This window comes from Plectropomus leopardus, chromosome 21 (genome assembly GCF_026936395.1).
Source record: "Plectropomus leopardus strain MGB_pleo_1.0 chromosome 21, ASM2693639v1, whole genome shotgun sequence".
Lineage (NCBI taxonomy): Eukaryota > Metazoa > Chordata > Actinopteri > Perciformes > Serranidae > Plectropomus > Plectropomus leopardus.
The window spans coordinates 21705442-21847054 of NC_142196.1; the positions used below are offsets into that span (position 1 = coordinate 21705442).

General features: G+C 38.8%; 10 protein-coding genes and 1 long non-coding RNA gene across 14 annotated transcripts; 6 read left to right on the forward strand and 5 right to left on the reverse strand.

Moving 5' to 3' along the window:
- Nucleotides 1-278: 278 nt before the first annotated feature.
- Nucleotides 279-5612, reverse strand: LOC121960834 (inositol monophosphatase 1-like). The gene is made up of 9 exons (XM_042510707.2): nt 5465-5612; nt 4106-4198; nt 3813-3949; nt 3607-3711; nt 2419-2464; nt 2205-2313; nt 1734-1842; nt 665-816; nt 279-494 (listed from the first exon to the last, which is right to left on the reverse strand). Exons 2-9 carry the CDS (start codon nt 4166-4168, stop codon nt 370-372), a joined length of 846 nt encoding a protein of 281 aa, XP_042366641.2. The 5' UTR covers nt 4169-4198; nt 5465-5612; the 3' UTR covers nt 279-369.
- Nucleotides 5613-12027: 6415 nt separating this feature from the next.
- On the reverse strand, nt 12028-20154 carry LOC121960612 (inositol monophosphatase 1-like). The gene is made up of 9 exons (XM_042510398.2): nt 20053-20154; nt 19620-19738; nt 18350-18483; nt 17116-17220; nt 16820-16865; nt 16496-16604; nt 16177-16285; nt 14480-14631; nt 12028-12648 (listed from the first exon to the last, which is right to left on the reverse strand). The coding sequence occupies exons 2-9, from the start codon at nt 19680-19682 to the stop codon at nt 12530-12532; spliced, it is 837 nt and encodes a 278-aa protein (XP_042366332.2). The 5' UTR covers nt 19683-19738; nt 20053-20154; the 3' UTR covers nt 12028-12529.
- A 4447-nt stretch (nt 20155-24601) lies between these two features.
- LOC121961001 (ADP-ribosyl cyclase/cyclic ADP-ribose hydrolase 1-like) lies at nt 24602-29457 on the forward strand. Its single transcript, XM_042510907.2, has 10 exons — nt 24602-24870; nt 25233-25304; nt 25394-25517; nt 26397-26523; nt 26620-26755; nt 27974-28056; nt 28175-28248; nt 28331-28423; nt 28973-29059; nt 29274-29457. The coding sequence occupies exons 2-10, from the start codon at nt 25253-25255 to the stop codon at nt 29368-29370; spliced, it is 873 nt and encodes a 290-aa protein (XP_042366841.2). The 5' UTR covers nt 24602-24870; nt 25233-25252; the 3' UTR covers nt 29371-29457.
- Nucleotides 29458-32188: 2731 nt separating this feature from the next.
- On the forward strand, nt 32189-38448 carry LOC121960727 (ADP-ribosyl cyclase/cyclic ADP-ribose hydrolase 1-like). The gene is made up of 8 exons (XM_042510569.2): nt 32189-32481; nt 33988-34114; nt 34208-34343; nt 35371-35453; nt 36598-36671; nt 37611-37697; nt 37815-37898; nt 37981-38448. Exons 1-8 carry the CDS (start codon nt 32303-32305, stop codon nt 38036-38038), a joined length of 828 nt encoding a protein of 275 aa, XP_042366503.2. The 5' UTR covers nt 32189-32302; the 3' UTR covers nt 38039-38448.
- Nucleotides 38449-40344: 1896 nt separating this feature from the next.
- Nucleotides 40345-43010, forward strand: LOC121940397 (ADP-ribosyl cyclase/cyclic ADP-ribose hydrolase 1-like). The gene is made up of 8 exons (XM_042483177.2): nt 40345-40513; nt 40605-40725; nt 40840-40975; nt 41246-41322; nt 42126-42202; nt 42286-42372; nt 42476-42565; nt 42705-43010. Exons 1-8 carry the CDS (start codon nt 40377-40379, stop codon nt 42757-42759), a joined length of 780 nt encoding a protein of 259 aa, XP_042339111.2. The 5' UTR covers nt 40345-40376; the 3' UTR covers nt 42760-43010.
- A 3339-nt stretch (nt 43011-46349) lies between these two features.
- LOC121960807 (uncharacterized) lies at nt 46350-51042 on the forward strand. Its single transcript, XM_042510668.2, has 10 exons — nt 46350-46445; nt 47610-47713; nt 48142-48241; nt 48464-48535; nt 48621-48686; nt 48780-48893; nt 48987-49115; nt 49216-49293; nt 49622-49747; nt 50014-51042. The coding sequence occupies exons 1-10, from the start codon at nt 46419-46421 to the stop codon at nt 50146-50148; spliced, it is 951 nt and encodes a 316-aa protein (XP_042366602.2). The 5' UTR covers nt 46350-46418; the 3' UTR covers nt 50149-51042.
- A 2457-nt stretch (nt 51043-53499) lies between these two features.
- LOC121960744 (F-box/LRR-repeat protein 7) lies at nt 53500-82421 on the reverse strand. Its single transcript, XM_042510595.2, has 4 exons — nt 81632-82421; nt 75130-75219; nt 57742-58359; nt 53500-55816 (listed from the first exon to the last, which is right to left on the reverse strand). The coding sequence occupies exons 1-4, from the start codon at nt 81666-81668 to the stop codon at nt 55080-55082; spliced, it is 1482 nt and encodes a 493-aa protein (XP_042366529.1). The 5' UTR covers nt 81669-82421; the 3' UTR covers nt 53500-55079.
- Nucleotides 82422-83377: 956 nt separating this feature from the next.
- Nucleotides 83378-93809, reverse strand: med1l (mediator complex subunit 1-like). Of its 3 annotated transcripts, XM_042510206.2 has the most exons (19): nt 93669-93809; nt 93186-93237; nt 92189-92274; nt 91146-91221; nt 91004-91058; nt 90274-90400; nt 90173-90201; nt 89964-90035; nt 89391-89465; nt 88685-88761; nt 88553-88615; nt 88337-88457; nt 88100-88224; nt 87912-88030; nt 87618-87816; nt 87408-87503; nt 86798-86900; nt 85522-85883; nt 83378-85387 (listed from the first exon to the last, which is right to left on the reverse strand). In XM_042510206.2, the coding sequence occupies exons 1-18, from the start codon at nt 93720-93722 to the stop codon at nt 85526-85528; spliced, it is 1887 nt and encodes a 628-aa protein (XP_042366140.2). In that variant the 5' UTR covers nt 93723-93809; the 3' UTR covers nt 83378-85387; nt 85522-85525. The 3 variants fall into 3 exon arrangements, with proteins under 3 accessions (XP_042366140.2, XP_087927763.1, XP_087927762.1); XM_088071637.1 differs by lacking the exons at nt 93186-93237; nt 93669-93809 and adding an exon at nt 92909-93011 and having other exon boundaries at nt 87912-88015; XM_088071636.1 differs by lacking the exons at nt 93186-93237; nt 93669-93809 and adding an exon at nt 92909-93008.
- ralaa (RAS like proto-oncogene Aa) lies at nt 93284-102854 on the forward strand. 2 transcript variants are annotated; one of them, XM_042510210.2, is made up of 5 exons: nt 93284-93640; nt 97090-97330; nt 97436-97644; nt 97884-98058; nt 99041-102854. In XM_042510210.2, the coding sequence occupies exons 2-5, from the start codon at nt 97217-97219 to the stop codon at nt 99161-99163; spliced, it is 621 nt and encodes a 206-aa protein (XP_042366144.1). In that variant the 5' UTR covers nt 93284-93640; nt 97090-97216; the 3' UTR covers nt 99164-102854. The 2 variants fall into 2 exon arrangements, with proteins under 2 accessions (XP_042366144.1, XP_042366145.1); XM_042510211.2 differs by having other exon boundaries at nt 97119-97330.
- A 2109-nt stretch (nt 102855-104963) lies between these two features.
- cdk13 (cyclin dependent kinase 13) lies at nt 104964-117437 on the forward strand. Its single transcript, XM_042510205.2, has 14 exons — nt 104964-107009; nt 108154-108726; nt 108818-108976; nt 109069-109208; nt 109527-109697; nt 109793-109982; nt 110090-110146; nt 110258-110359; nt 110466-110543; nt 112554-112670; nt 112749-112880; nt 112966-113162; nt 114616-115116; nt 115927-117437. Exons 1-14 carry the CDS (start codon nt 105868-105870, stop codon nt 116625-116627), a joined length of 4260 nt encoding a protein of 1419 aa, XP_042366139.1. The 5' UTR covers nt 104964-105867; the 3' UTR covers nt 116628-117437.
- Nucleotides 117438-119299: 1862 nt separating this feature from the next.
- Nucleotides 119300-122851, reverse strand: LOC148186066 (uncharacterized). The gene is made up of 3 exons (XR_015775279.1): nt 122787-122851; nt 120907-121083; nt 119300-119468 (listed from the first exon to the last, which is right to left on the reverse strand). It is a non-coding gene; the product is annotated as an uncharacterized LOC148186066 (long non-coding RNA).
- Nucleotides 122852-141613: the final 18762 nt, after the last annotated feature.

Sequence of the window (141613 nt, forward strand, 5' to 3'; positions counted from 1 at the left end):
CCTCAGAATTTGATCAAATATATATGTATATATATATGTATATATATATATATATATATATATATATATATATCTTATCGTCACTTTTCACTTTTTTTTGCAATTTGTGGGACATTTCTTGCCAAGTCCCTCATAATGTTTTTTTTCTGTGTTTTTGAAAGAAATCAACCTAAATTTCTTGGGTTTCAGGGGTTTAAATGCTTGTGAAAGGTGTCTGAATGCAGCACAAGAAAACTGATGTCGATCCAGGTATTAATAAAGGGTTAAAAGACAATCAGTGGTGACCACAATAGCTTTATTGACGGCATACATCAAAAGATGTGAATTTTTCCTCTTTTCCTTGTTCTGAAACACATTTGGATCTTCTCATTACTTCGACACCGGATCGTCGTCCCTCGACACTTGGAATATTTCAATTTCCTTGATGATCCGCTCAGCAATAACCCTGTTGTTTGCTGAAACCATCCTCCGAGACATCAAATCGAACTCTCCCCCTAAATTGACAAACAAAGCCTTTATTAAGAGGGTTTTAAACAGATTACAGATCCTGCTTTCCGTACTTATAACCTTCTCATTCATTTATTTTAATTTGTGAGACTCTGCATTCAGTTCAATGCTGCATAAACACTTGATGCTCTGTGAATAGATTTGAAAGCATACACACCGTCGACATCCAGTAGCACTCCTCCGGCTTCTTTGACAATAACTGCACCAGCAGCAATGTCCCAGCAGTGGATCCCAATCTCAAAGAAGGCCTCCACGGCCCCTGTCGCCACCAGACACATGTTGGTGGCAGCTGTCCCTGACCCGCGGAGCCTGGCAGGACACACCAGTTGGAGATGGATAAATACAAGTATACAAGAAGGCTACACTGTTCTACAAAGGCAGCAAACATTAGAGATGCTGGGAGGTGGAGAAAAAAGGGTTTAATGTTTTTAGACTGTCCGTCAAACTATGTAACACATAAAAATGTTGTAGTTTATGGGCGATACAGAAACAAAAATGCTTATACTTAGAGCTTATTTATCAAAGAAAGTGTCCGGGAGGATCCCCCACATCGCTTGACAGAGTTCTTAGTTCAGCCTCTATTGTCCTAAAATCCTAGCAATGACCTGAAGTCCTAGAAACATCATAAGATCCTAGAAATGTCCTAAAATCTGAGAAATGTCCTGAAATTCTTAAAACGTCCTGAAATCCTCCAAATTTCCTAAGATCCTAAATCCTAAAATCCTTGAACTATCCTAAAATCCTAGAAAAACCCTAAAATCCTAGAAACATACTAAGGCCCAAGGAATGTCCTACAATCTTAGATGCCTCCTAAAATTCTAGGAATGTCTTAAAATCTGAGAAATTTTTCCTAAATCCTAAACAACCGAGGAGCTGTGGCAGCTGGCCCCTGGCCTCCTTTGATTTTGCAAAAGTGGCCCCCAAACATAACCAGATGAATATCCCTGTTGTAGAGGCAACAGATTATTAATCCAAAGTACGATTACTTTGGTGTGGCTTGGTTTTTATCTCCCTTTTGTAGTCACTTCAAATTTTACACGCTGTATTCCTGAAATTTCAGATTTGCAAGACATTTTCAAAATAGTAAAACAAATGCCAAAAAAATCAGACTCCAGTCCATTCTTCATTTTAACAACAACAACATCAACAAAGGTCACTCCGTTTGGCTTCGTAAGGTAGCACACAACATAATAATGAGTCGGTGTATGCATGTCAAAACCACTCACCCATGCACTGGGATGCACAGAATCTTCTGCATGGTGTTGAAGATCTTGGTCACCTTGTCTTTGCTTCTGTCAGTTCCGTGCTCAGAGATGATAATGGACTTGGTGATATCTGCAATGACAGCATGACAAAAGGGTTATTGCAATGTTTGATTACATGTTTGACAGTGACTTTAAAGGTGCACACACACATGCTCAGATATACAGTATCAGTCAAGCGTCCTTCAGATTAAATGTATGTAACATTTTAAACTTAGAGGATTCTGCTTGAACGTTTTTTAAATTTTTCATAAGAAAAACGGGGTCCGTGATGTGAAAGTGATGACTGTATGGATACATTTCCAGATATTCAATTTCAGTTTCAAAATGCAGTCAATGCTGAGCTCAGTGTTGACTGTTATGTCCTACTTTCTTTCATTTCAAATGTGCAAAACACTGTGTCCAAACGTTTTCAAAGAAATATGACCACATTACCTTTTACATCCGACACCTCAATTGCCACATCATCACAGAAAGCTCCCATCCCCTTCCTTGCTCTATACATCTTGTCTTCCAAGCAGCTGTAGATCACGCCAAACTCCAGCTAAACACAGACATCATTATTTCAGCTTTCACCTACTGTGCAAAGGGTGGATAAATTAATTAATAATAGTATATATAAAATCCTCTCTTGTTTAATTAGACATACCTTCTTATCGACAGCAAAGGCAATAGAGACTGCCACAAAAGGGAATCTGTAAATACAGTCATTGTACATGAGATCAGTATTATTACATAGCCAGGAAAAAGCACTATTTTCTTTTGTAACTTTTAATATATATTTAATAAGAAGTACTTTATAAATGATGGTTCTGAAGTTCGGAAACTAATCTGCTCATTCTCATGTCTGTGCCTTAAAAATGAATGAATATGTTAGCTGAGCAAGCTAGCCTTCAAATTCAGATTCTATGATTATAGAGAGCCCAAGAATGAGTCGTAAAACCCACAAATAAGTTAGCACTGCAGCACTCCTGGTTCCCTTGTCTCTAAATCAAAGGGTTTTTGAATGGGTTATTGGTTCGATTTGGTTAGACTTTCATGTTTTGTCCTATGACATAAAATATGTCAGTATATGCCCCACTCATGAACTTTGAAGCTTTCATCTATCTTTAAAAAGGCAGTTGCTAACAAGTGTGTTAATAACACTGCAGAGTGTCAACACGCCGAAAACAGGTTTACAGCCTCGTAATGGTGGCAATGTTAAATCATGAAACCCTAGTGTAGTTTGTAGCCTTAAATTTGCTTTTTAAAAAATTTTTTGGGGGCATTTTTGCTTTTAATTGATAGGGCAGCACAAGTGTGAAAGGGGAAGAGAGAGAGAGGGTGAATTGCAGCAGAAGGTCAAGGCCAGAACCAAACCCACGACTGCTGCGGCGAGGACACAGCCTCCATACATGGGGTGCCTGCTCTATCCACTACTAGTTGCCATGCAAAAAAAACTCACACTATGTAAAGGTCTAGTGTGTAGGATTTAGTGGCATCTAGTGTTGAGGTTGCAGATTGCAACCAACTGAAACTTTTGCCATATGCCAAGCCTGCAGAGGAGAAAATTACAGTGGCACGAAAAAATGCAAAACCACTAAAGGCCTTGTCTAGAGCAAGTGTTTGATTTGTCCAGTTTGGACTACTGTAAAACAACATGGCAGACTTCATAGAAGAGGACTCACTTGCAAACTGGCGTTTCCTAGGATGGCGAAGACTGCCTTGTTCTGCCTTACGCTGCCTCTGATTGGCTAACCCTGACATTATTATCCTAACCCTAATCAGTCTCACTCGTCTTGTTGTTAAAGAATCCATTAACACTACTAAATGTCCTTTAGCAGCACTGACATCTTACCCATGCACAAAGTTTGTGGTGCCGTCCACAGGGTCTATAATCCATGTAGGTTTATCAGTTAAAACACATGGTTTCCCCTCTGCTACTGACTCCTCTCCAATGTAACTGCAGCACAGAAGAATGAAACAATGACAAATATCAAGTTATAATACAAACAGTACGAAGATTCGTGAACAGCTCTGTGTGTGCGTGGAGATATGTCTCACCAGTGTTTTTCTCCAAATTCTGCTTTGAGAGACCCGATGATGATCTTCTCCACCCTCTCATCAGTCTTAGTGACAAGGTCTACGGTGGTGCTCTTTGTCGATACCTTTATTTCATCTTCTGTGGCTTTCCTAATTACCTAAACAAATGGAATACCATTGGCACATGCAGAGATCACACGGATAAAACAGGGCATAATGCATATTTTCATCATCAAAATATCTTCCACATTATTCAAGGGAATGTTGCAAACATTAAAAAAAGAAATATATTCAGAGATGGCTCTTGTACATACCGCTCCAGCCGCTCTTGCTACTTGAACAGCAAATTCGTATGCAACCTGCCATGGGTCTGCCATTTTGTTTGTACTGAGGGTTTATTGAAGAGACTGTAGAATAAAGCAAGCTTGAAAAAGTGCAGCAATGACTCATACATACATAAAAGTGTCACTCATAAGAGATGCAGTAAATAAATACAGAGCAATCAGAGGCTTTTTGGAAAAGTTATGTCTGGCGTAAAGGGAGTGAACAGTGACGCCCCGTCTTGGAGAAACCATGAAACAATACTTCTTTAATCCTGCATGCTTAGCACACTCCTCCTCCGACAACAGAGTGAGTTACGCAACACTTCCTCAGCTGGCATCTGCCTGTCTTGAATTTTATTTAATCACCACCAGATGCTACAGGTTTTAAACTGAGATACAACTGCAGTTAAGAAACACAAGGGGAAGAAGTACTCACATGTTTCACTTAAGTAAAAGTGGCAATACTAACTATCACAAGTACTACATATAACAATACTATGTAATACTATAATAAGTACTGCACACAAAATCTCACTGAATTAAAGGTATAACAATCAAATACTTAAAGTAAAAAAAGCAAAAGTACTCAGTATGTGGAATAGCCCATCTGAGTGTATTACATTCCTGGATTGTGAGTGATGCATTATATTCATCACTTTAATGTTGCAGCTGGATTACGTGGAGCTAATTTTGAGTACTTTTTATACCCGTAGGTAGTTTATACTATAGTAACATATCAATTTATTTGCTGACTCTATATTTGTATTAATAGATCTGCAAAGTATTTAATGTAATCAAATAAATGTAGTGGAGTAAAACAATATTTGCATCTGAAATGTAGTGAAGGTAAAAAGTTGCATAAAATGGAAATACATAAAATGGAAGTACTCAAGTACAAGTACCTAAAAAATGTATTTAACACAATATTTAATATAGTAAATATACTCAGTAACTTTCCGCCACTGAGAAACAGTGGTGCTGAGAAGGGTGTGGTTGCAGTTTCAGAAAGGGCATAGAGAACAAAAAAGTCAGAGATTTTCTAATAAAAAAGTAGACTTTGTTAAAATCACATTTAGTGTTTGATGTGTATCATTTTGTTGTTTTAGAACATACTGTGCATACTACACATGTTGCATTAATGTATGCATTATCTCTGCTACTGCGAATTATGTGTTTGAGCAGTGGCTGCTTTATGACAAATTAACCCTCATAAGGAATTTTTGGTGATGAATTACAAAAGCAAAGTTAGTTATTTCAAAATGATCTACCAACAGTGATGATGATCACTAATACACCTTTTATGCACATGTGTATCACCTGTACACAGCCATAAAATTAAAGAAAACTTACCTTGTGAAGTCAGGCAGGCAGACTGTGAAAGGTGGGTCCTAAGTACCAGTGTACGTTCTGTTACAAAACTTTAAGCTTTAAGTTCCCTCATTGGAGAGATGAAGCAACTACTGAAGCTGGCATGACAGAGAGGGAAAAGTACTAGCACCGCCCTCATGTGTTTCCTCATAGCAACCAGATGAAAAAACACTTGATGGACATGCAAGGACATGATATAGTATATACTGTACAGTGAGTACATCGAGGGCATCAGGGAAAGAGCATTTGTCTTTGTAACGCAGGAGCACATGCCCTGCTGTGTACAATTATGTGTCACATATGTGAAACAGTTGACATGACTAATAATTAAATGCTCAACAGTGCAGCAGGAACTCCCATAAATGAGATCTGCAGAGCATTTTTCTTTCTTTTTTTAAAGAAATAAGTGTACATACAGCTCTTGACTTAGTTTTAACATGGGATTTGGCATGACAAACAAAAACTCCTGTCAGTGTTATATTTCCTGACAGTTTCACAGCTATTCAGCTCTCTCTTTATGTCCTTTTATTGTACTCCACTAGTGGAAAATACTTTGAACGGTCCCCTGGTGAGACAGTCTAGATAATGTGTTCATGCAAGCCTGTTCCTCACTATGCAAGTCTTGACAATATCCCGATGAACTAAATTGAAGTATATACTGCAGATAACAAGATCTTTGTTTTTATGTCAAAATGTTGATCATACCTGTTCACACATAAAAGCATGCTGTTATCACATCTCACTGTAAGGTGAGGTAACTTAAATTCTAATTAATTCTCCTCTGTAAGATAACTAGGAGCTACTACAGGGTGTAAATATCAGATGACAATGTTATGATAACGATAAAAGGTAGACATTTTCACAGCACAAAAAAGTTTAATTACGTCTAGGATCCCAGTATCAGAGATGCAATATATATGCAGTGTTATTGCCCAAAAGTGACACACTTTTAGCTCTTTCTTTCATTCAAATGCAAGCTGCAGTTAAGTCCTGAGGGACACCATTCTCTAAAATCTTAAAACTACTTCTCTTAAAACCCCAAAAGTTGCAGAAAGTCATACCGTGCTGCAAGACTGATTGTTCAATTAGCGGTGAACACTCTGTCTCAAGAAAATTACATGATGCCTATTTACTTGCTTACAACATGAAATGTTACGATAATGGTGATATGTGACTCATTTCAGTGTTTGAACTATGAGTGACTCTGATGCTACAGATAAGATTTTAAAATACTGAATTACAGACACAGCAAAATATGCATTTGGCTTCAACATTGTCTGATACTTGTCTGCGTTGGTTAAAAAGCAGAAAAAGTTTGAGGTTTTTTTCCAGGGGCTCGTTCAGACAAGAATTTCACCATCGCCACACCTTACATAATTTAACTTTATGTGTGTTGAAATACTACAAACCTGTCTTGTCCCCTAGCAAAGACATAATGAGGACCAGATAAGATAAAATTATTTAGGCTGATCTCATTCACTGTTCCTACTTATACCAACAAAAAGAAATGCACAATAATTAGTGTATAACGCACATAATCGTGTGCCGAGAAGCTGCGATCACATGACCTAGGAGGATGCCAAGTGATGAAGTTTAAAGAGCAAGCCCCAAAGAAAAGTGCTGGACTTTGAAGCCAATTTGACATATTGGCCAAACTATGCGACTACAACTTCACATGATGCCACTGAGCCCAAAAAAGGCATTTTCCTATAAACTTCTACGGCAAACGAGATTTGACTGGTCTCACTCCAAATTCGTCAAATATCAGCGCTTCGGTCTGCTGACCGTCAAGACACAGATGCACAGAGACACCCTTTTGCTGTAGTACGGGATGAGGTGGGTGGTGGTTTTTCTTGACACTCCAGGTAACTAACATAGTATAAAGAAAAAGAAAATCCGCAAATGGCAGGGGCGGGGGGTAAATTGTCAAACAAACTCAGGACTTTTACCCGGGAGCCTGCTGTTCGTGTCGCATGTAAAACCTGAAGTCAACAGAGGTATTTTAATAACAGCAAGTTAGTAACCACAGTACTTATTTTAAGCCAAACCATGATTTGTTTATAAACTTAACCACTTTCTTTTGTTGCCTAAACCCAAGGTAGCAAACCTGAAAGCTAAGTTTTTTTTAAAATTACATTCTAAGTTTGCTTTGAATAAGATTGTATGCATTTATCGAATAGAAACCCTGTATTGCCTGTAAAATATGTATTTTTATTTTGAAAAAAGACATAGAATACAAAGACAAAGTGTGAATTGACACATCGTTTCCGAACATCCAAAGCTAACAGTGGAGGGGTGCCTAGATCATCATATTTTGACATGACGGGCCACTAACCAAGCATCAGTATTTGACTAGATGGGAGTGAGAATGTGTTGCTTTTCACTTTTGGGATTTGATCTGTTTAGTGCCATAACATTTCAAAAGTCTAGAAGAGCTGCACAATTGAACCATTTTATCCCCATTCAAGTAAGAGGGGTAAACTGGAGGGTAGCAACTCAGCCAGTAAAAGTCTCTAATGCACTTGTTACATGGGGCCAATGATGCAGCAGAGGCCCAACGATGTGGTTACTTTTACAACCGGGAAGTCAAACATTTTTGGCTTCATTCATCAGAGAACAACTTTCATAGGAATGAACAAGGCATCCAGTTCTCTATATACATCCATGATATAAACGCGTGAGAGTCCCTTTAGGGTGGTGGATCAAACACAGGACTTTGACCCAGGAGATCAGAACATGTGAAAAACCAAAGTCACTGTTAAGTTATTATAAGTTATATATGCCATGTTACGCCGTAACATCAGGTAGTAACATCACGCTGTAACATCATGTCCTAACGTCACATCCTAAAGTCACATCCTAACGTCAAATTGTCACATCGTCACGTCACATTGCGACGCCTAGCCATGATTATTTTTCTAAACCTAAAGTTGCTGGATTCACAATCCATGCAGTTAAAAAAAAGGACCTCTGTTGAACTTAACAGATCAGTATGTGGTATCATGAAGAGAGGGTTTGTTGAAAGCTTTTGTTTGACCGGGAGCAGCAGGAGAGCAGTTGTCATCCTCGTGTCCCTGTTGTGCACTAAATATAAGGCGCTCTATAAAATGTTGGGAGACAGGCAGAGGGAAGTGATAGGACAAGCAAAACAAATACATCAGTCCTGCTGTCTCCCTGGCAGGTCCGTTATGAATAATTTATCCAGGATGACGGATGTTTTGGATGTTTGGTTCCCTGAAATCACAGCTGTAACTGAGGCCTGCCATGATGCTGGAGTTACTGAAGGTCAATGGTGCACCCTGAAAGATGATCAGAGAGCTTCCAACATGTTGTTTCCTGTCTAGAGTTCGTTATAAGTCTTATAGAGTCATTTATAAGACACACTGGTGCTTTGAGCTCACTGCTAATGCCAGCATGCTAATTCTAACATGGAAATATCATTAACTTTGCAAGCATTCGGTCATAAAGGATTAAACGAAGTGAAACTTGACATGATGATGGAGCTAGATGAAAGGTAAGGAAATAAAGTTATTCAAATTCATCAGCAGGAGAACATGAATGTCTGAACCAAATGTAACATGAATCTATTTAACTGTTGTTGAGGGAATTCAATAAAAAAAGCAGACGTATTAACCTGCTGGTGGCACAAGAGGATCACCAAAGTGTATCCTCTGGAGACCATGAACAGGGGCCCATGGATGTCTCAACCATTTTTTTGTGAATCTATCCAATGGTTGCTGAGAAAATTCACTAAAAAGCAAAAATGTCAACCTGCTGTTGATGGTTGAGGATAGTTCATGGGATAACTATTGTCTGTAAATTTACCGGTAATCTATCCTATAGCTTTTGAGAGATTTCCCTAAAAAAATTGTAGGCGTCATCCTGTGGGGACCATGAATGTCTATACCAAAATCTATGGCAATCAATTCAATAGTAGTTAAGGCAAAACCATGAAAAGTCAGAGGATCACAAAACATGCAATAGTTGTTGGTCAACAGCAGTGGACTGTCCCCTCAGTCAGCACACCATGACCACACTTACGCTAGCTAGCATGGCTAAAAAATATGATGACAGATGAAGCCAAAGGCAGAGCAGAAAAAGACATATTGGGGCATAGAAGCAAAACTGAAACACAGAACAGAAAGCTAGCATTGTTCAAAAACATCTACACATCCTGATTCTCAAACCTCCGGGGGAACATTTTGGGATGTAGGAGGAAAACAGTCTTGCCAGCTATTCAGAGAACAATGGTTGGTACTTCCTGACAGCAACCCGGACATGAAAGGACTTGGTTAATAAAACTCTGTAAACAAGCAAAGAAATATTAAAAATCTAAAGACAGGGTGTCGACAACATGAGCAGGTGTTGGTGTAAAGGTGGAGTTGACAAGAGGACTTGGTTTTCAGCTGGCTGACTCTGAAAATCATTCCCTACACTGATGATCACGTCTGAACCCCCTGCTGCAGACTAACATGGACCATTGATTTCTGAGGAGGAGGCCGCAGCAGTAGAAGACCTGCGTTTGCTCAAGTAAAGTGCTTTAAAACCATTTGTTAGTCATCAGCAAACACAAACTGGAAAAAAAACAACGGTCTACAGAGAGCAAAACTCGGGGCTATTTCATACAGCACATCCGCCCGGGGGGGCAGTCCACCGCTCTGCATGTGCAGTATCTGCAGCAGTGACTGAAAGGGCAGGGGAAATGCAGCAGAGAATTTTACATGGTGTAATGGCTGTGAATGCTTTTATCTCTCTACTAAATCACAACGGTAGCAGTCAGTGTGTTTTTTTTCCTGGTGTTTTATGGAGTGTCAGAGGCCTTTTTTCTGTTTATTTGGTTTCCTGTTTGCCACAAGGGACACTTTTCTTTCTTCATATTTCATACTTTATGGATTTTATAAAGATAAAAGAGAGTTTATCATTTTTCTAGGTCAGAGCAAATAAGGACATTTATGTTGTGAACACACGGCTGATTCAGGCCACTGTCAGGATGTCAGGAAGGTGTTTGGGAGCCTTGCTGGAGATTTAATGCAGTGGGCTTTTCCATCGTCCAATGTAGTTCTAGATAATATCAGATTTTAGGAGATAGTGGCTGGTGGAGCAGCTTTTGTTTTCTCAAAGTGAAGGGAGCACAGGAGCATGCCTAAGCAGATTTTACTGAGTGTTGTTTTTTCATGTCTTTGGTGTTATGGATGGTGGAGGGAACAAGTCATGACACCAAAACTCTCATGTGCAGTCAAAGAAGCTCGGCACTTTCCTGCACAAATATTCATACTCAGGTTTTTATTTCTGTTGGCAGTGATAGTCAACAGGTGGATGCATGCAAGCACCTGTCTCTTCAGGGTTTTTATTGACATCATTTATACATCTGTTGTGTGTCAGAAAGACGCTGAACAGATGATAGTAATTAGTATTTGTATCTATTTATGGTCTTAAACGGAGTCCTTTAAAAACAAGCAAAACATGCTTAACATGTTTTCAAGGACGCCATCAGTGCATTTTGTCTGGACTTGATAAAGCTGCAGTTATACAGTACAGTAGTTTTTCGTACACAATGTATGGTGTACAGATTTTTTGCATTTAAGAGGACCTATTATGCCCATTTTCTACTTAATACATGCATTTTGGTTTGTACTAGAACATGACTAGATGTTTCCCTGACATTAGCATGTAGCTACATGTTGCAATCGGGAATGTCTGTGCGTAGCAGCCACAGACTCTAAATAAAAATGGACAAGATAACAGTTCCCCAGAAGTAAAGCCTGAACATCTCAAACACGCCCTGGTGGCTGGCTGCAGTTTAGATCATAAACCCCGCCCACTTAACGTTAGCAGTTGGGACCTAAATGGGCCAAGCTAAAAACAAGTACATGTCAAATACCTTTTTCCCAAAGATGGACTCTGTCATTATAGGCAGTTTTTTTTATCACCCAGGTGTATGTAAAAGTGTTCTTTTTAAAAAGTTGGGTTTTAAGTAGTTTTTATTTCTACAGAAAGCAAGTGTGACGTCATGATTCACAGCTTTGTATGTGAACCGCTGTGCTCGTGAAAATTGCTACTACACACACTCTGGCTCTGCATGAGGTCACCAGGAGTGGGAGGAAGGAGCTGTTTTTTTTCATTTAAAAATCACCAATAAAAGCTTCTACACACAACCAGACAGCACAAATATGATCCAAAATCTGGGACAAATTAACATCGGCAACCAAGTTTCGATGTTTCCCTGACGCTAGCATGTAGCTAAATGTAGCAGTGAAGGCAGTAGCGTGCCTGGAGCAGTCAACCATAAAAAGAAATCCATCACGAGGGGACGTCTGATTGTGGCCGAAGTAGAATAAAAAACATGGGAAACGGAGTATTCAGAATGGTTTGAAGCCTGAGAGTTTTGCCAACAGAGACTTTTACATATGTTTACCTCATTATTTGAAACTTTGGCCACATTTAACATGAACATCCAACATTGTAATATTATGACAAAAAATAAGGAGAGGCGTAATAGGTCCCCTTTGACTACATTGCAAAGAAGTGATGGCACTAAAAAAATGTTTTACTGTGTAAACAAATGTGTATTTTAATCAATTCAGCTAAATACAATCACCTAAGATAAAATCTTACAAGGAAAAACAGTATTATTGGTCAAAACCGAACAAAATTAATCTACAGTTACTTAAATGGTGCTGTAAGGAAGTACTTTATCTGTGATTTGATATCATAAATACTAAAATATGGCTGACTTTAACAACAACAGAGTAAAAAAAGTGTATATTTGAACACACAGACATAATGCCTTAATCACAAACCATATAATTACTGTCCAAATAAGTTACAAAAGAAATACAGTCTGGATCTGTGAATGGCTAAGTGCAGAAATACAACAAGACAGCAGAAAGATGCCTGAAAGTCTTAAGCGCCAACAAACTCGTTTTGTTCTCCAGAGGTAAGTTTATCGTTTGGTTCTTAAGGCAAAGACTGAATTATGACTTGTTAAATACAAAACAGTCTATGATTAAATACGTGTAAAGTTGGTAGAGGAGGTGATGATATTTACTAGCCATCTGTGTCATCCCTACCAACGTGAAACTGTGTTACCTCCTTGGCGATGCGCTCAGCGATGGCTCTGCTGCTGGCGACAATCAGCCTGCGAGACATGAGATCAAACGGTCCACCTGGATGAAAGAGTAAAGAAAAAATAAATAATGCTGTAATAGTTGGTCATATGTTGTTGTTGCAAGACTGTAAACTTAGAACTTGAAATTTGTGATGTGTTAAATGAGCTGATTGCCTCCACAGTTACTGTTCTGATGTGGCCATTTTTCGGTGATGGAAGATCCACATTTCTCTAAAATTTTAATTCCGTTCTGAATCCGTTTGCTGACGAGTAGATTTATTACAACGTCTGTTATTTCTTGACAAAATAAACGTTCACTTTTTTAAATGGCACTGTTTCATTTGCATTTTATATATGATTTGCTTAAAATGTCATTGTAAGCAGGCTCGCATCTAAAAAATCTCTAGGTTTTCACACTGTTAAATCACAGCTGGCCCTGTCAGGATATAGACTTTTGATTGACATTATTGTGTCCCAAAAAAATTAGACATTAGACACAAATCAGACAAAATAGACATTGTTGTCAATTTAGTACCATTTTATACAAAAAAGCAAAAAACGTTTAATCCTGAAGAATATTCAGACATTGGAGTTGGATTGTGAAAAACAATTTCAAAATATCATACATCAATAGGACATATAAATAAAATAAAACCAGCCAACTAAAACAATAAATAAACTGACCACTTGGGTACTGGTAACAAGCATTGCTTTTAAATAAATATTAAACATTTTGTACAGGGTTATAGAGTACAGCTACATCCACAATTAATTTCATTATGGTATCTGCTAAATATTTTCTCGATTAATTGATTTGTCAATAAAATGTCAGAAAATAGTGAAAAATGCCCTTTGTAATTTCCCAGAGTCCAATGTGACGCCTTGAATGGTTTTATTTATCTGACCAACATTCCAAAAATACAACGTTATTCAGTTTGTTATCATAAATGGAAAAGAAAAGCATCGAATTCTCACATTATAGAGGCATGACAACCAGAAGATGTTTGTTTTTTTGCTTAAAAAAAAAACAATGACTACAGTTATTTAATGATCAAAATCAGTTAATTTTCTGTTGATTTACTGATCAACTTATTGTTTTATTGATGCAGCTCTAATAGAGTCATTCCTCAATATTCTGCCAAACCCTGTTGTTCATTCTGGCATCATGTTGGCTAATGGCTATTGTTGATATTTTTATGTAAACAAACACAAATGTGAACACAAGGGCAATATTGGACATACGTTTGATAACTTTTGGGCTAAAAATAATATGAAGCAGGAGTGTGTGATTAATATCCAAGAATCGTGATCCAACTCATTTTAGAATTTGACACTTTGTGTGACAGATTTCAAACATGAGAGTGAATCAGAAAGTTTTCTCCACCACATACATTCACTCCTCCACACATAACTTTTTAATAATATGGAAAAAGGAGTGTGTTGACAGAAATCAAGACTGTGCTTACTTTTATTAGCACTGCAATTGTTAACTGTGCAGACTTGACAAACAGTCTCCTTGGCATCCTAAATCTCACCCTTTATGTCAGTGCCAGTCTTACACAAATGTAACACCAAATTTCTCAAGCCCTGCTGCTTCCTGTTTCAAGTACAAAACCACTAGCAGCTCCCAAACTCTAACTGTTTCATTTGTGAGAAGAAAGAGGGATAAAAACTAATAACAAGAATTAGTTTTAATAAATAATTCATAAATATTAATAACTTCTGGCGTTGAGAGAACAGCAGCCTATTTTCGCATTCTCCTTCAGCAATCCTGCAGTTTTTCCATGAGTCAATCATCCTGCTATGTGTTTCCTTCATTTCACCCAGTGACTCAGTCAGCAGCCTCTGAAAAGTTTAGCAAAACAGCTCAAATCTTCTCGGTGACTCACCTGAAATGTCCATGATAACTCCTCCAGCTTCGGTAACAACCGCAGCTCCTCCAGCCATGTCCCAGCAGTGGATGCCCATGTGGTAGTAAGCATCAGCCGATCCGCACGCCACCAGACACATGTTGACCGCTGCACTGCCCGGGGAGCGGATACTGTGGATGGAAATGGGATGTCTGCTCTGCATTTGACAGCACGGGATACACTGCTAACCTCCGTATGGTTTAGTTCAAGAGTTTTGGCTTGTGCCAAAGTATACTGGGGTATTTAGAAATCCAAAAAGTATCATTTTAAATACTGTCAAAAATACAGATGCTCCTGTTTCTATGGAGCTGCTGTATTGAGCTATGGATGCAGTGCACAGCATACACCACCAGAGGTCAGTCTGTACTGCTGGAACTGGCAGCAGAGCTGTGAAAGATGGTGGCTGACTGTGATGGGGATAACGTTACAGGACTGTAAACAGTCGACCAGAAACAGCATAGTCTGACATCTAACTCAGTGAACTAAGGGTTTATTGCGACAAAAATAGAGTTGGTGATTGCCGAAACAATGAACAAACTATGATGGTTTTGTTTCTGTAGAGCGTGAATGATTTAAAGATAAATTAACAAGGCAATTAAGCTATTTTTAGTTCGGTGAAAGAGAAGAGAAGGTGTACAGTTGAATTATTCTGTTTAATAATTTCCTAACAGATGTAAGAATATTTCCTTTCTTCACATTTTGTGAGTTTATAAGACAAAAAAAGCTAATATAGCTTTTGGAATGTAGCGAATTAGCTGCTTAATCACATCACCCAGGTTTTGTCACCAGCAGCTCGACTTTGTTTTTTTCACTTACACAAATACCGCCAAATTCCACGTACCCCACTGAAATGTCAGGAAGTTATGAAGATATGAAAAAAAGAGATACTGCCCAAGCCTAGTGTGTATGTAAGTTATAATCCTTAATATTTTTTTATCAAATTAAACCGCATCAGTGTTACTATTTATAGATGGTATTTTTACTGCTTTTGGTATTAACCTTCTGTCATTGTCTCTCTAGTTTTAGTAATTTTTAGGGCTGGGCCCGAATATTCAGCTAATCAGATGTTTACTAATTGGTTTTCAAGTTCGGGATTCAGATATTCGTGTTTTGTTTTCTTGCAATTGACGAATGCCATTTCATCTTAAATCTGATATTTGTTAGAGTCAGTAAGCTCTGATTTTGTTTGCATAGAGAGGTCGGTGATTTTGAGTTTGTCCAATCAGCACTTATTTTTCTCTCTCTGTTTATCACGATGCTGCTGCGCCTGTCACACACACAGTGACAGGAATGATCATTTAAAGCAACGGTTATTAACAGGTTTATTGACTGAGTCAAGCTCTTTTGGTGTAGGAACGCAAACACGTTAACGACTTTTCTTTGGGGATAAAGAGGGTTTTGTTTTGTAAAGGTTGTAACAAATTGAGATGGAGCAGCCACAGAGAGCTGAAGGCAACACCTCCAACCTCAACTTATATTGTCTTGCTGTTGCATGTTAAATAACCCTAACTGTATGTTACATAAGATCAGATTCTGGTTGTAATTATTTCTGACTAACTTCTTCATCAATACAACATGTTTTTGTTTGGCTGCACTGTAAACAGACACACCAGTTACTCTCCTGTTGTATTTCTGGAGTAATAGGATTGACATGTTGTGCACGAGTGTATATTTACCCGTGCACAGGGATGGTGAGGATGGCCCTGATGTTGGCCAGCATTGTCTTGAAATGCTCAGGATCCTTCTTGAAGCCCATTTCTGTCAGGACCAGAGATTGGCTGATATCTTGAATAAAACACACAAAAATAAACAAAAAATGAACAAATGTCAGCCTGTTTGCTCCTCCAAAATCACAGTTAATAATGAACATCTAGTGTGTCAGATTTCACCATGCTGAGCTGTTAATAATAATAATAATCTGGCTGTGACATTGGCTCCACCTGGTGGATTTATAAAAAACTGCAGCACTGACACCTCATGATTATTATTATTTACCTTCTTGTCCAGACACTTTGATGGGCTCTCCATTGCAGAATGCTCCTTTCCCTTTCCGTGCTGTGTACATTTTATCCTCGATACAGCTGTACACAATCCCAAACTCTATCTGAGAGCGAGAAGCAGCACAGAAAACAGCAGCGATAAATGAGGTGTGGGAGGAGGGCTAAGAATAGAACAAGAGCCATACAAAACGAGAAAACTCCAGCACTACTCATCAGAAATACACTGGGTTATCAGGGCAATTACTATCTTAATGATTCTTATAATTAAGATGTTAATGTTTAAAAAAAAAAAAAAAGATTCACAAGAAATAAAACCTACCTCTTTCTTCACAGTGAAGCCGATTGATACAGACACAAATGGGAACCTGCACAAAAGACATTTACAATGTAAAAACACTCCTTTAATGAACTCCCTTTAGGTTTAAGCTCAGAGGAGTCAATTTCTATTATCAGTTCAGTTTCATCTACGTCGTCTAATTATCCCTGACAGAGAGGACACCCCAAGAGAGACCTAATTAAAAGATAAAAATAGATAAGGAGCGACAAAGACAAAACAAATCCAGTGCCGGATCAGGCTTCTTAATGCTTTATGCTGTATTAAAGTGCATGTAGTACCTGTGAACAAAGTTGGTGGTGCCATCAATCGGGTCGATGATCCACGTGGGATTGTCGGTGAGAACACTGGGAGCACCTGCTGCGACTGACTCCTCACCTATGAAGCTTCAAAATCAGAAAAAAAAAACCACAATATAAACATTTTTTCCTGCATTTTTAACCTGAGGTGTAAAAGTAATGCTACTATTGCACTTGATACTGTGTACCTGCTAAGTTTACTTTCATTTTTCTAAGAGGGTTTACATTATGTGCTATGAGGTAAAGTTTCCCTTGTAGATACCACTTAGGTCATGTTTGAAGTATTTTAACTTCAATTTCAGGCAGTTTTAAAATCCTGACGTAAGTTCTATTATTATACCAGATGGATATTTAACAGGCTGTTTCCACTATTTTCAGAATTTAATTAAAGTCCCCCTCCAGACATGTTTTAAATTACGGACCGGGTTTCCACACATTTTAATGAACACAAATTCAAAATCAATAATAAGAAATGTTATTTCTTACCACACTTGCAACTTTTTTTTTATCAGATTCAAACTATATTTAAACATTTTACAAATTCCATGAATTTGTAAGACCTGGAAAATGTGATTGTGAAATTCCACGACTTTTCAAGATTTTCATTTCTGTGGAACCCTGTAATATTTTGTTTAACATGTTTTACAGCATAAATGTTTTAAAAACCTCTGAAAAGCCGGCAGCAGATCTACTGTTTACCCTCACTGAGAAATCCTGGATCCCGCCCGCCACCTCTGCTTGCGGTAGGTTCCGCTTTCAGCCCTCCACTTACCACTACCTACTTTTGGTCCAACAAAAATAAATATTTCAACAAATATATAAAGTCTTAAGTACACCCTCAACAGATTGTATTTCAGGTTGTGTAGAGAAGGTTACAGCATTAAGATCTTCATACTTAAAGTTAACTGGATAAATTAAATATTTAAAAATCAAATGTATTACAACGTATAGATTTTTGATGTCTAATCATTTGTGTTTGTTTATTTTGCAACTCAGTACAGTACAGTACAGTACAGTACTCAGCCAGGATTATACATATTACAAGCAAAATAAATTCTGTTAAAATGCAGCATTAAGTACAATGAAGCTGTTAAAAATTAAAAATTGCATGAAAATAAGGACCAAACTTGAGAGACTTTGTAAATTTTCACTGTCACATGTCCTGCAGTACTTTGAAGCAGTTCACACACCATCTCTCATGTGTCTCGTCAAATACCTGTGAGTCGGGTACTTTTCCTTGATGGAGGATATAATGAGCTGTTCCACTTTCTGGTCCGTCTCGGTCACCAGGTCAACTGGTGAGCTCTTCTGCATGACGGCGATGTCCTTCTGAAGAGCCTCGCGGATCATCTGGCAGAAAGACAACGATGACAAACTCAGCGAGGGATTTTTTGGATGACTGGCTACAGCTGCTGCTTTAATTAAGCCTAACGTGTTGTATGTTATGGTTATATGCAATGATGGGTCAGAAATGATCAGGTGCAAGCTCTGAAGTCTTTACTGTATTTTAATTAGAGCTGCAATGGTTCGTCAATCTATTAGTCTACTGACAGAAGAATAATCGCCAACTTTTAATAATTGATATTTGATAAAATATCAGAAAATGTTGTTTTCACGCTCTCTAATAGATTTCCTGCATTTCTCTGTTTTATGTTTTTTTACACTGAGTTTTTCAGTGATTAAACAAGACATTTAAAGACATATCCTCAGACTTTGAGAAACTGGGGAGGAAATTTTTGATTATTTTCTGACATTCTAAAGCACAAACGATTAATCTGACAAACAATTAACAGATTAAATTGACTGAAAACGCAGCCAATTGTTCCTTTAAACATATTTTATTTTAAAAAAATGAGAAACTTTCTTGTGGAATCATATCCACTTTGTGCAAACAACCAGCAGGTAGATAAGATTACGCTTCAAACCACAGATGTGAATGTAAGTATCAATATAATATAGCTAAATGACATTTTAACTTTACTTCATGACAACATAAAAAACATACTGTAAAACCTGAGTTTTGTTTTAAGAAATGCTTTCTCTTTGCAGCAACAAAAAGTCTTTTTCACTGCATGTGATAATGTCTCATCTCAAGTTTTCTTTTATGTATCTCCCCCTACAGTAAACTGTACCACTTATTCTGAAACAGCTATATTCTACATATTATTTTTCTGTTACGGTATTTTTTTAAGTATTTATGTCACATTTTTATTGTGATTCTTTGATTCTATATCTGAGTGTTGCAGTACTTTGCCCTTTTGTTATTCCTCTTAATATGTTTATTGTATGTTTAATGTATGCACCGATCCTAGTCAGTGAAAACTTGTGGAGAAATCTTTTTCTCATCATGACGTACCTGCAGGTTATTACTGCTGTGATATAATTAACAGTGAATGCAAAACTTAGTTATTACTGTACTACACAAAATAACGTAATTTCCAGACCAATGCATTGAAAAGAGCAGTGAAATTGCTATTTTTGCTCACCTGTCCAGCCTTTCTGGTGACCTCCAAACAATAGTCCATACACTCTTGCCAAGGATCACTCATGTTGATTATGGATGAGGAGCAAACGTAATACTCCCAGATAGTTACAGATTAACTTCCTGTTGGTGGAAGATGCGACACTGAAGGTTTTGTTCACAATCAAACAAGCAGTATCATGCAAAACCACGAGCTGGAAAAACGGATAAATCAACCAGTAAATCTATTCGACAACAAGGTAGATGTTGTCAGTTAATTTTAGCAGAATTAGCTCTCTATGCTAGTTAGCTTTCAATAAACTGACGTCGAGTATTATGACAAAAGTTACGGCTACAAATACAAAATTAAGTAGCCGGTTATCGATGTACTGACACCAAATTTACGTTGCAATACACTACAGTTTGAGTTTGAATGAGTCAATGATAACTCAACCCACCTCCAGCTTCAGGCAGACCGACCTGTCAGTTTTGACTTTTAGCTAGCTTTACAGGGGGTGGGACTAGAAGCAACGCTCACTCTCATTGGTCAAAAAATGCCGGTGGCTGTAAAATCGTTGTTCTCATTGGCTGAAAGAATGTCATTTATCCGTACAGGAAACCAATAACCAACTTCCTGATAATGCATCCATGAGTGTCAGAGGAAAATGCAATAGATTATTTTTTGTGTGTGAGTTTTTATATTACGTATATTTTATATATTATGCAGTACCTAAAGTACCTAAGTCATATTTGAGTATATATAGTGTAGATATCAAACCAGAGAATGACTTTGATAAATTAAAAAGTCTTAAATTATAAATTTATTATACTTAGATATCAAATGTCATCCCATAATATTAAATGTGGGAAGTACTAAAAATAAAAGCACAAGTACAGTAAATGCTGTGAGTAAAAAAAAGAAGCAACCAGAATTTTTAGAATGAACACGTTTATTCTTAACATTTATGTCACGTTATTATTTATTTATTTATTTATTAACTGGATTTTAATTTTTTATTTTAATCTTTTTTTTTTTTGCTGTTGATTTTTTTTTTTTAAATTCACTCTGGTACTGTATTTACCCATAAACTATTAGGCTGTATTTATTATACTTAGGATTTTTTTTTTTAATAGTGATGCTAGAGCATAGATAACCCATACTTTACATCAATCTTGTTTGTGTATTTTAAGGTATTTGACAAACGTATCTGTGGTTTTAATTTTAGTTACAAATTTAAAGGAGGGTGCATGTTGTATAAGATGGCATGATAAAAAGAAATGGTATGCCTTAGAAGTTTCTGAAATCCCAACAGATTTAATAAACATGCAAACCCTCTTCACGCCAGAAGGTGGCAGCACAGACACAGTATGTGTTAATGGACAGACTAGAAGTCAAGCATGTGAAAGCTTTTAGACTTCAGGTGTTTTAGTATTGAGTTGGCATTTAAGGATGAGATCCATGTCAGAACTGACCTTTAAAAGCTTAGTATGCAAATTTCTGTAGGAGAAATTACTCATACTAAGATTTGCAAGTAATTTCAGAACAGCAAAGGTACTTTTGTTCATTTTAGTCCGGTAAAATCCCAAAAATTTGCTTATTGTTAGACACACCCATAATTTAGCAGTGGCGGATGAACTGAAAGCAGTACTTCAGTAAAATTACAGATATCTTAACAGAAAATGATTTTGGTAGAAAGTAAAGCCACCTATTAGAAGAATTTTGCTTGAGAAAACATCTTAAAATGTATAATATTTAGCATACTTAAATATATTTAATAACATAGAATTACTTTTGATACTTAAGTATTGAAAGTATCTATCTATCTAAATGACACATTCTTAAATAAACATACTTTATTATTGGTTTTTTAATATTGGTATAATGTAAAAGAGCAAATGTTTGTAGTATCTTAACAGAAAAAGACAGTGACAGTATCATGACACTTGGGACCTCTCTAATCACTTACATTACTTCATGTACGTCTTTGGAAAATAATAATTACTTTGAAACTTGTTTTACAACCACAAAGCAGTAAAAAGTAGCACAAAGGGAAGTAGTGTTAGGGCTGTTGACCTTCCTTTTATTTGTGTTCTAGATTTTTTTAAACTTTCCCTAATGACAAGATGTAAGTTCTACCTCCAAGGCCCAAATATACATGTACTGTATTATACTGATGCGATTAGGCTTTTTATAGCAATGTTTCCCAAAGGCTTATATGCATACATTTCAGTTTTTGTCAGTGGGGCAAAATGTATGAAAAGAGTGCTTTCAGCTCTGAATCATACTTTGGCTTCCTTTTCTTGGAGGCTATATTCGGTTTTTAACCTCATGAAGATGTTCTGTCCGTCTGTGCAGAGCATGATTTAAGCAATTAGTTTTAAAAACACAAAGGCACTATCTCATCCAAATATTTAAACTCAACGGCCTTTATCTCACTGAGAGAGGGCAGAAATTTTAAATAACCATGAGCATTTAATGAGCAGTCTGGCAACAGCTAGGCATATGTTTAAACTAATTCCTCCAACCTAAAACAACGTTCCTTATATATTTTAAGACAAGACAGTATAATGATGATCACAACAGATCACAGTTTAGGAGCAATTTTCCGTTCATGTGATGACAAACATAACATGAAACTATCTAAGGTTCAAAATATTGAAAAAAAAATAAGACGTTTTAAATTAAAGCTATGGAAGAATGTCAGTAGAAAAAAGAAAAAGCTAAGCAGAAACTATAATTATCATAATTACAGATTTAAAATGATGTTACAGAAATATTATATTTTTAAGCACTCTTTTAGGTCATATCCTTACTTTTTTAGGTTTCAAAGGGTTAACTAAAAGTATCAATAGTACAGTGTACACATACTCTGTTAAAAGTGAAAGTCGTACATTTTACTCATGCATAGAAGTATTAACATAAAAAAAATAAAGTTAAAGTATTCATTACACAGAATAGTCCATTTCAAAATTAAACACATCATATTATTAGATAGAATTGATGCATTAATGTGTTTTCAAGCTGGTGAAGGTGGATGTCATTTCAATTTACATTTTGTATTCATAAAAAGTAACTAAAGTTGTCAAATAAATGTAGCACGCTATGAAGTATACATGATCCTCTGAGTTGTAGTGAAGTAGAAGTACAAAGGAGCATTGCATGGAAATAAGTAAAGTACAGGTCGCTCAAGTTTTTAGCACTTGAGCTAATGTCTTGACAATTCACCACTGGTTTAGACAGTTAATTGCACAATCCTCTTTGGCAAATCTGTGGTATTTTGAAAACAGTAGGCGTTGAAGATTAAATGTATCCTTTCATTATTTTCTTTCGTCACACCCTGATAAGCAGCTCCACAGTTGAGACTCTGTGAGGCTGCGCTTAAAGGCACAGTGGAGCTTCAAACTAAGTCTACATACTAACGTGCTGATGTTTTGTAATGTTTGCTGTCTTATGTGTGTCAGTAGACTAACCCATCATTGATGTGTCAGGAAATAAACAACCACTTTTTGCAGTCCTTTTCCCCCAGCTGGAAAGACAGCAATGGGTCACTTAAAATACCTGTGTTTGGGGGCTGCAAGCTGCTAAAAGAGGCACTGGGGGCTTAAAAAACACCCACATTTGGGAGCATCAAAGCAGCAGGAGACACAGCATTAACTTGCTAAAAGCACACACGCTTAGGGGCTTAAAAGCCACAGGATTCACAGTGATGGATCTCTAAAAAACACACCTGTTTGGAGTCTGAAAACAGCTGGAATAAAGCCAAGAGTCACAAAAACATCCATGCTATGGGGGCTTTTGGGGGAGTTAAATTTATTATTTTTATTTATTTAACCTTTATTCGATTGGTCCCATTGAAATTAGGATTCTCTTTTTCAAGGGAGACCTGGCCAAGACAGTCAGCAGTAAAAACACAAAACTGCAGACAGAGACACAAGGGGAGACAAAAGACAATTCACAAGCACTAAAATTCACATTAAAAAAGAATTATGAGTCAAAAGATAACTTTCTGGGAGTCAGTTCTGCAACCTGGCAGGCGAAAAACACCAAGATCCTATAGGATCTGCCTCTAAGTCTTTGATTTTAGATTTAAAAACATTTAATGACACCAGCTCCTTGAATTATTCTGCAACAAATTCCAGGCTGAGGGTGCAGAATACCTAAAAGCCCTTTTCCAAATATCTGTCCAAGCGTTTGGGACAGAGAGCATAAAGAGGTCCTGAGAACACAACAAAACCTCTCTGGTACGGTACTCATACTAAGTGGATTGAGAAACAGCCAAGGGTGGCTAAAAAACACAACTGAGGGCTGAAAACTCACTGGAAACACAGCAATGACTTGCTCAGTTTTGTTGTTTGTTGGGCTCGGACAGTGGTCTGCAGTTTAGCAGGCGATGTCTATGTGTCACGCCAGCCACTATCTCCTCCAGCCTCTGATGACAACTACACACTACGCCAATTTAGGAATGAAATGATACGTACCAATGTTATATATTCATAGTTTGCAGAAACGTACAATTTCAACATATTCTTTTGGCGGCTGCCTAAGTTTTAGCCTAACAAATGCAACCACGTAGTTCCTAAGATTTTAATCGCTGCAGCAGATGCACAAATGAAGTAAGGTAATAATAAGAATGAATGCATGCATGCTTTAAAAGTATCACAATGGAGTAATTCTTAGTACTGAAGCATTGCAAATAGAGGTACAACCTCAAAAGTATATGTGTTATTGCTGTTATTGTTATTATTGTTGCTAACCTATATGAACGATATTGTGTTCTCACAGTTTCTCACAGTCTCACAGTTTTTCCAGTAAAACCTAAATGCAAAATTTCAGTTAATGTTTTTAACAAATACTGCAGTCTCATTGTGGGACATATTGTACAAATTGCCCTCTGAATCAACTTCATTTCGTAACTCAGTGTTGAAAACAACAACATATAGGTTATTTCCCTCTCTGCAGCCTGCATCATGTCACAGAGAACAGCCAGCACTTTGTGTGGCAAGATTTTTTTTGGTACCATAATGGGAGTCATGTGAATCGACTCTTTGCGACAGGAGGCTGAAAAAAAGCACGCCTTGTATCTGTACAGGACGCCTCTGTGGGCTGGTAAGGAGTTTGACGACATATAAGAAGAGTCTCTTGGGTATGTCAGCCATTAGTCCAGAGAGGAACGACATCACACCAAAACGGGACTCAATTTGTGCAGAAATCTGAGCAAAAACATCACAATCTAGAGACCATTTGTTACACTTTAACCTTCTGCATGGAATAAAAGGTGAGCATTTCCTTCTACATTTTCTAATTCATTTGCAAAAGCAGGCACCTGTTTATTCACACGATATTTTAGGATTTCATGTGCCAGCCAGTGTGATTTAAATCAAAAAATGTTTGTGTATCTCTTTGATACGCAGAGAGGTTCAGTGTTTTCTAAAGGTCACCCGTCATTAGGTGTTTAAATTTCCTGAAGGGCATTTGAAGAGCTGCCAGGTTTGACAGCCAAAAAGAAACACATTTTGTTCATGCCATAAAGAAATTAAATTCCACTCAATCACGCACCTTGTGAGTTCCCAGAAAAGTACCTGCTGGCCTGGAGTGAACTCCAAAACTGACAGAAAATGTTTTGTTGTTGACCTACAGTAAGGCGTGTACAAACAACTATGAGCTCCCCTAAAACATCTGCGTCCTTTGTACTGATCAGCATGACATTGTGTGAGTAACTTGACCACATTTCTGTATTTTGATGAGTCCCTCCCAAATGTGATAGATAATGTATTCTTTCTTTGTGTCCATTTTCAAAGGGTTTATTATGTTCCTGCGCTGCCGCGGTCAACTGCGAGCACATCTGGGGACTACCCCAAACATTAAAGACATTGTGGTTGGAAGGTGCTACAGTTACATCACACTGGTTAAACCCAGCTTCAGGTGACGTATTGTATCGTTTTTACTCGGTTAAAGCATGTACAGTCTTGTGGCACTTCATGACCTTTAACACCAGAGAGTTGAGCTGAAAGATTTCCTCCCAAAGTAGAAGAATTTTGGTAGACGCCAAACAATTGACCAGAGCAGCACAAAAACACACATGAAAGGCAGAAACTTGTTTGATGTGAAGTTCAAAGGCTTGTTTTTCTGTGCTTCTGTGGAAAGACAGAAACTGTGTCAGTGATCATTCATTTGGACCAAAGGCATGTAGTGATACGCCTTTATTTGTTTGAATGGCTTGATTAAGAGTTAGTTTCAGTAGTATTTACTCACAGTGGTAATTATATCCAATATCTCCCTCAACATTCATGCATCAGAAATGTTAGAAATGTTATAGTAAAAAAAAATTACTAGAAAATTACCTATAACATAAGGTAATAATAATAATAATAATAATAATAATAATAATAATAATAATAATAATAATTATTATTATTATTATTATTATTATTATTATTATTATTATTATTATTGTTATTGTTATTGTTATTGTTATTATTATTATTGTTATTGTTATTATCATCATCATAATCAAATTATTTATTTATAATATACATAAATAATTTAAAAAATAAAAACAAACAATAAAATGATCTGAGAGGGGCATAAAATAAAAGAAAATATGTAAGTTTTTTTCCTGTAACACACACACACACACACACACACACACACACACACACTATATAAATTAATTGCCCATTTTTACTAGTGTTTCTAATAATTGCATGTGATTGATTAAGTGTTACTGTTTATCAATTATCAAAAAAACTACAGGTACTACAATTTTCTCTCAATACACTAACATTGGTTGACTGATTGTAGGTACGACTGTGAGGAGATCTGGAGACAGTTTGAGGAGGTGGTTGTCCGTCAGTCCTCCTGTAATGTGACAGTGGAGGATTATTATCACATGTTTTCTGCCATGCCACAAACCTGGCCCTGTGATTCGGTGAGGACGGACTCCAGAATTAGATACAAATTCATAATTATTCATCAGATGGGAAATCTTTTGATTTAAGCTGCTTTATGTTTACCTTCTGATTAGTTACTCTTCTGGAGTAAAACCAGGACACTGATGCACAGCTATGCAGCTGTTTTCCGTCACTTCTGGACGCTGGAGGATACGCTGGTTGGCTACATGTTCAATGACCTTATTTGGTGTGGACAAGAGGAAGACTCCGGTAGGTCTTTTCTAGTTTAACAAGACAGACGACTGAAATGTACATGCTTGCACTAGTTGAGGTCTCATTTATGTATAATCTGTGTGCAGCTTCACCAAAGATATTCAAAAACACCCACAAGAAAACAAGCAAGATTAGAAATTAACTCTGTCAATAGCAAAACAACTATGTTCTTCCTTTGAGTCTAAATAAATTATGTCACAAACCCTCCCATTTATACCTTGAGATGTTAAAGAAATCCTGACCTTCGGGTTAAGGAACGCTGCAGTAACTCAATCATGATATAACATTTACTGTAACTCAGTTTGCTCTTTAGTGACGTGAATTGACGTAGATTTAATTGTATCCCAAAAGGGATACAATTAAATCTACCCGTTTAGATAAAACACATTAAACGATGTAAAACTAATGAAATAAAATCTTAATTTGTTATTAATGAATGAGTTAATTTGTCATTTACTGCTCCTTTGAGATATCAAAGATAAAGCCTACTAAAAGTAACCAATGTGATACATATTTTCTTGCATTTCAAGTTATAATTAACCTCTAAGAGTTCTTTATAACAGCTGAAAGAAAGCAAACTAACTATAAAAAAAATAAAAAAGTTAAAAAAGAGAGACATGGATCAAGAGAGGTTAGGCTCAATAGGCCTGATCAGTAATCCCTCCATGTATCTGCTGGATGTGTAAATAAGACATTTCTTGATGTTTATTTAGCCAAAAATATTTAAATGTGCTATATGTGACTCTGGAGAAAGATAGTTGATTGTTGAGTCTCAATCCCAGGTTGTCAAATAATGACATTTTCGGTTGGTAGTTGGAGCAAACCACTAGAGTTACATACAGCACCTCTAAGGCATGCTTTATTTGTAAATAATATATATACAAAATTACCCAAAATACATCAATTTCCTTAACCATTTTTTTTAAATCTTCACAACAAAAAGTGCATTCACTTACAAACTCATTTTGATTTCATTTCTCTCTTTTTACAATAAAAAAAAAGTACAACAGATGAAAACATCATCGCTCAGGCAGCTGCAGCTGATCACCAAAATGTTTTTGTGTGCCCTGAGGGTATTTTAGTTGTTATTGTAGTGATGTCTTTACATGTCAGGACAACCTAAACTTGTTCTTCTCACTATTCAGTCGTGTTTCATAAAATAATATCAAGGTGGTGACGTTTCTTTTAACTGATAGCTGTGAATTTGACACACAGGTTTTGATTTCAGTTCTTGTCCGGAGTGGTCGGCATGCAGGAATCATCCGGTGTATTCCTTATGGAGGCAAGCCTCAAAAAACGTGAGTTTAATGTCCAACACACACAGCTGCATTGTTTATCTTCCATTATGCAACAAACTGCTCCAAGAACAGCAGTGGAATGACTGCTCTCATGCGACTTTCTTCTCACATTTTTTAGTTTGCGGAAATGGCATGTGGCAACATCACTGTCTTACTGAACGGGTCTATTACCAACGCCTTCAACAGGAAAAGGTACAAAGAGCATAATAAAATAATTTAGCAGTGGTGTTGCTTGAGTATGTGTAAATTTAATCCCCCTTTTCGTATCTCACAGCATGTTTGGAAGTGTTGAACTGGACAGTTTGAACCCACGCAGAGTGAACTATGTCAACATAAAGGTGGTGACCAATCTGGAGGGACCTTTAATGTGAGGGTTAAAAAAACAACAGTTTCTTTGCATTATAGTAAAATATTACTGTCACATAAAACAGTATTGATTTCAATGAGTCACACTTGAATAGTTTTTTTTTAAGTTGCAACTAATGATTTAGTTGTCACTTCATGCCAATGTTTTATAAATCAGTTACAAGAAGTGAAGCAAGCCTGTCTCCAGAATAAATGCAATATACATTTCTGCAATTTATGGATAAATTGCATTTGTTTTGTTTTTTTAGTGGATACACTGAACTGGCTTTTGGTGGCTCAATCCCAGCTGGATATGCAGAGATGTCTCTGTAAAAAACAAAAACAAAAAAACGAACATGTACAACAACAAGAACTCTGCAGTGAAACAGAAAGGGAAAACAGAGGGGTGTTTGCTGCTCAGCAATCTAAGATTCGTTCTTATCAATCAGCAATAAAGCCAGTATTAGCAATTGATATTTCCATCATTTACAGCTTTATAAAAGTTGATTTATCAATAGGTGGTAAACAGGTATATTTACATATCATGGCTCTTGTTTTCCTGCCTCTACAGAGAATCATGTAGTGAAGGATCCATTGTGGATCTGATCCAGATCCTCCAGTCCAGAGGTTTCCACTGGACTTGCACAGACAATGACCAGTACGTGAACTCAACAATGCCTTCAATTTAAATTATTATTAATTTAAAATACCTTATTTGTTGAGCCCTCGGACACATAGAAATGTTTTCTGATCTGATTTATATAGATGGAGAAACAGATGGATAAAGTGTGATACAGATGTTGTTCTTGGTTCAATAACTGAACTTCCTGATTGACGCACCCTGGAGTAACCAATATAATATTTGTCCACAGGACCCTGATGATCCTTCAGTGCATCCAGAACCCCAAAGAGACATCCTGCCAAACATGTGCAAGCAAGCTTCTCACACAGAAAGAGCCTCAAGTTTAACGAAATCCTCCACAGATTCAGTATTTATTCTAATATTGTTGTTTAAAGTTGAATAAAATAAACACGCTGCTCAGAAGCTTTCCTTAATTGATTGTTAATTGAGTGTTTTCTTAATACGCCGTACTTTATACTGATGTCATTTCATTAGCAGATTAGAGCAGAAAGCCTTGCAGAGAATTTACTGGTTTCTGAAGCCAGTTGCTCCTGCTTCACTGCCGACTGGATCGTATTAATTTATTCGACATTTCAGGGGTGAAATGTAACCTGATGTGCCAGATGGTTTGCTGCACAGAACCATCTGAAAGGCCATCCATGGAAACTGTTTGGAAATGGGCAGACACTTATAAAAGATACTTGGCAGTTGGGTGAAGCCTTAAGTGCCGTTCTTTGCTCTTATTTCAATCAAGAAATACTCTCCAGTTCTGATATATTTGATGCTATTGCAGCATCGACAATTACCCATTTAGGAGCCACCAAAGTTTTGAACGACCAGTCACCTCTCTGTGTTGTCACACAGGTTGGCACGTTGAATGGAGCAAAGGTGAGCATAATCAGGTTGCAGGTAAGTAGGGACAGTTATCAGTTCATAGGTTGAGCAGAGTTCGTAGAGAGACTGGGGTCAGCTCACGTTCACAGGCAGAGAGGACTGTGACAGTTGAGTTAGGTTCACACAGGTTATTGACGCCTATACTGTCGGGTACATAACATGTATCAAAAGTGTCAGTAAATTATCAAACTAAATGTTAAATTAGGGAAAATGGGCATATGTTACGAAAGCATATTTTTCCAGGCGCCACAATTAGATCATATTTCATGGTATTTAATAGCAAACTAGCTCACATTCATTTGAGATCTCACATGATCTCATAATTTCCTGAAAGTTCAGGTGCCGTGCAAGTTAATGTGAAAGGCACCACTTAGGTAAATATTAGCCAACATAATAATGGCTTCAAAGTGGATCATTGTTACCTAATATTGAAGCTCTGTCTGTGTCAAAATCTTAATTCTATTTGGCCACTTTTGGTGCATTTTTCTACTTCATCTCTTCTGCTGTCTGTGTTTATGAGATTAAAGGTCACAAGGGAGATATTTAGACTTTGAACTTCTTATGTAATCCAGAAGAGTTGCAGGTATTGATTTAAATGTGCTCAGTTTTTCATGAGAATCAGCCCTCAGGCTCTGACACACCCTCAGACAGCGTGTAACCTGAGCTACCTGCCTTTATAAATGTCACAATAGGTTGTTCCCAGCAGGTTAAAACCAAATTTTTTTAACTTTGTAAATAAAGCCTATTCTTCAACTATAATTATACACATTCCATTATTTATATGTATTTTGTCTTTGTCTAAGTTACTAAATAAATGTGATGAACTAAAAAGTACATTCTTCGCCTTTGAAATCTAGTATTTCAAAATTGCACTTGATTACATAAATAAATCTACTTCCTTACTTCCTAACACTGATATACATGTAATTTATTTATGTTGCAAAAAAATTAGGGTAAGGAAATTAAATTCTAATGCTGTGTCATTGGATCATTGAGACATTTCACATCCTGCAAAACAGAGATGAAGAACCCGTTTACTGCAGCCGTTGATCTTTTAGTCATGTATGTACTAAAAAGTGTGTGACATTTCTCAACATGTTCACAACGGATGGAAATTTCACAACCTTTGAGCCCGCAACCGTGCATGAACTTCACCCTGTTACTGTCACAGCTCCTTGGTTTACTCACATGCCTGAAACAAAAGGTGAGCAAGAGCAGCCAAGTTAAAAAACCACAAAGTAAAGGGAAGGTCAGACATGCAAGTAATCCAAACTAGTTTATGCCTGCACCTTTTGTGCACGGTCTCTGCACACACAGCTGGATTTACCAATAAGTGTAATATACGGTAGTTCAATTACATATGATGGATTTATTGTAGCCTGGTTCCATACTTTCACATGTAAAATATTTGTGCATATCACTTATAAATTTGACTAATTAAGGTGTGACTGATTCTGTATACTGCAATTATATTCCTGCAAGAAACTTCATTTAGACCTTTATCTAGGGAAAAATATTTACAGGAAATATGAATGGCCAGTTAACTTAATATTTAATTTTGAATCTATTATACATTTTATAAATGATATATATTTTTAAATTGTGTGAAGTGTGTGAAATGAACTCAGTATTTATTCATTTAATTACTTATTTCTTTTTTATTTTATTTATTTATCTGGTTGTAATTTTACTGAAGCTCAGCATTTCTAAAATTATATATTCGATTAGAAGCAAATTTTAAGGGAGTTTAATTTAAGTTTTCTTGAAGATATACTCTGCAAGAGTATATTCATCCTTTAATGTTGCAACTGGTAAAGGAGGAGCTAATTTAATAAACTTCTATACTGCTGCTGACTAAACTGACCTGTAAGACATCATGATTTTGTTGATAGTCCTCGTGTTTCACATTAATAATTTGAATCTAAGTAGCCGACACAATATTTCCCTTTGAAATGTAGAAAAGATTTTTTTTTTTTTTTTTTTAAAAGAAACATTCAAATACAGGGACTACAGATTAAAAAAATAGCATTGCTTATATTTATTAGTTTTCAAAATATAAAAAAAAAAAAATACCATGATTTCTTTTTTTTAAAAAAAAAGTATATAAAAAAGGGAGATACTCAATATAAGTAGCTAAATGTAGGCCTGCCTCAAATTTGCAATATACTTGGTCAGTGTGTGGTCCTCGGACCTCAGTTTGGGCCGCTCCACCTCTACAGATATCATTCTTGGAGCAGAGCCTACATGGCCACAAGTCCGCGCACGTGCGCGCGCACATTGAGTGCGCTCCTCCATAAATAGACGCCCGAGCGCGAGACACTACAACAAACAACAGTTTTCCAGCCAAACATCCGCTGAAATTGGGACATTTTTACGGTATTTTAAATGGAGAGAGGAGAGTACCGGCACCAGGAAAAGAAACGGAGGAGACGCTGTCTGATTTTAACTGTCGTCTCTGTGCTGCTGCTCATTATTATCGTCGCTGTTGTTTTGGGACTGACGCTCCGGAAGAACACGGACAAACTGAAGACAACTTTCATGGCAAGGTGTGAGGAGTTCAAGGGGTAAGTGTTTTTATTTCTTTTTAACTGAATATCATGTTTAAAATGAACCCGGCGATGACCTGGGCTTCCTCACACAACTCTGAGACTGAGAATAATTAAATTAGGAATGCAATTTAAGATATGCTAAATATTTGGTGCAAGTATGCAATCAACTGCCAGTTCATTAGGTGCACCTAGTTATAACTAAATGCAGTCTAGTATAACTTTACTTTGTGGACATGTTAGAGGAGGATGTAGTTGATCTGTATTGCATGATAGTAGCAGGTGTTTCTATTATTTTATCCATCCACTTTATATCAGTGCTCTGTAAAAGCAACTGTACCACAAACTACATGCTTCAACATGACAGTACAGTTAAGTCAACACTTAAAACAGTTCAAAAATAGCATTTTTTGCATACAGTTGTATTACTGCATTAGTTTTAGCAGGTGTACCTAATAAATTGTCCTCAGAGTGTATGTAATCCTCAATTTAGGTAATTCAGTTGCAGAAATAAAGATTTCATGACTGTGGGTTAGAGTGTGTGCATGCTTGTTTGCAAGCATTTGTCCAGACATGCACCAATGATTTACATTACTATGACGTAATTGTGGAGGATTGTAATCATATGAAGTGCTATCCGGGAAGACAGAAAGTAAATTTAATGCTTTAGCTGGATTTCAGCCCAAAGGTTTGGTTTAGTCAATGATTACATGATGGGCCTCCATAAGGATATGCTTAAACTTTGTTTCTTTACATTTCACCAACAACCACTTTGATATAGTTAGGAAAAAGATCATGATAAAAAAAAAATGCAAACATGTTAAGTGGCACAAATGCTACTTAAAAGGCACCCACAGGTTGCAGAAAAAATCCCACCTACGTTTGGAAGCACAAACACTGATGGCAATGCAGTTACATGCCACTGAAAAATCCCCATGTTTGTGGCACAAAACCTGCTAGAAATGCAGCTGCGGGTTGCTAAAAAGCACATTTGGTGGCACAAACACCACTGGAAATGCAGCCACAGGTTGTAGCACAAATGCTGATAGAAATTCAGCCAAAGATCACTAAAAAAACCTTGTTTGGTGTCACAAATGCTGCTTCAAATGGTCAATGTGTCACTAAAAGCAACTGGTGTTGTGTGTTGTTGCTGGTCTTGAACAGGTGGCATGCCATCCACCATCCCATTCACCTCTCAGTGACAAAGTTAGCTCATGTACTACGTCAGTTTATATGATATGATAGGTATGAAATGTACAAATGTGACGTATCTGTGGCTTGCAGAAATGTATAATGCCAACACAGAGACTGGGTTGTTCTCACCCATGACACTGCATTCTCAGGTAAAATTGTTTCTCTGTGTTCATGTTTCAAATACTTACTAGTTTGTGAGTAAATATAATAAATAAACTGTAATTTGTACAGTCTGCACCTGCTCCACTTGGTTCTACTTGGTCGTACCCTTCAGCCTTTTCCAGCAGAGTGAAGCTGAGTCACTAAGCAGCACTGTCCTTTATTTTTCAGATATGACTGTGAAAAGGTCTGGGATGCATTTGAACAGGCCTATGTCGGGCGGGACCCGTGTAAAGTTCCCATGGAAGCCTATGACCCTTTTATTGCCGCAGCTGCCTTCAAACCAAAATGCAACAGAGTAAGCAACACAACACTGTCTGTCTGTGCACATAATTCGCTCTTTTACGATGCAAAAACATACATTTCACAACCGTGTTTTTGGGTTAATAAGATGATGTTCTGGAGCAAAACGAAGGATGTGGTCCATGACTTCACTGAGAAGAAAGATTGTTTTGTCACCGTGGAGGACACTCTGTTGGGATCTGTGCTGAATGGTCTAACCTGGTGCGGAAAGGAGGGCAGCACTGGTAAGACTTTTCATGATAACTCCATAAATTATTTTAGTTTATTATATGCAAAACAAATTAAAAGATAAAAAAAGGATTGCAGCAGTCATTTAACTATATGTAAAGTACAGTGTCTGACACCTAAGAGATGTCTTCAGTGATTTGTCGCTACAACATAATTTAAGCAACAACCTTTCATGCCCTGTTGCGACAGGAAAATCTCGTGCCGGTGTCAAATGCCAGAGGTGTTATTTGTGAAGCCCACAGTATCATATTAAAGCCTGTCAAGTCAGGTCAGGCATTTTCAAAGCCCATTTATGAGGCTAAAAGCACCATGCAACTGGTGCAACAGTAACAGCCCAAGAAATATTACCAAAAATCACAGTTCAGGAGCTACCGTCTCTTTGCTAAACAACATTAGTCTCCAGAAAAGGGGAGAAAAGATTCTTCAAAACTCCTGTCTACCTGCAAAACATGTTTTCAGCTTCCTCTCTGCTTTTAAAACTATTTGGACAGACAGAATGTGATGAGGTTGCAAAACTGGAACTTCTTGCTGTGTGCTTAGCATGCAGGAGAACTATGGTGACTGACACAAAAACAGGACTTGACCTATCTAGAGCCAGTGTTTGCTTTTGTCCATTCTGGGCTACTGTACAACCACATGGTGGGCTCCGTGGAAGAGGAACGTCCTCCTTATGTAGATATAAACAGCTTATTCTAAGATAGCAAAAAACACAACATTTCGTATTTTCAGGTGATGAAATATAGTTAATTGGACATTGGACCTTTAACTCCCAATACAGAACTGTTTTTATTATAATCCATATGATATTTTAAATGTTTGTACCACAGCAGTACAAGCTTGTTTCATTCATTTGTTTTTCTTTATTTTATTTTTTTGCATTAAGTTTTTATTGTTTGACCATGTTTATGTTTTGAATCACCTATATTCTGTCTTAATGAGGGCATTTGGTGTTTTAATTGTTTTGAATCTTATACACTGCACTAAAATCCATTAAGTTTTGACTCTGTGTGTGTGTTTCTCTAGAAACATTCACGACCGACTGCCCAGGATGGACAGACTGTGTGAATAACACTGTTCGCTCATTCTGGAACAGAGTCTCAACTGCTGTAAGTCATTGACAAGAATACAGTTGTTTTTTTTGCCAAAAACACGACAGTTGTGGGATCAAGCAGCGGTTAAAAAAACACATATGTGAAGCATAAGGTGAAATCTCCGGGTGCGTAAGTGATTTTGATGGAGAGGAGGAGAGAAAAGGGTCACTCAGCCTGGTTCTTCATCAATGAGGCTTTGTGTCGGTCTCCATGGAGCCACATTGTGCTGCTCTCTCCTGAGCGAGCAGTGGCAGCCCACACATTCAGAAGAGCCTGGTTTGGTTTGTCTGTGTTTTATTCTGCCAAAGAAATGCCAACACATTACGTACTTTTCCACAAATTCACCAAAACAAATGGAAAACACAGATTTAATCCAGTATAAAACACACATGAACATGCATAAACACAAAACAAACCAAAAACAGCATGTAAAACAAGCAGTTAACCACAATAAAAACTCTGAAAATATGTGTGATATGAAGGAAAATCTAATCTCATGTCACCTTAGAGAGTTCAGTGAGTGCAGGGGGACCGTTTTATTCTCTTTCAGCAAGCTGTGCAGCAGCTTCAAGCAGCTATAAGTGGTATTTTTACAATAAAATGTGTCAAATTATGATGTGGAAAACAGTGTGACATAGTTAATGGGGTTGCTAATAAACCAGAAGAAAATTTTAATTTGCAGTTTCTCTCAGCTTTACCAAAACTTTAAAGTGATTTTCAGCTCATCATTTCTTTTCTGCACTGACACTTGATTGAAAAAGTTGTCCACCTGATGTTTGTGTGGATAAGCCAAATTCCAATATTTGCACAATAGTGGATGGAAAAAAAAAATGAATTTGAAATTCCGACTACAGTTGTGTTCATAATCTTTAAGTGCTGCACTCACGTGGCCTAAGGCAATCGGTTGTTGCAAGTTTAAGAATAAAAATGACAGGAATAATATATTTTGATTAAAGAAAATTGAGCCTTACGCTGGCAATGATATGAACATTTAATAGATACAAACTATATCACTATTGTCACCGCTAGTTCTTTGATGTCACTTTGGTGTGTCTGGGTCTGAATATGCATAGTTGTAGTTTTTTTCTAAATTAAAAAAAAAAGATCTGCAGTTGAAATCTAAATTGAATTTCCTTGAAAGTCATCTTGATCTGTGTAGTTTGCAGAGGCTGCCTGTGGTGACGTCACCGCGATGCTAAACGGCTCCATCACCACACCGTTTCATCCTGCAAGGTGAGTTTCTCTGAAGCTCCTTCATGACTTCAGTGAAAAGAAGAGAAGAAGAAAAATCTTTCTAATTCATGCAAACATTTTGACAATGAAAGACGCACTAAAGATGCTGTGTAACTTAGTCACATGATTTTCTTTACTTACTGATAATCACATTCTTCTTAATAGTGGACTCCTTTTAACACATTTAGATCACACCAACAACCACTGATAATAGCCTGATAACAGTCAAACCGACTGTTTTGTCAGACAAACTCCCCAAAAGCCAGAGAAATTCAGTCAACTATTAGTCATTAGTTATTTTTCTGTTTTTGAATAGTCGGTTCAACTCAAGCCCTATAGTAATTACCATATTTGGTCTAGGTGGACTGTGAAAATGTTAACCACTTGCAGTTCTAGCACTGACGCTTGTTAGAAAAAAAAAAGAAAAACTTTTTAACATTGTAGGCTTGTGTTTGGTTTGGTTGGCTAATGTTTCAGATTACAATCTAACCAACAGCAAAACCAGCATCCATATATCACTGTGGATTAGATATATATGGTATAAACAACAATCACATCAGCCTTAAATCATCATACTTCTGCTCTGAGTGATTCGTGTGTGCAGATTTCTTCAGGATATAGTTCTCTGACCAGTTTAAATTAAAATTACATGATTGTAAAAAAAGATGTTGTGCAGCAAGAGAATAATTCCCAGAGATTATCACACATCCTTTAAATAACACTTGAGTTATTTAAGTGTTGTGCTGTGCAGTATACAAACAAGGGGACGCTGAAAGTGCAGTTATAAAGCTTTTTTTAGTAATACAAAAAAAATTACACTGTTGAAAATTATGTACAAGAAATGCATCTAAATCCTGTTCCTTTATTTTAAGTTATATCACATCCTGTATATTATCTTTTTTGATGAATAAATTGTCCTTTTTTTATTTGTGTTGTCAGTATTTTTGCGAGCATCGAGGTGAAGAGGTTCGACCCCGCCAAAGTGAAAAGCCTGAATGTTGTTTTGGTCACACAGAAGAACAATGTGTAAGCTTTTTTCCTCATACACAAGACTCCTGCAACATCAATGTCCATTTTCTGCTTAATTGTTAATGTCTGAATGTTTTGTGCAGTGAAAGTCATGTTTTTTTGCATCCTCTTCAGGACAAACTGCACAAATGCATCTTTAAAGGATTTACAAAGAGAGCTGGATGATGGAATTAAATATGACTGCAAGGAAGTGGCTGAGTAAGTACATGATGTTTGGGTTATCATATGTATGTTTCCTCTCAGTGCGCTGATTGCATGGTATTTGTGTCTTTGTCTGCAGAGAGCAGCTTGAGGAGTGCAGCTCTAATCCAGAGACACCGTGTGGAGCCTGTTGGTGAAGATGCGTGCACCAAATATCAGATGATGCGAGACACAACAATCACCAGCTGTAAAATATATTTTTCCAGAGTTCATTTTCCTGTAAAGTCTTTGTAAATTAAATAATGTGCTATTATTTGGTCTGTTATTTTTGCACCTGTGGGCCAGTTTGACTTTATGTGAAATATTTTTTATATAAATCCCACTGATGCATTTTTACAGTATGACAATGCACCTTTGTATTTTGTCAAAGGTTCTGATTTTGAGGGGGTAGCTTTTTTATCAGGTGTTAAAGAGTTAAGTTGTGGCACAAGTGCTATGTACTGTAGGGTTAAATACCAGTGCTGCTATCTAATCATGTTCAACTGATGATCTCACTCCCACCTGGTGGCAGAAATTGAAATGTTTATAATAAAACGTTTAAATACCAGGCTGTGAAATTGTCTTTGGATTCTAAAGTGTGATGATGATTGCCTGTAAAATCATTATTTATGTGACAAATTTTAAAGAAAAAGATAAAATTTTATAAGAATCATCCAAAAAGTACAGCTGAGCAATATATCAATGATATATCAATGTTTTGATAGATAAGGTCTAAGATTTTGGATATCATAATAGCATAATGTTGTTTTTTTCCCTGTTTTTAAAGGCTGCATTAAATTACAACGCTGTAATTTTCTAAACTTAGCAGACTGTTTAAGCTATTTTCTGACAAACCTTAAATCACTTAGTCATCAAAGTCATGTCACTGATGATTATTTATTGAAAATCTCATTGGGTAAATATTTTGTGAAAGCACCAATAGTCATATTGTCCCAAAACAAACAAACACAAACAAAACAAAACTTAATACAATTAGGTTGAACTTGAGCTACTAAGTGGAATTTTAACCTTACATTATCTTTGTTACATATTATTGTTAAATATTAAACATTTATTGACTAGATAAGACGCTCTCTTTACCACCTGCAGGAAGTCATACATCTTTTGTAATGTTCTGCTTTCATTTGGTTCTTTATTTGTTTAATCATACCATGGCAGTATAACGGCCATATAAAATAAGAATAGCCCCGGCAATAAGAACAGCCCTGAAGCATCAAAGTTGTAATAAAAAAGAAAGTTTTATAATACTTATATAATGCATGACGCCCAGAGAAGCAGCTACAGCGCGATGCTTTCACATGCATGCTTCACCTTTAGGATGGTGATGAGCGGCCTGGTTTCCTCCAGACATGACACTTAGAATTAAGGTCAAACTGGTAAATTCTTGTTTAATCAGAATATTGTTTCTCACAGTCCTTAAAGTGCTTTTATGTGTCTTTAATTAAAGAACAGCTTTGGTCTGACCACTCAGCCGTAAAGCCCAAACTGGTGTGTTGCAGTAATGTTTGTCTTTCTGGAAGTTTTTCTAATTTCCACACAGGATCTGTGGATGTCAGCCTCAGTGAGAGCTCCGTTTGGCTGTAAGCTGAGCTCCAGGAAGAGTCCTGGTTGTTCAAATGTCTTGTATTTAAGAATGATCGAGGTCCACTGTTCTCTTAGGAACCCAGCAGATTTACACCCCTAAATTTGAATCTTGTCTCTGAGCTCTGCAGAAGGGTCCTTCAACTGCACGGCTTGTTTTTTGTTCTAAACAATCAGCTGAATAACAACAGGTGGACTGCAATCAAGGAAGCTCCTCACACATGATCAAGAGGAGTGAGAAGCACCTCAACTACAATTTAAGTGCCACAGCAAAGAGTCTGAATGGAAATGTGATATATACCAGTTTCTCTTTTCTAAAAACATTTACTAAAAATTCTTAAACTCTGTTTTCACTTTGTAATTATGGGAAAGTGTATATATATATATGTATATATATATACATACATACATATATACATATATATATATATATATATATATATATATAAACTTCCCCTTTTCCCCTTTTGTTGAGGCTAAGCTTGTTTATTCTTGCTTTTTAGCAGATTACATGCAAGTTGCATTATAGGAAAAATGTGTTATGAAATAAAATATATGTTGTGTTATATAGTTTTAAACAAAATTAGTTTTGTTATATTACACACACACATACACACACACACACACACACACACACACATATATATAGCAAAACTAAATATACATTTGCAATTTCAGTTTTGCACTCATTGTACTCACCAATGATTAATGATCGACTAGTTTTATTAAAAGGGGGATAGATATCCATCCATCCCTCTGAGAATAATGACGGTGCAGCCTTATTTTTACAACCTTTGACCTTTGACGCAAGTCACTGATAAGCACTCGTACATAAACAACTCAGTGAGATCAAAACTTCCTCTGAACTTGTTTTAAACAGAAGGGACTCTGGTAATGGAAAAAAAATATTTTGCAGTTGGTGTTGTTTGCATCTTTATCGTTATTCTCCTGGTACTGTTTGTTCCTCACACAGCCGAGTTTAGGAAAAGATTCATAAAGAAATGTGAGGAGTACCCGCAGAAAAGCCACAGGTAAGACTCTCTGTATTCAATGTTTGCTTTTGAGTAAGTATTGTGAATAAACATGGTCAGCCACTACTGAGTGTTTGCATTTATTTTTTAGCTGTCAAGATATATGGGAAACCTTTGAAAAAGCCTACGTAAATAAGAACCCACTTAACTTTTCTGAGACAAACTATGATCCACTCTTTGAAAAGATTCTCTTCACACATCCAAGAAGCCAAGTAAACATGCACGATCACACAACTGCTTGTAACTCACATTAATCAAAGCAGATTGAGCTCCATGATGCAAAAGTAATACATTTGACAATGTAATATCGACTGTTTTGGGGTTAGACGATGCTCTGGAGTGACACAAAAGGGCTGGTCCATGACTTCACAAAGAAGAGAGATTGTTTTTTCACCCTGGAAGACACTCTGTTGGGGTCTCTGCTGGATAATCAACGGTGGTGTGGACTGAAAGGCAGCAAGGGTAAGATCTGTCAGGCGCTGTGCAATGGATAACCTCAGAAGTATGATCTGTTTGGTTCAGGAAGCTGTAGTTTATGAACTTGTCTGAAATACAGCAAAATACAGTAATCGCACTTAGAACAACACTCATGAGGTTGGCAGGAGTCATTGAACCGTGAGAACGTGTTTGCTTTGTATCCTTCTGAAAAATTGGGATAAATTGGGGCATTCATCACAATTACTTGTATGAGGTGTGAACATTTATAAATATCATTCTCCCTGTTATTTCTAGAAACGTTCGCCTTTTTTTGTACAATTGACAAGAACAACAATCCCGTTATTTCATTCTGGAAAAATGCCTCCAGGAGGGTAAGTGCCTGCAGGAAATTGCAACACGTTTTCATCCCAAGTTGTCACATATCACCACTTTGTCAGTGGGTATCCTCCTACGTCTGCTGTTGACGTTTCAGGATGCCGCTACCGTGATGTCAACACAAGCACATGTTGGGATTACTCTACAAAAACACTTGGTTATGTTTAGGCAACAAAAGCAACACCAGGACGTAAACAAAAGCACATGAGGCAATAAAGGCATGGATTGTTACCTTCATGCTTTTCATGTTACTTTGTTAGTAGCAGCGTTTCAACCTGACGCCATCCAGCATCATGCAGCGGATCGTAGCAATGTGAGCGGTTTATCTGGTCGCCTTCTCAGTTGATGTCGCCAGGTGGTGTATTATACGACTATAAAAGGTGGCTTTTGCCGTTGAGCTCTCACATCAAAATCATTGCTTAAGTTGTGGTATTTGAAGACATTTGAATGACAAAACCAACCCTGTGCGATAACTCTGTCACAACATCTACTGCACCTGTGAAATGTATATTTTCATCGCTTAAATGCACTGTTTTTAGATGTATACATCATGACAGTGTCATATACTGTCATATCCACCTATATATCCATATATCCACACATCCATATTTGATTGGTTTATTATTACTTTTCTAACATTAGGCAATAAAGCTGATAAATATGCAATAAGGGATGCAATAAATAAACTTTTTTACCAGAATGAATATATTCAGATGTAACCCTTTGTGTTCACATTTTGGTCAGTAGTATTTTTGTATTTATTTTTTTAGACTTTAATATCATATTCTTATGTCTGCAGTTTGCACTATATGCAACTGGTGAAGTAACAGCTATGCTAAATGGTGGCGGTGGCCAAAAACCATACGACCCTAAAAGGTAAGAAGCACTAAACTCATCATGTTAAAGGTTTGCTTTGATGCAATCTGTCTAAACATTCCTCTTTTGTTTTTGCTGTTTAGCATTTTTGCAAGCATTGAGGTAAAGAAACTCCAGTCCCCCCGGGTGAAGCGCCTCAATGTTATTCTGCTCACTGACAACAACAGTGTGTAAGAAGTTCTCGTTATTTCTCAGCTGGTTTGGCCAAAATGGGTTTAAAAATTTTTTTTTGTATGCATCTGGGAAACAGTAATAATAGTTTCTTTTATTCAGGAAAAAGTGCAATACTGACGCATCTCTGCAGAATTTAAAGAATGAGCTGTATGACAAAGGAATTTCTTATACTTGCAGAGACGTGACGAGGTATGTTCAGCACAGATAATCTCTTCTGATCACGCAGATAATAAGTGACATTGCACCATGTTTTCCCCTCTGACATGTATGTTTGCATCTTCACACAGTAAACTTCATGCTTTTTTGTTTTTGTTGTTTTTCACTGCAGATCTCACATCCGGAAATGCATAAACGAAAACTATGCCTGTGGAACCTGCTGGTGAAGATATCTGAACTAAATGTCAAACTACAACATCACAAGACACATGAGACAGCTGCTAAAAACAAAAGAGTTTTAATTTTTTTCCAGTCCTTGCAAATTCATTAGTGTGCTACTAAATGTTTTGTAGATAAAGTCATTTTGACAGATTTATTTACTACATGTGGCATATAGCTTTTCTTTGAAAAATTATGCTAAATTATTTATTACTGCTATCAGAATATGTGAGATTCAAATAAAATTTTAAAAGGTCAAGTGAAGTTATCTTTGTGTTTTGCAGTGGGTGGGCACTAAAATTGCACTTTAAAAAAAAAAAATTACATTCAAGAAACTTGAAAATATGAATAAATAAAATGTAATAACAATAACAATAACAATAATAGTTAGGTAAGTCTGATTTAATTAAGGAAACTGCTTGCTTCACTTTCTAAGATACTTCTCTCAAACCACACAAGAACACATAATCCTTTTCTCTGACATTTAATACATGTACTTTAACATTTTTCTTTCCTTTTTGCTTCACATGAAACTGGATCCTAAGGTTAGACGAAGGCGTATGCAAATAAAATAAACCACTAAACCACCGAACAGGATAGAAAGTGCTCATAAAACACGGTGCCTGTTTTTGGTTTTATTTTCGTGGGTGTAGGCCACAAGCTGTCTTATCTATCATGTGTGTGACCCGAAGGCGTGTGCAGGGTGACACAGATAGGAACTTAAAGTGTGAATCTCTTAGAGTGAGATTGTTGTGGTAGGAAGAAGCAGGCTCGCCGAGCACAGTAATCACGTCCTCTTTCCTTTCTAGTGACTTGCTGCTGTGTCACACATACCGTAAATAGGCTGCTGTCGGTGCTGGGAACACGCTGCACAGGTGTTACATGAAGAAAGGCCCCCTCTGTAAAACCACTACATGGGGTACTATGACAAGTACTGTAATGTCGGTAAACGCTGTAACTGTTTTAGTCACTGCCACACCAACACCACAACTACTACTGATAATCTTTAAATATCATGAATGTTAATGTGGTTACAGTGAAAGATAGGAAGTCTTTTTTTTTTTTTACATTTTCATGTTTATCTATAACTGGACTTCACTTAAAGTGAATTTAAGCTATTATCTGGCTTATGCATGCAAGTCTGGACAGTTATTATTTGAAAAGAAGATTAATGTTTGCTAAAAACTAACAGAAGAAAAGTGTTTTTGCAGAACATTTTGATGTCACAGTGAAGTCGACCTTTGACCTTTTGTGTATAAAATGTGATCATTTAATCCACAATATTCTATTAGACATTCGTCTGAAAATTTGTAGAAATTTCTAAGTTTATGCCAAAAACCTTGAGGCTGCAGTGGCTTTGACATCTTACCTTTGACCACCAGATATTTATCAGTTTATTCTTGAGTCCAAGTGTGCACCAAATTTAAAGAAATTTGCTCATACACACACACACACACACACACCACACACACACACACACACACACACACACACACACACACACACACACACACACACACACACACACATTAAAAGGCCTATTTCCAGCAATAAGTAGGCTACACAGATGCAGGCTAATGTAAGTTACTTCAAGCAAAATAATGTATCTTATATATATATATATGTTTATTAAAAGACATATATTTTTGTATTATTATTTCCTTTTTTTACATTATTTTGTTTTTGCTTATTATATATTACATGTTGTGCACTGTATATGTTTTGAATATGTGCTGGACCCCAAGAATAGCACTAGTTATGTTGCAGCTAATAGGGATCCTAAATGAAACATATGTATAAAAAATGTACATTAAACTACAAAATAAAAAAAAATCACAAATCACAAAAAAAGAGCAAGTACCTACAGCTAAAAGTGCAATAATTTGCATCTAATGACACCTGCCTTTGTAATAAACTGTTTTGATTTTAACAGATATATAGCAAACATCCTTACAGAGGAGGATCATTTATTTTATTTTGTACTTTGTGTTGTATTTTCTTTACATAAAGTGGGATATCCCACAATAATCTACTGGAGCCTCCCCAACATCTGCCAAAATTTATGGAGGTGGAAACTCCCACGTCATCACAAAAAAAAACACACACAAAAAATAGTACAGTTATTACATACATTATTTTAGTGTGAAAACTCTTGCCAGGGGAAGAAACGTGTCAAATTTGTTTAAATAAAACAAGTTTCTAGAAAGAGTGGAGGAGCAGCCATGGGTCGTCTCCCCTGCGCAAAGTGCCGGTTAGTGGAGGAGGAGCGGCGGCGTGTTTTCCCCTCTCCTCCTCCTTCCCTGAAACGCGCCGCTGTGACTCAACTGATTGAGTAACACGATAATCCTGCGAGATGTGTGATTTTCCCACAAGCCGCAGCAGTTAGGTTTCGCGTGTGTTTTTTGGGGACAGTTTTATATTCAAATTTGTGTGTGTGTGTGTGTGTGTGTGTGTGTGTGTTTTATACATTTCCGGCCTCAAGTGTGAGAAGTTCTCACAGTAATCCAGGAAGAAAACACGCTGAACACGCTGAAGTTCACACCAACTGTTTGCTGTAAAAAATGAACTTTTTCATTTTTCTCCATCTCCAGAATAAGAGTGGACTGAAAGTAGCCTGTTTACTTTTTGGTATCTATTTTAAGGTATTTATTATTCAGTCTTACTTAACAAGTGTTTAAATCTTAAAATAATAATATATTTTATACTTTATATAAAATAGCGTTTATTCCCTGTCAAAAAATATTTTTGTAAACACAGACCCCTGCTAGTACTGATGAATGTTAATAAAGTAGGTTCATTATTTTATTTTATCATTTATATAAATTTTGATATATATTTAATATTATCTATCTATTTGTAGGTTAATGGTTTTTCTTACAAAATGTAGTTATTATTATACAAAATATATAAACATGGTTGATGTAACTATTTTCACTTAATCAATTTCTGGGTTATTGATTTCCACTAATTAAAAATGTATTTATTAATATACAAAAAATACATTTATATGTGGGTTCCTGGTCATACTAATGTTGAAGATAATAAAGTTATTTTTATTGTATTTGTTTTTTAAAATATTTTATTGTATTTATTGATTATTGAATTCCATTATTTAGAATCAATTTAAAGAAATTTAGTAATTTTTATTATTATTTTGTCTTTTGGCCCTTTGCTATTTTTGGGAGAGTTAGGATTTTTTGCGATATTCTTTTTTTTAATTAATATGGATATTTATTAATCTGCTGATTTATTAATGACAACTGGAAGGTGAGATTTTCTTTAAGACAGTAAAGAAAATCAATTTATTATTAGTAAACAATTCAAGAACCTCTGCGAGGCACATTAGACTACATTACAAAAAATAAATAACTAATAAAAAAAAAAAACTGCGTGTGAAATGTGTCATTTCTTGTAGTGTAACATCAGTTATTTCCCTTAGTCATCGATCCGGTACGTAAACTCATTGATAATTACCGCTCGAGCTGCTGATCAGCTACTTGTACTTTCCTTTCCTTCGATAAAGTCGTCAGCGGCTCTGCCCCTGTGACTCCACGCGAGGGAATCCCGGCAGCTGATTGGACGCTGCCGGTTGTATGACGTCACAGGACGCTATAACTGAGCGCGCGGAGTGTGTCACTTTCATATCCAGCTGTTGTGACATCTGCGCATGTCGAGGACTCAAGAAAATACTATGGTGAGAGATTTTAATGTAATTGTACTATTTATTCTTTTATGTGTGTCTCTGCATATTATAAAAAGTTAAAGTTACTTTAAAAAAATTATTATGTTCAGAGAAAATCTACTCTCTCCCCATTATCAACAACATGTTTGTCTTTTACTGAAGGATATACTCCGTATTTCATGTCTTTTGATTGTCTAAAATGATGTGATGAATACATTTGAGAGCTCCACGTGCAACCTGAGTGTAGGTGATCGCGTGACAGTGTGGGGATAATTCACACCATCTGTGTGGGATCTGAGTCAGCTGTCACGAGGTGCATTTTTCTGCACGCCTATCATCAGCACAGCATCTCTAAGGATGAGGATGACAAAATGATCTATGTAGGATAAAAAGCAACACCTGAGCAAGTTAAACCAGCCAATGTACGCTTTTTTTTGCCTGACAAATAATTTTGACAATTAATTGATCATCAAACTTGCAGTAAAGTCATTTTCTGTTGATTAACTAATTGACTCATGTTTCAGCGGTGGATAATATTCTCTTTTTTTTCTTATTTATTAATTTTTGGGACATTTTAAGCACTGATTAAATAGATTTTTTTTAGATAGTGGTAGCGGATAATTGACAGAAAATGAGGAAGAATAATGAGCAAGTCCAGACAATTAGCCTGCCTGTTGCTTACTCTGATCTAAAATGAGAATTTCACATGCTTTTAATGTCATAAATAAGAATTTTAAAATGGCCATTAGGCACAATATTTTAACTGTGCCTACATTCATAAATGTTTATTTATTTTCATATAGATGTTTTTTATTTATTCGTTGCTGATTTTGAGATATATAACATTTTATTTTTTTATTTATTTACCCCTTCAATTATTTATTTATTTATTATTTTAATAATTTTTACCTCTTGTCTTTATGTCTTTTATTTTGTTTTGTTGCTTTATTAATTCAAATTAATATTTGTGAATCTATTGTGTTATTAATGATGGCTGAAAGGCCAGTGTCCCTAAAACAAAAACAATTAAGAAAAGTAAGACTTGCCAGAGCCCATATTAAAAACATAAAATGGAACTGTTGATAATAACTTAATCATTATCAATAAATATCAAGATATGAATGTTTGAGGGAATGATTTTAATGATGCTGTAATGTGTGTCCTCTGTTTTGACAGTCACTACATGAAACTACAATGGACCAACTGCCTGCAGAGAGATCCCAGACTTCAGACAACAGACTGACCCACAGACTGTATCCATCACTGCCCAACATAGACAGGTGAACATCGCGTCATTATCAGCAGATTTTAGGAGTATTTCCTATAATTTACTGGCATGCAGTGAAAAAATACCCAGATCCTTTACTTAAAATACCATACTTCACGTCCAAAATTAAAAATGTTAGTTAAATAAAAAGCACAGAAGTATTTTCAGCACTTATCAAAAGAACTAATCATGCAAATTTAATTCTTTAAAAGTGTTGAAATTAAACTCTTTAAAAAAAAAACATCACTTACGAGTACATGTAAGAGCATGTTAATGTTGTTCATCAATGTGGAGCCAATTTTGTATAAAGTAACCTACAACGGGAATAGTAAAGTAAACTGAAAGTAAGTCGAAACTGTACTTGAGAATGTTTTATTCCACCACTTGTGGCTTAAAAAAAGACTACAATGTTTAATGGTCATTTTTCTTTTTGTGTTCAAGTGTTTTCAGGTATGATGGTTGTGTGGCGGACCCCGCCACTGGAGAAAAACCCCATACAGCTGCAGTTACTCATCCCGACAGTCTACAGGGAGACACTCAGGTAATATTAACAATGCAACATCGGAAGATATGTCTGAGTCCTTAACCACAAGGAAATGACCGTGTTCTTTGTGTTACTGGAAACCCTCTATAGCAAAACTTCCAAAAATGTGTAAAAGGAAGTCAGTGGACACACTCATAATTGCCCATGCAGTCACAGATGGACTTACCATGTGCCACATTTTAATGCTTCCTCTTTTTTTAAATTTTTTGTTTGCTGTAGTCAGAAGTTGGCGGCAGCAGTGACGTCAGAATGAAAGCACAAATACTTATCTTAGAGGAGCAAAGACAGGAGGTGAGTACATTTCAAAAGTGAGATTTATGTTCATCCCAAAACATGCATGTACCTAAAAGATTTGTGTTATTTCTCTTTTACTCAGCTTCTTTCTATAAATGAGAAATGGGCGAGAGAGTACCGAACCATGGTGCAGTACTACAAACAGAAGGTAAGAAAGGGACGAACTCTTGTTTGATGCTTCACTTTAACGTCATTTCTGTGCTTCACGCTTTGTGTCATGTGACATTTTCTTTATCTCCAGGTCCGAGACTTGAAAGAAATACTGCAACATAACAACTTAAATGAGGACATGCGGGAAAACGAAGACAGGGACGACACATTACACAAGAAAGACAAAGATAAAGAAATGAAATGGGTAAATTCAACACTTATTTAAAATCCAGACACAATTTAAGGCATTTTGGTTGATTCAGGATGTAAAAATGTGGATTGTAATTTGATTCTCAAGGGACAGTACACACAGACGGGTGACAAGCTACTAAAAGCAGAGAGGGAAGCAGAAGAGCTGCGAGCACAAAACAGCACTTTGACCCGAAGAGGGCAGCATCAGCACGAAGAGATCAGAAGACTGAACAAAGTGAGTCCTCAAATGAATGAAAATCGGAGTGAAAGGAGTTTTGACTGTTTAATCTGTGCGACAACATGAGGATTATAGCTGATTTATTGTGTTTGTACAGGCTCTAGAGGAGGCGCTTCAGACGACTCAACCTCTCGATGTGAGCAGTGAAACACTACAGGATGTCTGGAAACATCAGGTGAGTTCATGCGTCATGTGTGTATTTTTGAAATTATGCTTATTTGCTTTCTTGCTGAAAATAAGATATATATAATATATACTGGAATACAAAATAATGTAATACATTAGCTTTTCTTAGCCTGGCTCTGTCCATGTTTTAAAAACTCACCCAAAAGTTCACTCACTGACTCGTGCTGGAGTGTTTTTTGACTTGCATCCAACCCTTTAACAACTGGATCTACAAATAATCTGAACCTAAAAAATAAATAATTTATTCAAAAGGATATCAGACTATTCCTTTACTGGACTCAATCCTTAAATCGTGTTTTCTTGTTGTCCATTTTTAGGCTGAAGTCTACAAGGAAGACTTTCTGAAGGAGCGCAGGGACCGGGAGAAGCTTAAGGAGAAATGTCTGGAACAAGACAGAAAGTTTAGGAAAGTTTACAATGAGCTGCGTGTCCTCAAATCTCAGGTATGTCTATACATAGTTGTTTTCTGTCCTCATCTACCTGTCTTTTCATATTAATATTTTTATTATAGCCTATTTATTTATTTAACCCCACTTGTCAAGTGCTTGAGGGTTTTCTGGGTTAACTTTCTGTATAACTTTTTCATTTTTAATAAGCGCTAAATGAATCAAATCAGTCAGTATATGTGTTTGTATTCTGCCATGTTTAGAACAGTAAATACAAGAAAAAAAAGCATGAAGATTTTAATATAGTGTCTTGATTTTCCCAGGTGTCTCGGACTCGTCCTCCACAGCCTGCACTTGAATGCTGCTGCACTAATCAAGCCACAAACTGGGAAGTCCGCCAGATTAACCAGAACCACATCCAGCTTCAAAGACGCTACACTCTCAATGACAAACCATGAAGTTTCACGACCCCGCTGCTGTTTGTGTGATAATGTATGTTGCACGTCTCGGGTCACAGTTCGTCATTAGCAGAGTCAGACTTTGCTATTTTATCAGTCTGGACAACACCAGTTTTTGGCTGTCTGCTGCAGGTTTGGCTTCAGGTGGTCCTTGTCGTGGTCGTATTGAGGCCGATCCACTAGTCTGGGCCCATTAGGTGACAATGGAAGCATAAAAAGACTCTTAAACAACCGGTGAAATAGAAATGTGACCCTCCGGTTTAATCACTTTCCTCAAGAGGAGAAAAGCAGCAAAGACTGAAATAAAATACACAACTCATTGCGTGCGAAGTTTGCACTGAAAGCTTGTTTAGTTCCCCTCGTGACAGAGGTCCTCAGGGAGATATCATATATTACACTGCTCAAACACTAGTGATTTTATTAAAAATGCAACATGAATGAGGGATCTTCCTGTTTCAAGTGCCTGTAACCACAGAGTGCCAAGTGCAACAGGAAAATCCGAGCAGCGTCATCATTGTGGTCTGCTTTGACAACAGAGAATTTTGAAAAGACGAACACGGGCACACCCTCGTCTGGCAGGAGGAATTAAAATGCCAGCGATGACGAGAGCTGTAACTTTGTCTGACTCATCATAAAGCACCGCTGTGGTATGCACACACATCACCATGTCGCAGACTATCTCTGTGAAAGAGCGTCTTCTTGTTGCAGAAATTCGTTCAGTATTAGTTTACTTGCAGCTGAGGCCTGTCAGAGAGGGAAGGGGATGTTTGTGGGTGAGGGAGAAATATATAGCAGCACTTATTTAGAGTATATTTATAAATGTCTAATTTGTTGGCACATATTTGTTCTATTTTTTTGTGTATTTATCGTGAGAATAAAAAATATATATATGAATGTGCATGTGTGTTAAATGCAAACTGCTGTCACACACACAAGAGGGAAAGAATATATCCATCACATATCACAATTTCCTTCTTCATACCTTCATCCCGTGCAGGGGATGTACTCGTGCATGAAGTCAGCACTGAAAAATCTACAATCTTTAGGGACCTCTACTGGTAGACAGAAGTACTAAAACTTTAACTCCTTTAATGATGAAAACCTGTACTTAAACTCATCAGAGCTCCAAAAAAGAAAAAGAAAAAAAAACCATGATATTTTGTTGCTGCATATTGGAAAGACTAATCAACAGTATTTTACATGTATAAACAGTATATGAAAGGATACATGGTTTATACTACACTATACAGCACTATAGTGTAATTGTAAAAAGATGTAATGACATTAAGTGTTAATTAATGAGAAGCATTCACATCAGGTAAATAAACAGTCAGTTACTGATAACACAGGATACCAATCACAGCCAATTACATGTACTCATCTATAAACGGCTTCAAAACTCCCTTACATGTTCACATCAGTTTTACTTTATTAGTCATCTTGGTTTGACTGTTTTCAACAATCACCAAGTCTGGCTTGGTTTAAAAAAACAACAACAAAGAAACCCCAAAACCTTAATTCATGCTGTTAGATGTGAAAATATGCTGGCTCTATAAACACTAAAACGACTGTTTAAACGGAGTCTGATGGCTTTAAAGATGTTCAGCTTTAGGCTGTTTGCAGTTCAACAAAAATAACCTCTCTTCAACAAAAAGGTGATCTCTGTGGGATCCTTTTCATGTTGAATGTTGTCAGTGTCACACTTCGCAGATGAAAAACTAAAGAGCACAACTCAGAAGGTAAGTGGACAAAGCTTAGAGTCGAGTACAAGGAAGCAAAACGAGGTAATCAACAAATTAACAAGAGGTTGGGCTGAGGCAGAACATGCAGGCAGGGTCAAAATCTAGATTAAAAAAGTCACAAGGCTGATATGTAGTGCTTTAATGCTGCAAAGCTGAGGTACGGGGCACAAAGACAATCTGGCAGAGCGAAAGTGAAAGTGGACCAGGATATATAGTGGAGAGCTGATGGGGGAATGAGGAGCAGGTGAGTGATGAGGAGCAGGTGAGTGATGAGGAGCAGGTGAGTGATGAGGAGCAGGCAGGAGGAGCAGCTGGGTCTGAAATGACAGCAGAGTTTGAAAAGTACAAACAAACCAGGTGAATAAATGACTGATAAATATAACTGAAAACCACGAGACACTGAGAGTAACAATCTGAACCTATCAATGGCAAAAAAAAACCCACTTTTGGTGGGTGTAAAATGACGATGCACAAATGCTCCAGGCGTTCACACCGCAGCACAAGACCATTTTAAAAATTGTTGTCTCCATTGATTACTTAGAAACAAAACATGGAAAATAGTGTCCAGGTTAAAAAATAAAGATAAGAAGTTACTGAGTCACCAGAGTTACCACTATTCATCCTGAGGGGTACCTGGAATTATATAATGTATTTGTACTTAAATACTGTTACTTTATTTTATTGCACTGTATAAATTTGAAGGGAGCTGACAAAAACGAAGAAATATAATAATAATAATACACCAACGCCCACACCTTTTCGGTCCTGCTTTTTGTTTTGGTTTTGTGTTTATTTGTTGTTGTTTTCAATGCTATTAAAGCAATGACTTATTGCTTATTTATTGTATACTTACTTTTGTATTTAAGTTTTATAAGTTGTAAATATGACTAAAATTAAAACTAAACTAAAATAAAAACTAACCTTTGAATGTTTTAGTTCCTCCTGGATGTTTTTAAGGATCCTCCTCTGAAACAAAAACAATCATCAAAATATTCTGTATCACTAAATCATACATGTTTGTGCTCTGCAGGAATTTTTCACCGGACCCAGTATACGCTCACATTTTAGGCATTTTGGTGACATACCTCACCTGTTTCGCCCATAGTTCAAGTGGCTGCAGCAAACAGAAAGGCTAACTTTTCCTTCACAGAGCCACAGAATGTTTTTGCAACAAAACTAATTTCGTGATCTTAATCTGGAGAAATATCCTGGTTTTGCTTTGTGCTGTGATGATGTCTGCTTGAGCCAAATAACACAGCAATCAAGACCAGGTGGAGGTTTCTCATAGCTGACAGATACATAAACAAGAAATATAACTGCAGCTCCGATGACTTACGATCTTATAACTCTGTCCAAGAGTGGAAATGATATACATTATGTGTATGATACCCCTGTGGTGGACAGACAGGTGCACACATCAGATTACAAGCAGGTTCAGCCAATGGCCTGAAAGCATGAAGCCCTTTGAGCCCCTCACACTGCAGTCCTTAAAACCTCCATATATGGTATCCCTGGATACTCTCAGTTACCTTAATGACCCACAAACATGTGCAGGCTTAAATCCTTTAAGACCGTAATGAAGTCGAGTAAAACACTGGCAGTTGTGGAGGCGGGTTTTGAAGAAGTTTATTGGCACAGTAATAGCAGCAATGTGTTCTTTGTTTATTCTCAACAACAGTCTGTTTCTGTTTGGCAGTAAAAAAGTTCTCTGGCTAATAGTTTAATTTACAGAAAGTGAAAAATGATGACACGTTGAGCTCAGCCTGAAGTGATTGTCAGCACAATTGCATAAAGTGCATATGCAACACAAAGAAAGTGAAACTGAGAGTGTTTTAAAGTCACCACGTCGGCTTTAGTCGCTGCTTCGCTGCTACATTCAGAGTGGTTTAGTCTGAAGATACTTGCTGTTTATAAATAGATGCAGTAATGTATGATGGTGATTACGTTTCAGGGCTGTTGAAATAAAATATATTACAATGCTGTTAAATGGTACCCAGTGCTCTGTGTTGTAGTGCAGTGGTTCACAGCTGGTGGGTCGCAGTCCAAAAGTGATTCGTAACCATGAGCTTTTATTTTGAAGTACATTGAATTTGCAGCACAGAGCTTTTATTTTGAAGTGTGGTCTCCTGTTGTATTGTGAGAGAGTTTTTTTCAATAACACTAACGATTTTATTGCACTATTCTTAGTATTATGTGGCCTGTTTTTAATTTCAAAAATAAGAATAGGCCTAAAGGACTGTTCTTCTTCAATGGAGGGGGGGTGGGTGTTTTTTTTTTTACCTCCCCCAAAGCCACTCCCACATGATGTGTTAAAGGACTGTTGGATATTGAGAAATGATGTCATTTTGGCAATTTTTATTAGGAAAAGGAAAACACTATTTAAAAAAAAAATCTAAAAGTTTTAAAGAAAGAAATCGCCAAAAATATTAAAAGAAAAATAAATTGCAATTTTTTTTTAGAGAAAAAGAATTGCCAAAAAAATTAGGAAGAAGAAAGTTGCAAAAATGTTTTTTAAAAATCAGCCAAAAAATTAGAAAGAAAAAAATCATTGCCAAAACGTTTTAAAGAAAGGAAATTCCAAAAATTTTAAAGAAATAAAATTGGCAAAAGTTTTTTGAAAAATTTTAAAAAGAAAAAAAAGTGCCAAAATAACATTTAACTGAAATCATGCCTTCGAAACCAAAAGCATGTTTTCTTTTTTTTAAAAATCTGGTAAATTTATTTTTCTTCAGAGCCTCCAGTATCAAATCCTTGAAATGCGTTCGGTTTGAACTAATCGCACCTTAGTATGTTTTACATCATTCTGTTTTAAGCCCACATAATATTTACATTTTGTCAATTCAAACTGAATAAGTGATCATTTCTCTTATGTGCAGAATTTGAACTAATGAACTGGGAGAAATCTGGACCCAGTGGCTGGACCAGTTGGGAACCACTGTTGTAGCGTGTTACATTGTGTGTGATGTTGAAATATACTGAATGCTGTACTTCTCTGCCTTTTTAAGATAAATATGTTAAATACAGTCCATGGAAGTATTGTCAGCCACTGAGTGGATTTAAAGAGACAAATTCTGGCCAGTATTGCACACCAGTTTTCAACCAGTTCTGACACATCGACCACTGAACTCTGCCAGCTCCATACCGGGAATATTAGAACATCCACTTGTCAGAGTCCAAGAGCTCCCCGTCTCAGTAGAAAGCGGGGTTTGTGTGCTCGATGACACATCGCCGGCAGTGGCGTCGAACAAACCGCAGGGCCTCTGGCGACACCTCGCAGTCCTGCACGTTGAGAAGCTGCAGCTCGCAGCAGTTGGCCGCCAGCGCTTTGAGTCCTCTGCCCGTCACGCTCTCGCACGCTCTGAGACTCACTCGCCTCAGGCCTTGGCAGTACATGGCCAGCTGCTCCAGCCCACTGTCCGACACCAGCGGGCACTTACCCACGTCCAGGGACTTGAGTTTGGGGCAGCTCCTCGCCAAGTGGCTTAGGCCGTGGTCTGTTAGTCCCTCGCAACCTCTCGCGTTTAAGTAACGCAGTCTCGGGCAGTAGCGGGCCACGTAGCGCATGCCCACATCTGTTATGCGGGCGCAGTGGGCCACGCTCAGGTAGCGAAGGCAGCCCTCCAGACGGGCGACTTCACGCAGGCCGAAATCACCAACCAAGCGGCAGTCACTGAGACTCAGCTCCTTTATTGAGGGGCAGTGGAGAGCCAGGTGGCGCAAGGCTTCGTCCGTCAGTCTAGTGCAGCGGCGAAGGTACAGATGTGTCAGGCGGGGGCAGTGGGAGGCGATAGTTCGCAAGCCCTCGTCCTCGAGGGAGAAACAATCGGTCATGTCCAGGTAGTGGATGGAGATCTGCTGGCCGTGCAGGGGGGACAGCTGGAGTGAGGCCTCCTGGGTAAGACTGATGCATGTGACCTTGGAGCAGCCTGGAGGGAGAGGAAGCAAAAATTAAAAAACTCATTATTTATGCAAAGTAGATTTTAAATCAAAGGATCAGTTCACATTTCTTTGTCTTAAAACAGAAATCAGCTGCCACAGAGGGCGGCTCTTGAATGAAACGTCAAACTTTTGTTGCGGTTTGGTCTTTAGTTCAAATGACAATGGCGTTTTGGGGGCCGAAAATGCAAACTTTTAAAGCTGGGTTCCAGAGTTAAATCTTTTAAAAACGCAAACCCTTCTGTGGCCATCCTGCGAGAACGTCACGGCTGCACTTCGCGCATGCACGTGGTGTTCTTCTATGGTGTGTCATTTCAAAGGCAAACCACCAACTACTGGCCTGCCGTGCACACTACAGTGTGTTTGGCTGTTTTTGCAACTCACTGATGCAAGAATGCCTCTGATAAAGCAGTTGGCACAATGCAACCTTAAAAGCAACATTTGCAATCTCCCATAAAATGGATAGAAAAATGCACAATTAAAGTGAGAAGTACCACGACATTTCCACCATAAACTGATGGAGAAAAAGCACAAATGGTCCAGAAACATTCACCAGAATGAATGCAGTAAATTAAGTGCTTGCCATAAAAATGTCTGTTTCCCCACCAAGAAACAAAACCTGCACTCTCATACATACGTATGTGCATGACAGTATAGCTTTGGCACAAACTGAAAAAATGTGAACCTCCCCATTAAGACTGAATTGTGAGCATCCACTTGAGGGCACCAGAGTAAAACCTGCTGGATTTGTGCCTGCAGCCAGAGGCATGAAGATGTTCAAGTGCAAACAACTCTGAGAAAACCAAACAATATTCAGGGGAAAAATGATCAAAGGCTGCTGTCCTTTACAGTTGAAAAATAGACTTGATTTCATTATTTCACCCTCTCAAATAAAAGCCACAAGTCCTCTTTTAAAGGATATTTTTACAACAAAGGGCTCGCTTCCTGGTGCTAATGGTGCAGACATCGCTCTGCCACCAGACTCCTGTCCAAGTCAATGTTATTCGTGTCACTTCCTTAATGAAAGCAGCAGACCGCTCTCCTTACTCACACTGAGGTAAGTTCTGCTCTCAGCTAAAGAAAGCCTTTCTTCTCCCACATGGGAGCTTAAGGTTGGCAGAGCTTCTTCTGCTCCTCTAATGATTTTACCAGCTTCAGGAGAAATGAGTGAGAGGGATCGAGAAGAGGAATTCTCGGAGGTAAATCCACACATGTGCGTGATGTTGGGAAGCAGTAATAAAACTGAGAGACACCAATCAGATGTTATAGAGTAGTGGTTCAGATTTGTGACAAAATACACTTTATTGTGAATTACAGTGAAATTGTAGCACAGAGCTTTTATGTGTTTTCCTGCTGTAGAATGAGAGGTTTTGTTTTTTGAGAACTATTTTAATGCCCCATTATTGGTATTATTTCAACTTTTTTTTAAAATTTCAAACATAAGAACAGGTCTTAGGTACTGCTCTTTATTTATAGGACGAGGTGGGTGTCACCAAAAATTTTATAAGACAAAAAAAGTAAAGAAAAAAATCATTGCCAAAAAGTTTAAAAGAAAAAAAAAACAATTAGAAATTAAAAAAATCAGAGAACTAAACCTGCCAAAAATGCCAAATGTAAAATGAAAAAAATTGGCCAAAATTTTAAAAGGAAAATAAATCACCAAACAAGTTAAAAGGAAAGAAATTGCCAAAAAAAAAAAAGAAATAAAATCACCAAAAGTTTTTTAAAATCACCGGTAACATGGAAAACAAATATTGTCTAAAGGGAGAATAAAATACCACCAAAATTTAAAAAATGCCTTTAAAAAATATGTGATTATTTCTCCTTTGTGCAGACTTTGAACTTATGACTAAGGAGAAATCTAGACCCCGTAGCTGGACCCGTTGGGAACCACAATGATAGAATTTTTTTTTACCTGAGAGGTTCAGGTGCTCCAGGCTTGGGCAGCGGGAAACCACCTCAAACACAGCGTCGTTCGAGATGTTGTAACAGCCAGCGACCTCTAGGCGTCGCAGCTCCGGGCAGCACTGAGCCACCACGTGCAGCCCGCGGTCGGTGAGCCTTTTGCAGCCGTTCACCACCACCGTCTCCAGGGTCAAACACACGTTTGGAGTGTCCTGGCACAGCCGATGGGTTAGGACCCTGATGGCACGATCGGCGTGAAGCAGCTCCCCCGTTAGCCGCACTGTGCTCCACAGCCTTGGATCCCACGCCAGGTTGTACCAGCGGCGGCTCACGCGGGCGCAGCGGCACAGCTGATTGGTGGGAAGATGGGAGAAAATCTGCAGGAGGGCGTGGTCAGGGAGGAGGTCGATGGGCGCGTGGTGGTGGCTTTTCGACTGGCGGGAGCGTGTGTGGGTGCCAGGTTGAGAGTGGACCACGGCGACGGTCTCAGCGGGGGCGGAGGAGGAGGAAGAGGAGTTGGTCTCATGGCCGTTACTGGAGAGGGCAGGTGAGGAGAGGGAGGAGGACTTGGATGGCAGGATAAGACCGGGACTGGGGGTGCTCAGAGTCCGAGTGCTCGAGTCTAAACCTGAAGGAGAAAGTAGATGAGAAAAAAGAGAGAGAGTCAGTGTCTGAAGACAACGAAAACGTTAATTCAGGTTGAAAACTCTTTGTTGTTTGACTCTTAATTCCAAAATTACCTGTAAAACTAAAGAACATATACACGTCTCATATACCTATGAGTGAGTAAGAGGTAAAACTACAGGTTTTATTGTTTTTGTTTTCTTATGTCCAACCTTGCTAATCATCTTACAACCCTAAAACCTTCTTAGGACTTCTCTTCATGCAGAACAAGCCTTAAAGTCTTGGACAAGTCGACATTTCTGATCAGCACTTGGTCTAATGTGATCTCTCTGGGGAAAAAGACAGTGAAACTGCCATTTTTCTTGTTTTCACAAATAAAACTAAGGTTTCACAAATCCAAAACTATGGTTAAAGCAGTTTCTTGAGCCTGCTTGTGATCTAGTCCTGATGTGCAGTGTTTTTGAGCTAAACCAGGTTTCACGTGATCTGGACGGAGAAGATGCAGTGAAATCACCCTCATTAATAAAAAAAAAAACAGGTTTTACAAATCTAACAGTGGGCTTTAAAGACTTCCATTATGAAGTCTTCCGCTCTTTTACAACAAGTAGTGCAAAAACTCCAAATCTCCGGATTACAAGCTGTGAATTGGAGGCCAACTTTAGCTCCATCCTTGAATGCTTCAGTGACTCATTGAGAGCCAACTTCTTTAAAAGGAAACTTTAAAAATATATATAATCAATGGTGTTGAATGTATTCCAGGAATAACTTTGCAATAAAAATTGTCATTTCACATGTTGCTGTTCTTTCCTTAAATGTGACTCATGCACTTTAATTTCCTACGTTTCCCAGAATGACCTTTGACAACTGAAACAACACACACTGACTGTCATCTGTGGCTTTACAGGGGTGGAGAGAGCAGCTAATGGTGATCCTGTTAGTCAGACCAAGAAGAAAGAGTTTCCATGCAAGAAAAGAACGAACTAACACAGTATCTTAAAGGGGAACTCCAGGAATGTGTTGCACATACATAAAATCACATAAGACAGAAGTTCTTTTGTTCTTTTGACCAAATTTGATGTTTCCCTCCGGAACAATAGGTGAGTTCCTGTAAAGGTTATTGGGTTTAGTATCAGGTAAAATTAAAGGTATGAAGAAAGTGAAAGGTATAAATGAGTACTAAATACATAAGTAAAAGATGGATAGATTGCCTTTTGGAATAAAAGTATTCGTAAATGTTTTGTTAAGACAACTCAGTGGACAAAAACAGATTTCTAGACTCACGTTATGGACACATAACTTAGTCTCAACTCATACAGAATGATCTTTATTTTGAAAGATGATAACGCCTCATTTTTTTGCCTATAAAGCCTGTGGACTTGCAGCTGGACAGCTGTTACTGACATCATACTCGTGACTACTTGAAATGCTTTTAGTGATGACTATCAACCCAACTGAGCTCCTCCAGACTGGACAAGACGAATGGGACATGTGATGAGGACACGCAGATAGCATCAGTGAAGAGCAATCTGTGTCCCAGTGTGATGGGTCGAACCCGGAGTCAGATCCCGACGCCCTGGCTTATGGAGGACTCGGCCGTCTCACGCCACGGTGATGGGATCCAGCCACCGCTTCTCACAGCTGCGTCTTCAGACGTGGCGGGCAATCAGCGCACATCTGTCAGGAGGGCCTCAGTGTTTACACAGGGCGAACTGTACAGTGTCAGCCCGAGAGCCAAACTGCTCAGCTGGTCGCTTTGAAGCCAGAGTTCATCTGACGGAGAGGCCCTGCGACACGTTTTTTCCCAAACATCCAAAAACATGATAACGAGATCCATGGAAACTCCTCCTCGATGATGATAAAAGCTGGTGTGGCTGCAGCACCATCGTGATGAACTCTGCACTTTCTGACCCATTTTTTTGGCTTTCTGTGTTTTTTTTCCCTCATTCCCACAAATATAATGTGACATGGAATGAATGAATTTCAGTTATCTGTGAAAGCAGCGGTAAAGATGTGGTTTTAATCTTTCAGGGTGACTGAGCAGTCATGCAGCAAGAACTCTTCCAGAGAAGAAGACAGGAACCGGTGTCTCCAAAGGCAGCGGCCTCCAAGGTCCAGAATGCAATGCATCTATGACGTGTTGTGTTTTAAAGGGTAATTCCACTAATCTAACTGGTTTAGGGGAACTCTGTGATAGCCTACCGAAGCTAGACAAACGCCGAGCTGCAGACTGCTTCACGAGACCAACAAATAACAAAAACAGTTGTTTTTATCTCGTGAGTCCATGTCAAGATCTGCTGATGCCTTCAAGACACAACGTTAAAGGTTTCTGCCCAAGCGTTAAAATATAACGAGTAGGGATGAGATCACGTTGGCACCTGAAACCAAAGACTTTTTCCATTTGTTTAATCTTCTGATTATCTTTATAATCTATTATAATTACTTCTGGAACTTGTTTTTGAAGTTTCTAGGGCTCCTCATTTGCATGGTTTTATTTGGACGATATTTTGGTTGAAATATTCTAAATATTCAGTTTATAATGTTTGTTTTTGTTGAAACTGCCAGAAGGTGTTGAGCCATTGCTGGTAAATTTCGAGGTGGCAGTTTGCAGTGTTGTATTTGAATTATAATGTTAGGTGTACCTTTAACTTTTGCTACCTGTTATCCCCAAAAATTTAAACTGATGTCATTTTATCAACACTGTATTAACATACATTTCCAGTCCCAGTTTTTCTAGACTGAACCACTGAACCATGCTGGTTAATGGATGTTTTCAGACTGACAGTCGGCAGCTTCTACACAGTGTATGTCGGCCCCTTCATGACAAATGGACAGCATCCTGCCTCTGTCAAGTGGATTTGTGTGCACGGACCAACAGCTGGGCAGTGACAACGTCCATAAGACGGTCCTACAGATCTGTATTCCAGACTTTGGCTCGGTCGGCCTCCCGCCTCGCCTCTGATGACATCCACAGACTCGTCCCTCTCGGGAACATGTCCACCGATTCACGGCTACTTTAAAACTCCTCTCTTGTGAGCCTTAAAGTTCTCACTCGCATCCACATTTGAGCAAAACGACGAGTGCCGCAGTCCAAAATGCATCGGGTGTTAAAAAATCTGCATTTCACTCACCTTACAGGAGCATGTTGTGATTTAATCATTCTTGTGGGTTGACCTCAGTTTGGGTTTTATTCATATCTTGGGTGGTCTGCCTGTGATTAGTTCAACTCTAAATGTGTAGGATTATTTCCTTGAGGTCATGTAGCTCATCTCGGCCTGTGTATTTTTAGCTTAATACAAAGGATTTAACGGTCTGAGGTCATTATAAACACCTCATCTATTTCGAATTTCACACACCTGTCCAAATATGCCATGACAATAGTGGTGCTTGGGCTTTTTGTGTTTATTCAAGTACGCTGCAAATATTGCAAGATTCCTGAGTTAATACCTCATGATTGGGGATTTATCCAACATGGCTACAACACTATGCAACACAGAGCTATACAAACAAGTGGAAATATATGGAGCTAGAACTGTGACCGTAAGTTTTGGCATTGAAAATAAAATCTGGCATTTAGAAAGGAAACATTTCCACTGAAAAAAACCCTCACAGACATTATATTATTTTGATATTTGCTGCATCCCATTGAGTTTTTCCAGACTGTACTTCCACAAGAGACATTCTTTATTTATTATGCAGATAATATATAAATCTTGCTGTCATTGCACCCAAACCCCTTCTGTCTATGCAAAAACAGTGACAGAAAGTTGAAACTGCTACTAGAATTGCTGCCTCACAGTTGTATCCATCCATGAAGCAGTCAAGTTGCACTTACAGCACAGAAGATCTATACAGTCAGCACAGTTTAAAGATTAGTGTCACCAATTCAGTATCTGACCAAATGCCTCCGCTTCTGATCCTGAGATATGGCGTTGAGTTCAAGTGGACATTTGTGCCAAAATTTACAAAATCCCCTCAAGACCTGCTTGAGATATCTCATTCACGAGAATGAGACGGATGCAAGGTCACACTGACCTTTGACCACCAAATTCTTATTGGGTCATCTTTAAATCCAAGTGGACGTTTGTGCCATATTTGAAAAAAAAAAAAAACTCTCAAGGTGTTTTTGAGATACTAAATTCACAAGAATGACAAATACACAAGGTGACAGTGGCCTCGACCTTTGACCAACAAAATCAGAGTGGACAGTTGTGCAAAATTTTAAGAAATTCCTTTGAAGGAGTTCTTGGGATATCCCAATCATACGAATGAGACAGAAGAGGTCACAGTGACCTTGACTTCTGAGTACTGAAAACTAATCAGTTCATAGTTGAGTCCAAGTGGATATTTGTGCCAAATTTGAAGAAATTTGGAACGACTGGTGGCTCAGTGGATGGAGCGGCGCCCCATGTGTGTCCTCACCACAGCGGCCGCGGGTTCGGTTCCAGCCTCGACCCTTTGCTGCAGGTCGCCCCCACTCTTTCTCCCCCTTTTGAACTTAAACTGTCCTGTCCATTAAAGTAAATAAAAGCCCCCCCAAATATAATGTTTATAAAATTTTAAAGAAATTCCCTTTAAAATATCAAGCTCATGAGAGCGGGACATACAGGGAAGGATAAAAAATAAAAAATGTGACAGTGATAAAGGACTGACATAAGGAAAAACACATCCGAATGCAAAAAATATTTTTTTAAGAATAACATTAAGTTATTTTTAATACTTGTATTTTAGTTTTTCAGTGTGGAACTTTTTCCAGTTCCAAAATTTCCCATTCCTAAACTTAGTGTTACTGTTCTAGCTCCATAAAAATCAGTATGTTTTTGACAAATGGTTCCATCTTTTCATGAAAGGAAAAGAATATTAATGATGAAAGCTCATATTTATGGTTAAAAATCTAAATTCAGTATCAGTCCTCCCTACTAAAGTCTTGACATCCAGGGGCGATCAGATTTTCCACAGACACATCACTTGAGTCATTAGTTTTGATGGATGCATTTCTTTGTTGTCCAAGTCCTAGCTGATGTGATGGGATTCTGCACGCAGGAGACAAAACTCATCTGCCACTGGCTCAGGAGCAACTTCCAAATTGTGTAATTACATGTGTCACTGATCAGAAGAGCGCTCCAGGCTCCGGAGAAACACAGTGCTACTAATTACTCTACTTCCACCCCCGTCCTTTCTCTCAGTCGCACTTCCACACAGCTGGTGGGAAAACTTAAACGAAGACAGCTTTGCAGTTACTTAGTTGCAGTGGATTGTAGATAGATAGCACCTGGGTCTCTTTAAGGACGTCCAGGTGTTATCTATCTATGTTTTCAAGCTGAGTAAGGCATCTGTTTATACAATCACAATTAAGCATTGACGCTGTACACAATAGGCTCTGTTGAAGTTGCTGACTATGATGTTATGACAGAAATATTTACTTTTCTTTCACACTTTAACACTTTGTCACTTCTGGGTAAGAAATATCCTTTCAGCATCTGGAGAACCTTGGCTAGAGTTTAATTGCTGTGCAAAGATTTTTTCAGTGTGGTAATGGTGTACTATGATGCATTTGCAACCAACAGATGTTTTCAGGAACGTACAATCTCAGCAATTAGACATTCAGTCTCATCTCTATAGTTAGGAAACACATTTTTTCAAAGCAAATCATGCAGACACAGGCTAAATAACAAGCTGTAGATTTAAGACATAATTGGCATGAATGCAAAAATGTTTGCCAGGTGTAAAAGAAACTATATAATTACTCCTGAGATAATTTAAATCATAAAATCTGTGACCACAATTTCCCCATTGTCTTTACGATAAAATCGTTAACTTGCATACACACCTTTTAAATTAAACTTTCTTAAAAAACCGTGGATAATGTGGAAAATAAGTACTAAAGTTTGAAATATTCTGAATTGATATATATCAGGAAAAAAAACTGACAACACAAATTGAGTACAATTTCCAAGGTCAAGAATGAACATGCTTAAGTTATAAGTCAACAAACATGAGAGCTCCTGCAGGTGAAATGGATGAAATCATTGCATGTCAACAGATCTCTCTCCATGACAACTAAGCAAACTTTATCTGCTAATAAAGACCATCCGATACAACTGAAAGCTCCAGAATAAGCTAGTAAGTGGTCACTGAGTCAGGGCTGTTGGTTGCGTATACCTGCAGCATGAAAGAATGAACTTTGCTGTAACTCTCAGTCACTTCTGGAATCTGTATACGTTAACCGGCATGGTGTTGTGTTTTATATCTCTGTATCACTGCAAACCCATCATTAACAGAACAAATACCACGCAGCTGTTAAAATGCTCTTGAAGGCACTGCGAGAGCAGATGGTGGACGATTCAGTTGGGTTTCGGAAATCAGAGGAGAAACAGTGGAACATCTGGTCTGTACCCTGGACAAAGAACAACGGAACAGTGGTGAAATGAAAGAGAAACTCATGCATTTTGAATGTGCGTATAGCCACAGAAAGGCATACTTGGCTGAAATCATTTGCCACTAATACCCAAATCTAAGCTGATCCGCAGCAGTACCGCAGCAGGATCCCATTAACATCAGCTCACTTCTGAGACACATCTGGATCGCGCTTTGATACCAGAAGTTTAATGTAAATCAATGGAAGTGATCACCCAAAAAGACAAGATGCCAGCGTGATGAAGAGGCTGCAGCTGCATGTTCGGAGAGATGTCGCCTTAATGACAAAAACCTGATGAATTTTTTTCTTTTTCAAAAAAACAGATTTATGGGAGTCATTCGAGGGCCTCTAAAAGAAAATAAGGGGCAAGAGGAAAAGAGAGAGGGAAGATAAATTGGCAAAGAGTCTGCAGACTTTAGCAGAGACGGAGACAAGTGCACAGGCAGGGTCAATCCAGACTTTGACGCAGTCCGGTCATAAACTAAAGCTATAGGGATCCTTTTCAGGATCTCGCAGTGCTGTGAAGCTCTGCTAAGACCCTGTCTGGAGCTTGTAGGATTATTACTGCCGCATCTGGGAGAACAGACCAATCCATTACCTCAATGCCATTAGTCCTGTGACATGTTCCTGCTTTGCACCGTGCTCCAACACCGTGACAGTGTGGTGGTGCATGTGAGAGAATCAGAGATTTCTACTCATAAGTCAAACAAGTATCAGCTGATAAAAGAGCAACCAGGAGTCTGACTGAAAGAACTGATTTATCAGCGCTAAATGGTTACGTGCTCCAGTTTTTTTTTAAAGGGAAACATCCGACTGCGAGGATAAAAAACATCTGGGTCTGTCTTGGGTTTTATTGAATACATGGAAGTTGATATTACCGTACAGTGTGGCGGCCGGGCTATCAGCAAAGCCTTCACTACAGGAAGGTCTTACGTCACGGGACAGCCTGAAAGACAATAGGGCCTGCTGGTTCCTTTACAATGTGCACACTCGGACAGGAAACAGACTCCTTAGCTCCACACAACCCCCATAACTCCACGACTTCTGGACTGCAGCAGTTCTCACACTCACTCAGTCTCGAGGATTCATTTTTTCTTTTGTGCAGCAACTGATTCGGCTCTACGTGCGCCAGGAACTATTACACTCTTTCCCCACAACACGACTAATTTCCTCAAGGGAGTTTTCCGCCTCTTAAAGCCCTTCTGTCAGTTCAAAAGACACAAACGTCTCCATGCACTGGCCTCGTCACTTTATAAATCCTCAGCTGAGGAGGACAGCAGACACGCGGATATCCTAAGGCCAAATTTAAAGGCGTGATCTACTCAAAGTCAAAAAAGAAGTGTTTGTGTGTGTCCGTTTATCACACAGCACACTTTTTCCAGAATGCAGATGACAGTTCAGACTCCAAAAGCAATTTGGCATCATGCTAAACTGATCTGGCCTTTTCAAGCTCAAGATGATGTCACTTTTTTACAGGTTGTTAAATCAGGATGTCAATGATTCAAAGAATCACGTGCATGAAATGCATTTCTGTACAGTTTATCCGTTCTGGCAGCGGTGTGTGGGGCGGGTTAGTGTGTGGAGTGACAGTCATGTTAAATGACTGAGGAGGGTAATGTTGGCTGCATGCAGCAAAACACCAAGAAGAACTGCACATCAGACAGGAATGGAAAAGCGAGCGCTGGCCTGAACGGTTGATTTGGTTGTGATGAGGAGCAAATGTAGTGATCTCATGTGGTTGAAGCAACAGAACAAGGAAGAGCTGGAACTTTTGTGGTTTTCAACTCTTGATGAAAAAGGGTTCATTTTAACTCCACAAAGAAGTTATTTTGTCTAAAATGGCAGAAGAGCCGTCAGTGAGAGAGAAAAGTCTCTGTTTATTGACTTAAAAAGAGTTTCTGAAGCACTATGCATGGTTTCGACAGATATTTCACCATATGGCTATATTAGTTTTTATATGCTGAATGAAGATGCAATCGTGCAGGATTATCGCACATAAGAATTAAAATCAAACTCTCATCAAACTCTTGTAAAGAAGGTAAATCGATTGTTCAGTGAGTTTGTTTGAGTTTATATTTAAATTTCGAAATGTTAAAGATGGTATGATGTTTAGCTTGCACTGTAGCTGTAATATAATGAGATCTTGTAAGAATCCATTTGTGTTGGTGTCTGAACTGCCAGTGGTTCTGACCAATAGTAGTTTTTTTAAAGTACCGGCTATTTAGCGACCAATGTCAGCTTCCCAGATGCTTCTGTGTGCAACCCAATTGCCAAAATAAATGTTGCCATTGTAATTTTCTACAAACCAGGGATATGTAATGTTTGCACTTATTATGTAGCTGATACATTGAAACTTTTTGTTTCAACAATGCTGTGGTTAACGAGTAGTTATGTTGAAGTACAAAAACCACTTGGCTATGGTTAGTAAAAGACAATGTTTTGGCTCCAAAACACCCAGTTTTCGATGCACAATCACTGCCAAAAATGCCACCAGTTTCTGGTTAAATGATAACCAGTTTTGGTGACATATTTCTTCTGGAAGCGCAGCAACAACCAAAAACACCCAATTTCAGTAGCACAGTTGTCGCTGGAAATTTGGGGACAACTTGATAAAAACAGCCACATTCGGTAGCACAATTGCTGCTAGAAACTCAGCAACAGCTCGCTAAAAACCACCCATGTTAGGCTGCAGTCACCACTGGAAACACAGTGATGACTTGTGTCAAAAAAGCCATGTTCAGTAACACCATCACTGCTGGAAACACAGTGACAACTCCCTAAAAACACACCCACGTTCATGTCACAATGGCTGCTGAAAACTCAGCCACAACTCGCTACAAAACACCGATCTTCTGCTAGAAATGCAGTGACAACTGGCTAAACAAGTGCCTGTGACCGGTACAATCGCCAGAAAAGACTCAGCATCTAACACCACTAGAAACTCGGCACTGACTTGCTAGAAAAACAACCAATGTTGTTGTTTGCAGTTTGCCGGTCGTCTTACTCAGGTGTCACACAATCCACCATCCCATCCACCTCCCGATAACAAAGTCAGCTCAAATATATGTAATGAGAACTACATCAGTTTGGAAATGTTGATACGAAACATACATATGTAATGTTTCCATAATTTGCAAAAACTTAAATGCCAGCATTTTCTTTGACTGGGCTGCTGTGTGACATCTGATGCGTTAATATGATGGTCCTGGTCTTTGACAACCAAAATAGATTTCCATCTATGAAAAATGAAGTCAAAGATTTGCGTAATCTTTTTCCTTCATATGAGCCAGGTGTTTAAAGCTACCACAAATTGTTATTAGAATGAAAAAAAGTAATCTAGTTGTTCTGGCTCAATTTATGCAACCAAGACCCCTTTAACAGTCCAGAGTGAAATTTTCCCCTCATTTTTGTACCACTGCAGCTTCAGCCACAACTGACACTTCCCTGCTTACGTAACGAAACAAACCACAGAATGAGAAGGAGGGGAGGGGAAGTCCAATGTGTCAGTTCAGCTGCTCGCTCCACAACTGTGGTCATATTGCCACATGAAAAGCCCAGAGACCCAGGTGTATCACAGTGAAAACACCACCCGCGAGCCAAAAAGCTTACAGGAAGCGAGCGCGCGTTTTTCGGCCAGGTGGCATCTTTCCCAACTCCTGCCAAACTGTGCTGCTGTAGCAGAAGTGAAAAATGTGACCCTGTTGAAGAAAACGGCATTCAAAACAACAGGGCCGGTGCTTCCTCTCGGAGTCAGAGGACGAGAAGACGGAGCAGTAATCAGAGAAGAGTTATGAGATCTGCTCACTGAACTGCCTTTCCTTCCCCTCCTCCTTCATCTCCTTCGCTAAACTCCTTTCACTTGTTTTCTTTTTTCTTTCGCCGCCTTGTTCTGTGCTTTTTCGCTCAGATTTCCTGGCTGCAGGAGCGGCAGAAAGGAAGGGGGAGGAGCGAGGACAGCTGATGGAGAAAATCTGGGGAAAATAGCGTTGTCTTCTGTCTTTACAAAGACAATTTCCAATGAGGATTAGGAGTAAAGCAGTGATATCTCTCATTTCAGTGGCTACAGGCTTGATGAAAAAGTCTTCAGAAATTCTTCCACCGTCTGCATTTAATGAGCGCAAACTTCTCGAGGCTGCAAATTCCTCTGCATAAAATGAGAAATACTACAACACAACTTCCTCTAATCCTCCATAAAATAGTAAATCATCTGCCAAACATTTCCAAAAAACACATGCTTCCTCATCTAAACTTCTCTTCTCTGCGTGAGAACCTCCAACACAGCCGAAGAGCAGCAAAGTTTCACCAAAACATAAATTTATCACACTGGCCCAGAACTGTTTAACTTAAAAATCATACTGCAGCAACAACTACTGATGACAGATAAAAAAAAAGTACATTTACAACATAAATGGAGGATAAAAACTTAAATCTTCCCTACGTGGTGAAAACGCCCCAACAGCAATGACACGCACAAACACCTCTCTGCAGCCTCTTTCATACTTGGCACGGCAAAAATCAACAGTGAAACTCTATATATCTGCTTGAGTAAACACGAGTGGGTGGGTCATCGGTGCGTGAGGTAGGTTTGCAGATGAAGTGTGAGCGATTTGTTGCCTTTGGGAGGGCAAAAAATATTAACATGCTGGAGACAGGAGCTTCGGGGAGAAGGCTGTTTAGACTGCACAGCTGACCCTCGAGTGGGAATACTGTGAACTCAGACTGATCAATATTAGGCGTGTGCACTGCTGTAATATTATTATATTAGAGTTTGTGATTTCATTATTACCCGACCGAATTTTTGTGAGCCAGAGTAATAGTGTGTGGGTGTGCAGAGGATTGAATTTGCAAACTATTCCATTAAAGTTTGGACCTTGTTGTCATGGTTACAATAACAAAGTTGACCTGATGTACGGAGGGTGAGCGTGGTTTTATAGTGGATATAAAATACTACTATATATACTGAAAACATTTTAGGCAATAAATATGCAATGGTTGGTTTATATTTGATCAGTACTGCAAGTTTTAAGGCAAAAAAGCATGAAACTGACATAAAAGAACTAGCAGCGACAAAGGCAGACTGGTACGCTCCCTCTGTCTTGTCTGTCTCGGGCCGAAAAGTTGCACACAAACCACAAAAACCACAGCCATTGGCCGACTAGCATGTACTGTCAGCACACGTGTGAGAGGAGATAACTCCGTACTAGCAGGTGTTGGCAATCCATTAAAAAAGGGAAACCTGAAAACCAACAGGATGGATTCAAGACGCTAGTTAGCCAGTTAGTACATCGGAAGCATGACCCAATTTTGAGAGAAGAAATGATATTTACAGGGTGCTAGCAAACAATAACACAAACTATATGAACCATTTTTGCTAAAGAGCTCAATGGTTTACTGAATAGAACATTATTTTTACGATCTCCTGCCCTCGTTTGTTTGTTTACTTCACTTCCGTTTCTCTGTTCATGCTAATCTTTCTGTCAGAGACTTCAGAAAACGCTCAACATGCAGACGTGGTTTGCTTCCACTGTGAGAAATGACACATTGATGTCAAAAATCGTCCAATTGAGCCATAATTTATCACGACATTAGCATGCTACAGTAAGTCTGTAATGACTTTATGCAGGAAAAAAAGAGATCAGAAAAGTTGAATCTAAATTTTATATTGATTTTGGAGAATTGCACATAAATAATGACATGTTTACAGTGTAATCTTTTACTACAGTGTTTTCTGAAAGGACAGAGTCAGCTTTTCCCCCGTCACTGTTATCAATGTTTCTGTGGCCCTTGGCAGACAGAGAGGAAGTCAGCATGTTCATTGTTCCCACCATTCCCTGTTTCTCAGCTACCTTCCTGGTGCCATTATAAATGGGTGAAGGAGCTGACCCCCAAAGCACGGCTGCTCAACGCCCCTGTGAGTCTGCGTTGCATCTAAAGCTTGGCGCGAGCTCATATAGGAGGATGAACACAGGCCGATCATCTCCGGGTGTTGTCAGTTTTGCTCCCGCCATGTCTGAGCCACATTCCTAAAGTACCCTGAGTCGGGCTGTGCCAAAGCAAACCCTTGAGGCCCAGACAGGGTCACAGTGTAACCCCTGCTGGGAGATACTCAGTTTCATCCCACAGGAAGGATTTACTGTCCAGGACTGTGCCTTTCAGTCTGCGGCTAATAAGCAACTGGGTCAGGCCACCACAAGCCCGTCTAAATAATAAATGAAAACAGAGACACATTCAAAAACTTGCCAGATGACTGCCCGATTCGGTTTGTTTTCAGGAGCAGAATGAGTCCTAATGTTGATTTTGCGGGAATACATGTTAGAGGCAGTGGCCTACTTTCCATCTGCATGCTGATATTAGGGCCTGACGATTATTCAGTATTACAGTTCATTGAGTTCTAAAGCCAATATGTGAGGAGTTTTGAGATGATTATTGCATCTTTCAGTATCCTCTGCTGACAGAAGTTTTTTGTTTGGAGAAAAATGAAACAATTCCACGTAGACTTGGCGAAGACTCCAGCCCTTCATTCTCAGTGGCTCTGGTTTGGATCTTACGTTATGTCTTTTGAAAAAGGAAATAAAAATGTTTTTGTTACAAATGAAACGTTGAATCCATGAGCATTAAAGTGCACTGTTGCAGAAACAACCTTACTTGGTCTGGTATGACCAGCAGCTTATGGTGGATGATGTTAGTTCACTTTAGGGAAATCTATGGCTGTGTAACTGACGTTTGCAAACTCTTCTCTGCTTGGGCTACTGTTACCCTCACTTAAGTATTTGCTCTTATCTTATAGTTGTAGCCACTTTTCTCACTGTTTGACAAAAGTTAGATGACAGCTTTAAGTGGAATTTTAAATGTTATTGAAACTAAAAACATGTTTGGACGTATTCCAAACTATTGTTAAAAAAACTGCTTTTGGTGCTCCAAACATGGCTGGAAATGTCCTGAGCTGCCATTTAAAACACACCCACTTTTTTTGGTACAAATACTGCACATATCCCAAAGAAATATCTTAAAAAGTACCTACTTCTGTCACTACAAACACAGCTGAATATTCATCAAACTATTGTTAAAAAAACACCTGCTTTAACTGCCACCGACATGGCTGGACATGTCCCAAACTACCAGTTAAGTATACCTGCTTTTGTTGCTACAAACACAGCTTCACATATTTTAAACTATCATTAAAAAACACCCTCTTGTGTCGCTGCAAACATGGCTCCAATGTTCTCCAAATGTCCCAAACAAAGGTTAAAAAACACCCGCTTTTGTCACTGCAAATACAGCTGGATATGTCCCTAACGCTAAAAAAATACCTGCTATTACTGCTACAAACATGGCTTGAAATTTCCTGAGACATGGCTGGAAATGTCCAAAACTGACATTAAAGAAATGCCAGTATTTGTCACTCAAACACAGCTGAGTATGTCCCATATTATTGTTAAAAAATACCTGCTTTTGTAGCTATAAACAGGGCTGGAAATGTCCCAAACTGACGTGAAACAAAAGCAGCTTTTGTTACTAAAAACAGTTTGACATGCCCCAAACTAGTGATAAAAACACCTGCTTTTGTCACTAAAACCACAGCTGGACATGTCCCAACAAAACACGTGCTTTTGTTCCTACAAACACAGCTGCTAATATCCCAAACTGAAATAAAAAAAATACTTTTGTTGCTAAAACGGAGCTAAAAATGTTCCAAATTGACATTAAAAAACACACTTTTGTTGCTACAGACATGACCAGACATGTCTCAAACGATCATACGGCAATTAGGTGCACAACTTACTTAAAGTTTTGCATTAAAACATGTTTCTTCAAAGTGTGTAGATGCATACATTATGACAGTTAACGCTTTCCTTTGGTGTTTGCGTTACCAGAAAATGTTGTGCTGTATCTAACTAACTAACTAACTAACGATATTAACGCAGCAGTGACTTTACTGCAGCGTGTGTGTGTTGGACCCTTATATGAATACTCCCAGTGTGTGGTGGGGAAACTGCCCAGACTGCTTCCTGATTAGTTTAGTGGACCACAGGACGAGGTGGGCAAGCACTGTGTAATCTGCCACTGTGTGTGAGTGTGTGAACGTGGGCATGCATGTGTGTACGTCCATGTGTGTGTCTTTTTAAGGAGGGGGGATTTGACTGTGGCCGTGGCGGTTCCAGACCATGTAATTACTCCCACTTAGCATGGAGAAAAAAAATAACAATTTCAGTCATAACACAGGAGGGAAATTATGGTCGGGAAGCCGCTGGCTATGGTCAATACTCTGTCTATATACGTCTATCTGCACAGGTTGTTTTCCAAAAAGACACATTTAGGACGATTATCAATTTCCCCCAAAAAACTCCTGGTGCAATTCCAGCAGCTCCTCAACGGACAGATCCAAGTGAGTCAGCATTTCCAGCAGATCTCGTCCTAACGCAGACCCACTGGAGAATTTTACATCTCACTCTATATTTAGCGAGGTTAATCAGTGATTTAACCTCACTAAAACAAACTAATTGATGCACATCTTGCGTGAAACCAAAAGGACTTCTTGCGTCTCGTGAGGAGTCAGCCCGCCGCTTTGTTCTCTCTGAGAAACACCTTTAAATTTTCGGCTGAGTGACAGTTATAAACACAGGCTGCAGCAGCTATTTGTTTTCTTGTGGGCTGCTCCGAAACCACAAGAATACTACATTCATCATGCCAGAGCAAATTTAAGATGGGTGATGACAATGCATGAGAGGAACGGGCTGAGCGTATAGGCAGCGTCTGTGAGTCACTGCGACTCAGAGAAAGAGACCACAGTACAAAAACAGAGACCATAATGCATCTGTGGAGGGTTTGATAAGGTTTCTGGTCAAAAATCAATGACTCGGTGATTACTTCACTGGATTCTAAGATTTCCTTCTCACTGTCTGACTCATACTTTCAAAATGTCCTGCTTACTGGAAAAAACAGTAAAGCACTGTGAGATCTGCAGTAAATGAGCTGTAGGATGATCTATATTGACATTTTACTGATATAAAGCTAATGCATTGGGGCTGTTTGACTATGGCAAAGATCGAAGTCATGATTATCTCTGTCTCTGATGAGATCAAAACAATTTAACACGATTATTCAATGACTCAATTATGCATTAATTCAACCATAAAGAAAAAGGAAAAAAAAAAACAAAAAAATAAAACTCTTTATTAAGGGTGGATTTTCCTGAACTTTTAAATGCAACTTTACTGGAAAAAAATGTAAAGAAAAAAACACACAACAGAAAAAAAAATAAAAATAATTATATATAAATATAAAAACAGGAGAAGAAAGACCCAATGCTGTTGGCACAAGAGCCCTGGACTATGATTACTCTGAGCAGCACGCATGGGAATGAATTACAATATAATAATTATGAATATATTTCTCACTCCTTCACTTATTGCTTAATTTGTCACTGGTCAAAAAAATCACTAAAAGGGTCTGAAAAGTCATTAAATCTTGCAAGAAAGTTGCCAAATTGGTCCTACTTGGAGTACAAATATTTGTATTAGATTCTATATCTTTCAGAGTTTATATGGATTTTTATGTGTCGTAAATAAACAATCTTTTTTTTCATAATTATTTCCCAGAAAGCACAAACTCAAGATTTTGACAAGACAGTTCTATAAATGAAGGATAAATAGCACCTGGCACTGCAGCACTTCTAAGCTATCTCTCTGAGATTTTGTTCTGCTCTTTCTAAATAAAAAATAAAAACTTCTTCTCTGACTGACAGGCTGTTAAAAATGTATCAGACCTGCTGACAGGCGGCTTCAAAAGGCATCTGTCAGCTGCAAAGTATTTTTGAACCATTACAGCGAGCACACAGTTTACATTCGTAACACATACGCTCCCGACAAAGAGGAGCGGTTCCCTGCGGTCGCTCTGCCAGGAGTTGGACGACTGCCTGAGCAGGCAGGAGGCCGGGGAGGCGAGAGGGAGCCAGAGAGCTGCATGGAGAGGAGTAACAAACAGAAGGTGAAGTCCACGTTCCCCATTTTCACTCCCCACACCTTCTCCAGCAAAATCCCTCTCTCTCTCGCTCACGTACCTCCCTCCCTGGCAGCGCTTTGAGCCTGATACGACCACAGTTTAGATAAGCATTCTTCCACAATGAGAAGCCAGAAGTGTTTTTCTTCTCAAACAAAGCCCATGAAATGCCTTTGGTTTCTGATGGGAGCTGCGAGTTTGTTTTCAGTTTAGGGTTATCCCAGGAACACGCAGGTTTCTCTCCAAAAATAGGCAGCGCAGAGAGTGGATGAGGAGGAAAGAGAAGGGTGGGAGGAGGAGGAGGAGGAGGAGAAGAAGAAGAAGGGAGGGAGTTTGGTTAATGAGCACCAGATGCCTTACCTTCGGTGGTAGCCACATTCTTTGGAGCTTTAGTTGGTGTGTGATCTGTGCTCGAACTTATGTCAGAGGAGATGCTTGAGCTCCCTTTACCTGCAGGGGAAATGGGAAGAAAAATAAAACTGCTGGGACACAATGAAGCAACTTTAAGATGACAAACTGTGCTTAGAGTTATTGTATTTTTGCCGACTTTGAAAACAGTTGAGAACAAAACTCTTTTTTAAGCTTAATTCCTTGAGTGTCTGTCAGAGATAAGGTATTTAATACCTTAAGAAAGTATGAAGTGTAAGGAAATATAAAGCCCATCACTCTCTGCTTTCATGACTTTTATGCTCCTCACATTTGGATGAATGACTCGGCTTGGCTCGTTCACAAAGTCTCTGCTGGTTTGTTTGAGTAAGTGTCCGTTGTTTGATATTTGGAAGAAGAATAAAGTCCACTGAAATCCCTCTCAGCCCCGAGGACGAGCGAGGAAACACTCAAGATACCGCGCTCTTTAATGAGCGATTACAATAAAATGTATCAAGAGCAGAGTACTTCTTAGCTCGTACAGTCTGTACAACATGCTTTTTATTGCGTTTAAATGAATTTACAACTCTTACTTTATGAGCTAGCCTCGTGTTGTTGGATTTCCATACACTGTAAAATCTGACAAGCTGAGCTCATTTAAATTAATCTGGGAAAGTACAGATAACTTATCATCTTAATTTAGGTTTATTGTATATCTTATTGTTCAGTCTGCTCAGGATTTAGCTGTATTTACTTAATTTTGTGAAGTTCTTGCAACTTAAAAATTACAGTTGGAATTACCTTGTTCTAAGTGTCAGCGACTTCAGTAAACCAAGTTTAAGAGGATTTTGCTAGTGATGAAGAAAACACAGTATTACTGACTAGTTTACAACCAGCAGACCCATATATATGTGTATATATATACATATATATATATATAACCCTTTGAAACCTAGATCTAAATCAGTTTTCTTGTGTGGCATTACGATGCCTTTCACAAGCATTTAAACCCTTGAAATGTGAGCAAAACTGCAAGAAATTACTAAAACGTGATAAGAAACATTACCTGAAAAGAAGAGAGAAAGAAAGAAAATTATTAGAAAATTAGGGGAAAAAATAGGGGGAAAAAATCCCAGAAAATGGTATATAAAATTATTATGATGACATTAAAAATTATGTCACAAAAAATATATTCTAAATTATTTTTAGCACTTTTTTCAGGTTATTTTGTTGTTTTTTTTATTTTTACTTCTCTATCATTTATGTATTGCAAATGTTTAGGTTTCAGGTTTCTTAAAACGTTAACTTCCTTCTTGCCAATATTTTGGATCATTTCTTGTTAAGTCATTCATTGAGTTCTTCTGGTTTTGAAAGAAATCGGGCCAATTTGCTCAGGGTTAAACTTCACAAAATTAAGTAACTATAACTTTTAAGTAAACTCAACAATTAGATTTAAAGCGAACAAAATTAAGATTAATATTTGTATGAACCTACAATTTCAAGGCAATCTGTTTCCTAGATTTTAAAAAAGTAAAATCAAGTTGTCAGATTTTACAGTGTACAGGCACACAGGAGTGCTAAATTTCAGAGATATTCTTTGACTGTGAGCCTCTGCTGCTGGAGTACAACAGGCCCGACTGCCGTGGTGACTGCAGGCTGCCTGCGGAGCGCTTGTTTATGGCATTTTTGTTCCTCTGTCGGATCATAAATGCAGCTTTGTGGCTTTCCTGAGACTAAGTATGCGCATTTCACCCAGCACGAAGAGGTATTCCCAAACAGTCACACCCACATGCACATCAAGCGCAGCCACCTAAACGGACTAGACAGTTCCCGAAATAAACAGTAAATATGAAAGCCTGTGCAGGGAGAGAAAAATGCAACCTGTGACTCCACATTCAGCCGCAAGAAAGACACACAGATGCATATAAAACGATTTTAAACCGATGCAGCTCATATGGTATGACATTTTGTGGTGACATCACTGAGCCGGCACATCTGCTATGACTCCTCCAGTCCCCAGAAATGACTTAGAAACTTATGAGAGGCTTGCAGATGTCCACTTTTCTAATATCTGAGCAGAGAATAAGGCTCAGGGAGATGAGAAAATGTAACTCTGTATTGAGCTGCAGGTTTCTTTTTCTCTGCCTGCGTGGATCTGTGCAGGGCTGGTTGTCTTTCATGGAAAAACAACTTTCAGAAAAGCTCCTGCTTCCTGTCTTATGCTTATATAATGTGTTGGTGGAGGCTTGCTGCATAGTTGCGACCAGTGTGTAATTAATTGTGGAATCACACTTGAAAACAGATGTGGACAGACAGACTGCAGAATTCTGCTGTAATAACTAAGATGCTGGTCTCTCACAATGTAAAGAGGCTGATGCTGTAAATACTACAATAGTTTCTTTAAATGATACGCTTTGGATAAACATGAAATAATGTGAAAATTCAAGATATAGTCCAGATACTTAAGCATTTTCTCAGCAAATGCAATTCACTGTATACCTCACTAAAGTTTTGTTTCAGTATTCAGCCAACTATCATACAACTGTTAGTATGATATCCTACGAATTTCTTGCCTAACGAATGACGTTACGTCCTTAATGTAAAGTTATGCCATTAACATAAAGTAATTAAGGTTAGGTTTAGACAAGCAAAGCCACTGTGGTTCGGTTTAGGAAAAGAAACAAAATAAAGTCCCATGTTTTCCATCTACCACCCCAACCTCCCTCCTTACGGGGAGTGCTTCCGTCTTTTTTCTTCACACCCATCAGCGCATTGGTCATGTGATCGCAGCCATTCCAAATTAAAGGGCTTTACACGAGTTACTGTCTAATAATTGCATGGGATATTGAAGAATTTTGGTGCATTAATTTTCGTGGGGAAATGGACAAACAGTGCATGAGCACAGCCAGTTAGTGGCGGGGTCCGCCATTCCCTACTGTGTTCATACTGCCAACCTGCAAGCAATGAATTCAACAGAAACTAGTAGCATGAAATCATATCGCATTTAGGAAAAAATGTGCAATGATTACACATTTAGCTGATTAGTCGACCCACAGAAAATTAAGCATCAACTATTTTGATAATCATTTACTTGTTTTAAGTCACTGAAAGCTAATTTTCTTTTGTTCCAGCTGTTTCAGTGTCATTATTGTCTGGTTGTCGCTCTTTATACTATGTCACGCTCACCTTAGCTCCTGTAAGAATTACTACTGCCACTGGAAGAAATTACAGTACAATAAATATAGAAATAGGCCTTATTACGCTGCTTCCAAAGTTGACCTCTGTGGTCTGTTTAAGTGAGAACAGGCTGTCAAAACAACGTAAGTTTGGTTTTTCTTTGACCGTTTACAGTGCAGTCAAACAAACAGTTGCTAAAACAGGTCTATTTCTGATCTACCAGTCATCACTGGTGTCACCAAATCTACAGTTACTGAAATCTTTTTGACCATAACTTGAAGGTGCAACTTTTTTAATGTATTTTTTCCTCAGCTGAGGTCAACATGCCAGACAACTGACTGTTTGTGAGTACTGAGATATTAAAAAGTCATTCTGTGGCATCATAAAATGTGCACTGACCTCTATGAAACCCGTCCAAAAACCCCTCATCTGATGGCCAATAAAGCTTATATTTAAAGTGTCACTTTTATCTGCAAAATGACTCATAAGAATATTTATTAAAGCACTTAATGTTTCTCAGGCTTGTTCCAAAATATCGTCATTTATTCCTGCAGTTGAAGCAGAAACTTAAGCTGCATCAATGGTAAATCATAAAAGGTATGCTATTAGCGTCAGACACAAATCAAATCGATCTTTGTGAGCTCGTAAAAGATTGTGATTTTGATTCAGGGATATTACATCAAGAGAAAGCGCAAGTCTATGTTTGCACTAGTTCTTGGTGTAAAATGCCTGTTTTATATTACATACCAAACGCCAACTATCAGGTATTCTTCTTTTTTTGCAATAAAAAATAAATAAGACCATATGCATCGCTAGAGGTCACTTGTAAAACAGAAATACAATCTACAGAACCTACATCACATTTTTTCCCAACTGACTAATGATTGTTAACATAACGAGAGTAAATCAAAGTCAGCTATGTTGCAAATTCGACTCAGGGAAGACTCAAATCTGTGATAGGATCTGTTCGTGTACCTGAAGGGGCTGAATTCCTGGGTGGAGCCGATCCACTTGTTATTTTTAACATCATGACTTCCAATCTTTTCTCAGCAGTTATTGACTTAGGAAGAGAGCTCACTGGAATGTTATTTATACAAACATTTCTGCTCAGAAGAGACAGAAATAAAGTGTTTGGTGGAGTTGGACCGCAGTTTTTTATGAATAAGTAATGTTGAGGATTAGTAGAAGAAGACAGGGAGAATGTGGGAGTAATGAAGGCTAATATTCTTCGTACAAACTGAATGAAGTTGAGTTTGTCCTGCTGAGCTCATGTTTGGATAGTGTAGCGGTATGAGAGTCAGCAGATATGGATTTTGTTAATATCACAAAAAAATGTTATTTTTCACTAGATTTAAGCTCCAGTTGGGTGAAACAATCTGAATATATTTGATAGCTGAGAGAGATTGGGAGTTTGATCATCAGCTCATTATATTGCTGTAATGTAAAAATGTAAAATGGTGGTATTTTATACTTTTTAAAAAAGATATTTCTTATCTTGCATTTTATTTCCCCTATAAATAAGGGAGAAAATCTGTGTGCACAGAGGCACCCTTAGTGGTGGTATAACACACACTAATAATGGGTCAAACAAACTCTGGACTTTTACCCGGGAGGGTCTGTTTCCCATCTGAAACCAAACGTCAGTCAAGTTACTTTAAAAACTTGTGTGAGTAGCACGCAACGACGCTACATTAAATGAGTAACAACCACTCTAATTTTGATGGATTTCTTTTGGAAATCTAACCACAGACTTTTGTTGCCTAAACTTAAGGAAGTAAACCTAAAACTCTGTGTTTCCCTATGTTGTAAGTGTATTTTGGAAAGACAAAATCATATTCTGACATATAGGTCCACTGATGAGCGACAGTACCTGACCCGTTGAAATGAGAACATGTTGGGTTTTTATCAGAAGCCAAATTATCCACAGAGGTCTCTTCCTCTGTTAAACACACACATCACATGATTTAAATGGTTAAAATACAGAATAAACCAGATTGACATTAAAAATAAGTGTTTTTTCTATGCTGTTTGGCTCATCATAGAAGGGCTGCTAACTTTAGCGACGAAACGAAAACATGAATACCCGTACAATGAGTGTTTGTTTTGTCCATTCTGGGTTAAACATGATGATGCAACATAGCAGGATCCATGGATTTCTCCCTGCATCATCCTAATGTACTAAAAACACAATTCTTATTTTCAGCTGAATATACACTAAAGAAAAAACCTCTGATATTCCACTTTTGCCATTTCCCCCTAAATCCTCCTCACTGCACATTTAAATTGTATTGACCATCATAAACCATCTGAGTATGAGCTGTTTCCACAGAAGCTGCAACACATTTTCTATTGACATAGCTTTTATGTCTTTACAAGGTGTCCTCTACACATTTTTGTTTACACAAGGACCATACTGAATTGAGCAATATGCATAAAATGGCTGCCAAATCAAACAACAAATGGGTTAGACAAAAATCTGTGGAACTGACTCCCATCAAGATAAGAGTGACTGAGCGCCCACATGCCCAAACACTCGAGTCCTTTGACCCTCCTCCACAAAACCTGCAGGAGTGCCCTCTTTAGAAAAATCTGCCATAAATTAGGCTACTTGGTTTTGTCTGGTGAACTTGTTGCCCTGCCAAGTCAGCTGTTTTTGACTGATAATGTTGCATTTGATTTAAACTGGTCTAAAATACCACCTTGGCTACTGACTTAAAATATGTGCATGTCAAATATCACCTATGAACATTACAGGACATGTTATCTCATACAATGGCATTAAAATATTATAGAAATGCCTTAATTGCAGCTAGACAGGCAACAAAAGTCAATTTTCTGGATAAAACGTGGTTTAAAATCTATATTTTTTTAAATTAAATTTCAATGTGTTTACAATATGACCACCAGATGTCACTATGTATCATATATGAAGAATATAAACGTTGCACATCTTTAAAAGTATGAAAATTTGGTACATTTGAAGCCAAACGTTGTTACCAGCCCCATATCTGCAAATATCCTCAAAATTTGAAGATTTCTACATGGAGTTCAACTCCACGGAAAGGGAGAAAACACTAACTTTGATAACATTAAAGATATAAAGGGATAACTGCTAGTTATAAGCTAGATCACTTCTAAAAGACAAACTCAAGGAAGCTGCAAGAAAGCGCACATTGTTTCTTTTGTTAGTAGGAGATAAACTGTAGCAGATAACGGTAACATGGCAGCCTTTATGGAGTCTAGTTTGACTTCTAAAATACTTTCTTCTGTGCGGAATTCATATAAAAACGTGTCTCAAAGTCGTAATTAGAGCACTTACCCTCGCTTCCATACTGTTTTCCATTGTTCGCACCCATTTTAAAGAATACATAATCTATGCGCAAAAACTCGGTGTATCAAAAGGAGTTAAATTCCAGGGAAAAAGGGCAGTCTTTCCACAAAGATAGGCCAGACAGTCAAGAGTTTTCTGCAGGGCCGCTAGCTCTGACTCCAAATAGTTAATCCAGATGTTGAACAGAGGACGCCTCAGCATTACGCAAACCTAGAGTCCAGACTCGAGCTTCCAGCGGTGCAGACTTTCTATATCTGAAACATCCACAGACAAAGAGCGCTGCACGCAGAAGAGAAGGAAAAAAAACACATCCAGATTCGAGGAGTTTGGAGAAAAGTTTTGTGAAGTGCTCTAAATGGTAAGCAGCTGTTTATCAGGCTGAGTGCGGGCAATCATAGCGGCCAGACAACTTAGTGAGGACTGCAGCTCTCCTCCACTGGAGCTGGATTTAAAGAGACCGCAGACCAGGGAGGGAGATGTGGATATTTAAAGAAAGATAAGCCAAAGACAGACTGTGACTCAGAAACAGCGGTGGAAGAACTTAGTCGGATCTTTCAATTAAATGAAAGTAGCGCAGTGTAGAAATACTCGTTTACAAATAAAACTCATGCATCAAAATTTTACTTAGGTGGCAGCATAAAAATATACTTAAACAATTGAAAGTAAAAGTACTCATTTTGCAAAATGGTCTAATTTCAGACTAATGCAGGCCATATTATATTACTAAACAAAAAAAATGTATAGCAACGTTTGGCTTCAAATATTGGCTTATATGACCCACAGGACCAAAGTGTCAGGGCCCCACCTACCTGCAAAATGTCACTGAACAGCCACATACCGACCAGGAGGAGACTCCAAATGACCACAAAAAGATGCAGAGGAACTACAAAGAGAGACAACATAACTACAAAGAGACACAAAACTACCACAAAATTACATTTAAGAGTCACAAAATAACTACAAGAAAGGGAAAAATAACCACATAGAGAAACAAAATGACTAAAAAGACACAGTATTACCTCAAACAGACATAAAATGACACTGAAGAGACACAAAATAACCAAAAAAAGACACAAAATGACCTAACATAGACACAAAATAACTACAAAGAAACACAAAAATCACTACAAAAAGACAAAAATGACCACAGAGACACAAAATGACTCCGAAGAGACACAAAACAACCACAAAAGACAAAAAAAATCACCCCAACAAGACATAAAACTAAGTAATAGAGACACAAAATGACCTCAGACATACAAAATGATGCATAATGACAAAACATGATCTCAAAGAGACACAAAATGACCTCAATTAAACACAAAACCACCCCACATACACTCAAATAGAAAAGGTGTAAAACAACAAGAACCCAAAAACAAAGCGACACAAACCATAGAAAGACGCATAATGACCACAGTGAGAAGCAAAACAACAACAAAAAGAGGAAAACCACCACAAAGTCTGTGCGTCTTGCTCTTATGTAGGAGAGGTGGTGGGGCCCTTTGCATACTTGGGCCTTGAGGCCCCTTGTTTCATAATCTGTTCGTGGATTACAATTTCCGATGCATTACTTCACTGTTGCAGCGGGTAAAAGTGAATACCCCCCTGAAATCAATACATTGTTACCTGATCTTAACCTATAATCATACATCATCTAATGAATGAAGAATAATGAAAAAGTACAATATTTGCTGTAGAAGTATAAAGTATCAGAAAATAGAAACACTAAAATAACACACAAATAGTTTATAAGGGAGGCAGTCACAATCCCATGAAGTTATTTTCTCTTGTCTACCTCATTAATATTTAAGGACGACATCATCACCACAGGTGTGACTTTAAGAGATCCAGCCAATCGGAATAGAGGACACATAATCTCCGAAATATTCTGAGGATATTGGCCTGCTGAAAGAAGAGAATGGTTTAAGCACACATGTGGGAATGTGTCTATGAATAGCAGCCACACAGGTCATTGGATATCCAGAAGTAAAGTCGCAGGACAAAGCCAGTTGTCTGCTGCTGACAGCCGACTTAATATTCTGGATACACGCGGAAATTCCTTTCTAAATGCACACAGCCGATTGATCCACCGAGGACAACCGGTATTTTGGTCTACAGACATATGCTCTCTAATTACATACACAGGTTAATATGACACCACTTATTGTTGGTCAAATTCAATACTTTTACATGGTTAAGGGTAACTTTTCTTTCTTTTTATCAAATATGGAACATGGCTTAAGATACAATAAAAGTTAATCTTCTGTCATTTGAATATAAATGTTGCGTGTCTTTAAAATGAGGCAATTTCAAGTCAAATGTAGCTATTATATATTCGCAGATACCCTCACAATCTGAAGACTTCTGAATGGAGTATGGCACAAGTTAAACTCTACACAAACAGAAAACACTGCAAGAACATTAAGGTTATAGAGGAAACCGTGCTAGTTTAAAGTCTTTATAGTCTTCATGCATCTTTTTGTGGTTTTGTTTCTCTTTATGGTCACTTATGTTTCATTTTGGGATGCTTTGTGTCTCTGAAGCTGTTTTGTAGTCGTTTAGTGTTTATTTGGAAGTAACTTTGTGTCTTTTTTGGCTGTTTTGTCGCTCTCTGCAGTCATTTGGTGTCTTTGTAGTCATTTTGCCCCTTTTTGTAGTAAATTTATGTCTCTAAAGGTTGGTTTTGTTATTTTTTTGATCATTTTGTCTCTTTTTGTGGTTGTTTTACACCCTTTTTATCTTAATTTTGTGCCACTTTGTGTCTGTTTGTAGTCATTTTGTGTTTCTTTGGAATCAGTTTGTCTCTGCGGTTGTTTGTACCTCTTTGTGTTATTTTGTGTCTCTTTGTGGTTGTTTTACCCCTATTCATAGTCATTGTGTGTCTTTTATGGTTATTGGTTGTTTGGTTGATTCCCCCCTTTGGGTTCTCGAAGTAATTTTGTGTCTCTTTGTAGTCATTTTGTTTGTCTGTGGTTGTTTCACCCTTTTTTTACAGCATTTTTGTGTCTTTTATTGGTGGTTGGTAGTTTTACCTCTTTTGTAATTATTTCACATTGATGTAATTTTGTGTCTCTTTGCTCATTTTGAGTCTCTCCTTGTCGATGCTTAATTATTTGAGTAAAAATTGGGCCAGGGACAAACTCAAAGCTACAGTCCCAAGAAACGTTCTTCTGTTTTTCTTTAAACGTGCAAACAGCTATTTTTGCATCACAGAGCTTTATGATGTATATTTTGCCTCTCTGCATTGCAGAGCAAAATATGTCCTTTAGTATATATGGGCTTTACTGGTGGCTGTCCTGGCTGACACTCAGGAAAACTAAGATATTTAGGACTGGAATTTCCATTCCACAAAGGTATTGAACTTTTCACACCAACTGGAATTTATTTATTGTACGAAAATGTAGTTTTAAAAGGGGAAAAAATGACTAAGTGTGATTTTTAATACAGATTAAGCCCTGCCCTTGATATCATTTATGCATCCAGCATTTCTTATTTTTACGTGTAGTGTGTTGATCTTTACTTTACTCTTACGAGCCATCAAGAATGCACTCTAACAATGTTTGATTGGCTCACATGGTACCAATCAACCGGGCTCTTGGCTGTCTGAGAGAGGTCAAATGCCAAACCTCAAACCTTTACAGGCAGTAGTCTCTGCCACACTGGAATGCATGGTGAGAAACGCTTCGGCTTTCTGCAGGAGATGGACGTGATCGTACACTCAATCTGCTGCAGCATCTCCAGCTGAAAGAAAATGACCACATACAAGTTACACATGACATGTTTCATGTGAAAGGTTTAGCTTTACCAAAAAATTTATTAAATTCTAAAAAAAAGACACATTTTAAAAAGGCTTTGGTCATAACGTGTAAACATACAGTTTCAGATCAGCTCCGTCAGTTGGCCGTTATTGGTCATCCAGTGTGAAAACACACCCACAGGAGTGGACGGGTAAGGGTTGACAGCAGGACTCGTGTTTATTTCAGGAAGGAGCTCACATTTGGCTACAGACATGGCATAGCAGGCCGAACCAGCATCAGTGAAGCTGTCCTCTGGCACAGCTGCACTCTGGGAGTGTGCGGTCAAGGCGCTGTTAGTGTCAGTCACAGCCGTGCTTGAGGGAGCCGAGTGGTCATTTACGGCCTCTGTGGTGGCCGGACGGCTGGGAGGAAGTGGGACAGAGGTGATCTCCTCTAGCTTGCTGTATAACATCCTCAAGGTCAAAGGAATGGACATGAACCTGAGAGAGTGTTGGAGAAGATCAGAATACAAAGATGACAGGGTTTCCACACTTTTAAAGGGTAATGTTGCTATTTTTCAACCTGGATCCTACTTTTCCATGTTTTTGTGGTTAATGAGACGACATTTTTTGAATTTGCTTCAGTATTGAATGAGATGTTGCAGTCAACAGCTGAAAAACAGACTGCAATGCAACCACTTAGGGCATTTATACACCGTAAGTTTATGTCCACTAAAAGTGCTTATATTTTGCCATTGACAGACTCCGATTGTTATTAACTGTCTGACAATATTAAGGAAAGGATTCCTGCAAGGACAGAGCTTTTTTTTTTTCCAAAGAGTACGATGATTTTGTTCCACCAGAAACAGCCATAAAGTCGCTATCGCCACATGCGCCAGACTCCATCTAAATTAAAAGTCATTTTTTTCATAAAACAAGCTACATTCAAAGTCGACAAAAACAAAATAAAACTAAAAAAAAAAAAAAAGTCTTGGTTTGACTTTTTACTGTTCCAACAATCACCAACTTGGGTTTGTTTGAAATAAACCCCTAATTCACTCAGTTAGATGTGCAAACACGCTGGCTCTATACACGCTAAAATTACTGTGTATTTATATGGAGTCTGGTGGGTTTGGTAAAAACAATTTTAGGGCTGTTTCTGGTTAAACAAAAATGATCTTACTCTTTCCCAAAAAGGTCTCTCTCTGTAGAGATCCTTTCAGTAATGTTGTAAAACACCTAGAATAACAATGTGAGCCTACCAGTGGCAAAAACAAACACTTTTACTGGACGGAAATGTGGCTACTCTGCGGCCTGTATCAGCTGCTGTCTCGCTCATACTGGACCAGTTTCAGAAATTGTTGTTCCCATTAGTCACTAGAAATGATGGGTAGATTTAAGTTATGAAGCCATACCTCCTCATGACAGTGGAAAGGTATTCATCCATAGAGGGATTTCCCATTCCTGCTCCAAACAAAGTGCAGGAAATCTGATGAGAATCAGGTATGTTCACCAGCACTGTGGCCAAAAAAAAAAAAAAAAGAAAAAAGTTGTATATTGGGATCATATTTCTATGTCATCGTATGCAGTAACCTTAAAATTACACACAATATGGTGCTCTAGCAGTTTCAGGTCCTTCTGTAAATTATTCCAAGAAGAAGGGGCAGCATATTTAAAAAGCTTTATTGCCTACACTCCCACAATATTCTACAGATGTCAAAGTTTTGACTTTGGGGAACTGACATCTGTAGAGTATTGTGAGAGTGCATGCCATATTGATTTTGGGTTTTACACAAGCTGTACACAGAGGAGAGGGGACCAACCCAAGGAGATACTTAAACATAAAAAACAACAAATGCAGAAGTCTTAACAGAGACTTAGCAGCAACACATGCGTATAGTGATGTAAGTAAAAACCTCAGCCTGTAATAAAATGCAAACAGTATCAACAGAGCATTTATGAAGAGCAGAACACTGTTAAATTATGAGTTATATTGCAGTATATAAATAAGTGGCGAATGCTCACAAACAGCGAGGGAGTCAGTGTCCGGTCGGAGGAAGGTCACAGAGAAGCTGGTCTCTGACTCCGGAAGGACTTCAAAGTGCAGGTCACACCCTGAAACTGATGACAGAATCAATAAAGCACCACATTACTCACTGTTCAAATATTTTATTTTTTCCTACCAACTTTGCATAAATGTTTTTGTACATTTTGTGATTTAGGAAAATGTCCTACCTGTTCCAGTACACTGAGAAGTGACACAGCTCCTCAGCAGGGTGTTGATGGCACACTGATGTCGAAGCAGCTCCAGCAGGGCCGGGACGTGGGCCGGGTGGGTGAAGGGAACGTTGTCCACGACAGTCGCTCTCTGGGGAGGCACCTCCCATGCAGCTCTGGAGACAATGTAACTGTGCATCGCCCCACCAGGAAGACGCTGCACAGAAAAAGTGCATTTCCCTTAATGTCATACAGCACATTTAAAGTCTTGCATGATAATTTTGCCTTGAGCTGAAAAGTGTGTTCACATACCAATGTGAAAATAGTATCTTGCTCATGTAATGTCTCCCCGTGGCTGTTTGCACTTGAACGTCTCATCAGAAGCTGGGGTAATGGTGCCCACTGCAGGTCAACATCTGGTATGGCCACACCTATGAAATAGAGATGGGGTGATGCTTCATTCAGACAGATAATTAAAAAAAGGTAATATTGACTCTGACCTGTGATTTGACTGAGCTTGTTCACAAAAGACGACATCATTGGGATCGAAGGCTGCAGTTTGAGGAGAAAGCAGGCAGACAGCGACTCATGTGGCACCTCATTCAACGGCAGGAACACAGGAGAGCTGCCACAGAATGATACGATATCAGAAGAAGCAGCACTGTCATTCACATTCACTGCGGGGTGTAAAATGATCGGTATCCTGTTGGGTGAGAGATTAAACAGTGACATGTTACCCATGGGGATCCAGCTGGGGAGGTTGTGGGATCACAGACGCCATCTGAAGCTTTTGGGTCACGGCGCTGACACCTACAGTCACCTGGGCTGCCTGCACGACCGTCTGTGCATCGATCATTTCTTTAAAAAAACAAGAGTTTTTTAAAGGCTCTTTTGAAAATGTTTTTCTGATAGGAATGAGCCTCATTTCTTTGGCAGGAGCTTTGATATCTTACGTAAATCTGAGGTCTTTATTCCATCAGTCGGGGAGATATAGAACTGGATCATCAGGGGGCAATCTAGAATGAAAATTTCAATTAAAGAAATATGCATAACATGAGATTTTATGTTTTCTTTGTGTTATCTACCTTCTTTTCCAGCGATCAGACATCCAATCCTGCCATTGTTGATCACGTCCACTTGGGGGTCAGAGTCCTTTGGCACCCTGACAGCAGAAAACTGTGCTGATTATAAATATGTATTAGGACTCCAACAAATGATTACTCTGTTGGTTACTCTCTCGGTCAATTGAATATTTTATAAAAAGGTAAAAAAGCTTTTTTTTTTAGGCCATCACAACTTATCAGTGCTCAAACTGATGTCTCAAATTTCAGTTCAACCTCTGCACATCTGCACATTCCTGGGACGATTTCGCACATTTCTACACAAACTACTACTTCTGAAAATGCACAGCTCTTTAATTTTAATTCACATAATTAAGGTTATACTTGTATTGTGATATATATTTAATATCTTTCTTGTTTTTAATTATAACTTTATTCTGCATTAGTATTTAGTTTAATTTTCTCTCACAATGTTTCTGTTATATACCAAAGCAAATAACTTAAATAAGTAAAAACCTACTTATCAACTAGCTAGATTGTGAATATTAGCCAAAATCTAATTCATTTCTCAAAAGGAAAACAAGCAGCAAGTCTTACAGATAATCTTTCATTGTTCTGCTCTGTGTGTTTGCACTCTATTTATTCAAATGAATTCCTGCTTTTCTACTTCAGCTGCTGAACAACAATTTCTTCTGGAGAAATTAGGTTCTACATTATTTATGTCACTTACCCTGGCAGTTGTGATATTTGCTGCAAGTCCTTCCCGAGGTATTGCAGAGATGCAAACAATTTTATTTTGTTTTCACTGAAACAAAAAGACAAATAGCTAAATGACTGCAACAGGCCCAACATTTTAAAGGTCTGAAAACATTTTAAAAAGGTAAGTTTCATCCATCCAATCCAAATTACATTTGTCCTCTTACCTGTAGTCCTTTTTATGATCTAGATTGTTTTGGTGTGAGTTGCTAAACATTGAGAAATGCACGCTTCCTTCTGAGTGGTGATATGGTTGAGGAGTGTAGTTCACTAGAAAGAAAACAGTTCCTGCATGAAACTGTTCACAACAAGCCTCTGTGGATTATCTTGAGTGATCAGGTCATGATTTCTGGAAAGAGACATTGCTGTCGAGTTTTTCAAATGTGTTGTTTTGGTGTTTTAAGCATCACAAGCCAAATGTCATCTAATTCCATTATAGAGGGCAGAAGTCTCTACAGCCAATATTTCCAACATTCAACAACACACACCAAAAAAAGTATAGACTAATGTGATTTTTGGGGTAAACTGTTCCTTTAAGAGTCAGTACTTGTCTCCTGGGATGTTGTACTGGGTGAAGAGGCCTGCCAGTTTCATGGAGAACTCAGCAAAATGTTTTGACCTGTGCCAGAAAAAACGGTTTTATCAGCATCTAAAACAATATATCTTGAGGTAATCCCTTAAACGGCACCGTCATCTTCACCTCGCCTCGCAAGCTAAATGTCAACGTTAAAAATTTACCGTCATGCTAATGCTTACCTCAGCAGCTGAAGAAAGGACTCACTGGGCTGCAAGACAATTTCATTTTATTAGCATGCAGAGTGCACAGAGTAATGTGACTGGAAGTGCAGTCCACTTACAGCAGGGGATCCTCCATGTTGGGCCACTTTTACCTCCTGGACTCCACCACATGGCAGCAGCACAACCTCCAGGTAGAACAAATCAGCTGTCAGGTAGCATGTGGCGTCAGTGATGTGAAAGCCCATTCTAGGGAGGACAAAGTGTAAATATGGAGGAAAACTGTGCCATGATTTCATATTGCAAGAGAAATGAAGCTCTGTAATGAGAGGCATGTAAATAAAAAAAAAAAAACATTACACCATTTAGAGATCTTGTAGGAAAGTGATACTTAACTTACGGCCCCCAACAGGGTGCCTAGTGGCCCCCCAACCATTTTCTGATTCACGATAAAAACTAAGTGATTCACATTGGGATTTGTTTGTACTCCCCCGTACTCCCTGACAGATGTCCTGGCTAATCCTAGAAATGTCCTGAAATCCTAGAAATATCCTGAAATCCTGGAAACGCCCTGAAATCCTTGAAGTGTCCAAATGTCTGAGAAACATTCTAAAATCTGATAAACATGCAAAAACCCTAGAAGTCTCCTAAGCACCTAGAAACACCTCAAAAACCTACAAATGCTCTGAAATCTTAGAAACATTCTAAAATGTCCTAAAATCCTACAAACATGTTTGGGGTTGTTGAAACTGGCCCCTGGCCTCCGGTCATTTTGCAAAAGTCGCCCCTAAGCAAAGCAAGATGAGTATCACTGTCGGCTTTGGGGTCAAATATCACAAGTCAGCTCTCTACCCTTGTTGTTTGGCGATCATTTCCAGGCGAGACCTCATGGTGTTCATAGAGGACACTGAAACAAACAGACGATTTACTCACAGGTAAAATGACATACACGTACTAAAATACATACAGGATCATTTGCAAATTGTTTGCTTACCTTTAAATACTTCCTGGAGCCTTTCCAGAGATCTCAGCAGCGGCTTACAGGGTTTGGATTCATCTTTGGGTTTTTCCTTTTTGGGGACAAAGAGAAGAAAAAAAAACAACAATGGATCAGTTGTGTGTCAGAGTCTTTCTTGTGTAAACACTCTTTGGTCCTCTCAGCCCATCCCATGACGCCATGGCAAAGAGAAATGTTGACGTTTTGACGCTTTGCACTTTGGGATGGGTATGCTTTTAAAATCAGTCGTACATTACCCACAGTACTTCTTTTTGAGATGCCTGGTACTATAAATGTCCTCTTCAGCATCACTGCTGGCAGGAAACCGCATGACTAGCCCCAGCTGCCTTATCCCTTTGGACCACACATCACTTCAGACCACCAAGTAATCAAGTTTCTTTACCAGACTCCAGAGACTGACCACTGCCAAGCTCCACTTTGTATTAATCCAAAAGTATTATCTACCCTGCTGCTCCACCCATGACAAATCTAAAGAAAACTAACACACCCACTCATGGCCTTGTGTAGTACAAAAGTGCTAAAAACACCAGAATCTGTTAAGCTTTGCATGTTTGGCTCTATAGCCAAATGATATACATCTGCAAGTGGAGCATATTCCAACAGAAAGATAGTGATTGCTTTGCCAAAAAGGACAGTGTTTACTAGAAACAAAGCCCGAGCCCCTGAGGCAACCTAAAAAACAACTTTGTTTTGTTTCAAAAAACGCTCACTACACATACTATGCCATGTGGTTGAAGTGAATCCAAGTAACCGTCAATGCACAAACTGATCCAAAAACAAAGACTCATGTGTTCCAGGATGGATGAGCTCATTCTCAGTGCATGACCACACCAGTTCCTGATCTGCAGCACATCATCATATTAGAGAAGCCATCCAGTAACAAGCCTCGTAGCTTTGATTTAAAGAATCTTCATGTTTCTCTGCAAAAATCTGCACTGCAATATTTAAAAGAGGGGGGAGTTAAAACTTCACATGCTGATGAAAATAGAGGTGGTGTTTACTGTATTTGTTTGTCTTACCATGCATCTTCGGACAAGCTGAAATGTTTCATTCCATGTCTTCTCTGCAAATTTCAAATGCAACTCAGAAATGTTGGTCTTCATGGCTAAAACATACAAAAGAATAAAGAAATCACAGTCACATTGACACTACAGTATTCACAACCTTTAATTTGTAACAGCCTCTTCCTCTAATTTGTGCAAGCTTAAAATATATCATATTTACAAATAAGGCTGCTGATTGGTCCTTAAATTAACAACTACCGACCAGGAAGAGACTCAAACTGACCAAAGATACACAAAAAGACCACAATGAGATGCAAAGGAACTGCAGCAAAACACAAAACAACCAACGAAATAATGACTATAAAAAAGGAGAAAAACAACCACAGAAAGACATAAATCAATAAAAAAGACACAAAATTACCTCAAAAACACAAAGATGCCGACAAAGAGAGAGACAAGAAACTACTACAAGGAGATGCGAAATGAGAACAAATAGTTGCAAAGGAACTGTGAAGACACAAAATTACTGCAAAAAGGATAAAACAACCACAAAGAGGCACAAAATTATCAAAAAAGCAACAAAATTACCTGAAAGAGACACAAAGGAACTGTAAAAAGACACAAAATAACTACAGATAGGCACAAAATAACCACAGAGACGCAAAACTAATACAAAAGCCAGGGTAAAAAGTAATGATAAAGACACACAAAACAATAAAAAAGGCACAAAATTACCTTTAAGACACATAAAACTACCAGAAGGAGACACAAAACTGAAGAAAGATTCATAAGACTGCAGACAAAACAACAATAAAAGATGCATAACTACCACAAAGTCAGTGGGTTTTGCTTCTCTGTAGTAGAGTTGGGGGGCCTTTTGCATATTTGAGCCCTGGGGCCCATTTGCTCATGATCCGCCCATTTTTGGGTTACAAATTACCACTTATCTTCGTCTTTGGGTTTAATGTTAAATGCAGTAATCTACTTAGAATAAAATTAAAAACAACTTTACCTGGTTCCTGAAAGTCTGTCTCACTCCAGCTGACTTCACCGAGGGTCTCCACCTGAACAAACGTGCCAACATTTATACGGATAATCCAATTAATCAATTATCTTGCAAGTTTAATCCAATGTAATCTATTTTTCAAGTTCACGCACGAGGCAAAAAATAACTCAGAAATGACGGCAGTATTCATAAATGTTATGCGGTCATTTTATCAATGACACATTGATGATACATTCAAACAAAAAGTAAAACAGAGTGGTGTATTGGATCTCCCAGGCGGGCGGGCGTTGCCAGACGGAGCCAAGCCCACAGGACGTGCAGTCAGTCTGCTGCTAAGTCTCTGGAGTTAGCTCGGGAGCTAGCCATGAGCTAACAAGTAGCTAGCTGAGTCTTCTCATCTTGCTGCCATAATTCAACCTCCGTCAAACGCCCTCCTAAGGCGAACCCTATTTTATTTACAGGTAGGCGATGTTCATCATATAAAAGCACCTGTTTTAACGCTTTCTGCTGGTCACGTCTGCTCTCTTTTTCCCTCCGTTGCATAATTTAGTTGTGATTAGCTGCTTGTTAACGCTTGCTAGCCTTTTTGCCTGTCCTAGCTGTGGCTAACGAGGCTCGGTTGAACATCTGTTGCTGGGTAACTAATGTTAACGATTTATATTTTAATACCGTCATCCGAGCCTTCATCTTTACGTTGAACTTCACCAACTGTTAATTAACGTCCAGGTGTCGTAAACCTGCTCGGGTAGGTTAGTTAGCCTGTTAGCCACATCGCCCCACTGTAGTGCTAGCCAGTTTACCTGCTGTTGACATGTCAGCAGCTAACTTGCTAATAAGTTATCATGATTATTAGAGTATTGCGCGTTGTTATTTGTGATTTCAGTCGTCTGTTGTTGTAATAATGAGGTGAAACTGTCGCATACTCATGTAATATATACAGCATCTTATTGTAATCTTGACGTGTCAGGGTTATTAACGTTGTTGAGCCTGTTATTATATATTTGTTTAGTGGTTATGATGACACACCTAATTACGGTTACGCCTATTTCTGAAGTCACTGAAATATGGATACTTGGTATACTTGGAAAACCTAATGTTGCCTAAAATAATGCATATGGATATATAGAGATTAACTCAAGAATTTGTCTAAAAAGTATTTGTTAGGAGACATATTTCCATACTATGGGGGTTTAAAGGGATAGTGCAGATTTTTTTTAATTGGGGTTGTATGCATCCATAGTCAGTGTATTATATTTAGTAGATGTGAGTCGACACACCCCCAGTTTGGAGAAGCAGGCTGGAGTGTAACACGGAAACAAAGTAATGTAGTGCTGTGGTTGGGGGCCATATTATAGCCACCTGAAAAAAATCAATATCTGTTTAAGTGTATGCTATATTGAGAGTATTTTCACTGCTTTACCCTTCAGCCTGTTCCGACAAGGAAGCTGTTAATGGTCTCGTCTATGCGCTCATAAAAGCCACACTCTATTGACAAAAACAGTAAGCTTGTTTGAACTTGTTTAAACTGCCTGTTGCCTGGACGGTGACTGAAATCTGCGATCAGGACCGACAGCTTTCTAACGTCTCCAGCTGCCTTCAGACTGTACAGGAAGTCAGAGAAACACTCGTTTTCTGTTAAATCTGATAAGGTTTTCTTAAAATCCTATCAGACCCATATATCAGTTTGTTTGCAGTCTCCAACTGTGAGCCAGTAGCCTATTAAAATGCTTTAAAGGTGATCTTTATTAGAGGTGGACAGATTATTGGCCTGGCTGATTATGGGGACCAATATTTGGCATTTTGCTGATTATCTGTATCAGCATTTTATTTCGATGATCCCTGATAAAATTAATTAATTAAAAAGTGCAAAGAACGTGCAAGCATGGGGGGATCTTTAATGCTAAAGGTCACATTAAGTACTAATAATTGGTGTCGGTATTGGCCCTGATAAACCAATATCAATCGACCACTAATCTGTAATTTCGTTTTGTGGTTCAGCTTCCATTTTACATGAATTCTCATACAAATCAGCATCATATCAGATAATCTCTCTTGAGATTATCGTTGTCCACTTTTGCATGAACTCGGTCACAAATCTAACCGGCATGCATCGCACAGAGATTGCTGGTGATCGACTCAGTGCAGGACTGGCTCAGCTCAAACGGGCCTAGTGTTTTTAGCTCGCTGAACACAGGAGCTACTGGTCTACCGCTGCTTCAAGCTGTTTGTGTAATTGTGCAACTTTGGTAAATCTTCATTGATCAACGCCACAGTAACACAAAGAAACTCACTGACCGAGGCAGCTGTGAGCTTCAGCAAGCTAAAATTACGGGTTTTGTCAATGGAGTCTGGTGGCTTTGAAGAGAGCACAGTAGTACATTGTTTAGCTTCCATGTCGTACTCAGGCCTGCTTCTCTAGGGTCGTGCTGACTGACATCTACTGTATGTAATACACTGACAATGCATAAGTACCCCATAAAACCCCACTTCAGAAAGTCTGAACAATCCCCTTAGATGGTTAAAGTAAAGGAACATTGCCTCCTGTACTTAATCGTAATATTGACTTTCACTGCATGGACCCCTTTTGTTAATTTGTATAATGACCCACTGGCTGCATTCCCATCTTTTATCCCTGATCCCCAGAGGTCTGTGTGGGCCTGTGATAGGGAAAGGGCATTAACACACACTTCATGATATTCCCATAGTCTTTTTGGATTGTCCAGTATGAGAAACTGACCACTAAATGGCTTTGGCATATGTCAGATTTTATCCAGTCCTGTCAAAGTTTGGGAAATACGACCAGATGTTACTTGAATGCTTTAAAAAAGTTATATAAAAAGCTAAATTGCTTTCGCAGGTTCCTCTTGGGTTAGTGGGATTGGCTGACTGTTTGTCATAATGTACCAGTCGTTAAAACGTATGTTATCAGCGTTGTTAAGTTTTTGCAAAGAAAGCCACAGGCAGTATGTACCACAAGTTTGCAAATAAACATGTTGGTCTGACATTCAGCACCTGGAAGGTGCCTGCAAAATTTGCAAGGTGGCTTCTGATTTTGCTAATAGATAACATTATGCACCTCTTGTGGCAAGACTTTTTTCCCCCCAGACTTTAACCTTTGAAAGATAGACATCAGTTTTCTTGTTCTATGTTCAGACTTTTTAAGCCGCTTAACCGTTTAAAAAATGAAAATATATATTGCAAGAAATTAGTAAAAGGTGACAAGAAAATAAAACTATTTTTTAAAAGAGGGAAACAAGGAAAAATGTCCAGAAAACTATTATATAATGAAAATTATGTTATGGAAAACATTTTTTTTGGTAGCACTTTTGAGGTCATTTCTTGTTTTTAACCTTTCCTATCCTTTTTTCCCCGAATTTTCTTGTAACTTAAAAAAAAAAAGCTCAGTAGCTCAGTTTTGGCTCATGTCTTATTAAGTTGAGTTTTTTCTTCTCTCCCATATATTAACAAAAAATCACCCCTAAGTTGCTAAGATTTCAAAGGGTTAATGTCCATAAGGACATATTTTTTAATACTCTTCCTTTATATTTTTTTCCTTTGCAAGGACAAAAATATAAAGGAAGAATATTCACTATAGCTACATTAAGGGACGATGTATAATCATTCTGCGGACACAGAGCTGCAGGGAGGAGTGAATTAAAAAATACTGATTATAGAGCAGTTTCTAATGCATCAATCTAATACCATTGGTCATTATCACATTTTATCTCGCTGGCCCTAACCAGATATAGAGAAAAGTCCTCTGCAGTACAGTTTCTCCTGGTTTATTTTATTGCGATGTGACGCATTGATGGCTTTGCAATCTAACGGCAGAAATGGAATCCAGAGTCTCAGAAATGATGATGAAACATCTTAGGATTTCTTCTCTCTCTTTTCTTTTTTTTCTCTCCAGGATTGATCATTTTTTGCTCCTTGTTGCAGCTGGATTTTACGGTCTTCATTTTACCATCCTCCCCTCCAACGCCAGCTCCGCCTTGAACTTTCTACTTTGACACTCAGATCTCTCAGTACACAGAGCCATGGCAGCTGCTAAGCCAAAAGGGCAGAACTCTCTCGCCCTTCACAAAGTGATCATGGTGGGCAGTGGAGGAGTGGGGAAATCAGCCCTTACGCTCCAGTTCATGTATGATGAGGTGAGCAAACTTGCATCACAACAGTCGAGTGAAAGTCACAAGTTGTTGAGGTAGGAAAGTTTCTCTCCTCTGGCCAATTGTGGATTATTTTTTTTTCCTCCATAGTTTGTTGAAGACTACGAGCCCACCAAAGCCGACAGTTACAGGAAGAAAGTGGTGCTGGACGGAGAGGAGGTACAGATTGACATCCTCGACACAGCTGGACAAGAGGACTATGCAGCCATCCGAGATAACTACTTCCGCAGCGGCGAGGGTTTCCTCTGTGTATTTTCCATCACAGAACTGGAATCATTTGCAGCAACAGTAGATTTCAGGTCTAGTAGCAAACAATATTTCAATGAGACAATTTTCCATCCATTAGAATTTAATGACAGTCACCATTAGTTTTCTTTCCCCTGCTAGACTGCATAAACAATTTATATTGTTTTGACATTTTGAGACATCATTAAAAGCAGCTGTATTTTCTACAATTTTACCTCATTCACTATGGCAAACAGTAGTCTGTTTATTTACACAATTTGTGACTGAATTAGTTTTTTCTGTTTTTTTGCAGAGAGCAGATTCTGCGAGTGAAGGAAGATGAGAACGTGCCCTTTCTCTTGGTTGGTAACAAGTCAGATTTGGACGACCGACGGCAGGTTAGCGCAGACGAGGCGAAGGCACGTGCTGAGCAGTGGGGCGTGTGCTATGTGGAGACTTCTGCCAAAACCCGTGCCAATGTTGACAAGGTAGGTTTGACCAGCTGAGGATGAGTGTTTCTGGCTGAGTGTATCGTTTTCCCAACGCGCTTTAGATGAAGCCTCGCCCACTATCGCATGATGAAAGCGTGCAACTCTAACGGTACCCTCTGGTAATCAACGGGTTAAACGACAGCCGTGTAGTAGTAGTAGTGCCATGATAAACAGTGACATAAAGAGAGGGGGATAACGGGCCAAGGTGGCACTGAGTGAAGCAGCACACTACATGCAGCTCAATAATACAGTATGTTTTTACCCATTTTAAATAGTAATAATTGAAAAAGTCATGTTTACATGTGGTACCAGCAGCGCAAGTACTCTATACGCTGAGCAAATACAGACATTGAGTAAATATTGACATCCAAACAAGTACTTGTGTAATCCAGTACTCACCCTGTGTCCTAGCAACAAAAAGACGCCTTTAATCAGTCTGTAGACGCCCCTTTAGCTCCCGTCCTACTGCTGTGGCACGCAGCACGCCGGGTGCCGGCTTAATCATTGGTGGTTTCACCTAAAATGAGTTGGAAAAACAATTTAAATTTCCTGGCCAAATAATTAACCCTTAGGGACTGTTTGGTGCATTTGACATGTTTTTCATTCTGTATTTTTTGATAATTTTGTCTGTGTTCATGCATATGGCATACATTTTGGCAGGATTGTGTATTTTTGTTTAATCTTGGAATTTCCAGCTCAGCTCCTACAGTGATTCTGAAGTACGCTGTAAACAAAATTGTTACGTTCATACTGTTAAGTGCAAAAAATGTGCCGCTGAAACCCATTCACACTGCCCATTCATTTGGCATATGTAGAAAATACATGCTATTTCCACTAGCTGCACTGTCACAAATCATTGACATTTCCCAGAGCGATACGAGTGTTTGTAATATTAAATTGTGCCCTAAGGTTTAAACATCGATGATATTGAACAAACCAAGAAACGTGAACCCCTTTTTTTGTGCGTTTTTTGTAACAGGTGTTCTTTGACCTGATGAGAGAGATCCGGGCGAGGAAAATGGAGGACAGCAAAGAGAAGAACGGGAAGAAGAAAAGTAAAAGTTTGGCCAAGAGAATTAGAGAGAGATGCTGTATTTTATAGTGTTAACAGAGAAGCAGGAGAGCTGCTTATGTACATATACATTTCTCAGACTTTTGCATTTATTTTGTGCCCATACCTGACCATGACTTTCTGTTCCTGGCTAACAGGACATCTGACCGTGCGTCAGGGAGTAGTAAGGTGGCACTCCATACACCATTTATAGCTCTAACTTTTTATGTGCTGACACTCCAAATAATTTATGTACTCTCTCTCTCTTCTCTGAACCACATTACAGAGTGTAATAAATGGATGGTGTTTAATTTAGGCCTAAGCTTGACAAGAGGCTAAGCCCTGAAATGTTACAAAAAATTTTTCATTGTAAAGTTTGATGTGTATAATATATTCAAGACAACTGTGCAGTTCAAGAGAAAAAAAAACAGAAAGTGTCAGAGCCAAGGTTTAAATGGGGGGAAGTTGTAACTGGAGCTTGGGTAGGAAGTGAAATGAACAGACTCAGCAGCGTAGTGTCAACCCAGAATTCATCAAGTGCCACAGAGGAAATGTACGTTGCACTGGTGAATCTTTGAAGCATTTTAATCGAAGGAATCGTTGCGAAGAGCCGAAATTTGATGCCATTCCTATTTGTTGTTTTACACCTCGATTTTACTACGTGGTAAAGTTATGGACACTTATTTTTATCTGTGACGTCAGAGTTTTTTCTCTTTTTTTTTGGTTCTCTATCATATCAACCAGTGTAAGATAAGCGCACTAATGTTTCTTTCCCCTCCGCGTCACTTTGTCAAGTCCTCTCAAATGCACAAACAACATTCATTAATACCCTTAAATCTGCGAGGGATTTTACAACACTTGAACCTTTTTCGATTATAACATTTCAGAAGTTTTACCTCACTCGGCCAGTGACTTTCATTGCCTTTTTTTTTGCGATAAAGGAATCCCTGGTGCTCTGATAAAAGGCGATTCCACAACACTACATCCTTTACATGCTGTTTTAAATCTTAAAGTTGCTAAAGTAAATTGCTTCCAGTCATGTAAAGTTTAATTTTGCCTATTTTTCCTGGCTCAGACTTTTAATCACCAACATTGTAGTCCCCTCTTTTTATTTCAAATGTATTTCTTAATAGGGACTCAAGTGGGAATAAACGAATGGATAGATTAATTTTAAGGCATAAAATATCAAAAATGAATGACAAGTGTCCAAAAAAAGTTGCTCTCAGTCACCAAAGACAAATGCTAGCTAGTACAAACAAGTGCCCACTTATTAATGGAGGTGAATGACAACTCGCTATAGTGAGCAGTGTTTGTGTCTCTTTGTGACACTGATGGAGGCAGAAGTGAAAGAATTTCATCGTGAATGACCGGGGAAGAAATGCAAGATGACGAGGGATTTAGTAATTCATGTACAGTGCATCACTGTTGCCTCTCTGTCCATTGTGAATGTGAATACTCCCCCCATGTCCACCCTGTTTGCCTGTAATCTTGGCCCGCCGATGACGTGCAGTTTCGAGGTCATCGGCATTTCTACTTTATTTACCTTTGTTGCATTTTGTGTAAGGCGATAAAGCTGGAGTAAAGTCTTTATCCTCACTTCCTCTTGCTCATGTAGGGATATTTTACAGGCAAGTGATTGAAGCAGTGTAAAAATCTGGCACAATGAGAACTTGATTAACAGCTAAATTGCAGACCAAAACACACTGTGAAATCTGCCCCTCCACTCCTCCGAGATCCCCGTTATGACTGAGCCACTCTTTATTTCTTGTAACTTATTTAAATAACTTATTTTATTATTTTTTTCAGTAGTTTTTAAAGAGGTTGTTGCCACGCTTCACTCTGAACCAGTTGAAAGAGTAAATGTGTGGTCAGCCAACAGCTCACCATTTACATTAGAAGATTTCCTCAACCAATAGGATGCCTAACACTGGAGTCTATGCAAAAAAGTAATTGTTATTGCAAAGAGAAAGAGAATATGGAAACTATTCAAAACATTGTCACTGAGTGCACTAGAAGCATTAAAGCTTGAAAGCTGTTTGGAGATCTGACCACAGCTCAGAAAACCCAACAAACACCCTGTCTACGCCTAAAAATATATTTAAAAAATAACAAACACTGTCCACGCAACCTTCATTTAAAAAAATATCTCCGTCCACACTTAAGCGCAAAAACGACCCTAAACGCTCATGGGCGTGCACGAAATGATTCCCAAACGCTCTGTATTTGTGGAGTTAGATTTGTCTCGGTATTAACTGTGTCAGAAGATTGACAATTTGTGTTTAGATGTGTAATCTGTAAATATCAAACAACATATACAATAAAGATTTGTAAACTCAGAAATACATTTTCACATATAAAACATATCTGCAAATACATAAATATATCTGTGTGCATAAAATGCAAATCTGCAGTGTAGAACTGACATTCACAAATGAAAAATAGATTCACAGTGTGATGTCAGAAATATATACAGAAATGCTTTTCATTTATGTGTAAATTGATTACGTACTTTGACTTTTTTATTTGTGTAATTTGTATTTGTAGATCTGTTTTATATTTGCAAAATAGTTAAAATATTCTGTATTTGTGAAAAGGTCTTTTATATTTACACATTACACATTAGTACAGATCATTGATCTGCTCAAACAAACAATATTGAGACAAATCTATCTCCCTACATTTCACATGTCTAATTAGATAAACAGTACGTGGAGTTTTGAATAATCTGCACCCTATAAGGCATTTTAAAAATAAATCTGTTTTTGTGACTTAAATCTGTGTGTGGACAAGAGGCCAAAACGTAGAGGATTTTTTTTTTTTTTTAATTGTATACATTTTGATAGGGCCAAAAATTGCAAACTGTTTTTATATTTGACAACGTTTTGTCTCATTGCGTTAACACATAAACACTAAGGAATTCCTGGCTTTGATTACAGGCTTTGTTTGTCACATTTCAGTGTGTAACTTGTACAAAAAGACAGTAATACAAAAGAATGTCTGCAGTATTTCTCATTAACTGAAAAGCACACAGTAGAGAGTTTAAAGATTGGGCAGACTCGAAATGTTGGGAACTTGTTGTATCAGAATGTTTAGAAAGTAGTTTGGGTTAATGTGTTTTAAGGGCTAACCTCCAGTACACCACACCACGACTAAAACACACCTGAGATAATGAAAGAGGCGGGCGCAGAAGCTGATTTACAGTGCAAGAATCACAGTCTGTTACGGCAAACCTTCCTTATAGCTCACAGCCATCACATTAACCGCTGTGTGCGTCCATCGTTCAGGATCGCAGAAGCATAAAGTGACCACCATAGTGCTTGCTTACTCTAACATTGGCAGTCTAATTATTGTTTCAGTGCTTTTTGTCAGACGCAAACTCATAATTATTTTCTCTGTCTTCATGTTAAAAGACTCGATGGCCCAAATATTTTCAGCGGGATTTCAGGGGTGAAAATAAAAGATATTTGTGTGAAAGCTATGAGCAAACTGTCCTACTGGGTATTGGAATAACTTGTTTTGCCTTTTCTATAAATACCCTCGGAATATGAATAGATATCTTTGTCTCTGATCGGATGGTTGTATGTATGCCATCGATTAAATGTTTCCTTCATGTTTACTTATTTTGAACATAACCACTAATGTAGCCTATCTGTTTGTGAATGCAAGAGGTGAAGCTTACATTTCAGTTCATTTTTTGTGAGTTATTTGGAAATGGCAAATAAAGTGGATATTACTAATAACATTTTTCAAATGCGTTCAGATATTTTTGTGTGTGAAAATGTGTGTCTCGACCTGTATTATTATAGCGTGATTGATAGTAAGCATTATCGAATTAAAAGAATTTGGTGGGACTAAGTTGTTCTTTTGCAAGTCACAAGTCCTGAGTCAAGACAGGCAAGTCTCAAGTCAGGTAACAAGTCCTTAACTTTGAGTTTCAAGTTCTTAACAAGTCCTAGTGCACTCTTAGTGCAATGTAATTTAATTTAAACAAATAAAATAACAAAATACACTACCACTACTACTACTACTACTACTAAGAATAATATAGACAAAAATAATGAATGGTTTTGAAAATTTGCATTTGTTTAAAATTGCACTGACACACACTTTTGTAGCATAATAGCAATATTAACCATTACAACAGACAAGATTTTGCATGTTTCCTCCCTGTCTTGTATTTAACCAGAAAAATGTCTAAAATGTTCTTTTTCCCAAATTGGCAAGGGGGAGGAGTATCAAGTATTTTTTTAGGTAAAAAGAATCACGTCATTGCCATTGAAGTCAAGTTGCTAGTCTTGATTTTGTAAAATTCAGGTCAAAAGTCATCGAAATTACAACTCAAGTCCAAACTTTTGTCAACTGCAGTATCCTAATAGTAAATTCTCAATGTGTCTTTTCATTCTATTATGTAGTTTTCTTATGGCTTTACCTTGAATTTCTCACGTTTGCAGGCATCTTTAACAAAATTTGTCTGGACAGTATTGGTCTTTTTGCACTATATGTACATATATGCACAAGCAGACAGTTGGCTCAGCCCATATCTCTGTTTACACAATCACACTGATTCTTTGTGCTCCTCCTAAAGGTCACTAATGCCAGTGTCATGGAGGAGGACAAGGGGAAGTATTGATTTACCATGCTACGCACATGAATGTGTTGCAGTTCCTGTATGCTCTTTTTTTCAACAGAGGAACTTGCATAGCATTTGGTGCACAACAGAGACTACTGGCAACATATTTTAATTAGAGAAAAATCAATTTTAAACATGGAAACAGCTTTAATCTAGATGTTTTTCAGACAATGTGAGATACTAGAAATCAATTCCGTCTTTTTAAAAAATGTAAAAGCCAGCACAGCACAGTCTGGTGAGTGTTTGATTTTTGTGAGTCCTATGAAAGATACAAATCTGAAACTTAATCAAAGTTACCATCTGGAAAGCCCATTATTAAATCTGAATCAGAATCTGCTTTTTGGCCACGTATGAGCGCACATACAAGAATGTTTACTCCGGTTTTTGCATTGCTCTCAATGTACTTACACAGATATAAACAGCTATGAACAAGAACAACAAAGCTGGACATAGGAAGGTAACAAACAGGACTATTATGTACATGAAAATTGGTTATGTATAAATATATAGGCTATATATAAAAACAGCAAATGACCAACAATGCAAAAAATGCCTATGCACAAGACAAGTGTCTCTATAAGTTGTAAACAATATAAATTGTGCTAACGGTGGAATGTAGCTATATTTACTCAAGTACTGTACTTCAGTTTAATTTTGAGGTATTTGTATTTTACTTTCATTTCAGTTTTATGTAACTTTATACTTCTACTCCACTGCATATTGGAAGCCAATATTGCACCTTTATAATACTGTAGTTATTTGATTAGTTGCTTTGTTGAATACAATTATCAATACAAATCATAATTCAATAATATGTTATGTTTTAATAATGAAGTAGTGGAACCACTTTTATCAGCTGTAGCATTAAAGTAATGCACACATGAATGATAACATTATTCTGAAATGGACCTTTCTGCACAAAAGATGAGTGGTATTTTTATAAGCAATAAAAATAATGATATATATATAAAAATATTAGTGGTACATATGCCTTTATGTAATAGCTATACACAGTATGTAGGGTTTAAATAGACAGTGTCAGTTTAAAGTATGTCTAGTATGTGTTTCATGACAAAGAAGACTTAATGAAGTAGTAAGTAATGATTTTGAGTGTTTATTTTGCCTTATATTTTGAAAGTAGGGGTTCCCCTTGGCGGTGACGTAACCGCTGATCTGGATTACGCACGCGGCTACCATTGGCTCGCAGCGACGCACCAGGCCTGTAGTTTGAAAGCTGTCTGGGCCCTGGCGAGTTGTACCGTTAGCCACATTGCGAACAAAGTTACAATATTTTGAAATAAATTCAAGAAAAATTGTGGAGCCATTTTGCCCGGAAACACGTCTGCCAATCTTGGACCATGCGGTGCTAAGAGGGAGCAACCACCCGGCGGGATCCGTGGAAGAAGACGTGTTTTTGGACAGCATTGTTGGACTGCATCTGGACTATAGTTGCATTGAACTCAAAGAGAAAAGAAAGCTAGCTGGCTAACGCGCTAGCGGCTAGTTGGCTAGCTAGCGGCGGCTATCCAGCCAACTCGCGTGCTATTCACTTCCTTGTTGCACATTGGAGTGTGATGGAAGGAGAGAAGAAGTTTGTGAGAAGGAGACGGAGTTTTTTTACGTCCACTTTAACACTATTCGGTTAATGGATTTACACGCTCGCACGATCTCCAACATTTCAGAAGAGCTGGATTATAAATTTAGAGGGGCTTTGGGCCTGTGACCATGAAATGGAATGTCTAGCTGGACACAGTTAGCTTCGGAGGCTAGCTGGCTAAACCGACTAGCAAATCTGGGAGATTTCCGTCCTGGAGTACAATGGTTGGCTGCCGAGTGACTAAGTAACCACATTGTTCATTTTATGTGACGGAATCTACAGGCACCAAGTGTCATGAATTAACCGTCTGGTGTCTTATATTTTCTTGAAACGAGCTAGCTTTGTAATGCTAATCTTGTGAGTTAGCTTGCTAGCTAGCTGTCTTAATTGTGAATTTGCTGTAACGTTAGCTCACTAGCCTGTTACACAGCTAGCCCAATGTTTTGTTCCACGACACAAGGAACATAGGCAAAGTAAATAATATTAAGGTTATTCTCAACGTGGGTGTAGCATTTATTTTGTAGATAAATGCCTAATTCAGAGGTGCTTCGCGACGGTCGGGGACGGAGCCCCTCTGCTCAGAGAAATGCTAACAGGCAGGACAGGCGGAGTAAACCGGGGAGCGGTGCTGCTCAGCGAGACAGACACCGTGAGAAGAGGCGATCATCGGCTTCCAGGAGAAAGAAACGCAGACAGGCCAAGGGGAGAGATTTGTGGCATATCGGTACAATAGGGGACCCTGACAATGACCGAAAAGGCACTTTTGATAGAGACGCTGAACTTCGGACATTGGTAGAGTATGATGACGTGAGCTCCCAGTCGGAGCGATTTTCTGGGAGCCCCTCTCCTAAACTTGACCCCAGTGCTGACAGGCTATCAGTGGACCGACTCAGCGATGTTGACTTTGGTGAATATAATGGACCAGCATCCCCAGACAGAAGCCACCCGAGAGGCCGGGAGGCGGTGTGCATCAGCAAAGACGAACAAACAAGAGGACCATCTGAGAGGAGCAAGCTGGAGAAGGAGCCAGGCAGGAAAAAGGAGCACCAGAGCCGAGAGAGGGACCCCTCAAAAGCCAGGAGTGGAGGTAGCCTTGGTGGCTCTAAAAATCACAGAGACACTACAAGGAGCAGTGACAGAAACGGTAAGAGGACATCTCAGTCCTTACAATCTGCAGATAAAAAGGATTCGAAAAGGCACAGGAGTAAAACTAGATCTGACAAAGAGACCCCGTCTGCATACAGAGATGCTCCTCAATCTTACAGAGATGACCGTGAAGACCTCAGGGCATACAGGAGAAGTCCTGGTTTCAAAGCAGAAAGTCCCTATGGGACAGCATATTCATATAGCTACCAGTCTCCTGGTGGTTATAACCAGCTAATATCAAGACGAAGTCCAACTTATGGGAGCAAAAGACTCTCTCCCAGTTCTGCATACTACAGCCGGGATGTAGATGGGTATGGGGCATATGGTATGCCAAAGTCACCCAGTTCATACTCCAGCAACAAAAGGAAGCGATCACCTGTGAGCCCAGCAAACTGGCGCAGATCCCCAAGTTATGGTCGACACAGTCCGTATGAACAAGGAGAGTTTGGATCAAGTCCTTATGGAAACCGCAGGAGATCAAGAAGTCCATACAGGAAGTCCCTGAGCCCAAGTCCAGATGTCAGGTGAGTTCTAAGAAAGCAGCTCAGGCAGTATGATGAGTGCTTCAGTTGTTGGCTCCAGTGTAAGCAAGCTCTGCTTCAGATTTGATAACTGCGACTTATGTGTGAATTTTTATGACTCGTCAGACATTGATTCACCACAACAGTGGTTGTAGATTTTGTAGGTTTTAAATTATTGTGCAACCCAAACGAAGGCATAGCTGCAACATTTGTGTTTATCGAGGCCTAAATATTTCCTGTCAATATTTGCTGGTGCGCCTATGCCTTTCCGATAACCTTTGACCAGGTTGTCTATTAACTGAGAGAAGTTCTGCATGCAACATTGGTGTAATAACTTAATTTAGGGACGTCACAATCAAGTTTTTTGCCCCTGATCCAAGTCATTTTATATTAAGTATCTGCTCATACGGAGTCCCGATCCCATACTTGTATTTACCTGGATAATACAGCTGCATTGTCTGCATTCAAACAGTTACTAAGTTTTTTATTTTTACAAAATTACAAAGTAAACAAACTGAAAATATTTTTATATGACTCTCATCATAATTCCACGTAGTACAGCATTTGTTTTTTCAACAAAATAAACTAAAATGTGTCTTCACACATTGCTTTCAAATCCACTTAGTATAGCATTATACTAAAAGTACAGACCACTATAAACGAGCAATATCATCACAGTTTCACTTCAGAATAGCGTTGTAGCTTATTTCAACATTTCCAGTCACAACAAATGACAATCAGTGACAGTCCTGCTTATTACAGCATTATAGTTAAGCTAGTTTACTAAAAATGAACAGCAAAAATTTGAATTTCACTTGAAGTGGTGTGGCAGCGTAAGATGAACATAAAATGTCAGTTTCTCCTTATTGGAGTAGCAGGATTACAATAAAACCTGAATAAATGGTGCAAAATGTGCACTCTATTTAAGATGCTTAGGTGACAGCAGATGTAAGGAAAGGAGGAGCATGCTCAAAATAACCAATCTCAGTCAGTTGAAAAATGTGTAGATCAGGCCCAATAGTGATCCTTCAGATCCAAAAGGGACATCCCTAATATTTAGGTACCCACTATATTTTTAAAAAGGTCAGATGAAGTTTGTAAATTTGAAACAAAATCTTAAGAAGTGTCCATGTCATTTTCTCTCCAGGCGCTCTGCTAGGTCTCGTAGCAGAAGCCCATATTCATCCTCTAGACATTCACGTTCTCGCAGCCGTCACCGCCACTCCCGCTCACGCAGTCGCCCCTCCAGCCTCTCACCAAGCACCCTCACCTTCAAAACCAGCCTCGCTGCTGAACTCAGTAAGCAGAAAAAGGCTAAAGCTGCAGAAGCAGCTGCCAAAGCCAAGAACTCCAGCAACACATCTACTCCAACCAAGGGTCCCTCATCTGCTCACCAACCGAGCCCCAAGCCCAATCACACATCCAGAAAGGGCCGCCCTCCCTCCCCACCGCAACCCGAGAAAGGTCCCAGAACTCCCACATCGAGCCAGCCTCAGTCCCCCACGGACAGGCCGCCCAAGAGGACCACTGAGCCCCAGACCAGCAGAGACAAAGACGGAAAGGGGAAAGACGACTCTACGACTGTACATCGGGACAAAAGGAAAACACCAGCATCTGGACAGAGCAAAGACAGGGAACGAGCCACCGGTTCACTCATCTCTACGCTGTCATCCCTACCATTGCCCCAAACAGTTCTGGAGCACATGGATAAAGGAGAAAGGTGTGTTGTTGTGACCTATTTTGATTGATAGTCTTGAATGTCAAGACTTTCACACTCTGTCTCTCTATCTGCTGTGTTTTCCTACCATCAGCTTGAAGGACAGCTTGCTCTCAGGGAAGAAAAGGTCAGAGAGAAAGGCCCGTCAGCTTCTTACCGACTTGCCTCTCCCCCCTGAACTTCCTGGTGGCACGTCTTCCCCGCACAGCCCACCTGACGACAAAAAGTCCCAAACACTTCGCCGAAGACCCAAGTATGTCACACAGCATTTCATGCTTTATCGTTTCTTCTTACTCTATTGTTTGCTGTGTATTCACTTTGCAAATATTTCCCTGTCGTTTTCAGAATCTGTGGCCCAAGATATGGTGAGATTAAGGAAACTGAGATAGATTGGGGCAAACGCTGCGTGGACAAGTTTGAGATCATTGGAATCACAGGGGAAGGCACCTACGGTCAGGTGTACAAAGCTAAAGACAAAGACACTGGTGAGTGTTGTAAAACTATAAGTTCACTCGTAACTCCTCGTCAACAATGTAAACATGGAGCAGTTCTCAATGCAGAATAGATACTCCTCTCTTGGCATTTGTAGCATAAGAAAAATATAAATTTCAGCCCGGTAACCATGGTACTAGAGAAAAACGAGTACTGTCATGTTTTCTGAATTTTGGCATTGAGATGGTAAAAGAATCAGTTCACTTGACATCCCTAATGGCAATGCAAGAGGTCATGAAAAATAATCAATTTAGGTTGAGACGAGCTCATGATGAAGTTTCTGACACACTGTTCTTTCTTCTGTTTTACAGCTGAAATGGTGGCTTTGAAGAAAGTTCGACTGGACAATGAAAAAGAGGGCTTCCCAATCACAGCCATCAGAGAAATTAAGATTTTGCGACAACTCAACCACAAGAGTATCATCAACATGAAGGAGATCGTCACGGACAAAGAGGATGCTCTCGATTTCAAAAATGATAAAGGTGCGTTATGTTTTTACTCATAGTGGCTCTCTGACTCTACCACACAACGTCAACGTGATCTTTTTAACGACTTAATCTTTATCTTCTCATCTCAGGTGCTTTCTACCTTGTATTTGAATATATGGACCACGACTTGATGGGTTTGCTCGAGTCTGGCTTGGTCCATTTCAACGAGAGCCACATTAAGTCTTTTATGCGACAGCTGCTGGAGGGCCTCGATTACTGCCACAAGAAGAACTTTCTGCACAGAGACATCAAGTGCTCCAATATTCTGCTAAATAACAAGTGAGTCCTCAGTGTTTTTACACTCAAACAGAATGAACAGCTCATATGTATTATTGCAAACTTCTTTTTTCTTGACATTTAATTTGTTTTTCCCTCCTCCTATTCAGGGGTCAAATAAAGCTTGCAGACTTTGGTCTGGCTCGGCTGTATAACTCTGAAGAGAGGTGAGTCTCCTATGTTATTGGTAGATATACCCCATACCTGTCAAGCTGTCCCACCTTAATAATTATTTTCACTCGTGTAATAATGCTCTTGTCTTTTGTTCTGGTTTTCAGTCGTCCATACACCAATAAAGTGATTACACTATGGTACCGTCCCCCAGAGTTGCTTCTGGGAGAAGAGAGGTACACGCCGGCTATTGATGTGTGGAGCTGCGGGTAAGAGCACGACTGACATTGATTAGAGGTTCACTTATTGTGCGTTACTTGATTACTTGTCGAGTCAGTCATAATTGATGAATTTTATCTTATTTTTTTCTGACAGATGCATTCTGGGAGAACTGTTCACAAAGAGACCAATTTTTCAAGCTAATCAGGAGCTTGCCCAGTTAGAGCTTATCAGGTAAGCTTAGACTAAAGAAATACTTAATATTATTTACGCACCCTGTTAAATTAGGGAAGAAAAATGTGTTTATTTGGCACGCCTCAATGTTGCACAAAGAATCATAAAACAGAGGAAATGGTCATAAGGGACTGTGGTTTAACAACAGCATAACTATATCAAAACATCCGTTTACAGTCTCTCACAGAACTCGTGCCGTATCAACCAAATCTCATTTATCCAGTCATATGTTCAGTACTTCCCAAACACACGATTTTTTATCATAACCTTTCGATCAAAAAAAAAATGTATGCATAACCAGTCTCAGGCACAGAAGAGCGGCATGCAAGTGTCGTTCACTAAAATATATGCCTGCTATATCTGCTTGTTTGCTTACTTGGTATCTTCAGTATTTATTTATTTCTTTGATTAAAAATCAACATGCTTTCACAGCACGTTTCTACATCTGTGAATGTCTGTGGTCAAAACTGGCTGACATCACAAAGTTTATGATAGCTGCTGCATTTTTGTAAATATTCACAACTTTTTGCGCATCTCGCCACAAATATACTAAAATTTTCTATGGTGAAGACGATTATTCAGCATCTATAAACACCAAACTGACTTACGACCCGAGATTGTACAGCTTATGCCACAGCACGTAACCTCATTGCATGATGATAAAATGGGCCACTGTTGCACTAGCTTTTGCATTTCACTTTATCTTTTGCATTACCACAGCATCAGTTTTGAACTTTTGACTGGTTCCCACTGATCGCTGCACCGTCTTGAGTCAGACTGAGAAAAGGTTTCAGCTTATCTAACACAGGAAGAGAAAACGATATTCATCTTTTCCACTGATCGTCTTAATCAACCATAAAGCTACACAACCACAGATGTGTTTTGATTAACAGGCCTCACTTGTTTTTTCATGGCTGTGGAAAGGTGGAGGTGGTGATTAATTGAGTGAGGGCAGTCCGCCTCTGCTGGGGGAAAACCTGAACGATTACAGATTTATTTTTTTAAACAAACCATGGCAAAAAACCGGGTTCCTATGGATCCTTATAAAGTTTTAAAAGACATTATATTCATTCATCTAAAAATTAGGCATTATTTGGTATTAAAATATCTAAAATCAATGTTTCAAAAGTCTTAAAAATGTAAAGAAACAAGAAGTTGGATTTTTAAAAATCATTTTGTATTGATGTTGAATTTAGGGCAGAAATGATTCCTTGAGACACTGTAAATGAAAATCTTAAATGTTAATTATCCAAATTGAAGCTTTATTTAATCTATATAACTATATACAGTGTCTTGTGTTTCACACAGGTGGATATTACTATGGCAACATGCATTTACACTTTGGACAACATGTGTAGAAGACGCCTCAAAATCATACATCCATGTGCAAAATAGAGCACTTGATTTGATAGCACGGTTTGCCAAATTACAAGAAAGGAAAAAGAAATGGGCAAACAGAATTAATTAATGGATTAATCGGTAGAACACTTGATTACTAAAATATCGATAGCTTCAGCCCTAGTTGCTTTGTAAAATAAAAAAAAAAATCTCAAAATAATTGTTAACATCTGTTAATAAAAAAATTATACTAGACTAGATACTGGTGTATTTTATGCAAAAAGTTTGTTAGACTTTGACTAGAATCAAGACAGTGGAATCCCACATGCAGAGGAACACAAAATCGCCCAGAAAATCGCCAAAAAACGCCACGCATTTCCCAAGTCATAAATCTAACTTGCCTTAAGCTGTAGGAAGCCTGAGAATTTGAAAAAAACAGCTGTACAACGAACCAGCTGTTAAGTTTGTACTTGTTCTCTCATTTACATCCTCACTTTGTTAATCACTGTGCAAGGTGCAACAGTATGCTATATAGGAAATTTAAAAATCAAGTCAGGCCAGTTCTCTGGGTGTTGTCATTAAGTAGTTCTGAGATATGTAGGAAGCCACTATTGCCTGTTATGTACACACATTGCTGCGTTCAGCTTTAACAAATTTATTCCTGTCTTTCAGTCGAATATGTGGCAGCCCCTGCCCGGCTGTCTGGCCAGATGTCATAAAACTTCCCTTCTTCAACACCATGAAACCAAAGAAACAGTACAGGAGACGGTTACGAGAGGAGTATGCTTTGTAAGTGAATGTTTATGGCCCCTAATAGAATATTTGAAGATTAGCAGGATCATACTAAAATCTTGCGTTGTTGTCCAGCATCCCTCCATCAGCCCTGGACCTGTTTGACCACATGCTAAACTTGGACCCCAGCAAACGCTGTACAGCTGAACAAGCGTTAGGCAGCGAGTTCCTCAAAGACGTGGACCCAGACAAGATGCCCCCGCCAGAGTATGTTTTGCTTCATGTTGCATCAACATGTTTATCCTGCGTCTTATTACAAGGATTACATTGTTAACTGTTTCCATCTCTCCAGTCTTCCGCTGTGGCAGGACTGTCACGAGCTTTGGAGTAAGAAACGTCGACGACAGAAGCAGATGCCAGAAGAAGTGGCAGCCCCTAAGGCGCCCCGGAAAGAGCTGGGCCTTGACGACAGCCGCAGTAACACTCCCCAGGGCTTCCCCGCTCCTGGAGGAGTTAAAGCTCAGAATGCGGCTGCGTCTGCGCTGCTGGGTGAGTCTAACTACTGTTTGTATTTGCGCTGGGGCTGCTCAATGGTGACAAAAATCATAATCTTGATTACTCAGACTATGTTAACAAAACAAACTTGTCTTTTGAACAGTGGATTTTCTAGAACACTGAATATAATTCAACTAAAAAACAACCAAATCCCAAAGCACAGGGGAAGACACTTGTCTCTCGGGCTGGAGTCGATACTCCAGAGCCATCTCAGCAGCCGAGAAACAACTTAATAACTTAGTTAATCTGCATATCCTCTGAACAACACACTGAACCATGGTTATTTAGTCAGCCCTTCTTTACAACACTGCATAGTTTTTTTTCCACACATACGATTCTGTCTGTTCTTGTTCTAGTGATGAATCAGCAGACTTGTCGTCTGACGTTGTTTCATTTTTCTTTCATTTAATGTAGCAGAGTGATTGTAGATGTGGTTTTAATTGGCATTAAAAGGTCTCTAAAACTATTGTGACTCAATATGTGCATTTACATGGACTCTCACATTCCACTCATAATCAGAATAATAGCACAATCACAATAAAAATGCCTAAGTACACCAGTCAGAGACTCAGTACCTCAAGAGACTGGCCCACAGTGCACACAAAGTGTTTCCTCTTGATTCAAATAAATACATTCTTTCTGTGCATGTTTGCCCCATGTGGGAGTAATATTACGTAACATAGGGGATGCATGCTCGCACATGAAATGCTGCAACAGCTGTTTCTACAAGTCAGTCCCTGCTGATTTTGACAAATCCATTCAAAAATTTAAAAAAATATTCAGCGCTCTGCTAATGCAATGTTCTCATGCAAGTGCTCTGATTAATAAGTGTGTGCTTTAATTTCAAAACGGCAGTCCTATGTAACGTTGTTTTTACAGGTTACAACATGGAGTGAACATAACAGTAGTCTTTTGACTACCAGTAACAGTAGCCTGCACATGGAGAACGTTGGTTTAGGGGACAATTGTCTTTTGCAGCTTCAAAAAATAACCTGGGTTAAACTTGTGTTACTTACAACTAAATGGTATAATAAGGTGGAACCACGTCATGTGATTAATAAAGTATTGAAGAATTGAATTTTCTCAATAAAATTGGAAGAAACTTCTGCTGCTGGTGTATTTCCAGCAGACTAAATGCTTCACATCGGGCAAAACCCCTCTAAGCAAGTCAAAAACTTTAGATTCTGATTAAATGCTTTGGGGCATGTAAACGCACAACCTATCTGATCACTTTACTCAGCGTCCATGTGAACAGAATGATTTCATTTTGGCTGTATGTAACTGCAGCCACAGAGATATTCAGTTCAGTTTTCAGTCAACTCTCATACACCCTCTAAAGCTCCAGAAAAGGCTGGTATATTAACGCAGAGTTCAGAATATTTCATCTCAAATGTGCTCCCAAGGTTAAGAATGCATCTCTTAATGAAAATCTTCTGTCTTCCCATAGACCCAAAGGGTCCAAACTCCCAGTTAACCCAGGAGCAGTTGGCCGTCCTCCTGAACTTCCTCGGCCAGCCCAAAAGTTCAGCCAGCACGGCCCAGTTCGTCCAGTCCATGGGCACAAAAGTCAATCAGGAAACGTTACAGCAGCTCTCCAAAGCCCTGGCTCCCTCTGACCCAGCTGAGCCTCCGCCTCAACCTACGCCTGCAAAGCCTCCCCAGCCCGCTGCTCCTGCTGGCGTGCCCCGCACACCCCCGATGCCCAAACCTCCCTCACCCCCCATGGCTGCACCGACGGGTATTCCAGAAGGAGAGGCCGCAGCTGCTACGCAGACAGCCATGACGATGCTGCTGGCCCAGCTCCTCCAGGCGCAGCAGGCGCAGAGACAGGAGCTGAGTGATGGTGGAGAGGGGGCGGAGAGTACAAACCCTGCAGGAGGAGCACCAGGGGGGCAGCCTCTGCCTTCAGAGGTCAAACAGCCTCCAGAGCCCAGCCCAGTCTCTCCAGGTGACTCTTTCTGTTTAATCTTTTCAGTGAGACAGCTGATCATAAAGAAGAATATCCCTTTATTCTTACACCTACTACAGGGCCCGTACGGTCATGAAAAACCTGGAAAAGTTTTGAAAAACTATATTCTTCACCTTACAGTGCGGTCCCTCTATCCCTCTGAACTCACTCTGCAGTGAAATATGGGGACCAAAATGTCCCAAAAGTACACTACACAGAAAAAAAACCCAGCTGCTCAACTTGAAGCAATCTCCATAAGCTGAAGGTCTCTAATGATTTGAATTGACAATTTTGTCTCAAACACATTATGTGTTCAAGAACCAACACAAATGAAAAAAAATCTAATGATAATTTCAGTTTTACAGTTTCTGGTCATTATAATTAGTGTCAGAAACCATGCCTTGGCATTTTTTTTGCCATGATTTCTTTAAAAATTGGTAAAATAAATACAGAATACAGACTTTTCAATTTGTCTGCCACCCCCCCTAATGCCAAAATAAAAAACATGATTCCCTCCCCATGCCTTAAAAAATTTGACATGCCTCCCCTTTTTTGCATCACCACCTCCCCTCTCATAAATAACGTACAGTCCCTTAGTTATATTTAACTATTCAGTTCTAGTCTCATTATGAATTTATTATTTTTCAAATAATATAAGCTATTATTTAGTAATGGAAAAAGAACCAGTAATGAAGACCAGTGGTTGTTTCAGAAAATGTTTGGTCTTGAAAATTTGCCTCAAAGTCATGGAAATGTATTTGTTAAAACGTGTTTGAATCCGTTACTAATGTTGTTATTTCTGTCTTTCAGTGTCTGAAGTAGGCGGAGTTTCCATTTTGCCCCCAGACCAGAGACCACCTGAGCCTCCAGAGCCACCTCCACATGCCGACCTGGACTACCGGCAGCCGCCACCTGAACCCAAAACTGGCCACGCTCCACCTATTGCGTCTGCAGGTGGAGGTGATGGCGGTAGACCCCCAGAGCCAGACTACCCACCCCTCCCCACTGCAGAGGGGCCTGGATACGGCGGAGACTACAGCCACCCCCCTCCTCCACCCTTCACCCCTGCAGGCTACGGGGACGGCTACATGGGTCACATGTTAGGCGGAGGCCTGCCACCTCACGCTCTAAGAGAAGTGTTTAGCGGACCCGGCCAGGCTGCCAGCTCCTCGTCTGCTGCAGGCGTTCTGGCCCCGGCCCACCCAGACCCCTTCCCACCAGGCGCCGGAGCTACCGGCCCCAGCAGCATGGTGTTCACTGGGGACAAGGACCACCGTTTTAAGTACAATCACAGCCCCTTACCTGTGGAGGGACAGCCAAACCCCGGCGCCATCCACCTGTACAACCACGCCATGGTTAGAAAGGACGGCGTACCTCCTCCCCCACCCATCCAAGCTCCAGGGCAACCCTGGGGTTCCCCTTCCCAAGTCGGGGCTCCACCACTACCCCTCGGCTTTGTCCCACACGTGAACTCAACAGCAACAATCAGAGGACGAGGCCTGCCTTTCTGAAAGACTGGAAATAGGAAACGGCGGTTTGTGACAATGGACAAAAGGCTGGCGGACTCGACTTTGAGCCTGAAGCCTCTCAGGCCAGACCAGAGGGATCTGGAGATGCACACTCAGTTTGTAATAACTTAAATCTGTGTAAGGCATTGTATTCCTCCTCAGTCTGGAATGTGGAGTACGTTGCAGAAGGACAGCCGAATAACACAGGAGGAGCTTTTCTTGCTCATACCATTTTCCTATTTTTTTGTAATCTATTCTGCTGTCTTTTAAATTAAACTTTTACCTTTTTTGAGTGTACATTTATCAGGCCGGGTACAATTTTAAATCTCTACCTTAGCCTTTCTGTAATTGCTCCAGGGCAGACTAGTATTAATGTTTTGCACTACTGACTGAAGTAGGCGGAAACTATTTTAGCTATGAAAGGAAAAGGATGGTGTGCTTTATCTGCACAATTAGGAACATGACCAGTAATGTAGTGTCCTCCTTTTTATTACGGCCATGATTACGTTGAAACAATGATGGCGCAGTTGATTGGGTTGATGGCGTAGGTATCAGCACAGGGAGCTATTTGAGGAACTGTTAGTTTCACACAGACTGGTAGCACTTGGACGACTGCAGCAAATCTGATCTGATCTTGGTGGAGAAAGGCTGTTTTCACTTTAAATTCCACATGCCTTTTTGCCAATAGATGTTGTAAAATCATGAGCAAAACACGTAACCCAAGTTCAAAAACTGTCTTTTTTTTGTACTAAAATGATTTTGTCCCCCTCCCTCCTCCTTTGGCAAATGTTTATTAAAGAAACGCCAACAATGTATCATTGTCCGTTTAATTACTTATTACAATAGCACCAACAACGTAACTGCTGGCAAAATACTTCTGCTTCATGCTCTACTTTACAAACCCGCTGGTTATGTTAAAGCAAGCGACTAATAAGCCTATTTGGAAATTAAGAGCTAAGTTATTTCACTGTTTTTCTGACCGCAAGTACCTGTGACCAGTTTTTTTTATAGGGGTGGATTTAGTGATGTGGGGGGAAGGTTGTTGGCTTGGGCAGTGGAAGAAGTACTGAAACCTTTTTTAAAGCTTAACTAATTCAAGTGAAACTATTAGTACAGCACAGTTGAACTCCTTTTTTACTTTACTATTTTTTGCAAAGTGAAAGAGAAGCATTACCAGAACAATTTACATATATATTGAATTAATACATTTAATTAATGTCAGTTCATGGTGGAGCATTAAATTCTATAATACTGGATAGTCTATTGCATTATTGTTAAGTTGCTTATTGCCATTTCCCCATTTAAAATATTTATATATATAAACAAGCCAATTTGCTCTGATTTCAAAGGGTTGAAGAAAAGACTGGGAACCACTGGTTTAATGAACAATATTGCATCATGGTTTAATTGTTTTATTTTGTGACTAAAATCTGAATCTGCAACATCTTCAATAACAAGTCTCTGCCAAGTAAATGTACAGTTTTTTCCTCTGAAGTAGAAAGTAGTGGGCCTTAACTATTGAGTTGCACATTTTTAAGTGAGTTATTTTGGGGTACGATGAGTTAGAATAGTAATATGATTAAATATCTTTCAGAATGAATCTATAGCTGTTGCTCAGGACCCAAAGACGCGCAGAGTGAAGTTGTCTGTATGAGCAGTTCTGCAGGAAGCTGCAAGCAGCAAAACCACAGGCCCACTCTGAACAGTCATGTGTTCAAACTGGCCCTGCACTGGTATTTAAATGAGCAGTAGAGGATGTGGCGACTTCACAGATCACGCCACTGGATGGCAGTGTCATGTCAAATACCACCTACCTCACTAACCTGCAGTGAGCGCTCGCTGCTACAGATACTGTGTCTGTGCTGCAGATTTACATTCAGCGCTGCGACTATGGGCCACTGTACTCGCTTGTAAGTTTCACTCAAAACCAGCAGACCTTAGCAGGCAGCCGTGACTTCACTGCGGCTAAATCTTGACACTTCATACACCATTCACAAAATGACAAGCTCCTTGAGTGACTCAGTATAATGCAAATAGACATGTTTTGGGGCTGTATTTGTAGCATGAAAACCCCTCGCCTCTAAAGAAAGTGCCACGTTAGCACTGCTGAGACCTTTTATCAAGGGAGACATGGCTGAGGAGATAGCAGCACACATCACGTTTCAGACAACTAATACACAACCTTGAGTACAGATACAGAGCGGCGCAACTGTCGGGGAGAAAGAAAATGTTCCAATAACTGACAGCTCCCAGTGGACTCCATCCTCAAGCACTTTAACCCTTTAACCTTAATGGAAAACTGTTTGGCAGAGACCATAAACCAGTCATCCTGAATGCTCCGGCTTAATGCCAACTTTGATATGGATTTTTCTGGATGTCAGGAGACCTTTCTTTTTTGCCATGTTCACCTTTATCAAGTAAAGTGCTGCTATTGAGTAAAATCAGCTTTTTTTTTTTTTTTTTTTAAAAAAAGAAACTGTTTCCTTGCACATGATGTTGAAATGAAATGATCTTCCCCAAACTGTTTCCCCATAGAGAATATCAGACACACAGCACATGCTTATGAAGCTTGAAACTGAGGATAAACTTACCAAATATGCAGTATATCTTCAGAGAGATGTCAATCCAGATGGAATAATTCAAAATGTTGGTCACTCCTCAAACCTAGATACAAGTAAAATCTCGTTAGTACAGATAAATATCAAATAGGATAAAAAATGCAAAAAAAAAGTAAATGTTAAAGGGCTAGATGTTGTGGGGCTGTATGGGGTCAATAGTCGTGTCGTATGTCCCCAGTTTGGAGAAGCAGGCTGGAGTCTGACACAGGAGCTGACCAATGTACTGCTGTGGATGGATCAGCAACAAAACATATTTTAGCCAACTAAAAAAGTCCCATCTGAAAACATCAATAACACTTTAAGTGCACACCGTATTTTCACCGTTTTATCTTTCTATCAGAGAGCGCATTTCAACAGGGGAGCTGCTTTAGATCCCCATCATTGCTCCCGTTAAAGCCACCAGACTCCACAGAGAAAAACAGTCATTTTAGTTTGCTGAACACAGGAGCTAATGGTTTACTGCTGCCTCGATCAGCTAGTTTTGTTTTCTAGTTGTGTTACTTTGGTGAATCTGAACTACCGTATTTACAGGCCAAAGTCACAAAAAAACACAAATAAAATAACTAATCAGGGCAGCAGTGGCCCAGCAGCTCCTGTGTTTAGCGAGCTTAAATTACTGTTTTTCTCAATGGAGTCTGGCTCTGTAAAGAGAGATTTAATAGCTTAATTTTCCAGTTAGAAATCAGTGTGATATTAAGGTAAAGCTCTCAGCGTACACTTAAACTGGGACTTTTTTTAGGCAGCTAAAATGCTTTTAGTTGCTGGCCCCCATCCAAAGCAGATTTTTTTTGGCCTCAATGTCGAACTCCTGCTGGCTTCACCAAACTGTGGGCATGCCGACTAACATCTACTGTTTTTAATACACTTTCTATGGATATGTACCTCATACAACCCCACTTCAAAAAAATGTGAATTTACCCTTTAAGCCCTTTCTCATAAAACTGAATCACTATTTTAAAGCTCAACAACATCAAGACTCCTTGATGCTGAATTCTTATACGAGAAAATATTCAAATAAAGAAATTTTTTATGCAAATACACATTAACGGATTCCTAATCGACCAAATTATGGATTTATGAAAACCTTAATGCACACACCATACTTCCACAAATGGCAGAAGCATTGTCCACTGAATGATAATGTACATGCAGTTGGACAAAGACACACACATCTGTCCTTTGTTTTACCCGTCATATCCACATCTGAATTTTCCACCCGACACATTGCTAGTGATGAAAAAGTGATTATCTCAGAGGGGTTCTGTTCTGCAAAGCTAATTCGGGACGTGGATGGCAGCTAGTCTGTGATTAATACGGCGTGGATGATGGATTGCTGAAAATTTACGCCACCTTCAGTGGAGACTGGCAGCATCATATTTTTGTGTGATTGATTGAAACAACAGTGAGTTACAATTTGGAGAGGAGATGAGAAGACGGGGCCGGGAGTGAGAAAGGAGAGCTATGTTGGATCACAGACGCACACTTAAATTTGGCTATATTTCTAAAATGTTTGTCATGATGTCACAATTAGGGAGAAAACAGATGTGACTTTGGGCCTCCAGTCTCAACAGCATCTAAATTAGGACGTTGCTTTACCTGCTTTTAGACCTTATTTTGCCATTGTGGTAATATTTAAACAAAAGAACAAATCCAGTGAAACTCACCACGCTTTCCTTTTTATCCCAATGTTGGTCCAAAATGTTTCCCAGGAGAGAGTTAAAGTCAAATGAGTTGAAAACAAGCTCCAAACATTTCAGCACAGCCGTCTTCAAAAGCCAAACACACCAAACACAGATGCAGCGTGCAGGTGAGCTAATTGCCAATTACCCAGTCATGACTTCCTGTCAGGGAACAAAGAAAAGGATTTTTTCTTGAAAAACCAAGATAGAAAACAGTATTTTAATTCTTAAACCCCTTTAAAAGAAGATTTTAAGTTTAAAATTGCATTTATTATAGTCGTAAACATTACATATGCAGTGCATTTCTGTCTCTGCTTGTTCCAACTAAAGGAAATATACTCATTAATTCACTTTTTTTCTAGCTGGTCCTTTTGAGAGTTAGATAATAAGATACTACTCTCATGTTTATTGGGTAAATATGAAGCTAGTGCTACCAGTTGGTTAGCTTAGTTTAGAATTAACAGCCAACAACAAGATGTTTTTTAATTGCCCTGGCTCCCTCGACAAAACGCCAATTATCTTTTTCCCTTGGATTGTGGATTATTGTAGAAAATAAACTCTGTGGCAAACACATGTTTATGATACTATTATACCTTTTCAGCAGGAAAAGGAGAAGATATGAGGAAAAACTGACAACAGGTGTCACTCTGTCACTCAGTTAGCTGGCGGGGTTTCCCTGGTCTCGTCTGCAGGGGCTGTGTCCTAATCTACCTGGCAACAGTGGCCACCTTTGGTGCAATAAACTTCACAAATGATTAGTTGTTGTTTTTTTAATTTGTTTTTTTGAAGCATAAATGCTATAAGTAAAAAGCTAATGTTAAGCAAACCGCAGGAGGGCTGTAAAGCTGTGTTAACTCTGAAGTTTCATTTAGCCACTTCTTAGCATCTGCCTTTTCTAAGATGTGTAAAGGCTTCAAAAGTCACTTGCGGGGGGATTTACTCATCTGTTTTATTTATTTATATGGTAGGACAACATGTTAAAATCACTCAGGTAAATGTACCAATCCATGTCTCAACAAAGCTTTTCTTCCATCCGTTACTTTCCTTTTCATTTTACTTTAAAGAAACTATGAGCGCACTGTTATTGGGTCATAAGGTAAAGCTGAGAGGGATTACTTTTGTATCCATGCATTGTGTTTAAGGAGAATCCTGCATACTCTATCTTTAATAATAAATAGCAATTTAAGAAATGCCAGACAGGATTAAAATAGCAAATGCAGATAGGATGAATTTAGGATGGGGATAAATGTGGGGCACACCACAACCACACTGACAGGAAAATTCTCAAAGAAGAGAAAAAACAAAAAAGCTAAACAAAAACATCACACACAAGCACACACATTTGTATCAATCTACTTATAAAAGGCCTTAAATTGTCTAGATTAAATCACTAACTATGTGCCTAACCTTAAGCCTCTGAAAAACATGAGCATCAGCAAAATGCCACACACACTTAACATTAACACACAGTGCATTCACTAACACACTCTAACTGCACTGCCCAGTTGAGGCACACTGTGGTGCTAAAGGACTGGAGAGGAAATCAGAAGCATCGCAGTCCATCAGTTTCATAAAAGGAGAAAAACTTAAAGTTCTGACCAGTGCACATCTTTCAGCCTTGAACCAAAGCCAATAAATATGGACATATGACTATTAATAGTGATGTTTGACAAGAAGAGATGACAGACTCAATTTTATTCTCATCTGTACGTGTGTGTGTGTTTGTGTGTGTGTGTGTGTGTGGAGGGGGGAGGGGGGCTTTCTTCAACTTCTTTAGCTGCTGGCTCTTGTTGAAAATGGACGACAGCCAATTTCCACCATGATCCATCCACAAGCTTATCATATCTGGCTAATCAGAGACTTACCTGGACTCGAGCTTGTTAACTCATTACTGTATTCCAAGGTGGCTTGAGGACAGGATGAGGCTCTCTGTGCGCTCTGTGGACAGTGGAAAAATAATTAGGAGTTAAGGATGATTTATTGAAGAACTAATGTGCTGACTTTGAATTAACCTTTGAGATTTTGCAGTAACTGAACCATAATGTGACCTGCGGCGCGTCGCCGTGCCTTGGGCCACGCTGCTCCTTGAAGAGGTGAGTCAGCTGAACTAATGGCTGTTTAATGGCCACTGGTCAAACCCTGTTTTCTTTGTGTGCGAGTGAAACACGAAAGAGAAAGAAAATGCACGAAGCTGACATTTTTTTTTTTTAGATAATGTTTTGTTTACATTTTTTTTTGTTTCTTTCTGAGCAATTTCCTCCCAGGCTGCGTTCAAAGTTAATTAAAATGTGAACTCTAAAAGTAGTGGCGGTGAAACAATGCATTCTTCCACATGCATGCACAGCAAAAACTTTCGTGGTGTCAGTAATTACGCCTGCTGCATATTATTTAAGGTAGAATACCAAGCATTAACTCGACATTACAGGGTGTTAATCTCCCTTAATGACTGGTTTCTTTTTAAAGCGTCTGCATGAAACTGTGTAATTTCAGAGATAGTGATTTACCTAATATTCTCTGAATGAGGAGAGGAAAGGCTTCAGAGCTGATCAATCGTGATGGAGTGTTTAAAGGGCAGCTTTTGCATCCCGCTGCTGTGTCGGGTCTGTGTGCTCAGCAGCAAGGTGACACTCTGTCCAAAGGTTACGCTGCGCTGACCTTTATTGTGTTGTTGTCACACACGGTGGCAGGGACGGCCAATCACATAACGAAAATGTCACGTATTTGATCTCCGTGTCAATTTCTGTCAATAGTCATGTCCAAGTTGCAAATTACCCACACAAATGTATTTCTTTGCCACATATCCCTCTTTTTGTTTCCTCTCCTCAGCTGTGAGACGTGGCCTCACCTTCTCCCTGACATCCCCATTAACTCCGACCATGTAGACAAAGGGCGCTCCGATCATTTACAGCAGATATGACCCATAAATGTCATGCTCAGCTTCACACCACACCTTACCTTTGACATGTAAGGTCAGGCTCTAGTAAGTCATTATGAAAGTGAAATCTGGCCCTGCCAATCTGCGCCGACTGTCTTCACACTCAGACTTGTTTTCGAAGGGCACATCAGAGCTGAGAGCTGTTAGAGGAGGCGTTTGTTCAAAAAGTTTGACTGCGCTGAGATTCAAACAGACAAACACTTCTGCAGCGTGGACATAGTTGTTTTATGTTTGGGATGAGAGCTGTTTGCACTTTACGAGAGCAGGTGAAGAATATTAACACGGAGAACGGGCTTGTTGAGCTGTGAGATGGTTTTATTTGCAGCATTTTTTTTTATCCCTGTTTCAATTAAATTAGAACTTGGACGACACATCTCAGCTTATTCGATTCCACAAAAATGAAGCCAAAATGTTCCCAATTTCTGTCGCACCACTGACACTGACATGACTAATCTGTTAATGATGGGGTTTTTGGAGTATCCCCTTTATGTGTTTGAGAATGTAAACACCATATTCCGTTCGTAAGAATATGAATAACCTGATTTCTCTGTGGTCATGTACACATCATATCCTGAATACGGTTATAGGATAAACCTCATAAACGGGTTATTCAAGTACTTGTTACTGCACTCGCGGCTGTCAATCATGACATCACACCCCATTTTTACAGCATCAAATAACAAATTAAAACCAAACTAAGCAGAAAGTTTCTTAAATTAGTGTTAACCACAGACTTTATTTCAGGCCTCTAACCAAAAACCCATTAATTAAAACATTGATTTTTGAGACGAGGGAACCGGAGGTGCTGAACATATTTCCATGTTTTATGACTCATTCCTGGTAACAGACAATGTAATCGCAGAAGGGTAACACCTTATATTGTTAGGTGATTAAAAACTAATTAAAAGTTGGGAATTTTTCATATAGTATGAAGCTATTCATGTAAGTTATGATACCATACCATTTTGGCCAATAGATGCCCTAAATCCTACACACCGGACCTTTAACTTTTGATTTTTGAGAGGCAAATTGTGCTGTTTACTCTTTCAAAAGTTACATATTCCAGCTTAATTATTTATGTGTTTCAACAGCACTGCTGCTTGTTGCCAACTCAAGAAAAGAGCTGGACTCATATTTTGGCATGCTTTGTCTTTGATTTATCACAATTGTGGAGACCGTTTCCCCCGCCAAATAATTTTGCATTTTTTGTTCTCTTGGAGTGATTGTAAAAAGCTCTTTTCCTTGATGATTTTCTACATTATTTTTAAGTGAGTTACTTCATCATCTCATCATCCTCTAGACAAGACAATATAATCATATTTTTATGATTTTGTGAGCTTTCATCGCTATGTAATGCCATGTTTTTTAAGGGATTGAGGTAAATAATGTGTGCAGAGTGGACAGTGTAGTGTAGTTATTAGTAAATCCCCTGCTTTCAACCGTGTATCTCACATCTTCAAGGTGATATAAAGCTAGATGATCTGTGACAAAGGGTACAAGTGTTTTTATAAAGCAACTTCCCACACATAATGGCTGTCCAAGCCATAGCAAAAACAATCTGCAGAGCCATTAACGTGAATTGCGTAAGCAACACAACTGCTTTTCCATAAATGTGGAGAGAAATATCAAATCAAGCGTGAAATGTGAGAGTTGCAATCCAGAGAATTATTGTGCCTCAAATTGAAATGGCGTGGGGGGGGATACAAAACAGGCAACCACTTTGACGTGTGTAAAGGTCGATAAGTCAATAAGACATCTTGTTTATGATTCATTGCTCGCTCGGTAGATTAAGCCTTGCCCAAATGCTGCACACTCAGTGCTCAGCAGTTCTGTTTGCAGTATTGTCAAAGCTTGACACTGCACTGGAAGGTGCAGCAGATACTCATACAGTAAGTGTACAGTACATCTTGTTCTGCAGCTTGTTTCTCCAGCAGCTCCTGCAGAAACACACTGTTCCCATGTTGAGTTTTAAGTGTTATTTCAAAGCGAATCTGCTGCAGATGAACGGCTGACATCTTCCTGAGCAAACAACCTGTCAGAGAGAAACATACCACCTCACACCCAGGAGGCATATTTACCTGGAGGGAAAACTCACCCCCACAGACTCTAGAAGCCATCAGGATGAAGAAATAAAACAGTTTGCAGGTGGTTATTTATGAAATTATGAAAAACAACAATAATGATGACTGACACTGGGGAGTAAACCATCAAGCTGTTAGGGGGGATTTAAATGCATACTGCTTATGGTTTTTATATAATAATATATATTTTATACATTCAAACACAAAAAGCAATCTGGTAATTATTCGAAAATAAAACTGATCTAAAGTCAAAACTGGCAGCAATATTTTATGATGTTGCATAAGTATTAAATTTGTAGAAACCTAAGGAGGTTCTTGCTGTTATAAGAAAATTAGAATTGCCTGCATAGCAGAATAATTCATAGACATGGAAAATTGTCAATATGCGTGATTTTTATACACAAATCAGCACCATAACAATATAACATTAGCTTGCTAGTTAGTTAGCTACCGATATACCAGCATACTAGCAATTTCTTTTGTTATGTGTGTTATAAAGAAAAGGACTATTATACATTGGAATGTCATAAAACTAAGATACTGCAATGGTCATCAAAGTTTTTAACGTTAATTAACGGAGAAAATACACTTATGGATTTCCTTTTTTGCTTGCAGTCATCTTGTAGATGATTTCTTAAAGCACTCGGCTTGAATTGTCTCTGAAAACATTACTTCGGAGGATCATACAGTCCTTTCACTTTGCCCCACCCTTCTATTTCGGGAAGAACCGGGACACCCTACCCCCTTGACATGAATGTGCAAAACGAAGGGTAAGAGCGAAGAGGCAGTGCCAAGGGGTGTATTGAGATTCGGCTTGCATATCATTCTAAAATCTTGTTGGGTGGGGTGGATATATTATATATGTACATATATATATATATCCACCCTCTCGTCCAAATAGGGTAACTTCCAATTGCTGCTGGTTGCAAAAATACCGAAGTGGCGCTGACCAAATCACCAAACTTGAGGCTTCAAAATGGCGGTCCACAAACCAGTGGGTGGAGTCCAAAAGTCACGATGGGTTCACACTTGAGTTGACGCACAAGGTATAAAAATGCCAGAATTAGTCAGGAGGCTATTTTTCATCTGTAGTCCCTTAGCCAAGATTACACAAAGCTTCCTAAAAACAACAAAGCAAAAAAACAAAAAACAGAAAAGGGGCATACAGTTTAAAAGACATCTTTTAACACAAAAGCAAGAGGAACACAAAACAAGACAAAACAAAAGCAACAACAAAAAACCAAAAAGACAAACATGCAATTTAAAGACTGGAAAAGATTACACAAATTTTAAAAACACTATAAGCGATAGTGACATATGTACATACGGTAGATAATGACAATGCAAAGAAAGCAAGACCTATAAATAACAACATCAAACAGACTTTAGCACTTTCATTGGACAAACACTGTCTTAGACAATTTCACTGCAGCCTGTTTCCAATAGTAGCTTAGATACAAAAACATGGGAAAATAGAGTCATGGTTGCATCCAGTAGCCTATATAAGCTATATATAGCCGATGCATTCAGAGAGTATTCCAAAATGACCAAGTAAAAACTGACTTTAAAAAGAAAACCTGAAATATCAAAACATACTGAAATATAGAGACCTACAAGATAGATGCAAAAAAAACAATGGTGAAGATCATTGCAGCAGAGGCTGAGATATTTGGACTTTTACTTACAGAAACCAAGGATCCTACACTTCTCATGATTCAACACGATCTTTTCATAAACCCACATCCTGATAAACACCCATATCTTAAGCTGTGGCACAGGATCTCTGCTCAGTTTTTTAATGTCTCAGCTGATCTCAAGTCACATGAGCCATTTTCTCATATTCAATAAACAGGCATAAGCTATTAGACAACTCTTTCACTTACTGTGTAGTATTCTCGATGATTAGAAAATTGAGTTTAACGTGTAAAATCACTGAAGTGCTCCTTTGAGGGCCACATTTCCCAGTTCTCCCAGTGGAAATGAGTCTCATCCCTTTTCCCGAGAGACAAGGATGAATCTTGAAGACTCATCAAGTTAAGGCTCGCACCTGCTGTTTTTGTTGATGTATTTATTTATTCAAGAGATAATTGGTGTTGGGAGGACATATTATATTTTCTTGGGTCAGAGAGAGAAGAAGCAGCACATTCACAAACATAGCTACTAAGGCCTTAGACAGAAAACAATATGAAAAAGAGTGTTTGTTTTCCATTAGGGAAGCTCCAACCTCATTATGTTTGCCTGTGAATCATGCAGCAATAATGGCTCATGAGTTTAGGTCGCAGGTAAATGACTGCCCTAAGGTTGGTCTTTGAATTCGGAGGCCCATCTGAAGCAAAATAATTAGAGAAAGGAGAATATTAAAAGCCGTCCCTATTATCCCTATTAGAGTGTCCTTGTTCTCCTTTTTAATTATATCCTTGAAGTCACAAGATGTCACTCGGTAAAATAAGTTTCTTTTTGGAGCAACTTCTGACCTGATTTGACTCGTTTTTTAGCTAACTACATCAGGCGTGTTGCCAATTTATTTGAAGTTGTGGTGCGTGTTGGCAGTCTGTTGACTGATGAACGATCTCTTCTGAATCACAAATATCCTCCTTCGTCTTTGAAACTGTCGTAAATTATTGGTACCAGTGAGGTGAGGAGTGGACGCTGTCTGCCCTTATTACTGAAGCTGCTCTTTTGTTTCCATGAAACAGAATGTCCTTAATTTGCATCCTTTGTTACCTGTGGCTTTAAAAGGATTATTATCGTGCTCAAGGTTTAACTTTAGATTGATGCAGACAGTTTTTAGCCTGTTCTCATTCTGAAATCGCCAAATACCGCCACTTTAACTGTGATTTCTTGGTTATACACCAATGGGTGGCCTCAGGGAAGAATGCGGATGGACATTACCTGTCACGTCTACATGATACTAAAAAGCAGAATCGGATGTTACAACGAAATTACGTGAAATCCATTAAAGCCTTAATCTTCTGGAAGTAACTAAATTATGATCAAGGTGTTTGATGGCAAGGTTTTTGTGGTGCATCTTGGGCATCTGCTCAAATACTCTCTTGATTCTTATTTCCAAGACTGCTGGGAGATTTACTGTCGGCTCCAGGCAGAGACGGAGATAGCATCCAGATATGCATCTTTAAAACAAGGAAAATATCAAAATTTTTTCTATATGTTACATTCATTTAAAGTTTTGGAGTTAGTTAGCTATTCCGGGTGAGAACCTTTTTTCCAGCAAGCCTTGTATTGTACATGGAATAATAATAACTGCTGTCAAATGTTTAGTTTTTAATGGGTGTGAGATTTTACATAAATGCTGGGGAGTCTCCCTCTACCTTTTGTACTGGTTGGGTTACTATAACAAGGGCTAGGCAACCCGTAGCTCTGCTTATGAGTCATTTATGACCCTGTGTGGTTTTCTGCTGTAATAGCACTTTGTGTGGAGTGCTGAGATGAGGACAAACTGTATATTTAGTGTTCGGCCCAGTCTCTCGCTGTGTGATTAATGAGCAACCAGACAGACAACCAGGGTGCATTCTAATCACCCACAAGGACAAAGAGTGATAGAGAGAGACAGAGGGTGTGAAAAAAAGCCTCCTTACTAATGGATCCAACAGCCTGCAATCAACAGGAAATTTAACTGAATTTGTGAGGGAGGGAAATCCTAATGATCATAAAAATAACATTCAAATCAGCCTAGTTTTCTTAAAGTAAAAAGAGAGGCAAGAAGAAACAATAATGTGGTCTGTGAAACCACAGAGATAATGTCTTCACCTCTTCTGTTACATAAAAAAATCTAACATTATTGTATGTTTACTTCATTTACCATTCCTTTGTTCATTCATTCATTTTCCCATTTCTCAAAACATGTTTGATGTGTTTACTGACTTACAGTGATTGTTCCACTTATTTTATACTACTGCAGCTCAGTTGCTATAAAAAGGGCATTGTACTTTTCTGCAAACTACACATACATCACATTTACGTGTTTTATACGAACCATATCAATGTTTATAAAGGGAAGAGGAGGGGGATGATGGATGGCGCTGCAGGCCACAGTTTGAAACCAAGTCATTGAAGTTTTTTTTTTTTACAGAGACATCCCTGCTTTTCCAGCGACTTTGTAGCCACCAAAAATGGGGATGTTAAGCTAAAGCATATTTTCAGAACAATAACCAAGTGTTTTTTGTGCCTAAATCTAACAACATGTCTTTTTTCAGCATATCCACCTCATAACAATGAACAAGTATAATGTGTCCTTGGTTTGCAGAGACATACAATATCAACATTTATTCTGGTAATTGGGTTGCCTGCTGAGCTTGGAAATGGTAGTTTCTAACTTATCTAAAAGGTCCACTCACTAGGTTTTTCCGAAGCTTTCAACTGTATAATTTAACTTTTTTTTTTAGATTTTCAAACATAGCAACCTAGATGCACCTAACTAACCAACGGTTCTTTGCATTTCCATTCATGCTTGCACCATCACCATTGTATGGCTGTAAACATGACCTACTGTATTTAAACCTTCATTAATCAGTTTTTAAAAAACAAAACAGTGAGCTGAACGCAGCTAAAATGCTCTATTGAGCTGAGGGCAACCAATCCTCATTCAACAGTTCATATGATATTCTATGAATTGCCACCTCTTGAATGATGTTACGTACTTGACGTAAAGTTATGTACGTAATGAAAAATTATTGAAGTTAGGTTCAAGCATCTATATGTTAGCAACAGGAAAAGAGACATGGTGATGAAGTACCTTAAAATGACTCAAAAATTCATTTAAAGTTCACACAGTTCCACCAACACCGGTCAGATCGCCACTGATGATCAACATTGGTCTCCTGGGGACAGTCCTGTGTTTTTTGACCCATCTACTGCCATAGCCTGCCACCTAATGGGACCACTTTCTTCTTTACTCCCATCAGCAAGTTGGTCACGTGATCGCAATCTTTCCAAATACGTGGGTTATATACAAATTACTGGCTCAAGATCATGTAAGATATGTATGAAATTTGGTGCATTACTTTTCATAGGAAAATGTAGGAGCAGTGCATGAGAGCAAAGCAAGGATTGAAAAATGAGTCAATTCAGCTTCAGACTTTATATTTTTATACTGCTATATCTTGTGCACAAACATTTCCTTTGGTATGAAAAAAAGTTCTGTCATATTTGATCTCATCTTATTTTTCATCCTAGTCCTTAATTTTATTGATATTTGCATCCTCCTGTTTCAGCATATTCAGGTCAGTTTGTCTATGATAGCCAGGGTTGCTTTTCAGACTCATTCCCTCTCAGTGACGCCAAGACGGCACAGTAAACAACAAGAACCGCCATCAATCACATTTTGCAAAAAGCTCCAGCAGCGAGCCAGTATCAGACTATACATTTGAACGTTTCTGAAAAACTCTGTTTCAAATTAATGTGCACACTTGGGAGCTCAGCGAGAGCCAAAGGCATCTTACTTCCACTTTCTGCCTCCCTGATTTCCCACATTTTTTGGCTCCGAGATAAATATTCCACTGTCAGTCTCAACCCAGTGAAGCCAACCGACAAATCAAAAGCGGGATGCTTTCATTAGCTGTAATGTGCAGGACAAATGTAGAATAAAGCATGATGGTATAAAATTGTTGCCCTCTTACTTACTGTGAGGAAGTCGTAAGTGCTGGAAAGCAGTCTGCAAATCAGTATCAGGGTGCACCAAATGTGGGAGAAAAAAAACACTTTCAGCATGCTGGAAATGTCCATTAAAAAGGACAAAAATGAAAAGTATCCGTGGTGACGTGGCTGTATTTGCAACTGGGAAAATGAGTAAAAGCTAAAATGCAAATTTATAAGAGTAAAGTGGAGTCTCCTAATGGTCCAAATTCACAGTCTTGAGATATGTTTCCATTATAAAATGCATTGGTTGACAACTGTTTTACAAATTGTAAAAATAAGACTGCTTTAATGCCAAATGGATACTTTGTTTTTAATATTACAAAGAATAACACTGTTCATCTCCTTATTGAAAACCACACATTTCTCTGCATTTCTCTCATCACTCCTGTTTCCTCCCAATGAAAATCAGGTGTCCATGTGTGGGATGTATTGCCAAAAGTCACCATAGATTTAGGTGATGTATCTACTGTCACTTTGTGCATTAACGCTCTGACCTTTCCTTCCTATTTCAGAAGCAATGTGGCCCAAGCTGGTAAGAAAGATGGATACGAAGAGGATGAAATCTGTCACGAGGAGAGAAATTGAGCAGGCAGCCTCTCTACTGCGGCGGGAGCACACATAACCCACCACAAATAACTCTGAAATGTGAAACTACCGCATGTTATCACACAAAAGTGTAATATACTGAAGTTGAAAATGGACTGGAAGTGATCTGGCGGAGGAGGAACAGAAAAGAGGTGGGAAACATTAAGGAATGAGTGAGGACAGAGAGGGAGATGGGTCTCGGAGAAATCGACTTCCTTCTTCATTTGTGTTCTTTTGTCTGAGCTGTTACATAATAGATCGCGCCAAAATGTGGATTGATTACGCTGTCACTGCCAGTGTTATCCCCTCTTTGAATGAATTTAATATTTGATTCAGTTTGTTATTATTCATGCTCTCGATTCTTTCATGATGTTATTTGGCTCAACTGTCACTGTGAATTCATCATGCGTTAGGTGAATGCAATATTTACGAACAAGCTTGTAGGGATGGTGTGTACAATTATTCAGTTTTATAATGTTATTATAAAACCAGACCAAACCTCTGGGCTCCTTTCTAATGTCCAGTGGTGGAAAGTAACTAAGTAGATTTCCTTAAGTATTTTCAGTATTTCTCCAGGAATAAACTACCTGTAGTAACTCTGTTTAAAATAGTTTAAACTATAGCTGTACCTCAGTGAGCTATACCTCTAAAACACTGTGTACACATTGATGCAACAGTATTAACATGCTATTAATGTCATAAATAATAATATATTAGTTACAGGAGCCATTTTTCTGCAGAATAAGTAACGTGATTTCATTACATCATGTGAGTGATGTCAGAACACAACAAATGTTCAGCAAATATGTAATAAAACAGCGCTGACTATGGTGTAATACAGGAGATGGGTACTTAAGTTATGTAACGCTGCATTAAAACAGCATTGACTTTTGGTATGCACTGGACCCAAATTGTGGTCTCCTGTGTCATATGACTTGTCCACCTTCTCTCCCTCCCACCCTATTTGGACTTTCTTGCTCCTCTTCTTTTCTTTTTTGACGTCGACATAACATGCCAAGGACATAACAAAGTGTCAGTATTTGATGACCTGGAAATGAGTACGGACTGAGATATCTTTTTATAGAGATCAGCTCATGGAAAAGGAGGTTTTGGCCCAGATATCCGCAGGCTACACCGAAACCTCCAGAACATAGGTTGTTGTCCTCAAGGGCTTATTGTCATTAAATCGACAGCCAGTAGCTTCCAAGATTGTAAAGCATCTGGGTACTTCTTCCACTACTGTGGATGTCCTAAATTTGTGCAAATACTGTGAACTGTAACTCCCACAGCAAGGCTGAAATCAATATTCTTCGAGAAACAAACCTTGGACCTGATTTCACTAAATCCTTTAATATGTCTGATTCTTTTCTCTTTGCTGTACATCCACTGCAGGCTTATCCCGCTCCGCACCTGTCCTCTCTCACTGCAAGACGCTGTGCAGTGTTGTCCTTATTTCCCCCAAACACAGCCCTCAAACTGCAGGTATTTACAGCCCTCAGCACCAGACGCAGAGTCACATCATGACACACAGTAGCTGAGTCAAGCACCAGTGACACCAAAAGGCGAAATCAGTCATGTGAGAGCACTGTGAGGCCTTTTCCAGCTCAGTTAAATAGTAAAATAAATAATTTACATGCATAAAGATGTGTGTAAGAAGTGGCGTGCTCTAATCGAAAATACAAGATACACAAAAATAATGCAAATGGACTGGTCTGGCTTCATATCTCAGATCTTGTGATCATGGCTTTTGATGTATAACCTGAGAAAATCCAAGCACAGATAACATACTCCACACAAAAACACAAAGAGATAAAAAAACCCAACTTTGTGGACTTTTAAGGGATCAGGAAAAGAAACTTCTTTATAAATCCTATGGATGCACATCAGAGATATGGAATCTTTACTTTGTGATGAATAATTAATGTGTTTTGATCGTTTCGTGCTTTGGGCTACTTGCCAAGAGAGGAGTGCGTGTTTTTTTTTTGCAACACTTTTTTTTTTCTATACTGAGCTGGAGGGACTTGGATACGAGGAGCCCCAAGGACTTGGAAGTGTAAGAGATGTAAGCACATACTGTGCGAGTCTCTTGGCACCTGAATTTCTCTGCATGAGCATATGCATGTTGGAACAGATGCACGGCTCCAAGCTGCTGCGAGGTGAACGGCATGCTGGGGTGGCTGAGGGCTGAGAGAAGTCTGCCCGGCTGCTGTAGCCATGGCAGCAGTGGCGGTGACGGCAAGAGGTAAGAGTGCTGTCTCTTCAGATGACCTCCATTTGCTGCGGTGCAAAGCGCGGATGCCAACCGTCGTCATGGTATCCGGCGGGAAACTTTCCCAGTCACTTAACAGCCGGGGGGGAGGAACCGTTCAACAACATGAGCCGCAATGAGAGGCTGAGGAGTAGCTGTGAACCGTCCACCAAAACACACACTGCATCAGGCTGCTTAAACAAGATATGACACATGCCTCATTCCCTTATGCCAGCCCGTGACAAGTGATCAGGCAATCTCATAACTCATGCAGCGCCGCAGAAGCCGACGCACACATTTAAATACATCTCCATATACAGTAGCTTCATTATTTCAGCACTTAAAAACCAGGAGAGCTTTCTTTGTCACACCTTTACCTTCTCTTGACGTGAAGAAACACATTTGTAAACTACTTCCGTCAGTTTGACGCCAGAAATAAACCCAGACGATGTTACCAAAAGTATTTGTGGATGCATGAGCTGTGACATGGAATTTCAAATGCGATCTTATAAACTGCAATTCGTATTTGATGGGGTAATAGCACATGAATTTTTCAGTCGGCAGAGACGAAGATCCGTGTGGTTTGTATTCATTTCACTCTGCATCTCACATTTGGGTTTCAAGGCTCTGCAGGCACACAAGTACATGCAGACAAACGCACAAACACATACACGCACATTAATAGCTGGTGCCTATGTGGCCCTCATTTTGGGAAATATTATTCACTTTCTTGCCGAAGGGTAAATGAGAAGATTGATGCCATTCTCATGTCTGCGGGGTAAACATGAAGCTGACGCCAGCAGCTGGTTTTCTTAGCTTAGCATAAAGACTAAAAACGGTTCGCCCTGGCTCTGTTTGAACACAACGAAATCCAACTATCAGCAACAATAAAAATCACCAACTACCTGTGCAAGTTACTGAAAATCTGTGATTAGTTACATTGTTACAGAAGTAACTGATATTCTTTACCAATTACTGCATATAAAAGTAACTAGAGAAAGTAAGTTAAGTATTAATTTTAAATATCTGCTTCAATTCTCTTATTAACGCACTTAAAACTATGTTATTTGAGTGCTGCTGTGGCAAAGTGTGGGATAGGAAAGCTGTCAAATCTGATCTATGATTGTACCCATTATCATTATGATGAAAATTTAGTAGTGGATCACAGTGCACGTTCCCACTTCACAAGCTCAAAGTTCAGTTCACACAGATTAAAATTAACTAGTTCACATTCATAGTTCAAAATTTGAATTTTGAAGTTCGCAGTCTAAAAAATTAACTACTTTTGAGTAATTTCTTCCTTTTTTAATGAAAAAAAATGTGATCATCATTCACATGTAGCTATTTGCCAGGACTGGTTGGATGCTCAAACCCAATTTATTGTTATAAACTGTTGCTGATATAGCGGAAGTTCTGAAGGGTAAAAACATCAATTCTCAGGTTCTATCAGGGCGATGTGCCAGACTGTTTTTGGTCAGGACCAGTAACTTCCTGGGGCCCTATTAAATGGCAGACTGTCTTTTTAAACTTTTCTGTTTGTACGCATAAAACAATATATAACTTGCAATGAGCTCTGAAGGTGTTGGTGGGCCGACTTTGAAGCAGGGTTATCCAAACTTTTTTTGTATAGGGACCAGTTTAGATAATGTGAAAATACGTGGGAGCCAGCTGCTTCTCGCATCATATGGATCATTAAAAAAAAAAAATCACATACAAATGACACAAACTGTTTTATCTTTAAGTCAAAACATATTCAACTCTCCTCTGCTCCTGAAAGCGGTGCCCCTTGCTGCTGACGTTATGCTCCTTTGTGTGATCATGTCTACTTTTTAGCAGAAAATATCAGGTGTGAGGTAACTGTTAGTGTAATTGTAAACTGTATGTCTATGAAAACACATGATTTTCGCCTATAGTTCCTACTTTGTGCATGTCTACAAACTGAATGATAGTCCTTCCTTTGTGAGATGAATAAAAAAAATGCAAATTGATCTTGCTTTATTAACCAATATTGTGTTAATCATATATATATATATAGTTTCAGGTCACATTCTCTATTAACATCATCAAAGTGTTCAAAATGTTTTTTTTTTGTTAAAATATCACATTCAATTATGTTTTCATGTAAAAAAAAAAAAGAGCTGTAATCCCACATCTCACTAACGTAATTTTTTTCTACCTCTCGACATAACCAAAACATCCTCACAATGTTGTGGTTAAAATGTTACATCTTAGTCAGATCTTAACGTTATAGGAACATTATCTGAAATGATAAACACTGGCAAAACGTTCTTTGAACATTAGATGTGAACACTAGTGGTACTGCCCATTAAACTCTCATCACAAAACTATAAAGAATTTATCCCAAAACTATTACCTCAATATAGTGACCATATGAGTCCTGCTCTAATCAGAAGCACCTTTGTGCTTTACTTCAGTGTTGTGCAGTGGTGTATCTTTAAGAAGTGCAGGTTACTGAGGACAGCACATTTGTTTTCAGATACAGGTCCATGAAGGGAAAATAGCCAGAGATTGTCTTCTATGAGGAAGCCGCGGCGAAGTGCTTTCATAAAAAGAAATATTTATACCCAGGCTGCTTATCACCCAGCAAATGTCGAGAAGTATTAATATGTAACATCCTGCAGGGCTCTCCAGGACACTTGCCATTGCTCCAAAGAGGGAGAGAGCTGGGTGTTATCGAGGCTTGGCAGTGTGACTTGGTGATGGTATCAGCCATACTGACTGGATTCCATTAGGCAATGCCCACATCTATGTCTACTGAACATATTGGCTCACACTGCGGGGGGAAACGCAGCGAGTGATAGGCCTGCAGTCATGACACATGAGCTATCATCCACCATCCAGGAAGGCATATCAGCACGTACACGTTAGTTTACTGCAGACCTTATGCTGCGCCGCAAAGATTATGAGCAGTCTCTCTCTTATATAAATCATACTTTATTGAAAAAATGCAGCATTTAGGATGATGGGAATATTCCTTCTCCGCTTTAAACACCCTGACTACTTCCCCAAGTGCCCAGATTTCTCAGCACTAATAAGATGAGTCTTTTTTCCCCTTGTCTTTGTATACAAAGAGCTGCTGATTTCAGCAGAAGATTTGCATTGCAAAGACAGTAATAGAAAAATTCAAAAAACAGAACAAGGGTATAATGAGACAGCAGATAAAGGATAAGTAATGAGAGGCAGTTCCCTGTTAAACGCGGTGGTCCTTGGAGGTCAAAGATGCGAGTTTCACGGCGCTAAGCTGTGCATCTGCATCACGCTGTTGTTTTAATGAGCCCCAGACTCACAAAGTCATCAACGATTAAATGAAAATCAATGGGTTCATCCTGCTAAGGTAAGATCAGCTCAGAACTGTGACATGGCCGATGAATGTTACATTTCAGAGGTGAGATGAACTTGATATTCATTCATTTAACTAAATATTAAGAAAAAATGTTAATAGTAATGTATTTGTATAAATTTGCTCCCTTTCTTATGAAGTTAGATGAGAAGATTAATTTATCCAAGATGCAAAGAAGCAAGCCCGAAAACCATTAGCTGCCTATCTTAGCATACTCGAAAGGACGCTGCTAATTGTTCTGACGGCTCAAAATTCCAATGTCCTGTTAGTCTGGAAATTTGCCATTAGACTGAAAGCCCATTTTTCCAACAGCCGGTTTGCCCAAAAATTCCCATTCTCTGAAAATACACACTCCCTGCAGTTAGACAACCAAACGCAAGAAAACTGTAAACCATGGATATTACAATACATTTGTCAACAACAGTGTGATGAATGTGTGGTTATGTTTAGGCACAAACTTGCTTGGTTATAGTTAGAAAAAGGTTATGTATTGGCCTAAAACACTTCTGGTTGCACAAAAGTAACTGAAAAAGCAGAAGGGTAGATGACAAACACTCGAGATCGGTGGCTTAAACACTGCTGAGAAACGCTGCAAAGGGTCACTAAAAATATTCGGGATGCATAGGCGTTAGTAAAAACATCCACATTTGTTGGCAGAAGTTGCTGGAAAAGCAAGGATGGACAGAAGAAAAACATCCAGGTTCGCTGGCTCAAACACCACTAAGAAAACAGGGACAGGTTGATGAAACACCCAGGATTGGTGGCTGAAATGCTGCTTGGAAACACTACACAGGGTTGGTAAAAACACCCACATTTGTTGGCGACAAGTTGCTGGAAAAACAGGGACGAATCAGTGAAATACACCTGGGATCAGTGGCTGAAATGCTGCAAAGGTTCAGTAAAAACACCAAAGATTGGCGGCTTAAGCGCTGCTAGGAAACACTACAAAGAGACAGTAAAAACAATCATGTTTGTTGGAAAAAGTTGCTGGAAAAACAGTTATGGGTCCAACACCTGGGACTGGTGGCTCAAACTCTGTTGGAAAATTTAAACTAACTGCCTGGAGTGTGCATTTTTGGAGAAACTGGAATTTGGAGGAATGGGCATTTGTTTTTAGGAAAACTGAGTGTTGCAGAAACAGGCTTTTGGTCAAATGGGACATTTTTTGGACCTTCATAATTTTGGGCCATTGGATGGCATGGCACCATGGGACGCCTGGCCCTGCCCAAAAGTGACAAATCTGTAAAACCGGCGAACCACGTCACTGAGATATAATGTATTAATGAGTTTTAGTGCTGCCAGGGTGATTTTGTTACTTTTCGACAAAGCCACGCTAGCCGTTTCCAATCTTTATGCGAAACTAATCGGCTAACCGCAGCTTCATATTTCCTATAATCATAAAGTGGTATCAATCTTCTCATCTAACTCTCAGCAAGAGAAGAGCAAGTGTTTTTTTGTGTGTGTTTTTTTAAAGAAATGATCTGTTGCCAAAATAATGAATAATTCAGGTGATCTGAGATGAAAAAATAGAATATGACAAAAGCAATAAAACTCTTGCATTCTTTAGAGAACCAGTTTCTAAAGATAAGATACAATTTTATTCATCCCAAGGGAAATTGCTGAGTTTCAGTGAGGAAAAGAGTGCAAAATAAAACAAAATACAAAAATACAGATTATCAGTAAGTTGCAAACATAAACAATTCCAGAAAATGTAAACAGGTTAACAGTAAGGTGCAAAATAGGCTACACCGAAAAAAGCTTCTGAAAGGATCATAAAGCTGCTGGACAAATTCAGGGTTGACTTAACACACAGAAGTTTGAACAAAGTCAAAGTAATTTCTCTGCTGTAGGAGGCAGCTGTGCTGTGTGTCATCACTTGAGCAGCCACCTTCTCTGCCTCTGTTTTCCTCTTCCTGCCTCTCTCTCTTAAAGTCTGCTTTGTTGTGAATGTGGGTGTTCATTCATTTTCTTCTGTGGCAGCTTACAGGCTCAAGCTTCGGTTCACAGTTCTCCCATAGCTCAGACAAACACATTGTGTAGCCTTTTAGGATTATCTACAGAGGCAACAAGCTTTGGAGACACTGCCAAACAAAATCCTAATTACGCCGAATGCACTATGCTCTTCTAGCAACATGGAGTCTCGAAAATGTTCCTATGAGCAAGTGGGCTCTGTGAAGTGTTGTGACACAGATAGGAATCTTAGCGGACCTTTTAGCGTTTTTAATTAAAAATAGAGTTTTGAAATTATATATAATATAAAAAAAACAAATTGGCTGTCCATTAGCGCATTTTTAAACTCCAGCTTCTGTTTGCAAGTTCAATAAATACAGCTTGCTAATGAGGTAACTTTAAAAACCACATGGAAACATTTTAACACCTCCAGAATCAAAAGAAAAACCCTCGACACGCAGTCTGGGAGGTTGTGGCTTTTTACAAATTCAAGCCTTTTAATTGCACACTGAACTATTCAACTGTTGGAAGCTTTGCCAGTTTAAATATTTGATACAGGGAGTGTAAAAGTGTGTGGTACTGTAATAACTGTCTTAACAGCAAAACAGCGTGTTCAGTTTATATTCTTACACACTTTACTCTCTCAGCATATTTGACATTTTTTGAATTTTCAAATATTCACATATAAGTGCTAATGTTTTATTTTTTATTTATTTTATTTTATTTTACTGTATTTCTATTCTTACACACTTCGTGCTGGTACTTATTTCTTCTTCCACAACTGCAACGAATAGCAATTTCCCCCAATCAATATTAATAATAATAATCTTTATTTATATAGCAATTTTCAAGCGTAAGCACAAAGTGCTTCCCAAATAAAGAGGTTTACAGAATAAAATAAGATGTCATGTAGCACCTCGCCTGCGCAAGAAGAACAGAAGAAGAACATTAAACAACATTAGAACATTAGAGGACAAAAAATAAAACAGCAATGTGTACAAAAACATATGAGGGTGCAAGAATATTGCAAAAATACAACTTCATAAATAAATGAAGCATTTCTCATTCTGATTTCTGACTCTGTACAGGGACCGAAGCGCATGTCTGTTACTTAGAGGAGTAGCCGAATGGCTAAAACACTGGTATACATGAGCAGAACCTGCATTTCACATTTAAACCTTTTAAACCTGGATCAACATCAGTTTTCTGGTGTTGCAGTCCGGACGCGTTTCAGAGGCCTTTTAGTCCTTTGAAACCTGAATTATTGTTTTTTTTAAAACATTGGGAAAAGGGCAATGAGCAACTCATCAAGAAATGTCTCACTATTTTAATCTAGCAGTTGTTATTCGGACCCACAATGTAGACACGAGAGACAGGTGGTATAAATGATTTCATGCTTAGTTGAATGATCAAGATAAAGGCAGAAACCAAAGAGTTCACAATGAACTGGTGAAAACTGGAGAGGAGAAATCAGGTAGATTGCAATCAGAGTAGATGATCGGCAGGTGTATGAGGAGTTCAGCTGGAGAGCAGAATGTGGGTCAGCCACACCCACACCCAGCCTAAGACACACACACACACACACACACACACACACACACACAGACACAGACAGGGCAAACAAAGTGGGGACAAACGTTCAACAAGAAGCGAGGGGAAAACACTGGAGAAACTATGTTTGTAGTTGTGCCGATTCTGATACCCACAAATTGGGAGAAATTAATAAAAGGTGACACAAAAAAAACTTAAAATTAGTTTTTAAAAAGAGGAGGGGGGATTATTAGAAAACAATTTACAAAAATAAAGAAAAATGACCAGTAAACTGTATTTCTATTTCTTATAACCATACACTTAAAAGCATCGTGCAGATTTTTTTC

What these genes read in the sequence shown, in the direction of transcription:
- ralaa (XM_042510210.2), top strand. Translation starts at nt 97,217, where the DNA reads ATGGCAGCTGCTAAGCCAAAAGGGCAGAACTCTCTCGCCCTTCACAAA. An exon ending in TCCAGTTCATGTATGATGAG is followed by an intron (nt 97,331 to 97,435) that starts GTGAGCAAACTT and finishes TTTCCTCCATAG; the next exon opens with TTTGTTGAAGACTACGAGCC. An exon ending in CCCGTGCCAATGTTGACAAG is followed by an intron (nt 98,059 to 99,040) that starts GTAGGTTTGACC and finishes TTTTTGTAACAG; the next exon opens with GTGTTCTTTGACCTGATGAG.
- LOC121960834 (XM_042510707.2), bottom strand. Translation starts at nt 4,168, where the DNA reads ATGGCAGACCCATGGCAGGTTGCATACGAATTTGCTGTTCAAGTAGCA. An exon ending in ACCACAAACTTTGTGCATGG is followed by an intron (nt 2,465 to 3,606) that starts GTAAGATGTCAG and finishes CTGTATTTACAG; the next exon opens with ATTCCCTTTTGTGGCAGTCT. An exon ending in TGAGGTGTCGGATGTAAAAG is followed by an intron (nt 1,843 to 2,204) that starts GTAATGTGGTCA and finishes CTGTCATTGCAG; the next exon opens with ATATCACCAAGTCCATTATC.
- LOC121960807 (XM_042510668.2), top strand. Translation starts at nt 46,419, where the DNA reads ATGTCGAGGACTCAAGAAAATACTATG. An exon ending in TCACTGCCCAACATAGACAG is followed by an intron (nt 47,714 to 48,141) that starts GTGAACATCGCG and finishes TTTGTGTTCAAG; the next exon opens with TGTTTTCAGGTATGATGGTT. An exon ending in TAGAGGAGCAAAGACAGGAG is followed by an intron (nt 48,536 to 48,620) that starts GTGAGTACATTT and finishes TCTTTTACTCAG; the next exon opens with CTTCTTTCTATAAATGAGAA.
- LOC121960744 (XM_042510595.2), bottom strand. Translation starts at nt 81,668, where the DNA reads ATGGGTGCGAACAATGGAAAACAGTATGGAAGCGAGG. An exon ending in GAATGTGGCTACCACCGAAG is followed by an intron (nt 58,360 to 75,129) that starts GTAAGGCATCTG and finishes TTTCTCCTTCAG; the next exon opens with GTTTAGACTCGAGCACTCGG. An exon ending in GGAGCACCTGAACCTCTCAG is followed by an intron (nt 55,817 to 57,741) that starts GTAAAAAAAAAT and finishes CTCTCCCTCCAG; the next exon opens with GCTGCTCCAAGGTCACATGC.
- med1l (XM_042510206.2), bottom strand. Translation starts at nt 93,722, where the DNA reads ATGCAACGGAGGGAAAAAGAGAGCAGACGTGACCAGCAGAAAGCGTTA. An exon ending in GCTCCAGGAAGTATTTAAAG is followed by an intron (nt 91,059 to 91,145) that starts GTAAGCAAACAA and finishes TGTTTGTTTCAG; the next exon opens with TGTCCTCTATGAACACCATG. An exon ending in AATAAAGACCTCAGATTTAC is followed by an intron (nt 88,458 to 88,552) that starts GTAAGATATCAA and finishes GTTTTTTTAAAG; the next exon opens with AAATGATCGATGCACAGACG.
- LOC121961001 (XM_042510907.2), top strand. Translation starts at nt 25,253, where the DNA reads ATGAGCTCCCCTAAAACATCTGCGTCCTTTGTACTGATCAGCATGACA. An exon ending in ACTGATCAGCATGACATTGT is followed by an intron (nt 25,305 to 25,393) that starts GTGAGTAACTTG and finishes CCATTTTCAAAG; the next exon opens with GGTTTATTATGTTCCTGCGC. An exon ending in AAACCTGGCCCTGTGATTCG is followed by an intron (nt 26,524 to 26,619) that starts GTGAGGACGGAC and finishes CCTTCTGATTAG; the next exon opens with TTACTCTTCTGGAGTAAAAC.
- LOC121960727 (XM_042510569.2), top strand. Translation starts at nt 32,303, where the DNA reads ATGGAGAGAGGAGAGTACCGGCACCAGGAAAAGAAACGGAGGAGACGC. An exon ending in GGAACAGAGTCTCAACTGCT is followed by an intron (nt 35,454 to 36,597) that starts GTAAGTCATTGA and finishes TGATCTGTGTAG; the next exon opens with TTTGCAGAGGCTGCCTGTGG. An exon ending in GACTGCAAGGAAGTGGCTGA is followed by an intron (nt 37,899 to 37,980) that starts GTAAGTACATGA and finishes CTTTGTCTGCAG; the next exon opens with AGAGCAGCTTGAGGAGTGCA.
- LOC121960612 (XM_042510398.2), bottom strand. Translation starts at nt 19,682, where the DNA reads ATGAGTGATCCTTGGCAAGAGTGTATGGACTATTGTTTGGAGGTCACC. An exon ending in ACCACCAACTTTGTTCACAG is followed by an intron (nt 16,866 to 17,115) that starts GTACTACATGCA and finishes TCTTTTGTGCAG; the next exon opens with GTTCCCATTTGTGTCTGTAT. An exon ending in CTCACCATCCCTGTGCACGG is followed by an intron (nt 14,632 to 16,176) that starts GTAAATATACAC and finishes TTCCATCCACAG; the next exon opens with TATCCGCTCCCCGGGCAGTG.
- LOC121940397 (XM_042483177.2), top strand. Translation starts at nt 40,377, where the DNA reads ATGGAAAAAAAATATTTTGCAGTTGGTGTTGTTTGCATCTTTATCGTT. An exon ending in TCACACATCCAAGAAGCCAA is followed by an intron (nt 40,726 to 40,839) that starts GTAAACATGCAC and finishes TTTTGGGGTTAG; the next exon opens with ACGATGCTCTGGAGTGACAC. An exon ending in CTCACTGACAACAACAGTGT is followed by an intron (nt 42,373 to 42,475) that starts GTAAGAAGTTCT and finishes TCTTTTATTCAG; the next exon opens with GAAAAAGTGCAATACTGACG.
- cdk13 (XM_042510205.2), top strand. Translation starts at nt 105,868, where the DNA reads ATGCCTAATTCAGAGGTGCTTCGCGACGGTCGGGGACGGAGCCCCTCT. An exon ending in ACACTTCGCCGAAGACCCAA is followed by an intron (nt 108,977 to 109,068) that starts GTATGTCACACA and finishes TGTCGTTTTCAG; the next exon opens with AATCTGTGGCCCAAGATATG. An exon ending in GCCCAGCCCAGTCTCTCCAG is followed by an intron (nt 115,117 to 115,926) that starts GTGACTCTTTCT and finishes TCTGTCTTTCAG; the next exon opens with TGTCTGAAGTAGGCGGAGTT.